At 35.4% G+C, this 115000-nt stretch overlaps 4 protein-coding genes and 2 long non-coding RNA genes across 6 annotated transcripts; 4 read left to right on the forward strand and 2 right to left on the reverse strand.

Annotated features, from left to right (window-relative positions):
• Nucleotides 1–23117: 23117 nt before the first annotated feature.
• LOC127866319 (uncharacterized) lies at nucleotides 23118–24920 on the forward strand. Its single transcript, XR_008042953.1, has 4 exons — nucleotides 23118–23573; nucleotides 23731–23780; nucleotides 24427–24492; nucleotides 24769–24920. It is a non-coding gene; the product is annotated as an uncharacterized LOC127866319 (long non-coding RNA).
• A 152-nt stretch (nucleotides 24921–25072) lies between these two features.
• LOC127866318 (uncharacterized) lies at nucleotides 25073–26839 on the forward strand. Its single transcript, XR_008042952.1, has 3 exons — nucleotides 25073–25446; nucleotides 25795–25839; nucleotides 26055–26839. It is a non-coding gene; the product is annotated as an uncharacterized LOC127866318 (long non-coding RNA).
• A 5799-nt stretch (nucleotides 26840–32638) lies between these two features.
• LOC127866310 (tether containing UBX domain for GLUT4-like) lies at nucleotides 32639–58279 on the reverse strand. The gene is made up of 18 exons (XM_052406778.1): nucleotides 58134–58279; nucleotides 52919–52977; nucleotides 52295–52510; nucleotides 49169–49324; nucleotides 45419–45786; nucleotides 44838–44950; nucleotides 43172–43303; nucleotides 42779–42825; nucleotides 41103–41127; nucleotides 40843–40918; nucleotides 39533–39605; nucleotides 36995–37143; nucleotides 36255–36317; nucleotides 35980–36032; nucleotides 34996–35047; nucleotides 34515–34587; nucleotides 33999–34198; nucleotides 32639–32885 (listed from the first exon to the last, which is right to left on the reverse strand). The coding sequence occupies exons 1-18, from the start codon at nucleotides 58209–58211 to the stop codon at nucleotides 32872–32874; spliced, it is 1947 nt and encodes a 648-aa protein (XP_052262738.1). The 5' UTR covers nucleotides 58212–58279; the 3' UTR covers nucleotides 32639–32871.
• Nucleotides 58280–62978: 4699 nt separating this feature from the next.
• On the reverse strand, nucleotides 62979–64641 carry LOC127866315 (monocarboxylate transporter 4-like). Its single transcript, XM_052406785.1, has one exon. The coding sequence runs from the start codon at nucleotides 64571–64573 to the stop codon at nucleotides 63242–63244; it is 1332 nt and encodes a 443-aa protein (XP_052262745.1). The 5' UTR covers nucleotides 64574–64641; the 3' UTR covers nucleotides 62979–63241.
• An 830-nt stretch (nucleotides 64642–65471) lies between these two features.
• On the forward strand, nucleotides 65472–68272 carry LOC127869609 (uncharacterized). Its single transcript, XM_052412265.1, has 6 exons — nucleotides 65472–65546; nucleotides 66747–66910; nucleotides 67120–67255; nucleotides 67532–67693; nucleotides 67879–68055; nucleotides 68180–68272. Exons 1-6 carry the CDS (start codon nucleotides 65472–65474, stop codon nucleotides 68270–68272), a joined length of 807 nt encoding a protein of 268 aa, XP_052268225.1.
• Nucleotides 68273–69888: 1616 nt separating this feature from the next.
• LOC127866316 (B9 domain-containing protein 1-like) lies at nucleotides 69889–86116 on the forward strand. Its single transcript, XM_052406787.1, has 6 exons — nucleotides 69889–69980; nucleotides 78936–79004; nucleotides 79594–79705; nucleotides 81526–81622; nucleotides 84414–84544; nucleotides 85611–86116. The coding sequence occupies exons 1-6, from the start codon at nucleotides 69924–69926 to the stop codon at nucleotides 85757–85759; spliced, it is 615 nt and encodes a 204-aa protein (XP_052262747.1). The 5' UTR covers nucleotides 69889–69923; the 3' UTR covers nucleotides 85760–86116.
• Nucleotides 86117–115000: the final 28884 nt, after the last annotated feature.

Here is a 115000-nt window from a genome sequence, read left to right on the forward strand (position 1 = left end):
TTTTCAAGCATTTCTACGTGAAAGATCGGTCTGAACAATTGGCATGCCATAGAAATAGGTTGTATAAGTATCAAGAAGTGCTAATTTTTTGCGATGTTAACAGTAAACGTTGTCTAAACGCAAAACCAGGCCCTAGTCACAAGGAGCTGTATTTACAGACCATCATTTTTTTAGTGAGATATGACGCGTTTTGGCAATTTCACGGAATAAATGCGTTTGTTTTCACGAATTTAAGGAGCAGTCGTGAGTTTTTAAGAAATAAATACGTTTTTCAGAGGAAAATAAGAAAAAACGTACAAAAACCTCGTCTTGAGCATCTCAAATCGCAACAATTTGTGCTGAAAGAGCTCATGAACCAACGTTTTAATGGTTGTTTCTTATTTTCTTCTACATAGCTTGTAACAATATTCCCGTATTTTGACCGATTGTAATTATTTAGGGTAATCGTTTTACGCCTGAACGCCCGTTATAAATCAAAGCTCCGAACGCGAAAGCCACGTGGCTTATCAGCGTTATAATAAAATGCATTTTCAAAGCATTTCTACGTGAAAGATCGGTCTGAAAATTGCATGCACATAGAAAATAGGTTATAAGTACAAGAAGTGCTAATTTTTTGCGATGTTAACAGTAAACGTTGTCACCCCCAACAAAACAGGCTAGTCCAAAGGATCTGTATTTACAGAAAACCATCATTTTTTTAGTGAGATATGACGCGTTTTGGCAAATTTCACGGAATAAATGCGTTTGTTTCACGAATTAAGGAGCATCGTGAGTTTTTAAGAAAGAAATACGTTTTTCAGAGGAAAATAAGAAAAAAACGTACAAAAACTCGTCTTGAGCATCTCAAATCGCAACAATTTGTGCTGAAAGAGCTCATGAACACGTTTTTAATGGTTGTTTACTTATTTTTCTACATAGCTTGTAAACAATTTCCAGTTTTTGACCGATTGAATTATTTAGGTAATCGTTTTACGCCTGAACGCCCGTTATAAATCAAAGCTCCGAACGCGAAAGCCACGTGGCTTATCAGGCGTTATAATAAAATGCATTTTCAAAGCATTTCTACGTGAAAGATCGGTCTGAAAATTGGCATGCACATAGAAAATAGGTTTATAAGTATCAAGAAGTGCCTAATTTTTTGCGATGTGTTAACAGTAAACGTTGTCTTATAGGTTACAATCACTAAATGATCGCTTCATGTAGGGCTGTACTCTCTAAAAAAATATCATAGTTGACAGGAAGGCATGTTTTACACTTTTTACCATTATTCGGGTGTTATCTTGCGGAGATAATGGTAGGGCTATGAATAGGTGTTCACTACTGAATCCCTGAAATATGATACACTTGAAGACTATAGTAAACCATTGCACTAGAAAAGGTTACATTCCACTAAGAAACGGCCCCCGAAAAAAAAAGTTGCAAAAACAGTCGATTTTGATTTGTGTCACGTTCTTTCTTGCATTGTACATGACATATCTTTTTTATTGCATAAATCGATTCCGCTTAGAATGGCCTTTAAGAAAAGGTATGGTTATGGGGGGTCTCTATGTGCAAAATGTTGCATTTATTTTTCGCTCAAAGTTGTCGCTTTTACATTGAATTATATAGGGAAACTATTTAGTGTATTATGACCTAAACGCAAAACCAGGCCTAGTCACAAAGGAGCTGTATTTACAGAAAACCATCATTTTTTTAGTGAGATATGACGCGTTTTGGCAAATTTCACGGAATAAATGCGTTTGTTTCACGAATTTAAGGAGCATCGTGAGTTTTTAAGAAAGAAATACGTTTTCAGAGGAAAATAAGAAAAAAAAACGTACAAAAACCTCGTCTTGAGCATCTCAAATCGCAACAATTTGTGCTGAAAGAGCTCATGAACACGTTTTAATGGTTGTTTACTTATTTTTTCTACATAGCTTGTAACAATATTCCAGTATTTTGACCGATTGTAATTATTTAGGGTAATCGTTTTACGCCTGAACGCCCGTTATAATCAAAGCTCCGAACGCGAAAGCCACGTGGCTTATCAGGCGTTATAATAAAATGCATTTTCAAGCATTTCTACGTGAAAGATCGGTCTGAAAATTGGCATGCACATAGAAAATAGGTTTATAAGTATCAAGAAGTGCTAATTTTTTGCGATGTTAACAGTAAACGTTGTCTTATAGGTTACAATACACTAAATGATCGCTTCATGTAGGGCTGTACTCTCTAAAAAAATATCATAGTTGACAGGAAGGCATGTTTACACTTTTTACCATTATTCGGGTGTTATCTTGCGGAGATAATGGTAGGGCATGAATAGGTGTTCACTACTGAATCCCTGAAATATGATACACTGAAGACTATAGTAAACCATTGCACTAGAAAAGGTTACATTCCACTAAGAAACGGCCGAAAAAAAAAGTTGCAAAACAGTCGATTTTGATTTGTGTCACGTTCTTTCTTGCATTGTACATGACATATCTTTTTTATTGCATAAATCGATTCCGCTTAGAATGGCCTTTAAGAAAAGGTATGGTTATGGGGGTCTCTATGTGCAAAATGTTGCATTTATTTTCGCTCAAAGTTGTCGCTTTTACATTGAATTATATAGGGGAAACTATTTAGTGTATTATGACCTAAACGCAAAACCAGGCCTAGTCACAAAGGAGCTGTATTTACAGAAAACCATCATTTTTTTAGTGAGATATGACGCGTTTTGGCAAATTTCACGGAATAAATGCGTTTGTTTCACGAATTTAAGGAGCATCGTGAGTTTTTAAGAAAGAAATACGTTTTTCAGAGGAAAATAAGAAAAAAAACGTACAAAAACTCGTCTTGAGCATCTCAAATCGCAACAATTTGTGCTGAAAGAGCTCATGAACACGTTTTAATGGTTGTTTACTTATTTTTCTACATAGCTTGTAACAATATTCCAGTATTTTGACCGATTGTAATTATTTAGGGTAATCGTTTTACGCCTGAACGCCCGTTATAAATCAAAGCTCCGAACGCGAAAGCCACGTGGCTTATCAGGCGTTATAATAAAATGCATTTTCAAGCATTTCTACGTGAAAGATCGGTCTGAAAATTGGCATGCACATAGAAAATAGGTTTATAAGTATCAAGAAGTGCTAATTTTTTGCGATGTTAACAGTAAACGTTGTCTTATAGGTTACAATACACTAAATGATCGCTTCATGTAGGGCTGTACTCTCTAAAAAAATATCATAGTTGACAGGAAGGCATGTTTTACACTTTTTACCATTATTCGGGTGTTATCTTGCGGAGATAATGGTAGGGCATGAATAGGTGTTCACTACTGAATCCCTGAAATATGATACACTTGAAGACTATAGTAAACCATTGCACTAGAAAAGGTTACATTCCACTAAGAAACGGCCGAAAAAAAAAAGTTGCAAAAACAGTCGATTTTGATTTGTGTCACGTTCTTTCTTGCATTGTACATGACATATCTTTTTTATTGCATAAATCGATTCCGCTTAGAATGGCCTTTAAGAAAAGGTATGGTTATGGGGGTCTCTATGTGCAAAATGTTGCATTTATTTTCGCTCAAAGTTGTCGCTTTTACATTGAATTATATAGGGAAACTATTTAGTGTATTATGACCTAAACGCAAAACCAGGCCTAGTCACAAAGGAGCTGTATTTACAGAAAACCATCATTTTTTTAGTGAGATATGACGCGTTTTGGCAAATTTCACGGAATAAATGCGTTTGTTTCACGAATTTAAGGAGCATCGTGAGTTTTTAAGAAAGAAATACGTTTTTCAGAGGAAAATAAGAAAAAAAAACGTACAAAAACTCGTCTTGAGCATCTCAAATCGCAACAATTTGTGCTGAAAGAGCTCATGAACACGTTTTAATGGTTGTTTACTTATTTTTCTACATAGCTTGTAACAATATTCCAGTATTTTGACCGATTGTAATTATTTAGGGTAATCGTTTTACGCCTGAACGCCCGTTATAAATCAAAGCTCCGAACGCGAAAGCCACGTGGCTTATCAGGCGTTATAATAAAATGCATTTTCAAGCATTTCTACGTGAAAGATCGGTCTGAAAATTGGCATGCACATAGAAAATAGGTTTATAAGTATCAAGAAGTGCTAATTTTGTGCGATGTTAACAGTAAACGTTGTCTTATAGGTTACAATACACTAAATGATCGCTTCATGTAGGGCTGTACTCTCTAAAAAAATATCATAGTTGACAGGAAGGCATGTTTTACACTTTTTACCATTATTCGGGTGTTATCTTGCGGAGATAATGGTAGGGCATGAATAGGTGTTCACTACTGAATCCCTGAAATATGATACACTTGAAGACTATAGTAAACCATTGCACTAGAAAAGGTTACATTCCACTAAGAAACGGCCGAAAAAAAAAGTTGCAAAAACAGTCGATTTTGATTTGTGTCACGTTCTTTCTTGCATTGTACATGACATATCTTTTTTATTGCATAAATCGATTCCGCTTAGAATGGCCTTTAAGAAAAGGTATGGTTATGGGGGTCTCTATGTGCAAAATGTTGCATTTATTTTCGCTCAAAGTTGTCGCTTTTACATTGAATTATATAGGGAAACTATTTAGTGTATTATGACCTAAACGCAAAACCAGGCCTAGTCACAAAGGAGCTGTATTTACAGAAACCATCATTTTTTTAGTGAGATATGACGCGTTTTGGCAAATTTCACGGAATAAATGCGTTTGTTTCACGAATTTAAGGAGCATCGTGAGTTTTTAAGAAAGAAATACGTTTTCAGAGGAAAATAAGAAAAAAAACGTACAAAAACTCGTCTTGAGCATCTCAAATCGCAACAATTTGTGCTGAAAGAGCTCATGAACACGTTTTAATGGTTGTTTTACTTATTTTTCTACATAGCTTGTAACAATATTCCAGTATTTTGACCGATTGTAATTATTTAGGGTAATCGTTTTACGCCTGAACGCCCGTTATAAATCAAAGCTCCGAACGCGAAAGCCACGTGGCTTATCAGGCGTTATAATAAAATGCATTTTCAAGCATTTCTACGTGAAAGATCGGTCTGAAAATTGGCATGCACATAGAAAATAGGTTTATAAGTATCAAGAAGTGCTAATTTTTTTGCGATGTTAACAGTAAACGTTGTCTTATACGCAAAACCAGGCCTAGTCACAAAGGAGCTGTATTTACAGAAAACCATCATTTTTTTAGTGAGATATGACGCGTTTTGGCAAATTTCACGGAAATAAATGCGTTTGTTTCACGAATTTAAGGAGCATCGTGAGTTTTTTAAGAAAGAAATACGTTTTCAGAGGAAAATAAGAAAAAAAACGTACAAAAACTCGTCTTGAGCATCTCAAATCGCAACAATTTGTGCTGAAAGAGCTCATGAAACACGTTTTAATGGTTGTTTACTTATTTTTCTACATAGCTTGTAACAATATTCCAGTATTTTGACCGATTGTAATTATTTAGGGTAATCGTTTTACGCCTGAACGCCCGTTATAAATCAAAGCTCCGAACGCGAAAGCCACGTGGCTTATCAGGCGTTATAATAAAATGCATTTTCAAGCATTTCTACGTGAAAGATCGGTCTGAAAATTGGCATGCACATAGAAAATAGGTTTATAAGTATCAAGAAGTGCTAATTTTTTGCGATGTTAACAGTAAACGTTGTCTTATAGGTTACAATACACTAAATGATCGCTTCATGTAGGGCTGTACTATCTAAAAAAATATCATAGTTGACAGGAAGGCATGTTTTACACTTTTTACCATTATTCGGGTGTTATCTTGCGGAGATAATGGTAGGGCATGAATAGGTGTTCACTACTGAATCCCTGAAATATGATACACTTGAAGACTATAGTAAACCATTGCACTAGAAAAGGTTACATTCCACTAAGAAACGGCCGAAAAAAAAAGTTGCAAAAACAGTCGATTTTGATTTGTGTCACGTTCTTTCTTGCATTGTACATGACATATCTTTTTTATTGCATAAATCGATTCCGCTTAGAATGGCCTTTAAGAAAAGGTATGGTTATGGGGTCTCTATGTGCAAAATGTTGCATTTATTTTCGCTCAAAGTTGTCGCTTTTACATTGAATTATATAGGGAAACTATTTAGTGTATTATGACCTAAACGCAAAACCAGGCCTAGTCACAAAGGAGCTGTATTTACAGAAAACCATCATTTTTTTAGTGAGATATGACGCGTTTTGGCAAATTTCACGGAATAAATGCGTTTGTTTCACGAATTTAAGGAGCATCGTGAGTTTTTAAGAAAGAAATACGTTTTCAGAGGAAAATAAGAAAAAAAACGTACAAAAACTCGTCTTGAGCATCTCAAATCGCAACAATTTGTGCTGAAAGAGCTCATGAACACGTTTTAATGGTTGTTTACTTATTTTTCTACATAGCTTGTAACAATATTCCAGTATTTTGACCGATTGTAATTATTTAGGGTAATCGTTTTACGCCTGAACGCCCGTTATAAATCAAAGCTCCGAACGCGAAAGCCACGTGGCTTATCAGGCGTTATAATAAAATGCATTTTCAAGCATTTCTACGTGAAAGATCGGTCTGAAAATTGGCATGCACATAGAAAATAGGTTTATAAGTATCAAGAAGTGCTAATTTTTTGCGATGTTAACAGTAAACGTTGTCTTATAGGTTACAATACACTAAATGATCGCTTCATGTAGGGCTGTACTCTCTAAAAAAATATCATAGTTGACAGGAAGGCATGTTTTACACTTTTTACCATTATTCGGGTGTTATCTTGCGGAGATAATGGTAGGGCATGAATAGGTGTTCACTACTGAATCCCTGAAATATGATACACTTGAAGACTATAGTAAACCATTGCACTAGAAAAGGTTACATTCCACTAAGAAACGGCCGAAAAAAAAAGTTGCAAAAACAGTCGATTTTGATTTGTGTCACGTTCTTTCTTGCATTGTACATGACATATCTTTTTTATTGCATAAATCGATTCCGCTTAGAATGGCCTTTAAGAAAAGGTATGGTTATGGGGGTCTCTATGTGCAAAATGTTGCATTTATTTTCGCTCAAAGTTGTCGCTTTTACATTGAATTATATAGGGAAACTATTTAGTGTATTATGACCTAAACGCAAAACCAGGCCTAGTCACAAAGGAGCTGTATTTACAGAAAACCATCATTTTTTTAGTGAGATATGACGCGTTTTGGCAAATTTCACGGAATAAATGCGTTTGTTTCACGAATTTAAGGAGCATCGTGAGTTTTTAAGAAAGAAATACGTTTTCAGAGGAAAATAAGAAAAAAAAACGTACAAAAACTCGTCTTGAGCATCTCAAATCGCAACAATTTGTGCTGAAAGAGCTCATGAACACGTTTTAATGGTTGTTTACTTATTTTTCTACATAGCTTGTAACAATATTCCAGTATTTTGACCGATTGTAATTATTTAGGGTAATCGTTTTACGCCTGAACGCCCGTTATAAATCAAAGCTCCGAACGCGAAAGCCACGTGGCTTATCAGGCGTTATAATAAAATGCATTTTCAAGCATTTCTACGTGAAAGATCGGTCTGAAAATTGGCATGCACATAGAAAATAGGTTTATAAGTATCAAGAAGTGCTAATTTTTTGCGATGTTAACAGTAAACGTTGTCTTATAGGTTACAATACACTAAATGATCGCTTCATGTAGGGCTGTACTCTCTAAAAAAATATCATAGTTGACAGGAAGGCATGTTTTACACTTTTTACCATTATTCGGGTGTTATCTTGCGGAGATAATGGTAGGGCATGGATAGGTGTTCACTACTGAATCCCTGAAATATGATACACTTGAAGACTATAGTAAACCATTGCACTAGAAAAGGTTACATTCCACTAAGAAACGGCCGAAAAAAAAAGTTGCAAAAACAGTCGATTTTGATTTGTGTCACGTTCTTTCTTGCATTGTACATGACATATCTTTTTTATTGCATAAATCGATTCCGCTTAGAATGGCCTTTAAGAAAAGGTATGGTTATGGGGGTCTCTATGTGCAAAATGTTGCATTTATTTTCGCTCAAAGTTGTCGCTTTTACATTGAATTATATAGGGAAACTATTTAGTGTATTATGACCTAAACGCAAAACCAGGCCTAGTCACAAAGGAGCTGTATTTACAGAAAACCATCATTTTTTTAGTGAGATATGACGCGTTTTGGCAAATTTCACGGAATAAATGCGTTTGTTTCACGAATTTAAGGAGCATCGTGAGTTTTTAAGAAAGAAATACGTTTTCAGAGGAAAATAAGAAAAAAAACGTACAAAAACTCGTCTTGAGCATCTCAAATCGCAACAATTTGTGCTGAAAGAGCTCATGAACACGTTTTAATGGTTGTTTACTTATTTTTCTACATAGCTTGTAACAATATTCCAGTATTTTGACCGATTGTAATTATTTAGGGTAATCGTTTTACGCCTGAACGCCCGTTATAAATCAAAGCTCCGAACGCGAAAGCCACGTGGCTTATCAGGCGTTATAATAAAATGCATTTTCAAGCATTTCTACGTGAAAGATCGGTCTGAAAATTGGCATGCACATAGAAAATAGGTTTATAAGTATCAAGAAGTGCTAATTTTTTGCGATGTTAACAGTAAACGTTGTCTTATAGGTTACAATACACTAAATGATCGCTTCATGTAGGGCTGTACTCTCTAAAAAAATATCATAGTTGACAGGAAGGCATGTTTTACACTTTTTACCATTATTCGGGTGTTATCTTGCGGAGATAATGGTAGGGCAATGAATAGGTGTTCACTACTGAATCCCTGAAATATGATACACTTGAAGACTATAGTAAACCATTGCACTAGAAAAGGTTACATTCCACTAAGAAACGGCCGAAAAAAAAAGTTGCAAAAACAGTCGATTTTGATTTGTGTCACGTTCTTTCTTGCATTGTACATGACATATCTTTTTTATTGCATAAATCGATTCCGCTTAGAATGGCCTTTAAGAAAAGGTATGGTTATGGGGGTCTCTATGTGCAAAATGTTGCATTTATTTTCGCTCAAAGTTGTCGCTTTTACATTGAATTATATAGGGAAACTATTTAGTGTATTATGACCTAAACGCAAAACCAGGCCTAGTCACAAAGGAGCTGTATTTACAGAAAACCATCATTTTTTTAGTGAGATATGACGCGTTTTGGCAAATTTCACGGAATAAATGCGTTTGTTTCACGAATTTAAGGAGCATCGTGAGTTTTTAAGAAAGAAATACGTTTTCAGAGGAAAATAAGAAAAAAAACGTACAAAAACTCGTCTTGAGCATCTCAAATCGCAACAATTTGTGCTGAAAGAGCTCATGAACACGTTTTAATGGTTGTTTACTTATTTTTCTACATAGCTTGTAACAATATTCCAGTATTTTGACCGATTGTAATTATTTAGGGTAATCGTTTTACGCCTGAACGCCCGTTATAAATCAAAGCTCCGAACGCGAAAGCCACGTGGCTTATCAGGCGTTATAATAAAATGCATTTTCAAGCATTTCTACGTGAAAGATCGGTCTGAAAATTGGCATGCACATAGAAAATAGGTTTATAAGTATCAAGAAGTGCTAATTTTTTGCGATGTTAACAGTAAACGTTGTCTTATAGGTTACAATACACTAAATGATCGCTTCATGTAGGGCTGTACTATCTAAAAAAATATCATAGTTGACAGGAAGGCATGTTTTACACTTTTTACCATTATTCGGGTGTTATCTTGCGGAGATAATGGTAGGGCATGAATAGGTGTTCACTACTGAATCCCTGAAATATGATACACTTGAAGACTATAGTAAACCATTGCACTAGAAAAGGTTACATTCCACTAAGAAACGGCCGAAAAAAAAAGTTGCAAAAACAGTCGATTTTGATTTGTGTCACGTTCTTTCTTGCATTGTACATGACATATCTTTTTTATTGCATAAATCGATTCCGCTTAGAATGGCCTTTAAGAAAAGGTATGGTTATGGGGGTCTCTATGTGCAAAATGTTGCATTTATTTTCGCTCAAAGTTGTCGCTTTTACATTGAATTATATAGGGAAACTATTTAGTGTATTATGACCTAAACGCAAAACCAGGCCTAGTCACAAAGGAGCTGTATTTACAGAAAACCATCATTTTTTTAGTGAGATATGACGCGTTTTGGCAAATTTCACGGAATAAATGCGTTTGTTTCACGAATTTAAAGAGCATCGTGAGTTTTTAAGAAAGAAATACGTTTTCAGAGGAAAATAAGAAAAAAAACGTACAAAAACTCGTCTTGAGCATCTCAAATCGCAACAATTTGTGCTGAAAGAGCTCATGAACACGTTTTAATGGTTGTTTACTTATTTTTCTACATAGCTTGTAACAATATTCCAGTATTTTGACCGATTGTAATTATTTAGGGTAATCGTTTTACGCCTGAACGCCCGTTATAAATCAAAGCTCCGAACGCGAAAGCCACGTGGCTTATCAGGCGTTATAATAAAATGCATTTTCAAGCATTTCTACGTGAAAGATCGGTCTGAAAATTGGCATGCACATAGAAAATAGGTTTATAAGTATCAAGAAGTGCTATTTTTTGCGATGTTAACAGTAAACGTTGTCTTATAGGTTACAATACACTAAATGATCGCTTCATGTAGGGCTGTACTCTCTAAAAAAATATCATAGTTGACAGGAAGGCATGTTTTACACTTTTTACCATTATTCGGGTGTTATCTTGCGGAGATAATGGTAGGGCATGAATAGGTGTTCACTACTGAATCCCTGAAATATGATACACTTGAAGACTATAGTAAACCATTGCACTAGAAAAGGTTACATTCCACTAAGAAACGGCCGAAAAAAAAAGTTGCAAAAACAGTCGATTTTGATTTGTGTCACGTTCTTTCTTGCATTGTACATGACATATCTTTTTTATTGCATAAATCGATTCCGCTTAGAATGGCCTTTAAGAAAAGGTATGGTTATGGGGGTCTCTATGTGCAAAATGTTGCATTTATTTTCGCTCAAAGTTGTCGCTTTTACATTGAATTATATAGGGAAACTATTTAGTGTATTATGACCTCAAACAAATTCGGGAAACACTCTTTTCCATTTTCCTGATTCCATTTGCTGTTTCGTCCCCTGTTTCGATTGGCTGTTTCGGCTATGGAAAATAGTTGTATGGCCATACACGAGAAAGACCGGTTATGGAAGAGAAAGACCGGTTATAAAACATTTAGTTTTAGAAAGACGTCCGAGGACTAAAAGATAAAAAGTAAATAGTAATAACATAAATTTCATTCTTAAATACGAATGAAATTATATGTACTGGTACTAGTCTTCTATCTGCAATGGTCAAATATGGATGTGTATGGTGTACTTAATAAATAAATAAACTACACGTATGGTTTATAAGTTTAATGTACATCGATAATAAATATATAAACAGGCAACATGATAGTGCGCGTGCATGTGATGAGCGCTACTGCAAGTCGACTAAGGCCACAGTAAATAACTATTAAAATGACAACATTGCTAATTTCTTCAAGTCGACTATGGCCACAGTGAATGACTCTGAAAATGAAACAATTTTTCGTTACTGCAAGTCAAATATAGCTACAGTAAATTACTCTAAAAATGTCACCACTGTTCATTAATGAAAGTCGACTATGACCACAGCAAATGACTCTTAAAATGACACAATTGTTCATTACTGCAAGTAGACTATGGCCACAGTTAATCACTCTTAAAATGACACCATCGTTCATTACTGAAAGTCGACTATGGCCACAGCAAATGGCTCTTAAAATGTCCCCATCGTTCATTACTGCAAGTCGACTAAGGCCACGGTAAATGACTCTTAAAAAGACACCATTTTTCATAACTTCAAGTCGACTATGGCCACAGTAAATGACTCTTAAAATGACACCATCGTTCATTACTGCTAGTCGACTATGGCCACAGTAAATGCCTCTTAAAATGACACCATCGTACATTACTGCAAGTCGACTATGGCCACAGTAAATGACTCTTTAAATGACACCATTGTTCATTACTGCAAGTCGACTATGGCCACAGTAAATGACTCTTAAAATAACACCATCGTTCATTTCTAAAAGTCGACTATGGCCACAGTAAATGACTCTTAAAACGAAACCATCGTTCATCACTGAAAGTCGACTATGGCCACAGTAAATTACTCTTAAAATGTCAGCACTGTTCATTACTGCATGTCGAATATGGCCACAGTAAATGACTCTTAAAATGACACCATCGTACATTACTGCAAGTCGAATATGGCCACAGTAAATGACTCTTAAAATGTCACCACTGTTCATTACTGCAAGTCGACTATGGCCACAGTAAATGTCTCTTAAAATGACACCATCGTTCATTACTACTAGTCAACTATGGCCGCAGTAAAAGACTCTTAAAATGACACCATCGTTCATTACTTAAAGTCGACTATGGCCACAGTAAATGACTCTTAAAATGACACCATCGTTCATTACTGCAATTCGACTATGGCCACAGTAAATGACTCTTAAAATAACACCATCGTTCATTAATAAAAGTCGACTATGGCCACAGTAAATGACTCTTAAAATGACACCATCGTTCATTACTGCTAGTCGACTATGGCCACAGTAAATGCCTCTTAAAATGACACCATCGTACATTACTGCAAGTCGACTATGGCCACAGTAAATGACTCTTTAAATGACACCATCGTTCATTACTGCAAGCCGACTATGGCCACAGTAAAAGACTCTTAAAATGACACCATCGTTCATTACTAAAAGTCGACTATGGCCACAGTACATGACTCTTAAAATGACACCATCGTTCATTACTTCCAGTCAACTATGGCCACAGTAAATGACTCTTAAAATAACACCATCGTTCGTTACTGAAATTCGACTATGGCCACAGTAAATGACTCTCAAAATGGGACCATCATTCATAACGGCAAGTCGACTATGGCCACAGTAAATGACTCTTAAAATGACACCACCGTTCATTACTGGAAGTCGACTATGGCCACAGTAAATGACTCTTAAAATGTCACCACTGTTCATTACTGCAATTCGACTATTGCCACAGTAAATGACTCTTAAAATGACACCATCGTTTGTTACTGAAAGTCGACTATGACCACAGTAAATGACTCTTAAAATGACACTATCGTTCATTACTACACCATCGTTCATTACTGCAAGTCGACAATTGCCACAGTAAATGACTCTTTAAATGTCACCACTGTTCATTACTGCAAGTCGACTATGGCCACAGTAAATGACTCTTAAAATAACACCGTCGTTTATTACTAAAAGTAGACTATGGCCACAGTAAATGACACTTAAAATGACACCATCGTTCATTACTTAAAGTCGACTATGGCCACAGTAAATGACTCTTAAAATGTCACCACTGTTCATTACTGCAAGTCGACTATGGCCACAGTAAATGGCTCTTAAAATGACACCATCGTAATTTACTGCAAGTCGACTATGGCCACAGTAAATGACTCTTAAAATGTCACCACTGTTCATTACTGCAAGTCGACTATGGCCACAGTAAATGACTCTTAAAATGACACCATCGTTCATTACTGCTATTTGACTATGGCCACAGTAAATGCCTCTTAAAATGACACCATCGTACATTACTGAAAGTCGACTATGGCCACAGTAAATGACTCTTAAAATAACACTATCGTTCATTTCTGAAAGTCGACTATGGCTACAGTAGATGACTCTCAAAAAGCCACCACTGTTCATTACTGCAAGTCGACTATGGCCACAATAAATGACTCTTAAAATGTCACCACTGTTCATCACTGCAAGTCGACTATGGCCACAGTAAATGCCTTTTAAAATGACACCATCGTTCATTACTAAAAGTCGACTATGGCCACAGTAAATGACTCTTAAAATGACACAATCGTTCATTACTGAAAGTCGACTATGGCCACAGTAAATTACTCTTAAAACTACACCATCGTTCATTACAACTGCAATTCGACTATGGCCACAGTTAATGACTCTTAAAATGACACGACCGTTCATTACTGGAAGTCGACTATGGCCACAGTAAATGACTCTTAAAATGTCACCACTGTTCATTACTGCAATTCGACTATGGCTACAGTAAATGACTCTTTAAATAACACCATCGTTCATTACTAAACGTCGACTATGGCCACAGTAAATGACTCTTAAAATGTCACCACTGTTCATTACTGCAAGTCGACTATGGCCACAGTAAATGATTCTTAAAATGACACCATCGTTCATAACTGCTAGTCGACTATGGCCACAGTAAAAGACTCTTAAAATGACACCATCGTTCATTACTAAAAGTCGACTATGGCCACAGTAATTGACTCATAAAATAACACCATCGTTCATTACTGCAATTCGACTATGGCCACAGTAAATGACTCTTAAATGACACCATTGTACATTACTGCAAGTCGACTATGGCCACAGTAAATGACTCTTAAAATTACACCATTGTACATGACTGCAAGTCGACTATGGCCACAGTAAATGACTCTTAAAATGTTACCACTGTTCATTACTGCAAGTCGAATATGGCCACAGTAAATGATTCTTTAAATGACACCATCGTTCATTATAGCTAGTCAACTATGGCCGCAGTAAAAGACTCTTAAAATGACACCATCGTCCATTACTTAAAGTCGACTATGGCCACAGTAAATGACTCTTAAAATGACACCATCGTTCATTACTGCAATTCGACTATGGCTACAGTAAATGACTCTTAAAATAACACCATCGTTCATTACTGCAAGTCGACTATGGCCACAGTAAATGACTCTTAAAATGTCACCACTGTTCATTACTGCAAGTCGACTATGGCCACAGTAAATGATTCTTAAAATGACAACATCGTTCATAACTGCTAGTCGACTATGGCCACAGTAAAAGACTCTTAAAATGACACCATCGTTCATAACTAAAAGTCGATTATGGCCACAGTAAATGAGTCTTAAAATGTTACCACTGTTCATTACTGCAATTCGACTATGGCTACAGTAAATGACTCTTAAAATGACACCATCGTAATTTACTGCAAGTCGACTATGGCCACAGTAAATGACTCTTAAAATGTCACCACTGTTCATTACTACAAGTCGACTATGGCCACAGTAAATGACTCTTAAAATGACACCATCGTTCATTACTGCTATTTGACTATGGCCACAGTAAATGCCTCTTAAAATGACACCATCGTACATTACTGAAAGTCGACTATGGCCACAGTAAATGACTCTTAAAATAACACTATCGTTCATTTCTGAAAGTCGACTATGGCTACAGTAGATGACTCTCAAAATGTCACCACTGTTCATCACTGCAAGTCGACTATGGCCACAGTAAATGCCTTTTAAAATGACACCATCGTTCATTACTAAAAGTTGACTATGGCCACAGTAAATGACTCTTAAAATGACACAATCGTTCATTACTGAAAGTCGATTAAGGCCACAGTAAATTATTCTTAAAACTACACCATCGTTCATTACTGCAATTCGACTATGGCCACAGTTAATGACTCTTAAAATGACACCACCGTTCATTACTGGAAGTCAACTATGGCCACAGTACATGACTCTTAAAATGTCACCACTGTTCATTACTGCAATACGACTATGGCCACAGTAAATGACTCTTAAAATAACACCATCGTTCATTACTAAACGTCGACTATGGCCACAGTAAATGACTCTTAAAATGTCACCACTGTTCATTACTGCAAGTCGACTATGGCCACAGTAAATGATTCTTAAGATGACACCATCGTTCATAACTGCTAGTCGACTATGGCCACAGTAAAAGACTCTTAAAATGACACCATCGTTCATTACTAAAAGTCGACTATGGCCACAGTAAATGACTCTTAAAATGTTACCACTGTTCATTACTGCAAGTCGACTATGGCCACAGTAAATGTCTCTTAAAATGACACCATCGTTCATTACTACTAGTCAACTATGGCCGCAGTAAAAGACTCTTAAAATGACACCATCGTTCATTACTGCAATTCGACTATGGCCACAGTAAATGACTCTTAAAATGACACCATTGTACATTACTGCAAGTCGACTATGGCCACAGTAAATGACTCTTAAAATGACACCATTGTACATTACTGCAAGTCGACTATGGTCACAGTAAATGACTCTTAAAATGTTACCACTGTTCATTACTGCAAGTCGACTATGGCCACAGTAAATGATTCTTTAAATGACACCATCGTTCATTACTGCTAGTCAACTATGGCCGCAGTAAAAGACTCTTAAAATGACACCATCGTTCATTACTAAAAGTCGACTATGGCCACAGTAAATGACTCTTAAAATGACACCATCGTTCATTACTGCAATTCGACTATGGCTACAGTAAATGACTCTTAAAATGACACCATCGTTCATTGCTAAAAGTCGACTTTGGCGACAGTAAATGACCCTTAAAATGACACCATCGTTCATTACTACAAGTCGACAATGGCCACAGTAAATGACTCTTAAAATGACACCATTGTTCATTACTAAAAGTCGACTATGGCCACAGTAAATGACTCTTAAAATAACACCATCGTTCATTAATAAAAGTCGACTATGGCCACAGTAAATGACTCTTAAAATAACACCATCGTTCATTACTGCAAGTCGACTATGGCCACAGTAAATGACTCTTAAAATGACACCATTGTACATTACTGCAAGTCGACTATGGCCACAGTAAATGACTCTTAAAATGACACCATTGTACATTACTGCAAGTCGATTATGGCCATCGTTCATTACTACTGCAATTCGACTATGGCCACAGTTAATGACTCTTAAAATGACACGACCGTTCATTACTGGAAGTCGACTATGGCCACAGTAAATGACTCTTAAAATGTCACCACTGTTCATTACTGCAATTCGACTATGGCTACAGTAAATGACTCTTTAAATAACACCATCGTTCATTACTAAACGTCGACTATGGCCACAGTAAAAGACTCTTAAAATGACACCATCGTTCATTACTAAAAGTCGACTATGGCCACAGTAAATGACTCTTAAAATGTTACCACTGTTCATTACTGCAAGTCGACTATGGCCACAGTAAATGTCTCTTAAAATGACACCATCGTTCATTACTACTAGTCAACTATGGCCGCAGTAAAAGACTCTTAAAATGACACCATCGTTCATTACTGCAATTCGACTATGGCCACAGTAAATGACTCTTAAAATGACACCATTGTACATTACTGCAAGTCGACTATGGCCACAGTAAATGACTCTTAAAATGACACCATTGTACATTACTGCAAGTCGACTATGGTCACAGTAAATGACTCTTAAAATGTTACCACTGTTCATTACTGCAAGTCGACTATGGCCACAGTAAATGATTCTTTAAATGACACCATCGTTCATTACTGCTAGTCAACTATGGCCGCAGTAAAAGACTCTTAAAATGACACCATCGTTCATTACTAAAAGTCGACTATGGCCACAGTAAATGACTCTTAAAATGACACCATCGTTCATTACTGCAATTCGACTATGGCTACAGTAAATGACTCTTAAAATGACACCATCGTTCATTGCTAAAAGTCGACTTTGGCGACAGTAAATGACCCTTAAAATGACACCATCGTTCATTACTACAAGTCGACAATGGCCACAGTAAATGACTCTTAAAATGACACCATTGTTCATTACTAAAAGTCGACTATGGCCACAGTAAATGACTCTTAAAATAACACCATCGTTCATTAATAAAAGTCGACTATGGCCACAGTAAATGACTCTTAAAATAACACCATCGTTCATTACTGCAAGTCGACTATGGCCACAGTAAATGACTCTTAAAATGACACCATTGTACATTACTGCAAGTCGACTATGGCCACAGTAAATGACTCTTAAAATGACACCATTGTACATTACTGCAAGTCGATTATGGCCATCGTTCATTACTACTGCAATTCGACTATGGCCACAGTTAATGACTCTTAAAATGACACGACCGTTCATTACTGGAAGTCGACTATGGCCACAGTAAATGACTCTTAAAATGTCACCACTGTTCATTACTGCAATTCGACTATGGCTACAGTAAATGACTCTTTAAATAACACCATCGTTCATTACTAAACGTCGACTATGGCCACAGTAAATGACTCTTAAAATGTCACCACTGTTCATTACTGCAAGTCGACTATGGCCACAGTAAATGATTCTTAAAATGACAACATCGTTCATAACTGCTAGTCGACTATGGCCACAGTAAAAGACTCTTAAAATGACACCATCGTTCATAACTAAAAGTCGATTATGGCCACAGTAAATGAGTCTTAAAATGTTACCACTGTTCATTACTGCAATTCGACTATGGCTACAGTAAATGACTCTTAAAATGACACCATCGTAATTTACTGCAAGTCGACTATGGCCACAGTAAATGACTCTTAAAATGTCACCACTGTTCATTACTACAAGTCGACTATGGCCACAGTAAATGACTCTTAAAATGACACCATCGTTCATTACTGCTATTTGACTATGGCCACAGTAAATGCCTCTTAAAATGACACCATCGTACATTACTGAAAGTCGACTATGGCCACAGTAAATGACTCTTAAAATAACACTATCGTTCATTTCTGAAAGTCGACTATGGCTACAGTAGATGACTCTCAAAATGTCACCACTGTTCATCACTGCAAGTCGACTATGGCCACAGTAAATGCCTTTTAAAATGACACCATCGTTCATTACTAAAAGTTGACTATGGCCACAGTAAATGACTCTTAAAATGACACAATCGTTCATTACTGAAAGTCGATTAAGGCCACAGTAAATTATTCTTAAAACTACACCATCGTTCATTACTGCAATTCGACTATGGCCACAGTTAATGACTCTTAAAATGACACCACCGTTCATTACTGGAAGTCAACTATGGCCACAGTACATGACTCTTAAAATGTCACCACTGTTCATTACTGCAATACGACTATGGCCACAGTAAATGACTCTTAAAATAACACCATCGTTCATTACTAAACGTCGACTATGGCCACAGTAAATGACTCTTAAAATGTCACCACTGTTCATTACTGCAAGTCGACTATGGCCACAGTAAATGATTCTTAAGATGACACCATCGTTCATAACTGCTAGTCGACTATGGCCACAGTAAAAGACTCTTAAAATGACACCATCGTTCATTACTAAAAGTCGACTATGGCCACAGTAAATGACTCTTAAAATGTTACCACTGTTCATTACTGCAAGTCGACTATGGCCACAGTAAATGTCTCTTAAAATGACACCATCGTTCATTACTACTAGTCAACTATGGCCGCAGTAAAAGACTCTTAAAATGACACCATCGTTCATTACTGCAATTCGACTATGGCCACAGTAAATGACTCTTAAAATGACACCATTGTACATTACTGCAAGTCGACTATGGCCACAGTAAATGACTCTTAAAATGACACCATTGTACATTACTGCAAGTCGACTATGGTCACAGTAAATGACTCTTAAAATGTTACCACTGTTCATTACTGCAAGTCGACTATGGCCACAGTAAATGATTCTTTAAATGACACCATCGTTCATTACTGCTAGTCAACTATGGCCGCAGTAAAAGACTCTTAAAATGACACCATCGTTCATTACTAAAAGTCGACTATGGCCACAGTAAATGACTCTTAAAATGACACCATCGTTCATTACTGCAATTCGACTATGGCTACAGTAAATGACTCTTAAAATGACACCATCGTTCATTGCTAAAAGTCGACTTTGGCGACAGTAAATGACCCTTAAAATGACACCATCGTTCATTACTACAAGTCGACAATGGCCACAGTAAATGACTCTTAAAATGACACCATTGTTCATTACTAAAAGTCGACTATGGCCACAGTAAATGACTCTTAAAATAACACCATCGTTCATTAATAAAAGTCGACTATGGCCACAGTAAATGACTCTTAAAATAACACCATCGTTCATTACTGCAAGTCGACTATGGCCACAGTAAATGACTCTTAAAATGACACCATTGTACATTACTGCAAGTCGACTATGGCCACAGTAAATGACTCTTAAAATGACACCATTGTACATTACTGCAAGTCGATTATGGCCATCGTTCATTACTACTGCAATTCGACTATGGCCACAGTTAATGACTCTTAAAATGACACGACCGTTCATTACTGGAAGTCGACTATGGCCACAGTAAATGACTCTTAAAATGTCACCACTGTTCATTACTGCAATTCGACTATGGCTACAGTAAATGACTCTTTAAATAACACCATCGTTCATTACTAAACGTCGACTATGGCCACAGTAAATGACTCTTAAAATGTCACCACTGTTCATTACTGCAAGTCGACTATGGCCACAGTAAATGATTCTTAAAATGACACCATCGTTCATAACTGCTAGTCGACTATGGCCACAGTAAAAGACTCTTAAAATGACACCATCGTTCATTACTAAAAGTCGACTATGGCCACAGTAATTGACTCATAAAATAACACCATCGTTCATTACTGCAATTCGACTATGGCCACAGTAAATGACTCTTAAATGACACCATTGTACATTACTGCAAGTCGACTATGGCCACAGTAAATGACTCTTAAAATTACACCATTGTACATGACTGCAAGTCGACTATGGCCACAGTAAATGACTCTTAAAATGTTACCACTGTTCATTACTGCAAGTCGAATATGGCCACAGTAAATGATTCTTTAAATGACACCATCGTTCATTATAGCTAGTCAACTATGGCCGCAGTAAAAGACTCTTAAAATGACACCATCGTTCATTACTTAAAGTCGACTATGGCCACAGTAAATGACTCTTAAAATGACACCATCGTTCATTACTGCAATTCGACTATGGCTACAGTAAATGACTCTTAAAATAACACCATCGTTCATTACTGCAAGTCGACTATGGCCACAGTAAATGACTCTTAAAATGTCACCACTGTTCATTACTGCAAGTCGACTATGGCCACAGTAAATGATTCTTAAAATGACAACATCGTTCATAACTGCTAGTCGACTATGGCCACAGTAAAAGACTCTTAAAATGACACCATCGTTCATAACTAAAAGTCGATTATGGCCACAGTAAATGAGTCTTAAAATGTTACCACTGTTCATTACTGCAATTCGACTATGGCTACAGTAAATGACTCTTAAAATGACACCATCGTAATTTACTGCAAGTCGACTATGGCCACAGTAAATGACTCTTAAAATGTCACCACTGTTCATTACTACAAGTCGACTATGGCCACAGTAAATGACTCTTAAAATGACACCATCGTTCATTACTGCTATTTGACTATGGCCACAGTAAATGCCTCTTAAAATGACACCATCGTACATTACTGAAAGTCGACTATGGCCACAGTAAATGACTCTTAAAATAACACTATCGTTCATTTCTGAAAGTCGACTATGGCTACAGTAGATGACTCTCAAAATGTCACCACTGTTCATCACTGCAAGTCGACTATGGCCACAGTAAATGCCTTTTAAAATGACACCATCGTTCATTACTAAAAGTTGACTATGGCCACAGTAAATGACTCTTAAAATGACACAATCGTTCATTACTGAAAGTCGATTAAAGCCACAGTAAATTATTCTTAAAACTACACCATCGTTCATTACTGCAATTCGACTATTGCCACAGTTAATGACTCTTAAAATGACACCACCGTTCATTACTGGAAGTCAACTATGGCCACAGTACATGACTCTTAAAATGTCACCACTGTTCATTACTGCAATACGACTATGGCCACAGTAAATGACTCTTAAAATAACACCATCGTTCATTACTAAACGTCGACTATGGCCACAGTAAATGACTCTTAAAATGTCACCACTGTTCATTACTGCAAGTCGACTATGGCCACAGTAAATGATTCTTAAAAAGACACCATCGTTCATAACTGCTAGTCGACTATGGCCACAGTAAAAGACTCTTAAAATGACACCATCGTTCATTACTAAAAGTCGACTATGGCCACAGTAAATGACTCTTAAAATGTTACCACTGTTCATTACTGCAAGTCGACTATGGCCACAGTAAATGTCTCTTAAAATGACACCATCGTTCATTACTACTAGTCAACTATGGCCGCAGTAAAAGACTCTTAAAATGACACCATCGTTCATTACTGCAATTCGACTATGGCCACAGTAAATGACTCTTAAAATGACACCATTGTACATTACTGCAAGTCGACTATGGCCACAGTAAATGACTCTTAAAATGACACCATTGTACATTACTGCAAGTCGACTATGGTCACAGTAAATGACTCTTAAAATGTTACCACTGTTCATTACTGCAAGTCGACTATGGCCACAGTAAATGATTCTTTAAATGACACCATCGTTCATTACTGCTAGTCAACTATGGCCGCAGTAAAAGACTCTTAAAATGACACCATCGTTCATTACTAAAAGTCGACTATGGCCACAGTAAATGACTCTTAAAATGACACCATCGTTCATTACTGCAATTCGACTATGGCTACAGTAAATGACTCTTAAAATGACACCATCGTTCATTGCTAAAAGTCGACTTTGGCGACAGTAAATGACCCTTAAAATGACACCATCGTTCATTACTACAAGTCGACAATGGCCACAGTAAATGACTCTTAAAATGACACCATTGTTCATTACTAAAAGTCGACTATGGCCACAGTAAATGACTCTTAAAATAACACCATCGTTCATTAATAAAAGTCGACTATGGCCACAGTAAATGACTCTTAAAATAACACCATCGTTCATTACTGCAAGTCGACTATGGCCACAGTAAATGACTCTTAAAATGACACCATTGTACATTACTGCAAGTCGACTATGGCCACAGTAAATGACTCTTAAAATGACACCATTGTACATTACTGCAAGTCGATTATGGCCACAGTAAATGACTTTTAAAATGACACCCTTTTTTATTACTGGAAGTCGACTATGGCCACAGTAAATGACTCTTAAAATGTCACCACTGTTCATTACTGCAAGTCGACTATGGCCACAGTAAATGACTCTTAAAATGTCACCACTGTTCATTACTGCAAGTCGACTATGGCCACAGTAAATGACTCTTAAAATGTCATCACAGTTCATTACTGCAAGTCGACTATGGCAACATTAAATGCTATCTAGGTCCCTGTGGCATACAAAACGTGATTTTCCATTGTCACATCGACGGTGGAAGACAGGTGAGCAATGGTTTCATAGGATTTCTACATGTTCTAGTGGTTACAATAATGTAAAAGAAAGTCATATATATTTTACTCTTCATTGGATCACATAAGTTCATAGGAATTTGGTCGAAGTTCTATCGCCATTTCATTCCGATCTTTTTTTATATATATTTCAGTGACGTTTTGTGGTTGCTTAACCATTGCAAATTTATTACAAACGTAGACGCGGCACCAAAAAGTTCCATCGGATATGGATTTTGCGTTTTCACGTTAGAGGTATTAATTCATACATTACTCTCCGTTGCATGCCTATTGATTATCATATTCAAATATTAATGCACAATTTCATTAACATATTGTCATACTCTTGAAACAGTGTACATGCTATAATCATTTGGTTCTTTTTTATCAGTTTTTTCCTCATGTAATTCAGGCACTGACTGTCGTGGAGAAAAACATCCAAGATACCTTTTCAGAAAACGGGTAAGTTGTAATTGTCATAAATAAGGTAGCTTTTCTGCAATTAAATTCAATGCACTGATATACTAAGCATATTCAAAATGTGCGTTAATGCTTACAAAAACTGACTTTAACAGCAGAAAAGCTTTGTAAACGGCGTAGTATTCGAACTCGGTCTTGCCACCGAAACCTATGTGTGACGGTGTTGTGGAATTGGTCTTGATGCGTCTGTTACTTGTCCAAAGTCAATAGCTACTTCGAATTCTATGAGATCCGAACGAAATAGATAAACTCTATATGAGAAATTCGTAAAGACCAAAGTATCGCAATGATCCGGTTGCATTACGAACAGGCACTTAGTACAGTACAATGCCTAGCAATGGCAACTGTATATTGCATAAGCATAGAATTGAAAGCTATATGTGTTCCCTTATTTATATAACCACTTTATATTTAGGATAAGAGCCGAAATATTTTGAATCAATCAACGATAAAAGTCGAGGTTCGATTGTAAAGAAAAAATATGTGTTATTCGCTTATTCACAATTTCTCCTGACAAACGGTACCATACACAATGTAAAACTTTCCCTTTCTTTGATTTCATACAAATTTCACAAAACATGGGAAATTGATTGCTTACTTAAACTGTCAATAATGACGACATTTACAGGAACCACCCTTTGGTAAAGCTCGTAGCTAACGAAAAGCTGAAATCAGCTTACAAGAAGAACAAAAGGTATTTCGTATTATATTTTTTTTATTGAGTATTGATTTTTTTCATGAACTATTCCAGTCAGCCATAACATAATCATTGGGCCGTTTACAATGGATTTAGAAAGTGAAAAATAAACATAATATTGCATATGACCGATTTTGTAAAGGTTAAAAATTAGTATGTGGAAAGATATACATCTAAGGTCGTGCTCGATCGAGACTGCCATCAACATTTGTTAAAAACTAAACTTAAACTTATAAAAATTAAAACCAATACCATTTTTATATTAAATTACAGACTAGTTTCATCGTATACAGAATCCGTCCTCGTCAAGGAAGCGTGTTCAGTGATGATGCAAGAGGTAAAGAGTATGGTCTTTGATTATTTTTTGTAACAAGTATTATCTTACAATAATATATACGTTTTCAAAACATGATTTTATTTATAAGAGTGCGTTACATTTTGTTCATTTTGTGCACAACCACATTTTATTCACGAAAGTATAAACTTGCGCTGTGTTTGTGTAAATTTAATTCGTCAAATGTAAATATTTTAAATGTTAATGGAAGAACAAATTCTTAAAATGTACAATATCTCCATATAACATGCCTGTTAGACTGTCAATAGACATAGAATCCCGTTTTATTTTTTACGCGTTTTTTTTAAAGGCGAGTCCGAACAATATAAATAGTAAAGGCAAAAATTTAAAGTTATATAATTAATTGAAAAAAGTATATCGGTTTCGAATGTCATACAATAATTATTTTCTTCTTTGGTGTCAAAGTAAACTACATATTCGTACAGAAAATATTTCACAGTACATGTATGTAAAATTTGTTAAATATTCTCATAATCGTTTGTTTCATATCATAAAACTGCACGCGACTGGATGTAGTTATAAAGAGGCCACAGAGGCTCTGCAACGAACGGTGGCCAAAAGTATTTTCACAGCATATAGCCTGGCAACAACTCACCGTATGTATTGTCCATATCAATAATACTACAATGATCAGTTTTGTAAAAAAATATAGCAGTCATATTAGGTTTTTCTTTTCGTATAAATGTCATAGAAATTTCATTCGGATTTACGTTTTACAAAATGGTTTAAAGAGATATCTGTAACGTGTTTTAGCATAACCAAGCCATTGATACAATTACTAGTCACAGGCAATTTATGATTAGTAAAAGTTTATCGTATCATCGAAATAAAACAATTACTTATAAGTGTCTTCGTAGCCTTTGACACTTTAAAAGTTTGACTTGTTATGTAACTTGATGTGTTTTTAGTTCATTTTCACAAATATTTTGGGTTTTTTAATGCAGGCTCGAGCATAAAAGAATATTGATCAAGCGCCCTAGCAGATAGACGTAAGTAAAACACGGAACATAAATTTTACAGATGAAATTGTAGGTGCTCATGAAATTTCATGTAAGAAATTTTTCTGGATAGTAGATGTATATTCATGTTAAAAAGCAAGTTTTCTTGTAGCGAATGTAACAACTTTCATGGTACTCAAAAACTGTGTGAGAATCCTAGTCAATATGTCGTACCAGATTGGATTTTGTTGCAATCTATTTCAAAGGTAAAGCCTGGTGAACACAAAGACGCTAACATCCTGCAGAAAAGTTCAACATGGCTGACAACACCGTACGGTCGGAAGATGTGTAAGGACAAAAGTGGGATCGTTGCATTACAGACACCGGTTTACTGTTAACTGTTGAGTTATCGATCCGGACAGAACTTAAGTGTGCACCACTGCAGTATGATGACATTTAAGTTTTATAGACTTTCATGCAATAGTTACTGTCACACAGCTCCGGACATTGAAAGTGGAAGGACGGAGAACCACACAGAAACAATATCGGCGAATGATGATGTATATTTGTTTTAAGTTTCGTGAAATAGGTACTGTGAAATAGCTCCGGACGTACAACCTTCCTGAATTTCAATCTATTAAGGGGCAATAAATTAATAACGCGTGCACCGCAGTATGATTGAACACATTCATATTAAGTTTAATGAAATTTAATAAATAATTATTGATAAACACCTCCGGACATCGCCAAAATAATATTCCTTCACTGTCTTAGAGGGGTAAAAAGCCATCATAATGGAGGTGTCATTTTGTCTACTTACAAGAGTTGGCGCATTCGGATTAAATGCGTATTCTACATGCAATAATAAATGCATGCAAAAATAAATATCTTTCTTGCAACAAGCGTAAATCTACTGCAAATCTTAGCAAAACATTTGCAAACGTATGTGCGTGTGTATAGTGACGCAATCATACGTTTTTCCATAGGTAATTTGTTTCTTAATGACAATATGTTTATATTTGATTAATAAAATACCTGGATATTATATGAATATGTCAGTTTCTGTTCCGAATCGCCCCCCGTGCTTCTTTCTAGCAGCACCATGTACCTTTTGGGATCAAAGATCTTACCCTGTATTATACATACGTACGTGGTCCTTTATTCATGGCAGGTGATGAATTGCCAAAACAGAACGGCACAAAACGAAACAAAATACAAAAGCGTACAATAAAGCCGGTGTCACCGCTTTGGAACGGTCAATGTAACTACTGGGCAGGTTAAACAGGTTAATGAGCGCTCAAACTCATACGTGAATCAGGAATATTCATTATACATACAAGTGTAAAATATAGTACTCTTACATTGTATTATATTTATGGCTATATGGTTGATAAGAGCGCCTATGTCTTTTGACTAAATCTCGTTCATATTTCAGTATTTATGGCTATATGGCGAATAAGAGCGACTATGTCTTTTGAATAAATGCTTATAATGGGATAAGAGCGCGTTTGTCTTTTCATTAAATCTCGTTCTAATTTCCGTATTTATTGCCTATATGGATGATAAAAGAGACTATTTATTTTAACAAAATGTCGTTCATATTTCCGTATTAATGCTTATCAAGGGAAAAGAGCGCCTATGTATATTGACTAAATCTCGTTCATATTTCCGTATTAATGGCTATATGGCGGATAAGAGCGCCTTTGTGGTTTGCCTAAAACTCGTTCACAATTTTGTATTAATGCTTATAATGGCATAAGAGCGCCTTTGTCTTTATACAAAATCTCATTCACATTTTCGTATTAATGCTTAAACATAGATAATTGGGGTTATTTACTGTGGCCATAGTCGACTTTCAGTAATGAACGATGGTGTCATTTTAAGAGCCATTTACTGTGGCCATAGTCGACTTGCAGTAATGAACGATGGTGTAATTTTAAGATTCATTTACTGTGGCCATAGTCGACTTCCAGTAATGAACGATGGTGTCATTTTAAGAGTCATTTACTGTGGCCATAGTCAACTTTTAGTAATGAACGGTGGTGTCATTTTAAGATTCATTTACTGTGACCATAGTCGAATAGCAGTAATGAACGATGGGTGTCATTTGAAGAGTCATTTACTGTGGCCATAGTCGACTTGCAGTAAGGAACGGTGGTCTTATTTTGAGAGTAATTTACTGTGGCCATAGTCGAATTTCAGTAATGAACGATGGTGTTATTTTAAGAGTCATTTACTGTGGCCATAGTCGACTGGAAGTAATGAACGATGGTGTCATTTTAAGAGTCATTTACTGTGGCCATAGTCGACTTTTAGTTATGAACGATGGTGTCATTTTAAGAGTCTTTTACTGTGGCCATAGTCGACTTGCAGTAATGAACGATGGTCTTATTTTAAGAGTCATTTACTGTGGCCATAGTCGACTTTTAGTATTGAACGATGGTGTCATTTTAAGGGTCATTTACTGTCGCCAAAGTCGACTTTTAGCAATGAACGATGGTGTCATTTTAAGAGTCATTTACTGTAGCCATAGTCGAATTGCAGTAATGAACGATGGTGTCATTTTAAGAGTCATTTACTGTGGCCATAGTCGACTTTAAGTAATGAACGATGGTGTCATTTTAAGAGTCTTTTACTGCGGCCATAGTCGACTTGTAATAATGAACGATGGGTGTCATTTCAAATCATTTACTGTGGCCATAGTCGACTTTTAGTAATGAACGATGGTGTCATTTTTTAGAGTCATTTACTGTGGCCATAGTCGACCTTTAGTAATGAACGATGGTGTCATTTTAAGAGTCTTTTACTGTGGCCGTTGTCGACTTTCAGTAATGAACGATGGCGTCATTTAAGGAGGCATTTACTGTGGCCATAGTCGACTTGTAATAATAAACGATGGGTGTCATTTTAAGAGTCATTTACTGTGGCCATAGTCGACTTTTAGTAATGAACGATGGTGTCATTTTAATAGTGATTTACTGTGGCCATAGTCGACTTTGAGTAAAGAACGATGGTGTTATTTTAAGAGTCATTTACTGTGGCCATAGTTGACCTCCAGTAATGAACGATGGTGTCATTTTAAGAGTCATTAACTGTTGCCATAGTCGACTTGCAGTAATGAACGATGGTTCCATTTTAAGAGTCATTTACTGTGGCAATAGTCGACTTGCAGTAATGAACGATGGTGTCATTTTTAGAGGCATTTACTGTGGCCATAGTCGACTTGCAGTAATGAACGATGGTCTTATTTTAAGAGTCATTTACTGTGGCCATAGTCGACTTTTAGTATTGAACGATGGTGTCATTTTAAGAGTCATTTACTGTGGCCATAGTCGACCTTTAGTAATGAACGGTGGTTTCATTTTGAGAGTTATTTACTGTGGCCATAGTCGACTTGCAGTAATGAATGATGGTCTTATTTTAAGAGTCATATACTGTGGCCATAGTCGACTTGCAGTAATGAACGATGGTGTCATTTTAAGTGTCATTTACTGTGGCTATAGTCGACTTTCAGTAATGAACGATGGTGTCATTTTAAGAGTCATTTACTGTGGCCATAGTCGACATTTAGTAATGAAGGATGGTGTCATTTTAAGAGTCATTTACTGTGGCCATAGTCGACTTTCAGTAATGAACGATGGCGTCATTTTAAGAGTCATTTACTGTGGCCATAGTCGACTTTTAGTACTGAACGATGGTGTCATTTTAAGAGTCATTTACTGTGGTCATAGTCGACCTTTAGTAATGAACGATGGTGTCATTTTAAGAGTCATTTACTGTGGCCATAGTCGACTTGCAGTAATGAATGATGGTCTTATTTTAAGAGTCAATTACTGTGGCCATAGTCGACTTGCAGTAATGGACGATGGTGTCATTTTAAAGGTCATTTACTGGGGCCATAGTCGACTTGCAGTAATGAACGATGGTCTTATTTTAAGAGTCATATACTGTGGCCATAGTCGACTTCCAGTAATGAACAATGGTGTCATTTTAAGTGTCATATACTGTGGCCATAGTCAACTTTCAGTAATGAACGATGGTGTCATTTTAAGAGTCATTTACTGTGGCCATTGTCGACTTGCAGTAATGAACGATGGTCTTATTTTAAGAGTCATATACTGTGGCCATAGTCGACTTCCAGTAATGAACAATGGTGTCATTTTAAGTGTCATATACTGTGGCCATAGTCGACTTTCAGTAATGAACGATGGTGTCATTTTAAGAGTCATTTACTGTGGCCATAGTCGACTTGCAGTAATGAGCAGTAGTGACATTTTAAGAGTCATTTACTGTGGCCACAGTCGACTGCCAGTAATGAACGGTGGTGTCATTTTAAGAGTCATTTACTGTGGCCATAGTCGAATTGAAGTAATGAACGATGGTGTCATTTTAAGAGTCATTTACTGTGGCCATAGTCGACTTGCAGTAATGAACGATGGTTTCATTTTAAGAGTCATTTACTGTGGCCATAGTCGACTTGCAGTAATGAGCAGTGGTGACATTTTAATAATCATTTACTGTGGCCATAGTCGACTGCCAGTAATGAACGGTGGTGTCATTTTATGAGTCATTTACTGTGGCCATAGTCGAATTGAAGTAATGAACGATGGTGTCATTTTAAGAGTCACTTACTTTGGCCATAGTCGACTTGCAGTAATGAACGATGGTCTTATTTTAAGAGTCATTTACTGTGACCATAGTCGACTTTCAGTAATGAACGATGGTGTTATTATAAGAGTCATTTACCGTGGCCATAGTCGATTTTTAGTAATGAACGATGGTGTTATTTTAAGAGTCATTTACTGTTGCCATAGTCAACCTTTAGAAATAAACGATGGTGTGATTTTAAGAGTCATTCACTGTGGCCATAGTCGACTTTCAGTAATGAACGATGGTGTCATTTTAAGAGTCATTTACTGTGGCCATAGTCGACTTGTAGTAATGAACGATGGGTGTCATTTTAAGAGTCATTTACTGTGGCCATAGTCGATTTGTAGTAATTAACGATGGGTGTCATTTTAAGAGTCATTTACTGTGGCCATAGTCGACTTGCAGTAATGAACGATGGTGTCATTTTAAGAGTCATTTTTACTGTGGCCATAGTCGACTTTGAGTAATGAACGATGGTGTTATTTTAAGAGTCATTTACTGTGGCCATATTCGACTTGCAGTAATGAACGATGGTCTCATTTTAAGAGCCATTTACTGTGGCCATAGTCGACTTTCAGAAATGAAAGATGGTGCGATTTTCAGTGTTATTTACTGTGACCATATTCGACTTTTAGTAAAGACTATAGACTATTTATAGTCAAGAACAATAATTCGATTTTAAAATAATCTTTAGTGATAAAGGATGAGGTGTGCTAACGAATGCAATTTGAAATATTATTCTCTCACGCCGTGGCTAGACGTCTAGAAGGAAAGAACTAAAAAAATAGACTTTTTGTTTTAAATGTATTAGTCCGTCGGTACCGTACATATTACGAACAAACGTATTCGCTTTTAAATGTAACTTAAATCTTTTGAACATCATGCACAAACTATTTAGCGTTGAACTGTTTTGCTGAATAAAAAAAATGTTGCGTAATTTGGTGTTTCACTGCCTTTTTGCAGACAATGGAAAAGAGACATTTCAGACAATGGAAAAGAGACGTTCCCAACAAATTCATTTTGCTAAGTGCTTCCGCGCGAAGGGGATCAGTTATACGTTCAGCTTTGCGATTGGTCAATATATGGTTAGATTATACTAAACTTACAAAACGGCTTTGCGCGTCGCCTGGTCGATTTGGAGACATTTTTAGTTCGATGCAACACCTTAACTTATTACAAAGTGTTGAAGCATAACCCTCTATTATAAGGGTAATACACTATGAACTTTTTGTGGCAAAAAAAAAATCCCTTAATTTTGAGTTCTGAATTATAATATACTTTTCTCTTTAAAATCGACATCTAGGAAGAAAAGCGTTATGTATAGTATTTTGTGTTTCCCGGTTTTAACACATTTTCATTGTATTTACTTCATATAACGACACTGATTGAGCTATTAGTATTACTACAACAATTTATCAAATTTGTTTCGCATTATGAACAGCACGTATCTAAAGAGAGCTTCCGATCTTGATGGCCCCAAGTGGCTCACCTGAGATTGTTATTGTTCTGATTAACATTTTGACATAGTTTCATCAAGATTGGATAAAAAATTTGGCCTCAATAGTGGAAGTGAGCTAATGGTTGATGATGCTCAACCGACAGGGTGATCACAATAGCTCATCTTGAATTGTGTCCTATTTTAGCCCAAAGAAATTGGTTAATGCTGATACAAAAAAAGCATGTTTACGCTTTCCTTAGTACCACAACATTTGAGATGTTATGAAAAAGTATCTTTCAAACATGTATTTGACTTTTCCTTTTTTTTTTATTAAAAGCTCAAAATTGCATAGAAGTTGAATGAAAATTTGCTTTACGTAACAGATATAATTGCGTAATTGGTGTTAACACTTGGAAAATTTGAGCAATTCAAGGCACACATTCTACCTCAGCTGTTCGTAAGCAAATGGGTTAATTCGAATTACACGTGTTTGACATAAAGAGTAATTTACAGAGAAATAAGCATAATTGCTTAAAAAAGCAAGGAGTTAAATATTTTAATAGTAGCTAATTGGAAATTAATTGACCAAACACTGTCGCTATTGTTTTTAATACATGTATATATATATATATATATATATATATATATATATATATATATATATATATATATATATATATATATTATACAGCATTAAGACATCACCTTTTTTGTCAGAGAGTTGATATCAAAAGGCAAATAAAGCAAAGGAACTACAACCAGTAAAGCATTAAACATTTATTCTGCATAAACATGTATCAACTCAGAAACAAGGTTATATTTTGTCTGTGAATAAATTAACATCTCTTGTAAAGCATTACATTGTTCAACTGTAAGAGAACAATAATCATGAAACAAATACATCACTTAACGAACATAAGTTGTGATACATTGCGTTGTCTCCATAAAAGTTCAAAGCTCATTGTTTATCTTTCAACTCTTCTGTTAATCTCATATCATTTCTTGTGACCTGCAGACAAAAGAACATAAATGTCAATAATAATTATGAATCATGCACATTTGCTACAGTATTTTTATTTCATTTAATATGCAGTTTAAATTATTGTATTTTTGTTCCTATAAAAAAATATTTTAACATTTAAGCAAAGCATAATAACTGCAACAACAGAAACGAATTTGTAAATAATTATTTAAATTAAAGGTACGTTTTAACAAAAAATGTGTTTGTCAGAAACACTATGTCCCCTTCTGCGCTGCTTTGATTTTTTTTTTACCTTTGACCTTGAAGGATGACCTTGACCTTTCACCACTCAAAATGTGCGGCTCCATGAGATACACATGCATGCCAAATATCAAGTTGCTATCTTTAATATTGCAAAAGTATTCATAAAATGAGCGATTTTGGCCACATATATTTGACCTCTGACCTTGAAGGATGACCTTGACCTTTCACCACTCAAAATGTGCAGCTCCATGAGATACACATGTATACCAAATATCAAGTTGCTATCTTGAATATTGAAAAAGTTATTGCAAATGTTAAAGTTGGAGCAAACAGACCAACAGACAGACAGGGCAAAAAAAATATGTCCCCCACTATAGTTGGTGGGGGACATTTAAATATATTATATCATTCATTCATAATTTATCTACATTAATATATTGGAAATATAACATTACTTTGGTGTTTTGATGGATTGTATCGTATGAGTTGATTGTTACATTGTCTTTTAGAGAACACAGAACGGATGATACATGTTCATACCAAAAACCAGTGTAATAAGAACAGTTGGAACACCACAACCATACAATTTTCAATTATTATATAACTCTTTACGATGACAAAAAACACAAATGATGCGTAAATTCAGAACATAAATATAACATTATATTGGACTAGACAAATAATTACATGCATTCATGACACCATTTGGATGAGTACACAAATCTGTTTTTTCCCAACTGGTTAAAACAAAAACCAGATTTCCCACTCTGAGATAAAGAATTCTGATCTGGTAGTCTGTATTTGATACTAAAAATGCACCAATATTCCTGTATTATTATCTGTACGTATATTAACATTATTTGTTTCATAACATGACCTATGTATCATAATACTTACCCACTTTGAACCATTTTGGGACATGTTTATCAGACTGGTTGCTGGAGGAAGGCGCTGAAGATGATGTTCCTGCTGCTGCTGCTGATGATGATGATGATGACTCTGTGTTGATTTTCTGTGACTTGGCTGCCTGCTTGCCCTTTCCAGTGTACGTTTTCATATCTGATGAAGATTGGTCTTCACTGTTTGTTGCTCCAAGGCTTTAAAGGACAAAATGTTTTTATTTTACCTAACAGTGGACTTAAATGTATTTGTAGACAGTTGCGTTCTATGCAGTTGCATTAAAATACATCTTAATATATGCTTGTCATTTCTTTCTATATTGTATAAATCTTACCAATATGGTCAATTACATAATTTGTGGCATAATGATTAGTTTGTATGTTTGGATTTTTCAATGGTCTTTCAGTTATATCACTGAGGTCAGTTACATCATTTTCATTTTTCCTGTGTCAGCTGATCCACCAGTAACTGACACCAGAAAGCCTGAGTGCCAAATATACAACAGATACAAACCATTCTGCGACCAGTATGTCAGCTTGCAACTTGGAGCTGGTCTCTGACAGCAAAGCATCAGACAGATAGTGCTCTGTTGAGAACAAACATTTCAATTCTTGGTGAAATCTCGATGGTATTATCATTTTCATGGCATCAATAAATAAAATGAGTAATTAATAAGATATATATCAAGGTCAAAACAGAATATTGCCAAATGAGCCTCGCTCTGGGAAAACAGGGCTTAATGCATGTGTGTAAAATATCGTTAAAGATTAACCTGTGCAGTTCGCACAGGCTTATCAGTGACACACTTTCTGCTTAAAAGATTGTTACTTTAAAGAGACTTCTTTTTAATGAAAAATACAATAACAGCGTAAAATGTCGTCCCTGATAAACCTAAGTGGACTGCACAAGCCAATCTGGGACAACACTTTACGCTTATGCATTAAGTCTTATTTTCCCAGAGCCAGGCTAAAATGGAAGATCAGAAGGACAGTACCTTTTTGATCTTCAGATCCAAAGTATATTAATGCAGCAGGGATGAGCTTGGCCTGAAATTTACAGTTCAATACAATTTACCCTTGCATTACTCCATTTGAATTTGAGATCATTAATAAAGCATACTTTTACCTTATGTTAATCAACACAAATAAGAAGACTATAACTGGATAATCAATCACTTATAATCTGGATATACATGTAAATGGTTTTCTGTGTTGTAACAAACACATGGTGATTGTATGTATTTGAGTCGGCCTCTTGGAAAACCAGGCTTAATTGAGTCATGTTCTGACAAAACTGCGCTTAATGCATGTGCGTAAAGTGTCGTCCCAGATTAGCCTGTGCAGTCCGCACAGGCTAATCAGGGACGCCACTTTCCGCTTTTATGGTATTTTTAGTTTTATGGTATTTTTAGTTTCAAGGAAGTCCCTCCTTACCGAAAATCAAGTTTAGGTGGAAAGTTGTGTCCCTGATTAGCCTGTGCGGACTGCAGGGGCTAATCTGGGACGACACTATACGCACATGCATTATGCCCAGTTTTCTCAGAACAAGACACAATTTATGTCCAAAAAATGTCACAACCAGATTAGCCAATGCAGTAAGCATAGGCAAATCAGGGACAATACATGTCGCATGAACAGGATTTTTGTTCAGAAGACAATTGATTCAAATGAAAAATTTCATTTAAGCGGACAGTTTCGTACCTGATAAGTCTGTGCAAACCGCACAGTCTAATCTGGAAGGATAATATAGTCACATGCATTAAGCATGGTTTTCCCAGAATGCCGCTCAGTTTTAATAGTTGATAATGATTCAGACTTGACTATAGTTGATAATGATTTAGACTTAACTATAGTTGATAATGATTTAGACTTAACTATAGTTGATAATGATTTAGACTTAACTTTATCCCTCACAATTATGTATTAACTTATAAATTGTTTAATCAAAATGACTATGGGCCTTGTCCTGATATACCGACCTCAATAAGTGTTTTCGTGTTGTCTTTGAGGACACTCTTTGGAGGAGAAGTATCTACAAAACAGAAGATACGTAATCTGTAAATCTGAACTAATTTTACATAGTTTTAAACTAAAAGACAATACAAGTTGTATGTTTCTTACAATACATATACTTTTTATATCCATTACTTAAAAGATTTTATAAGCTCTTGCTTTTTATGACAAAGTACTTCAACTACATGCGATGTGTAATGAAAACAGTGTATTTGCAGATGTGCATGTATGTGGTTCTTACAGAGGTAGAACTGGAGACTCTTGTCTTCAAGATGATCTTTGACAAACTTCTGAACAGCAAATACTGTAAACACACATGAAATACGTATGAGCAGCGCTTAAACATGGAATTTGTTGTTTAAAAGAAGTCTCTTCTAAACGAATATCTAGTCTCAGTGGACAGCACAGGCTAATCTGCGAGATATTTAAATCATTGAGAATGGTATTCCTTGAGTATGGACTATATGTCAACATCTATTGCGTTTAAACATGTATATTTTATGCAAACATAGACAGACATGTAAAATGATCTCGCTTTAAATCAATAATTTAAGATTTCGGACATTGGCTGCTTTGGTTTTCAAAAAACATGAAGTTAAATTGTAAATGGTGTAAAAGATGCTCCCGTTGCAACCAAAAGGTCAAGGGTTCAATCCTCATTTGCAAAGCATTCTTAGAATCTGTTCATAGAACAGAACAGAACATAATAGTTTATTTTCGACTTAAGCATGTGAAGCTCATCGTCATTAACATACATATAAATAACAGCATGCGTTGAAGTACATACAAAAACAAACAAAAACACACATCATTTTAAAGAATAAATAATCTAAATAAACACAAAATAATAAATAAATAGACACTAACTACTGCTTCTTTCCAGGAAACAGACTCACTAATATTTCTATAAACACATTTTGTTCAATGTAATTTAGCTTAAAACAAAAAGGTTTAGCCTAAACCCAAGAGTATCACACTTACTGGTTTCCCTTGGTCTGAACACACCCTGTAGGACCAGTTTGTCATGGAACTGCACGCGGATCACCACACGCTCGTATTTCCCATACAACTCCTCCAGATGGGCCTTCCTCATTGCTGACGTCATCAGAGGCTGATCCTCCAACTCATGGCTGCAGTGGAATAGAAATTGTTTGTTGGTTTAATATGAGCCTTGTTGTTGGAAAACTGGGCTTAATGCAAGTGCATAGTGTCATCCCAGATGAACATGTTCGTAGTGTCATCCCAGATTAGCATGTGCATTTTGCACAGTCAAATCTGGGACGACATTTTCTCTCTAGACCTAATTTTGGTTAACAGTGATTTTCTTTCAACAAAAAGCCAACTGTCTATATCCAAGTATGAATGAAAAATCCAACAAGCGAATTCATTGAATTGATATCCCCTGCCAAATAAACTTTGTTTATGGATCGGTGCAAATCCCTTGATAAACAGAATAATCATTAAGTGTAAAGTAATAATTAGTAGGTCATAATTAAGTGACTTTTATCAATTGCACTTCTCCTCATTGACATCTACACAGTCATTAAGTTTCATGTTGAAATCCTGTGGCGTATCTGATATAGAGCCTTGAAAAGTTACATCCTACAAAAACAACAAAGGGCAATAACTTTTAGTTAAGGAAGCGCAGGGTTATAGTTCTAGTGCATGACACTTCTTCCCATTAATTTCTACACACCCATGAAGTTTAATGTCGTAATGTTGTATTGTATCTGAGAAGTTCCATCATACAAAAACAAGAATGGGCCATAACTCTTATTTAAGAAAATGAAGGGTTATGGTTCGTAAGCATGGCACTTCTCCTCATGAATATCAAAACACCCATGATGTTCATTTTGAAATCTTGCATGGTTTCTGAGATATTGCCCTGAAAAGTTTCATCATACAAAAAACAAACAAAGGACAATATCAAAGTGTAAAAAGTGTAAGTGTAGGGTTATGGTTCTTGTGCACGGCACTTCTCCTGACCTCATTCATATCTATCCACCTATAAAGTTTCATGATGATATCATATAAAGTTTCTGAGATATAGCCCTTAAAAAAAGTATTACTTAGCCACCAAGTTTTGTGATCATACTTACTCTTTTTTCCTTTTTTTGCAGACAGAAAGGTGGAGGAGATGGTTGAAAATAGGAGGGGAATGACAGACAGACAGACAAAAGGCAAATATGTTGCAAAATGTGTGCATCATTTATTATCGCATCTTATGTAGTGATTGAGTAATCATATTACTGTACAACCATTTATTTTCTTCTGCATGAAATTTCCTAGTTACAAAATATATGAATATTTTGCCAACATTTTAATTCCGTAATTTCTGATATCATGGATAGGAAAAAGGGTGATCTTGTGAGTCACTTGCAGGAGGAAGACCCTGTTTATTACATGCTAATAAACAAGTCCTTTGTTATCAGTTTATAGTAACATGCCCTTCTTATTGTACCACAATTATCTAGTTCATTGTTATGAATAAAGAATTAGTGGGACTGAATCTTATTAATTATCTTTGATCCGCCTATTGTTGGCTGAACAATGTTCAACACCCCTTAAAAACACAATAAAAGCAATTGGTTATAACGTTTTTACAAATAAGCACAAATCCTTACAATTTTACCTTAGTGAAGTAAATGCTTCCAAACAGTTTTGCTGATTAAGTGTTTTCCAGTACACAGTATAATGCAGTCCCATAGGTGTAACATCCAGATTTGTCTAGAATGCGAAACAGACTTAAGAGGTATTCATGGCTTATGTCATATATTAAATGCCTACCTAAATTCAGTCTTAATGTGTTTTAAGCATTCGACAAAATTCTTCGTTAATAACTGAAATTCTGCAATTCCTCTTCTTACCAAATATACAATAATTAGTGTTTGGGGAATAATTATGGTTTTGCAGTATGAAGTTTTGTTCCTTTTTCAGCACAAAAATCTGACCTTTGATCCCTGTGCAAACAGAAAGGTCTTGCATTATCCCTACATGGCCAGTAATACGTTTACCAAGCTTCATCCAAGAATTTTTATTGCGATCTTAAAACTTGCAGGATCCAGTTTTATGATATGCATTTTTCAAGATGTTTCACTTTGATTTTAAATAGTCAACAGACGAACGGAGGAAAAAAAATCAACAGACAGACCTATTGGAAACCTATAGCTGAGTGTGCATACAAATTAACACAATAATATTTAATGCATTGTTTTAGTAATGACAATAATAAGTTTTGTTTTATTTTTAGCACCATGACTTAACTTTTGACCTAGGATAAAAAGGGGTTGCGCATATTTTCTACATAGACCATTATACCAAGCTGCATCAAACCGCCTTCAGTACTTTTTGCAAACTTGCAAGAGCAAAGTTTGTAAATGGAAAGACTCATAGACATGCAGATCAGACAGACATAATTAACAGATAAAAACCTCTAGTCCCTTAGAGTGTAACCTGTAGGGGACTTTCTTGTAAAAATATGATGTGTTTCCAAGATAATTTAGCTAGAGGCATGCTTACAGCTGTCGCTGTTTCTCAGACATAAGGCTACGGATGTCCCGCTCTGTCAGCTCAAAGAATTCATCTGGCACATCTAAACATACAAAACATGCAGTTGTTAAAATGAATGCATGATTGGGTAAACTAGCCTGATGCACAAACACAATTTTTGTCAGCTTACCACCAATAATTTAAAGAATTATAAAATAAATCAGAAAATAATGCTAATAGATGATACATTATGGAAATTATAATCCCTTACACAATAAATCCTTCAAACAATTGAGAGTGTACAAGAGTTCTGACAAGACAGGTCATTAAAACAAACAATTTCTAGCTAGCTCAATAGCTAATCAACATAAGAGACAATCGCTTTTTGTTGCTATGTAAATCCTGAGGGACCTATTTTTTTGTTAGTATCAGTCTTGGAACCAGTTGCCCACTCCAGTCTTAAACAAAAAAAATTTGAATAAAGATTGGGAATTATTTTTCGTTATCGACTCATTATCCATAACACCCTTTAACACAATTTTAGCTGATTTCTATTACAAGCCTGAAACCATGCACTTTTCAGTCCTCATGTTCAACTCCATGTAATGACCAATTACATACTTCTTATGTAGTCATGTATATAATTAGATGTTTGTAAAACATAAATGCCTCCCATCTTTCAGCATTTTAATTCCAGTGACATTCAACTTAGATCTTTTGCTTTGAAAATTACTATCCATCATCCTTTGTAAAGCCTTTCCAGCATACTATTTTACCTTGATCTTAAAAATTCTCTTGATATTGTGTTGAAGCAAATTTCATAAATCAAAGCGTTCTCAATATATAGTTCGGAAACAAATTTCCTCTTAGAAACCTCTGTGAACTCCAATTAAAAATCAACAGGCGTCTTCCTTTTCATGCATGTAATAACTATACAAATTTCATGATCATAGGTCAATGCATTCTCAAGATAATGTGCAAAAAACGAATTTATTGTTACATGCCGCTGTGACATTGTCATTTTCAACATTTACCTCAAAATTCATAGGCATGCTGCTGAAGTTTCAGTTTGTGTATTTTTCATTCATAATGACCAACAGACAGGTGAAAAGAAATATACCATGTTTTTCGACAGGGTAAGAGTAGGGTCATATGTAATGTATATACATAATTTAACTACATACGTACATATTTCTTCATAATATAAGACTGTAAAATTGTATGTGTCTAAAAATTAATAAGCAACCATGTATAGTCAGAATAAAGTAATAAAACATACATTTAATCTGTATAAAGAAAAAAATACTGGCCTTCAGTTTTATATTATTCTCCCTAAATACCTTGATTAGATTCTGTGGGATCTGTTAAGCGGACTGTTTCTTCAAAGTTGAATACCATAGTCTGTCTATCACAGGGCTGGAAAGCGAACAAACCCTGTGCTATGATACACATGCTTAATAGCAATAGAATATTTAATATAATTTACAAAACAAAAATGTTCATGCCTAAAAGAATGATATATGCCAGTATTTATTGACATGCATAGTTCCTTAAATCTAGACAAAATACAAACTAGTTCAGATTTTAGACGCTTGATTACCTTGAAATCATCTTTCTGCACAGTGCTGAAAAAAACAACATGTATTTTTGACAGTACAATTACAGACAAGAGGGCCAAGATGGCCCTAGTTCGCTCACCTGAGAGGATTCGGTTCATTCAATCTTTACCAAACGTCAAACTTGACCCAGATATTGTCCAGACAAACATCCTGGTCAAGTTTCATCATTATTGAACCAAAACTCTGGTATATGGAGTGATTTTGTTTTTGTAAGATTTGACCTGGTGACCTATATTTTGAGTTGACCCCCCTAACCAAACATCAAACTTTGCTTACAAAAATAATTATTATGACCAAGATTCATAAAGTCTGAAACAAAATTGCGACATCTAGAGTGTTTACAAGGATTTTGTATTATATAATGAAAATTTGGACAATCTAAAGGCAATAATTATGGCATTCATTATGTGATATATATATAAAACCAATCTTTTCACCAAGTTTCATGATGATTTTTACTTTATAAATATGAGAAAGCTGCCCCCCCCAGCAGCCATGTTATTCAACTGACCGGAACCATTTTCAAACTCAACTCTCATATCAAGGAAACAAATGTTCTGACCAAATTTCATGAAAATTGGGCCAAAAATGTGATGTCTAGAGTGTTCACATGTTTTCACTATATACATATAGAGAAAAATGCCCGCCCACTGGCGGCCATGTTTTTTCACCGATCTGGACCATTTTCGAACTTGTCCACGATATCAATAAAACCAATGTTTTGACCAACTTTATTGATGATTGGGCAAAAATTGTGACTTCTAGAGTGTTTAAAAGGTTTCTCTACAGCCAAATGAGGAAAACTGCCCCGCCAACTGGCTGCCATGTTTTTCAACGGACCGGAACCACTTTTGAACTCAACCAACATATCATTAAGACAAACATTTTGACAAAGTTAAATGAAGATTGGGCATGAAATGTGACCTACAGTGTTTACAAGTTTTTTCGTTTTTTTGACCTAGTGACCTAGTTTTTGATCCGGTACGACCCAGTTTCCAACTCGACCGAGATTTCATTGGGACAAAGCTTCTGATTAAGTTTCATGAAGATCGGACAATAAATGTGGCCTCTAGAGTGTTTACAAACAAATGTGGACGGACAGACGACGGACCAAGACCAGTCACAAAAGCTCACCTGAGCAATCAGGTGAGCTAAAACAGCAATACAGCCAATTATAATTAAAAATCAATTACTTTTTTAATGTTATTCCTTAACGTTTCACAATTACCTGAATAATCCTGTTTTAAATATATCAGTAATTAAACAAGAGATTGCCAAGCAACATTGTCCCCTACCAGTGAAACTCCATCATTGTCAGATTTTTTTTTGATTTTTTTTAAAATATTTGTTGCCATAGCAACCAGAATTCTTGACGTAGCAAGGAAATGAAATGACATGCATACTCTCAATATTGCCATATATCCATGTTTCAAGTTTCATGAAAAAATCTGAAGAACTTTTAAAGTTTTCGCAGGATCCAGAAAAGTGTGACGGACTGTCTGAAAGACAGACAGGCAGGAAGGCAGGCAGGCAGACAGACAGACAGACAGGCAGGCAGACTAACAGACTGACACACAGAGCGCAAACCATAAGTCCCCACTGGTTTCACCGGTAGGGGACAAAAAAAGAAAAAGCATTTTACTTTTTTAACCCTTACCTATACTCATTGGTATACACATTCTTTCCTTTTGTTTCCTCTGGAAACTAAAAATTCAAAGCTAAATTTATATTAACTGCAATAATTTTGCATTTAAAAACCTAATGTTGTATATATATCAATACAGCAATAAATATATTGTTACCGGTATTGATTCAAATTGTACATTACAAAACACACAAGAAACAGTAGAACTTAAAAGTAAAAACACAATATTGATAAATACTGAAGAAAATGCATGTATTGATCTTGTTTTAAACATGATTAAGTGTGCTTTGTTCAATTGATAAATACTGAAAAAAATTCATCTATTGATCTTGTTTTTAAACATGATTAAGTGTGCTTTGTTCACCTACAGAAGACAAAGTAAGCAAACTTGAATTAAAAGAATACCTTAAAATCTGCAAAAGGTGCCTGTTGTTGATGTTGTTTTGGTTTCTTTTTGGCTACAGCCTCTTGTTGTTGAACCAAACCTGAAGTAGGTGGCATGCTTGATAGGAAGGACTGCGCCATCTGTCTAGCTACCTGACAACCAACAGGGAAACAATACCTCAACCTTGCCTTCACAGATATGCATTGTGACCCATGTAATACCTTAGCAAATCAAATTAAACAAGGGCTGTTTGTAAAACATGCATGCACCCCATATGGGCTGTCAGTTGTAGTGGCAGCCATTGTGTGAATACGTTTTTTGGCACTGTGACCTTGACCTTTGACCTAGTGACCTGAAAATCAAAAGGGGTCATCTGTAAGTCATGATCAATGTACCTATGAAGTTTCATGATCCTAGGCGTAAGCTTTCTTGTGTTATTATCCGGAAACCCTTTTACTGTGTCAAGTAACCGTGACCTTGACCTTTGACCTAGTGACCTGAAAGTCAATAGGGGTCATCTGCGAGTCATGATGAATGTACATATGAAGTTTCATAATCCTAGGCGTAAGCGTTCTTGAGTTATCATCCGGAAACCATTTTTTTTTAAGTTGAGTCACCGTGACCTTTGACCTGAAAATCATTAGGGGTCATCTGCGAGTCATAATCAATGTACCTATGATGTTTCATGATCCTAAGCATAAGCGTTCTTGAGTTATCATCCGGAGACCATTTTCTATTTCGGGTCACCGTGACCTTGACCTTTGACCTAGTGACCTGAAAATCAATAGGGGTCATCTGTGAGTCATGATCAATGTATCTATGAAGTTTCATGATCATAGGCATAAGTGTTCTTGAGTTATCATCCGGAAACCATCTGGTGGACGGACGGACGGACATAAGGACCGACATGAGCAAAACAATATACCTCTTCTTCTTCGAAGGGAGGCATAATGAATAACCTTTCTTCATAGATTACAGTTCTAAAGGCTTTGTTTACAACCTTTAGATACGTATTAGCAGCAAACAGCATCAAACCTGAACAGCTTGCGAGTTACTTGAAGGCTGTTCTGGTTTCATGCTGGTTTCATATAGCCATTTTCACTATGTTTCAAACAGGGAAATGGCATATAATTTACAAGCAATTTTTGTTAAAGGAATGTTTATCAATCGCCAAGAGATATAAATTGGGCACATGGTTTGACTGATCATTAAGCAAGTAGTTTATCTTCAAATCAAATGAATCAGCTGTACTATGTAAAACAAGAGATGAGTTTGTCAATAACACAATGCCCCCTACTGTGTCACTTCGATTTTATTTTTTTTATCATTTGGCAGCTACAGATAATTATCTCCCTTTAAAGCTTATTACTTCCCTTTGATTATTTTTTTGACCTTTGACCTTGAAAGATGACCTGGACCTTTCATCACTCAAAATGTGAAGCTCGATGAGATGCAAATACATGCCAAATATCAAGTTGCTAACTGAAGAGACATAGAAGTCATGAGCATTTTTCAAAACCTAAACGCAAAGTGTGGCCGACAGACGGACGGACAGTTCGATCACTATATGCCCTCCTTGGGGGGCATAAAAACAACTTAGATACTTCCCAAGGATTTGGCATAAAGAAATGCGTAGTCTGGTAACGAGCCTGTTGAAACCCCCAAAATCACGAATTGCAATATTACTTGTTGCTGTTCCGGTGACAAATCATGGAAGTCATCAGGGGTGAACACTTGAAGTCCAGGTATATCTCTCAATTGGTTAACAGCATTCTGTCGCTCACTTCTCTCATCAGGAACTGAATTAAAACATCATTATGTATGCAATACAAAAAAGGAATGATGCTGAAAGTGAACTCACAGATGAACTTTGCAATCAGCCAATTAAATTGTAAGGCATGGCAACATCTTAACCTTAGATAAATTTCATGGATACGACACCTATGAGTTTGTAGAACAAGTAGTAAGAGTCTCTGGGAGAACATTTTGAGAACAATAAAGTGAAGGTTGACATCATATGAGCTGTGTCATGCGAAAATGTGTATTATGCCATTTGAAACGAACTTTATTACAGACCCGCGTGCGCAATTGTGCAGAATGGTCAGGAGCTATGTTTTCTGTCATTGAATCCACAAAACCTTGCATAACTTAACTTACTGGAGAGCATAGAACTTGACCAGACTGTGCATTTGGATTTTTCCATAAAAATATATTTAAAGAGATAACAATAAATAATTTGCAAAATAACAACACAAAGCGTGTGTGACCTGTTTGCTGCATGCTAACATCAGAGCTGGAAGAGACCACCTCCTCTGTTTCCATTGTTAACTCCACACCACCAGCTGCTTGCTCCACATCCATTGGCTCATCTAGGTCATTGGAAAACTCCTCCCTTTTAGCCTTCTGCACCAACTCACTCTCACAGCCTACAGCTATCTCTGGTGCCACCTGTGTGTTAGTATTGGCACTTTCAGGCTTTGACTGAGCATTTACAGAGTTTGTCACTTCTGACTCAGTAGACGCTACTGGGTGTACACTTTCTGCCTGACCCATTCTTGCCTTCCTCTGTTTGTCTTTTTCAATTTTAGTCTTTATTTCATCAAGCAGTGCATCTTCAATAGGCCGATGGAGGAGTCTGAACATTAGACAAAATGTGATGTGCTATGGACAGTTCCAAGGACAGTTATATTATCTACAGTAGGTTAGAAACAGACAATGCCAATTGTATTAGCAATATTCAGAATTAAGTATCTTATATTGAAAACATATACTTTATTCATTACAAGGATGGAAATAAGACATGAGATTTTCTGAGGAAACATATGACAGTTCTGCAGTAAGTTTTGTAAGAATGAAGATAGACAATCTTGGCCAAATTGTTAGTTTTTTATTCAGACTACAATTTAATTTCATAATACTTAAGATGATTTACCTTATATTGGATTGACATTGCACTTTAAAACAAGAGGGCCTGAAAGGCCCAAAGCCGCTCACCTGAGATACCAACGAACTGACCTGTTCTGTGCAGTCCAAGATTTTAATAGAACTAATGTTCTGACCAAGTTTCATGAAAAGTGAACTATAAATGAAACTTTTAGAGTGCTAACAAGGTTTTACTTCAGCCATATAAGTATAACTTCCCTGCCCCCTGCCGGCAATGTTTTTCAACAGACCTGAACTATTTTCAAACTCATCTAAATTTAATTAAACAAATGTTCTGACCAAGTGTCATGCTGATTGGACAATAAATGTGACTTTCAGAGTGTTAACAAGTTTTTACTATAGCAATATATGGAAAAATGCCCCACCCCTGACAGCCATGTTTCTTAACCATTTTTGAACTTGTCCAAGATATCATTGGAACAAATCTTCTGACCAAGTTTAATTAAGATCATACAATAAATGTGGACTATAGAGTGTTAACAAGGTTTTAATATAGCCATACATAGCCATATAAGAAACAAGAGCACCGCCTTGCGGGTGCAGACTGCTCATCTATTTTCTTTTTAAAGGTGAAGGGACTCTCATTTTCAATCACAAAGGAGGGAGGGGTGGAGTGAAGAGGGGTGTATAGTGTGGGGGCGTAGACATTTATTAAATTATCTTCCAAAAATGCAAAAAAAAAGCAAAAATAAATAAATTTCGGAATGGGGGGGGGGGGGGGGGGGTATTCTTGGGTGCGATGGTTGGACGGTATTTCAAACATAAAATAATAAAAATAAATATTTGTGTTTTTTTACCGTTTCAAAAAAAAAACAATTTTGGGGGGTGGGGTGGGGGGGGGGGGTATAGTATAGTGTGAGGGTTTGGTGGTCATTTGTGAGATGATCTTAAAAAATAAAAATAAAATAAAAAAAAATTAGGGGGGGGGATTCGGGGGTGGGGGATGATTCAGGGGGGGGGGGAGGGCACGAGGATGGTTTGGGTGGAGTCTATTGTGGTATGTCAGGTAAGAGTAGTTTTGTCAAAGTATCAATCAAATCTAATCATAAATAAAGAAGTTATGGCATTTTTAGCAAAATTTAATAATTTGACCTTGAGAGTCAAGGTCATTCAAAGGTCAAGGTAAAATTCAACTTGCCAGGTACAATAACCTCATGATAGCATGAAAGTATTTGAACTTTGAAAGCAATAGCCTTGATACTTTAGAAGTAAAGTGGATCGAAACACAAAATTTAACCATATATTCAAAGTTACTAAGTCAAAAAAGGGCCATAATTCCGTAAAAATGACAACCAGAGTTATGCAACTTGTCCTTTTACTGTACCCATTATGATAGTTTGCGAGTGTTCCAAATATGAAAGCAATATCTATGATAGTTTAGTGGTAAAGTGGACCAAAACACAAAACTTAACAAAATTTTCAATTTTCTAAGTATAAAGGGCCCATTATTCCGTCCAAATGCCAGTCAGAGTTACATAACTTTGCCTGCACAGTCCCCTTATGATAGTTAATAAGTGTTGCAAGTATGAAAGCAATAGCTTTGATACTGTAGGAATAAAGTGGACCTTAACACAAAACTTAACCAAATTTACAATTTTCTAAGTATAAAAAGGGCACATAATTCTAAAACAAAATGCCAGTCAGAGTTACATTACTTTGCCTGCACAGTCCCCTTATGATAGTTAGTAAGTGTTGCAAGTATGAAAGCAATAGCTTTGATACTGTAGGAATAAAGTGGACCTTAACACAAAACTTAACCAAATTTACAATTTTCTAAGTATAAAAAGGGCACATAATTCGGTCAAAATACACGCCAGAGTTATCTAACTTTGCCTGCCCAGTCCCCTCATGATAGTAAGTAAGTGTACCAAGTTTGAATGCAATAGCATTGATACTTTCTGAGAAAAGTGGACCTAAACGCAAAACTTAACTGGACACCGACGCCAAAGCCAAGGTGATGACAATAGCTCATAATTTTTTTTCAAAAAATAGATGAGCTAAAAATGCCCCACACCCTGGTGGCCATGATTTTAAACCTACCACAACCATTTTCAGACTAGAGTGTTAACATGTAGTTACTATAGCCATATAAGCTAACATGCCCGGCCCCCTAGGGGCAATGTTTTTGACCAACGGGAACCATTTATGAACTTGTCCAAGATATCATTGAAACAAATCTTCTGACTAAGTTTCATGAAGATCTGACAATAAATGTGGACTTAAGAGTGTCAACAAGGTTTTATTACAGCCATATATAGCCATACAAGGAAAACTGTCCCCCCCCCCTCCCTGGCGGCCATGTTTTTGAACCAACCGAAACCATTTTCGCACTCGTCTAAGATATCATTGGGATAAATCTTCTGACCAAGTTTCATGATGATCACACAATAAATGTTGCCTCAAGAGTGTTAACAAGGTTTTACTAAAGCCATATAAGCAAAAATTCCATGACCCCTAGAAGCCATGTTTTTCAACCAACTGGAACCATTTTCAAACTCGTCCAAGATATCTTAAGCACAAATCATCTGACCAGATTTGATTAAAATTGGACAAAAAAGTAGCCTCTAGCCTGTTAACAAGGTATAACTATAGCCATATAAAGCCATACAAGAAAAAATGGCCCATCCCTTGCGACCATGTTTTTCAAGCAACCGGAACTATTTTCAAGCTTGTCCAAGACATCATTAGGATAAATCTTCTGACCCAGTTTCAGGAAGATCGGACAATAAATGTGGCATATAGTGTATTTACAAGGTTTTTCTACAGCCATATAAGGACCAATGCCCTGCCTCCTGATGGCCATGTTTTTCAACCAACGGTGAACTGGAAACATTTTTGAACTCGCCCATTTGCACAAATCTTCAGACCAAATTTCGTGAAGATCAGACAAAAAAAGTGGCCTCTAAAGTGTTAACATGGCAAATGTTGACATCGCACAACGCACTACAGACGACGCACGATGGACAAAAGGCGATACAAAAGCTCACCACAAGCTTATTGTGCTCAGGTGAGCTAAAACAAAATGTTGAAACCTACAAATAACAAACCCCCATAGAAAAACAACCCATAGATACCTGAGGACAGCTTTGCCGCCTGTGAGACCCAGTGTACGTAGCTGTGTTTCTCTGAGCATCATCTCACCCGTGACCTCTTCCCTCATGTAGATACACACTGGGTGCACAGATGGGCTTACAGTGGAGTCAACCTTTGTCAATTTGCCAGCATGTTTACTGAAAAAGTATAAAAATGTATAGCTTTAATATTGTAACTTAATCAAGGGTGTTTTATTTTTGAAAAAAAAACTACACAAATATACAACATACACATGTTAGTCATTGCAACTTAGCTTAAGTTAAAGTATATAATGTAAATTTCTTAGCATATTAAAAAACATGTTGATGTCATAAAGTGCTTCCTTAGTTTGACTTGTGGTATTTACTATGCAACAAAAATAAGAAAACAAGAGCACCGCCTTGCAGGTGCAGACCGCTCATCTATTTTTCCTTCTAAAGGTGTAGGGACCTATCTCAATTTCAATCACAAAGGAGGGAGGGGTGGAGTGGAGAGGGGTGTATAGTGTGGGGGTGTGGTCATTTATTACATTATCAAAATGCAAAAAAAGAATTATATATTTTTTTTTGGGGGGGGGGGTGATTCTTGGGTGGGATGGTTGGACGGTTTTTCAAAAATAAAATAATAAAAATAAATATTTGTGTTTTTTAACCATGTCTGAAAAAACCAAGAGATGTGTTTGTCAGAAAAACAATGCCCCCTATTGCGCCGCTTTGAAAATTTTAAAATTATTTTTTTTACCTTTGACCTTAAAGGATGACCTTGACCTTGAGCTTCCACCACTCAAAATGTGCAGTTTTATGAGAAGGCCGCTTTGAAATATTATTTTTTTGACCTTGACCTTGAAGGATGACCTTGACCTTGAAGGATGACCTTGACCTTGAACTTCCACCACTCAAAATGTGAAGCTTCATGATAACGCCGCTTTGAAATTATTTTTTTTTGACCTTTGACCTTGAAGGATACCTTGACCTTGAAAAATGACCTTGATCTTGAACTTTCACCACTCAAAATGTGCAGCTTCATGAAAACATGGCTTTGATTTTTTTAAATTTTGTCTGACCTTTGACCTTGAAGGATGACCTTGACCTTGAAGGATGACCTTGACCTTGAACCTACACCACTCAAAATGTGCAGTTTCATGATAATGCCGCTTTGATTTTTTTTTTACCTATGACCTTGAAGGATGACCTTGACCTTGAAGAATGACCTTGACCTTGAACTTCCACCACTCAAAATATGCAGCTTCATGATAATGCCGCTTTAAAATTTTTTATTTGTTTTTTGACCTTTGACCTTGAAGGATGACCTTGACATTGAAGGATGACCTTGAACTTCCACCACTCAAAATGTGCAGCTTCATGAGAACGCCGCTGTGAATTATATTTTTTATTTTTTTTACCTTGAAGGATGACCTTGACCTTGAATTTACACCAATCAAAATGTGCAGCTTCATGAGATACACATGCATGCCAAATATCAAGTTGCTATCTTCAATATTAAAAAAGTTATGGCCAATGTTAAAGTTTTCAGACGGACAGACGCCATATATTTGACATTTGACCTTGAAGGATGACCTTCACCTTCACCTTTCACCACTCAAAATGTTCAGCTCCATGAGATACACATGCATGCCAAATATAAAGTTGCTATCTTCAATATTGAAAAAGTTATGGCCAATGTTTAAGTTTTTGGACGGACAGACACCATAAATTTGACATTTTAACTTAAAGGATGACCTTAACCTTTCACCACTCAAAATGTGCAACTCCATGAGATACGCATGCATGCCAAATATCAAGTTGCTATCTTAAAAAGTGAAAAAGTTATGGCCAATGTTAAAAGTTTTTTTGGACAGACACACAGACTGACTGACACTGACGGACAGTTCAACTGCTATATGCTACCCTACTGGGGGGCATAAAAATTATTTTTTTGGGGTGGGGGGTATAGTGTGAGGGTGTGGTGGTCATTTATTAGATGACATTTAATTAAAAAAACAATAATGGGGGGGGGGGATTCGGGGGGGATTCGGGGTGGGGGGGGAGGGGCCCGGGGGATGGTTTGGACGGAGTCAATTGTGGTCAGGTAAGAGTTGTTTTGTCAAAGTATCAATCGAATCTAATCATAAATAAAGAAGATATGGCAATTTTAGCAAAATTAAATAATTTGACCTTGAGATTCAAGTTCATTCAAAGGTCAAGGTAAAATTCAACATGCCAGGTACAGTACCCTCATGATAGCATGAAAGTATTTAAAGTTTAAAAGCAATAGCCTTGATACATGTACTTTAGAAGTAAAGTGGATCTAAACACAAAATGAAACCATATATTCAAAGTTACTCAGTCAAAAAAGGGCCATAATTCTGTAAAAATGACAACCAGAGTTATGCAACTTGTCCTTTACTGTCCCCTTATGATAGTTTGCAAGTGTTCCAAGTATGAAAGCAATATCTATGATACTTTAGGGGTAAAGTGGACCAAAACACAAAACTTAACCAAATTTTCAAGTAAAAAGGGCCCATAATTCCGTCAAAATGCCAGTCAGAGTTACATAACTTTGCCTGCAGTCCCCTTACAATAGTTAGTAAGTGTTGCAAGTATGAAAGCAATGGCTTTGATACTTTAGGAAAAAAATGGACCTAAACACAAAACTTAACCAAATTTTCAATTTTGTAAGTATAAAAAGGGCACATAATTCTGTCAAAATGCCAGTCAGAGTTACATAACTTTGCCTGCGCAGTCCCCTTATGATAGTTAGTAAGTGTCGCAAGTATGAAAGCAATAGCTTTGATACTTAAGGAATAAAATTGACTTAAACACAAAACTAAACCAAAATGTTCAACTTTCTCAGTATAAAAAGGGCACATAATTCTGTCAAAATGCAAGCCAGAATTATCTAACTTTGCCTGCCCAGTCCCCTCATGAAAGTAAGTGAATGTACCAAGTTTGAATGCAATAGCATTGATACTTTATGAGAAAAGTGTACCTAAACGCAAAACTTAACCGGACGCCGACGCCAAGGTGATGACAATAGCTCATAGTTCTTTTTCAAAAAAATAGATGAGCTAAAAACCATCAGTGTGCATTGTTTTATGGATGAAAGGAAAATGTTAAGGTACAATATACCCATCATCTTGTGCTTCCCAGTGTTCAAGGATGTGCCACAGAGAAGTGCTAGGGTGGAACTCATGCTGCAATCTATCACCTGTCTCCAACTGCAGGGCTATGATGACCGCAGTTTCAGCTCGGCTCTTCTCACATTTTATCAGCTCCAGCTTTGCATTGTTTGGAAGGTTGGAATATCTCACTGATAGCGTGAGGTCTACAGTATTTCTGCCGTGACTGTGATTATATATATATTATAAAAATTTCTTGTCAACAGAAACAGAGAAACCCAGAAGGTGATGTAAGCCTTCTTTAAATATAATTAGTTTCAAGGGACAATGGACTTTTTTCTTTGTTGTTAATACAAAATGATTACAATTATCACAGCATTTCATCAAAAAATGTAAACTGTTAATAAAAATAAAAATATGATAATGTTATAAGTTTCATTTTACTGCATAACAAATGATGTACCAAATAAATGCTTTTAACTACCATATAAAAAGACTATTACATCCACAGCTTTTAACTACCATATAAAAAGACAATTACATCCACAGTGATACTGTTACTGTGTTACATCAGCTTAATTTAACATGGTTAACTTAAATATGCTGTCAAACAAGGTTTGAATTTCATACTTACACCAATTTGTAGTCTTCTATTGGAAGAAACTTCTGTTTTTGACAGACATCTTCTAACACCTTCATTGTGGAAAACAACAACATACTTAATGTAAGAGCATTTTTTTCTCTTTAAAATTATAATACAGGGCTCCCTCTGGCTCAAAATTGTCTGTAGCCAAATTTACCTTTTTATGTGTTAATTCATATTATTTTGGATATTTTGTGGGTGAAAATGTAGAAAACCTCATAGCCAAAGGGATTTTTTGTAGCAAAATTTCCTTATTTGTAGCCATTGGCTAATTTGGCAAATGGCAGAGTAAGCCCTGTAACAACAGAATAATTATAAGTATGATTAAAATCTGGGTTTTACATGACTTAATTGCCATCAGTAGTATTAGTTACACTGTTAGTAACTGATGGTGTATGAGATATACACCCTCAGTTATTTCATACCATATGAGAGCAAAGCTTGAGTATGATATGAAAGTACATTGTACTGAGGGTGTATATCCCATACAGTTACTGACTGTGTAACAATTATATCTCAATCAACTACTCGATTACTCAGGGTGTACGGAAATTCTTAGGGTTGTATGAAAAATACACCATGGGCATGTGACCGCTCTAATCCAATCTGATTAGATCATTTTTGTAGGAGGTGAGATATAGATCAATTGCTTGCTGCAATATCAATATAATTTCATAGTTCTTACAATCTGATGAGATGTTTAATGACTTATTTCTGCATTGAAGAAACAAGCCCAACTAATAGGCACTAGTACTACCAATATCTAAAATCACGCTTCTTCATTAAGCTGACCTATATTCATGAATAATCTAAATCCAACAGGTTTGTTTATTGTGACTTTTCGTAGTTATTATCAGTCATACACGTATCTCAGTGGTCAGTTGACCAACACTTTTTCTTGGATAGCTGGGTTACCAGTACCAAGCCCTCATACTTATGACTGTAACTCATAACTTGAGAACCAGAGGTACAGCTCTGGTAGAATGGCTGTAACAACAATAGCATGACCAATCTAGACAAAAGTTATGTGGCCTGGCTGGGTATCAAACCTGGGATCTTCGGATTAAAAAGACTCAACCAACTAGTTATTCGCCCCATTAATATAATCTATCAACTTCATATAAAAAATGTCCCAAGAACTGTAACATTTTAGTGTAATCGGTTTTTTAACAAAAGAAATCAAGAACTGCTACATGTACAAAATGATATGTAAAAATTGAATGCCAAGTAAAGCTCGATTGGTCATTGTTGGCTTGGGTACTACTTACATGTACCGTAACCCCGGGTGCACTTAAGTATACTTAAATGTACCCCGGTAACGGAAAATATACTAACACGTACCCGGCAAATTTAGACTGTACTCAAGTTTCATTCGCACCTAAAATCCGAATCATCAAACGCGCTAAGGAATACAAAACACAATTGTCTTTGAATTGTTTTTTCCTCAAACTGCTTTTTGAGCAGGAGTTTTACTTCTATAGAGGGCATTTTACAGCATATTGAAATAAATACAAACATGATTAATTTGAAACAAGAAAGGTTGTTCACCACACCCAACCATGCCAAATATCCAAGTTACAGTCCAAGGAGTGTCAAACTGCATCAAACGGCTGAACGTAGTGGTCCAGATAAAATGCCAATCATAGCGCAGAAAGATACATCGTAAGAGATAACACCAATCCTACAGAACCTATATCGACCATCACTAGATACCCATGAAATACCAAAAGACTGGAAGCAAGCCAATATAGTACCAATCTTTAAGAAAGGCGACCAAACAAAACCGTCAAATTACAGACCTGTTAACCCGACTGCAGTTGTCTCAAAAATGCTTGAACACATAGTTGTCTCACAAATTATGAAACATCTAGATGGTAACATCATACTTCATGAAAATCAACACGGGTTCCATGCTAAAAGTGGCAATTACTACTGACAACCGACGAAATTTCCAGATATATGAACCAAGGCCTCCAGGTGGGCATGGCTATACTCGATTTCGCTAAAGCGTTCGACAAAGTACCCCATAGTAGACTAGTCTAAACAAGGGACAAAATTGTCACAAAACCAGGTTTTCATTGTGAAAAAAAATCTGATAAAGGGAGAAAACTCAAACTGAACTTTTGAAATGAACAAACAAAATTACCCCCCTTTGTAAGTTTTTTTTTTTAAATCTATTTTTAGTCGTGGCGACCTTGACATTGGAGATATTGACGTGATTCTTTCGTGCGACACACCGTCCCATGATGGTGAACAAATGTGCCAAATGATTTTAAAATCTCACAATGAATGACATAGTTATGGCCAGGACAAGCTCATTTATGGCCATTTTTGACCTTTGAACTCAAAGTGTGACCTTGACCTTGGAGATATCGACGTAATTATTTCGCGTGACACACCGTCCAATGATGGTGAACAAATGTGCCAAATGAATTTAAAATCTGACAATGAACGACATAGTTATGGCCCAGACAAGCTTGTTCCGCCCGCCCGCTAGCCAGCCCGCCAGCCAGCCAGCCAGCCAGCCCGCCCGCATTCGCCAATCTAATAACCAGTTTTTTCCTTCGGAAAACCTGGTTAAAAATGTCCTTCTACGGCATACATAACAACACCTTGTCCTGGGTGAGTAACTTTTTAGATGACCGATTAAAACAAGTTGTCATAGATGGTGAATCTTCTAACCTATCCAGAGTAACTTAAGGAGTACCGCAGAGAACCGTTCTAGGACCAACATTATTTCTTCTGTTTATAAATGACATTGCCACCAACATATCTTCCTCCATTCGTCTATTTGCCTATGACTGTGTCGTATATACACCGATAAGATCCCCAGATGATCACAGTTTGCTTCAGAACGATTTAAACACCCTGGTCGATTGGAGTACTACCTGGCAGATGCAATTCAACATTGACAAATGTGCAATTATTAATATAACTACAAAGAGAAACATCTTAAAATATGACTATAAAATGCAAGGAAAGTCCCTTGAAATTGTTAAAAACCACCCGTACTTAGGAGTTGAACTCAACGAGAAACTGAAATTTAACCTGCACATTGACAATATCACAGCAAAGGCCTCCAGTGCCTTAGGATTCTTGAAACACAATCTAAGACACTGTCCTAAACAAGTTAAAGAACGTGCCTACCACACATTAGTGATACCGAAATTGGAATACAGTTCTACAATTTGGAATCCTCAACAGAAATCGCAAGTTTCATAAATTGAACATATACAACAAAATGCTGCCAGATGCATCCTTGGTAAACCTTTTAATTACCAGAACCCTAGTAGTGTAACATTAATGATCTAACAGTTGAATTGGCCTTCTTTGACAAAATGAAGATATAACGCTGACTTAGTATTTATGTATAAAGTGGTGCACAGCCTAGAAGCAATACCAGCATCAATTCTGCCCGTCCCTTCAGCTCAACACGAAATGAAATTCATCCCTTACCACTGTAAGATAAATGCGTATCAACATTCTTTCTTCCCGCAAGTGATTGTCCCGTGGAATCACCTACCTGACCAAGTGCTTCAGCTAGACACAGTAGACAGTTTTAAGGTTGCTTTAAAGCCGGCTGTGGTGGTGTAACGTGCTATCATTAAGAGTGTATAGTGTACATACAAGTTGGACATTTTAAGTCACATTTTATTTTGGGAGCATCTGACCCTGCGCACATGTACAGTCACCCGCACCTTAACCCGATGTATAATAAGATTTTGTGAAATATTTCATCGAAAGCGAAGAGATGTGCTTGTCAAAAACACAATGCCCCCTTCTGCTTGGCTTTGATTTAACATTTTTTTTTATCCTTTGGCAGGTTCAGATAATTATCTCCCTTTGAAGCTTATTACTTCCCTTGGATTTGTTTTTTGACCTTTGACCTTGAAGGATGACCTTGACCTCAAAATGTGCAGCTCCATGAGATACACATGCATGCCAAATATCAAGTTGCTATCTGAAGCGACATAGATGTTATGAGCATTGTGTGAAACCTAAACGCAAAATCTAAACGCAAAGTGTGACGGAAAGACAGATAAGACAGATGTAGAGACGGTCCAATCACTCTATGCCCTTCTTTGGTGGCATAAAAAAAAGCCGACAATGACCAATTTAGTGTAAGAATTCCCGGGTACGTTTCAATATATTTTCTGTACCCGGGGAACATTAAAGTATACATAAAAATACCCTGAGTACATTTAAGTAGTACCTTAGATGACAATGACCAATCGAACCCAAGTAAATGCATAATATTTTGTAACACTTCTATCATTAAACTCAAAACATCAGAATTCTTTGATTAAGCAAATTATTAAAATGACACATCCTGATTTTTATCTGCTGGTTTTAAGAGCACTTTGTGATATTTTATTGTATTATGTATATGTAACAGGGTATTCAGTAAATCCACTCTGCCACTGGTCCTTTAATATTACTAACCCGATCAAGACTGTGAGCTAGTATCAGTGTGGGTGCTAATTGGTGAGTGAATGAGTTACTAACACTGCATGTTTTTAGGTGAGATGTTTTTAGCTATACTATAGAGTTTCACTGGTTTTATACACTAGTATAGTGTCATTCATTCATAAAATCACGTTAGAGAAAGATGTACTTTCAATTTGGCATTTTCCATTCGCCAGTGTCTTTTTATTTTAAAACTTAGTCTTGAGGTCGCTGGTGAGTGTACTTTTATTGTCCATATAAATACATTGTATTGTATTGTAATACTAATGTATTTGCCTGATCAGTGTGTATATCAATGCAATATGTAATTTAATATTGTAATTTGATTTTGTTATTTATATTTTTTTTTGTTAATTTCAGGCCATCATTTTCATCATTGTAGACATCTATAAAATAAAGAATATAAACAAATAACCCACTTATGTTATAAATACACAACCCGGCTACATATACAGAAAGAATAGTCCAAAAAGGAAAGTGCAAGATTTCAACTTCAGGAAAAAAATACAAACATAACACACAATATATTTTGTGGTTGAATATAATTATTATGTATTTTAGTTTATTTTTTTCAATTCCATTTGTCGTGTTTGCTGTTCTCCAAGAAACCACTAAACCCTCTAATCTTGTATCGATATATTTGAGTAAACATCCGAAATTCACAATTATCCGAATTTGATATACAGTCAATATTTGTTCACGATTACCGAAAATTAGAATCTGATGAGAAAGAAATCACCTGCAAAAGCTTGGTGTTGGGTGTAATTTTAACATTCTGTCTTCTTCCATTAGGGCACAAAACTTGAAGTGATGCCATTTAACTTATTACATAAAAAACTACGATGTTGTTAACTCATTCATCCGGTGCCGGTGTTTTAGGCTACATTTCACTATGATACATTTCATTGCTCAAATCAAAGATAACCATGTGCCTAAATTTTTAAATAATATCCTTTACTGCTGATAAAGCGTTGAAAATAATATTGGATACATGCAATTAAAAGAATTGGGGAAATGGCCAACTGAACGTCATGATTCCATGCATCTTAAAGAAATATCGTCAAAAAGCTTCCCCCAACTGTTGCAGTGATATTCAGCGGTGCGTTCATCAAAACTTAAAACCCCCCCAGAAAATATCGCTTAATATAACAATCGGACACATAATAAACACTCGCTTAATGTGTGGTCATTTTATGCTCAAGTATTGCGTAAACTACCATAGAAACGGCCAATAAGGTGTACCCTACATGTAAAATTGAAGTTTCATCCAAGTTTTGATGGTTCATGTGCAATTTCGAATTATTTTGTTTGCTTACAATTTTCTACGATTCTCAACAGTATTATGAATATCCGACTCAAAATCTTAACGATAAAGTGCATCGATCTCGATTTGGTAGATGAGCGCGCAATTATTAAAATTAAGCGATAAACCAAACTTAAATTGGTATATATCATATCCTACACTTTAGAACTGAACACAAGTTTGCACACTTTCCATTATTTTATGTTATAATCAATCAAATTACTACCGTAGTTGATTTGGCCTATATAATCAAGGCGCAAATAATAGTTACGATGAAACGTAGTTTTTATTAATACCCCACTCAGCAGTTTAATATTTGACATACAACATCGTATTGCAGTCTCTAGAAAAAAATCAAATCATATACGCGTATAGGTCTAAACCTATCTACAACCCGGAGATCAGCTGATTTATACCGACTTGTTTATCAACATGATTTTACAAATTACCGGTATTTTTAATGAAGCCGCACTGAAGTATTCGTTGTCAAACATCGCGAAATGGTCATCTGCAAAATGGTTTAAACTTGCTACACGTTCCGACAAGTCGAGGGTATTCTTCGTCACTTTTGTGACAAGCTCTATTTGTATATAATATATAGACAGCAATAATCACGTTACCATTCATATTTTATTTTTTATTATTCTTTATTAAGGACATTTCAACTAGATATTTATTTTGGCACATATTTAAAGCATTATAATATTGTTTTCGCTCAGAGTGTTGAAACTTGATACTCATAAACAAATAAAGAAACGGCTTGCTGTGCTGTTAGGAATATTTGACATTAAATTATATTTATCAGAAAGAGTCAGAAATATTGATTGAAAAATTGCCCGATCAGGCAAGAAAAGAACCATTTTTTCATATACCTTGGCAAAACGTGTCCGGGCATCACACAACTCATCCAAGGAACAACTTAAATAACTGAATACAATCGTAAAACAATTATCTTAAATTTGACCGTAGCGATTTATTTTAAATGTCGTTGTTCGTCAGATATGCAAGCCCAAAGTTGAGCAACTTTTAGCATCTATCAACATTTTCCGCAATTGCCTGTTTTGAACACATACTTGCTAGAAGGAGCAAGTCGTCTAGGTTACATTATTTAATCATCCGTTTTGAATTTGAATGTTGCAAATTATGTACGTGCATCTGTCTTTGGATAAAACTATATTGATAATGATAATCTTGTTTTCTCACAGGACAACACCCCCAACATATCTATACATATACTTTACATTTATACAGGATATTAATCAATGTACAACGGAAGGTCTCTGTCGCGATAATGACCAACACGCGTAAGTAAAGAAATCAGGAATATGTTTTGAATAAGATACTAACTAAACTTATACTTTTTTAATTGATATTAACACTTATTTACCTTGAGTAAATCAATATGCAAAAATGTGGAAGTTTATTTCAAACCATGTAAAGTGTTTAAGAAAACCAATAACAAACCATAAACAAATTATGGAAACGATACGGGTTATTTATTTTATGAACATATATGTTTATAGTATTTTTTGTTGAATGTGTGCCATATCTAAGATAGAAACTCGTCGAAAACGTTGGTTACAAAACATCATATGTTTAAATTTCGTCTCAATAATTATAAACACAACTTCATCTCGATGAAGTGGACTTGCTCTGTAATTATAAAAAAAAACTCGTCTTACCATATATTGCATTTCAATTGCAACAATGATTCATGCGGGGTTTAAATTCAAAAGCTCTTATCAAACAATGCTAATTAAAACACACAGCAAGCGCTTTTAACGTAAAATGTAAACGAGCATATTTTATTATCAACTTCCGCGTCATACTAATTTTGTTTTGAGATCATTAACAGGAGCTTTTTCTCAGCATCGTATACAAAAAATTAATCCCAGCAATGTTCATCTCGATCCTATGTTTTCTTTTAGACGGCAATACGAAAGACGTAAGCCAATAAATGAACTATATCGACCCGGATTAATTCGTTTCTTTTAAAAATTAGATCATGTTATACCTTTATACTAATAACACTTAAAGTATAAACTATTTTACTACTGTGTATATGTTTTGTTTCGGCACAAGTTACGATATTTCCAATCATAGGAGCTATTTGAATACCGGCAAGGTCTTTGGCAAAGTTCCGAATCTATTTATTATGTGCGTTTTAAAGTGTTCACATTGAAATATCCTTCCATTAGCGAGTTTCACGCATTCCCTTATTTGACCATGTCCCCTCTCTCTCTCTCATCACACCACAGGAGCTTTCATGACCCCCACCCCAGTGGAACTTTGGGGTACCCCCCTTGTTTCGTAACTTATCGTTCGGAAAGTAGATGACATAGGGAGGTGTCAGCACCTGGAATATCTGTCCTCCCTACCAGTGGGTATTCACGCTTGATTTGAATGGCAGTTTGTTGAGTCGTTCCAAAAATGATCCAACGAATTCTAATGGTTTTGTTAGGACTTACAGCCAAATTCTCTGCTATTCTTATTCGAATTAAACAATAAATTTAGTCCATTTAGGTGGTGCGTGGGTAGTTTTTTATCTTCGGTTCGAGCGGATTTTTAAACGCTTTAAGAATGTATTTTCAAACAAAACGTGTAATTAGAATTGCGAATAGTGTATTCACTACGCAAATGAAGGATTTTAACATGACTAGAAATATTACCCATTCATGTGTACACGAATGACCGAGCGAACAAGAATGACACACCGTAATATTTTAATAAATAGTGTTATTCATGTCCTAATATTTATGTTAATATTCATTTATTTTAGAATTGTATTGTATTAGAAATAAGGTATGACTGCATCTTTTTAACAATCTCTCCATAAGGTATTATTAATGTTATTTAACTGTTTGTTCTGAATTGTAAGTTAAATGTAAAGTTAAAGTGGTTTAAAAATAGAAGTATAAGTGCGTTACCGCGCGCTCTTTTACGAAGATTGAATTCATTAATAAAAACAAGTCGATCACACAAAGAAATGTTATCAAAGCGTCGACGGCATTGAACGTGTATTGGCAAAATACAATGAAGTTTCTGCGGAAGTAAAGGTCAAAGGAACAGTTGACTATATGAATATCTAAAAGTCGTTCAATAAGATTTTTTTTAATTATGAATAAATAAAAATACATGAAACAAGACGTGCTAAACATACTATAACAATCGCAAAATCAAAAACAAGTATCCAGGAGGCTAGGTATTCTGCGAGCAAGTAAATGGCCGGATGTAAAAAAAAATTCTGATCGACTGGTCATTTAATTATGGTATTGTTTTAATTGATAAAACACATTTACCCACATATCTGCCCGTTGTTTGTTTATTGAAAAGATTAAGTAAATGTTTTTCATAACAATTACAAGCTCCTTTAAGATTTTTTTTACTAAGTGGTAATAAACGTCATCATTGCATCATTATTATTTACGAGAAACGACTTTTTCATTGGGAAGCTAAGGTCAAAGTTAGATTTTTTTCTTTCTTGTTTACTTCCCATTATACCTTTACGATTGCTTCATGTTCATTTAAGCAGAAAAGAACAGTTCGTTGTTGTTGTTATAGTTACCGACAACGTTAGTTACGCAAAACATTGCATGCACGCTGTATTTAAAAGCGCACGTTCTGCAGTATTTCGTTTCGGTAGACTCGTTAAATATTCTGCAATTATATCAATGTAAGATTAATACTATGCCAAAAGATGAATTTCATTATTTAAACAATGCTTTGAAGTTTGCTTTTTGATACTATTTGCAACAACATGATGTAAGGCAATTTAGTTGCTGAAATCAAATGAAATAACATTGCAAAATACTTGCAATACAATACAAACAGTTTTGATTTCTTTTTCATTCAAAATTAATTTTTAGCAGAAACACATTACCCGGTATTCGACGAGTCCATTTTTTTTGCAATATTCTTTTTCTTATAACTTCACAATCGATGCCAAATGCCTGATGTAGCGGACCTAGCAATTCCAACTTCGATACAACTGTTTCGTTTGTTACCTTAAAATACAATAAATATGCATTTTATATAATATATTTAATTTGATTATAACATAATAATTGACTTGAATCCGTTTTAAAAACCGATGATTTTCCGATGATTCATTTTTTTTTAAAGTTTAGTTGGCCTTATTCCTATTGCAATCGAGTACTCTCCATTTCCGATATGACAAATAGTTACGAGGTAACCACGGGCGTAGTGAATGATATCGCGGGTACGTATTGAACTATCGGCTTTGCGTGGTTAAACATGATTGTTTCTTTATTTATCAGTACATGAAAATGATGTTCATGTGAACAACATATACATCTATATACAACCAACAGCATCTATAAGCGCAGCATATGCATGATTATAGACTTACTCTGATCAATTGATATGGCAAAATGCTTTATTTAATTATGTGTGTATGTACATACATGTAAACTACTGAGAGTAAGACATCATAGCCTTATAATGGTTACCACAGATGCCTTTATGCGTCTACATTGATCGTGACTTATGGCAATATACATTCACACGATATCTTAATGAATATATCATTCAGTTTGTAGATTTGTCTTTTTGCCAATGTTAATAAGACACTTTACGATGATAAGACACATCCCACTCACAGCAGCCGTTATTGTGGCGACATAAAATGCAATATCATATCCCCCAGTAAGGTCAGCAACCGTTCCACCCAAATACCCACTTATTATTTGAACTATTCCGGTAAAACAATTGCATATTGCTACTGTTCTTGGGAACCTGTCGATACCGCGGAGTTCTAGGAGCATGCTTGGTTGAAAACACATTATCGCCCCAATTGATAAGCCACGTATTAAGCACCCGACCAACATACCGTTATAGGTCTCCAAGTAAATAACAATAAAATGTCCGAGGGCAAAGAACTGAAAAACACTTGCTAAAGGTACTGCCATGCTCAACGTTGGGAAGACGGTCAGTAATGCTGTCCCCATCATTCGTCCTAGTAGACCGAAAATACCGAGCAATGACAGTAAAACCGTGCCCGCCTGCCGACCATATCCACGCAGCACCGTAAGATCAACTATAAACCAACTTTCCACTGCCCCCCAGCCCGGATAAATGAGGCAGACTATAAGGAACACGATGAATGCCACGTCCTTCTTTGAGCTACACGTGCATACTTTCAAAGAACTGCTGCTACTGTTGTTCACATTTTCCTGAAACGTGTGTTTTGAAAAATATAAAATAAGTCCACATGGAAGACTGTTAAGCATCAGGCCACTTGCAACCATACACGCACCTGTCCATCCATACTGCTCTATAAGTGCCTCAATTAAGTTCGGTAGAAAAATTTGTCCTAGCGCTGTTGCCATTGTAAGAGCAGCTAGCGCAGCTTTCCTGTGTCCACTAAACGTCCAGCCAACTGCCACAAAGGCGCTCAAATAGTTAACACTCATACACAAACCACCGAAAAATCCGATGCAGACTATAACCATGTAAATATTTACTGACCATATACTTATAAATAAAGACAAAGCTCCGCAAGTAGATGCTATCATTGTACATTTTCCTACACCAAACCGAATCACAATAGGAGAAAAAGCTATTCCTCCCAGAAATGTTAGTCCCTGAAACAAACTTTGAACAGTAGCCGCCAACGAACGTTTAGTGTCAAAATAACGAATCAGTTCGACGTATATTACTCCTAGAGCGACCGTAAACCCCAGCGACATTAAATGCATGTACATGCAAGCCCCCAAAATGGCCGTCTGTCTAGCCTTTGTTTTCTTAACGCGTCCAGTCTTCTGAAGTAGTTGAGCTTCTGTATTCGCTGTAATATTAACATGTGTATCCTTTTTCTTCAACAACGGGACAACTTCATTGTCCATTCCCATTTTCATTTTGCCTTTTAAGTATCTGTACTGTGACAAAATCACTATATATCTACGTAAAATTGAGAGTAGTGTAACGTAACACTCTTGTTATTGCTTTCAGTGCGCTAATTTTTGAACTGAAAACAATGCACATCCATTGATAAACAATTACCAGCCGATGCTACTTATGCACTTGCACGAACGTTGAAATGTAACAACATTAAGTCCAACGAACATTGGAACTTCAAAAATTTGAAAATAGTATATATTGTACAAGGTAGCAGGCTCTTTCGGCCCCAAGCTCTTTCGGCCCAGTCCGAAATTTCAGGCTTTTTTGGCCCCAAGCTTATTCGGCCCCAAATCGACCAGGCTCATTCGGCCCCATATTTTATTACACCTATTAACTAGGGTGTATGATTGAATAAAGGTGTTCAAAATGATATATATTATGTTGTCGGTTTGTTCCTTTGTATTGCTTTTGATTATTGATGATAAAATGAAATTAATTGAAAACCATTATTGTTTTACAAACTGTTACCAATGTATGTAATTGTTTTAATTGTTAAATTGTGTCGGCTTTTAATTGCATCGATTGTCGGTTTGTTTGTTAAATATTGCGTTTGATTAAAGGTGTAAATGATGAGTATTTGTTTGGTATGTTCAATTGTTGTTTTTTTATGTCGGTTATTTAGCAATTCTTAACGAATTTATTGCAAAAACGTATAAAAGTGCTATTAGTGTGTTAATTGGTATCATAAGTCATTTTGCTGTCTATGTTATACATTGGTTACTAGTTCTATAATTGTGCTGTGAAATTTGGTATGATATTGGATGTTACTTATGTTAATCGTAAATAAATTTGTAAGTATTAGTGTTTGTGATTGTGAATTTGTGATGGAGGAGGACAAGTGTTTAGTTTGTAAGAATGCCGTTCGCTCGCTGCAGCATGGCATCACATGTGACGTTTGCGACAAATGGCAGCATCGCACCTGCAATACAGGTAAGTGTTTATTCAAATACAAACAATAAAAGTTAAAATTCTCTCGCGAAACATTGTAAAAATGCTTTCAAATGAGAACTGAGACATTTAATGCAAACGTGAATTAATCTTATTGCCTTATTACAATTTGTTAATCTGGTTAGACACATGTATTTTACAACCTGATAAAGGTCATAAAACCGGGCATAGGTGCGAGTGCTATTCAATGGCTTCACTCGATAATGAAAGACGGGGTCGCATTAATTAATGAATTATGATATGGATTTTATTATTATAGTCTCATCCATATTTATATGTTTCATAATTTTGATTATATAAAACATTAAGATGCAATACAGGTTAGTGTCAATGCCAACTGACTAGCTAAGATTATCGACAAATAAATTATTTTCCTAAGTAAGACTGAACATGGGTCTAATTTGCAAAATTTAAATTTAATTGATTGTCATGGTTATAATTTCCTTTTTTTAAAATTTATTTTATTGTCAGTTCAGTGTCCGTTCAAAGTTTACTGATTTATCAACTTAAACCTACATTTTTTTGTTACCTGTTAACCCGAATACACACCACACATGTATTTAACAACCTGATAAAGATCATAAAACCGGGCATATGTGCGAGTGTGCTAGACAATGGCTTCATTCGATAATGATTGACGGGGTCGGAGTAATTTAAGAAAACATCTGTTTAATGCATTAACGATGTGTGAACATCGTCAAGTTAGTTATTAATCAATTAGGTTATGTTGTATTATTATGACGAATTTTGCAAACACTTTGTAGGCATATCCGCGACAGAATATTTTAGTGCAAAGAGGGGGGATATTTTTCTTACCTTCATCTGCAATGACTGCCGCAACCGCCCTACAACGCCTGGCATCAGCCTAAATATCAGCCTAAACTTAGAAAATGTCGCGCAGTTGACTATGCTTGAGGTACTAGTTACTCTCCGATATTATTGTTATAAATATGAAGTATATTCAGGTTTTTACAGTTTCACAAGCATAAACAAGTTTAAAGATAGTTTTCATTGGTATTATTAATCATTTTGATATCATCTATTAAACGGACTAGCTCTTTATCATGCTGTGCCCAAAGATTTTTCTTTGTGTTAATCGTAAATCGTAAGTAAAGTAATATAAAACAGTGGCATTATTTTTGACATTAATAAATTTAAGTTGTTTATTCGTTGTATGCTCAGGCATCCGAGGATCCTGCTTTGCTTCCACGGTTCGACATTTCGCACGATTTCGGATTGTCCGACGTGTCAGCGTCAGAAGACATAGCGCTCACCCGAACGTCCGAGTTCGAGCCTTTTGATTTGACAAGAGCCGAAGTGCAACCGCCCGTTGTAATCGACGAACGGTATGTAAACTTAAAAATGGTATAATCGTGTAACTTATGAGCAATCAATATAAAATAGTTATTCTATTTAACAGTGGATACTACTGTTATATGTTAAATGCTTAACATTAGAATACTGTTTTACGTTAAATGCTTAACATTATAATAATATGAAACGTTAAATGCTTAACAGTATAAATGCTATGCCCATGTTAAACTGTTCGTTTCAGTAATCTTCCAGAGCCAGCTGTATCCGACAGTGTACTAACTCAGCCCGAAACCATAGAATACACCGTTGTAGACGCAGGAACCAAAAGAGGCAAACCAAAGCTAGTATCCTCCGATGGGTATTCATTCACGTTTAAGGTAATTCAGTTTTTACATAAGCCGTAAACACCCATACGTATTATTAAATTTAAACAATGTTTTAAAAACTACATTATTTGTGTATCTGTGTATGCGTAAATAGTGACTTTAAATAAACTGCTTTAATATGCAAAACTACTATATCTATACATTTTAGTCGCGCTCTGTAAAAATGGGGTTTAATGCATGCGCGAAAAGTATTTCTTTAAAAAAAACTATTTTACGTAATGAATTAAGTATTTGTATATCAGTTACCGTATATTTTCCCGTTTACAGAAACAGACAAAGAAGCAAGCTGTGTGGCGATGCAGCGTGCGACGGAAAGCGTTCATGTGTACCGCGTCGGTCACGCAAGAGGGTGACATATTTCAAGCGAAAGGGACGCACACTCACGCTGCTGACCCTTCGATGCGGAAGAAAGTGGAATTGAAACGTAATGTAAGTTAGAATGGCGTGTTTATATATGTACGAAGTTTTGATAAAATAGAGAAAATGAAACATAATATAAATTATTGATATATTGATGTAAAAAGTTATTTAATCATATCTTGTTTAGTTGTATATATAAAATGTACGATGTTTTGAGAAAATAGACAATATATGTATGTTGTAATCTTGTTCAGTTGAAGACAGCGGCCGTGGCTGATGTGTTCGCGGCCTCCCGTATACTGGTTGATGACCATATGAAAGTTTTCGAGGCCACAGATTTTAACCTGCCCAAGCCGCAGACATTTACGAGCATCCTCAACCGTGCCCGAGAAAAGCATCGGCCAACAGATCCATCATCACTTGACTTAGAGGTAAATTTATGAAATGAATTGCTCATTTTTAATATACGTATAATATACAAATTATTTTGTATTTATTTCTAATATACAAAAAATAATGGTTATCACATGCATATTCTCATTATAATAACAACAGGTGGACACAGACTTCATCGGAGATGGTTTTCTACGCGGTGATGTGCGTGTAGACGGGAACGTCACCTCATCTTCGCCAGCGACGATCAGCTGAGCAGACTCCAGCAGTCAAACCGCTGGTTCGTCGACGGCACGTTCCACGTCGTCCGGTAGCCTTTTTATCAGCTTCTATCCGTGCACGCATTCCTACGACGTAGTAATATTAATTGTGATTTTTCCCGTTTACGGAAACAACTTGTGTGCAGTAAATTATGTAGTATGTAGGTTAAATTAATGTATTGTGTTGTTAAGACGTATGTTTTCCTTATAGTTATAACTTTAAAATTATCCAAACAAATGTAATATAAATTATTTTATAGTTTGTTTAATTTTCAAAGCCGTCTCATATTCTTGTATCTATTCTTCTCATTTCGACGACGATATACCTGAAGCAAAAGACAAAGAGAATCTTTTTTCAAATGCAATAATCCTCAATAAAGATAATATATTACTGTAATAAACAATATTCCATAGTTTTAAAGAGTTTCGACCAACATATTTGCAACGATTAATTCAAATAAAAAATGGGGCCGAAAAAGCCTGGTACCTGGGCCGAAAGAGCCTGAAATTGGGGCCGAAAGAGCCTGAAAAAACCGGGGCCGAAAGAGCTTGGGGCCGAAAGAACCGACAAATACATACACAAAATACAAATACAAATTTTATTTCAAGTCGGTTTGTACATAACAAGTATAACATTAGCGATGTATCGCTATTGACCGACATAATATAACCACATACATATAACAAATATACAGTTGAGCATTACATGAAATTTACATTATATACACAAACAGTATCGTCTTTGAGTTGAGATCAATTATAATAAATAAATAAATAAATTAACCTGAATACGATAAACATGATTATTTTAACATGTTAAAAACGAAAGAACTATGGCATGTGATATACAATTATAATATTTAGACAGTTAAGATCATAGCATTATTAAAAATAAATTAAATATAACTTATAAGAATAAAAATTGTGCTGCAGTTGCTGATCTTGACCTTGGTCTAAGAGCAGCTATAAGAAAAAAATAAAAAAATAAAAAATAAATAAGGTAAAAGTCTGACAATGAATATGGACACTAAAGTGTGACAGATAAAAAGAAAACAATTATCCCCCAAATCAGATTTGAAAGAAATGTTCAGCAGCTACTTCACAAAAACACAAGCATAATGAGTTATTTCAAATGGTACATAAAGCTATATTCAAAATCTGATGAAAAGAAAGTACACTGGGCAACTGCCATTAATATGTAACAAACAAAAATTTCATGCACAAAATAATATAGCATGCTGAAAATAGCAACTGAAAATCTGATGAAAAGAAAGTACACTGGGCAACTGCCATTAATATGTAACATACAAAAATTTCATGCACAAAATAATATAGCTTACTGAAAATAGCAACTGAGGGTTAAACTGGCAAAAGCAAATAACAAGAACATATAATACAAGCCATACTAGGTACAACAGCAAGAACATCTGCAATCCTCTCAACAACCTTGTACAATATATTGGTTTTAGTAAATAAGATATTAATAATAGAGATGTTTCGTCCTATTTTGCTCTGTCCATATTATTCTTTTAAATAGCCTACTACAACAACACAGCATAAATAAATAAAATTAATGCTATGTCACCTTGTTGTACTTTAAATATTACGATACACGTTATTTTTGAACCGGTGTGATGTAAACAAACATGGCGTCCAGTTCGGTATTTTTGGTTATGGTTAGTGGACAAATTGAATCTGCGGAGGTAATCGTCATCAATTAGAGTACACTACGCTGTTTTTACACTACTTACAGTTTCATGGTTTTATTAATTGTGTGCGGACTTTGATTTTTATATGTTTAAACTTGTTTTTATTTTATTTGAAATACTTTTTACACGTCCAAACTCGTTGAGTGATTCAGTGATCTTGTTTTTTAACATGCATTGGCAGAAGCGTTTGTCCAATGTGAATTATCGGGTGTTAAATAACCTTTTTCCATTCATTAGCCTTTAGAACATACTATTATTTAGCTTAGCTAGACACAGGCTTATTTGCATTTTTTTTTGCAAAATGACAAAAAAATGTCAGACATATCAAAGAGAAATGAATGAATTGAAGTCAGCCAAGCTATAAATATCTAGTCATTTTGTAAAAATTTTCGTTCTGCACTCAGGTCTGACCAGTTCTGCATTTTCAGTTAGTCACTTTGGCACTTGTGTATTTTCACATATTTATTTGATGTTCACTAAGTTTGCAAAGAATATACACCAACTGTGTTTGCCACTTAAAGTATGTGTGGAAAAATAGCAACTTCTAAACATATGTTTCCTCTGTTGGCCAGATAAAAGCGTATTAGCAATTTATTATATAAGGCTAGTTAATTGATCCATAAAAGAGTTTGGTATAATTACATATTGGCTATTAAATTGACAATTAAAGTGGTAAATAAAGCTAAAAAGTAGTGATGGCAACAGTTATTCGGTTAACCGGTTATCCGTTTCTTAAGGAGGTTAACCGGTTACAAAATTAATATCCGGTTACTCTTGCAGAAAACACAATTTTTGTTGAACGCAATAAATGCTCAAATTTTAGTTTTGTTTTACTTCATTTCACTTTATTGGCTAATCCGCTTATCTTATCGCAAATTATCGGCAATAACCACCCCTTGATGCCCCCCTCCCTTTGGATCAAAAGCGATTAGAGTTGTAAACCATCGGCGTGCAGCGGATTAATGATCAGGCACACAAGCAATTAGCACCTACATTGTGTTTGTTTAGCACTGTACATTCTATTGTGTTTCAATTATTCAATAAAGCTGGAAACTGTGATTACATCCGATCACTGTTGTTTTAACAATTATGGCAAACTTAAACGCCCTAATAAAGACATTGAGTATAAACAGGCCTTAACAACAGAGGTTTGGAAACCACAATGCCCATTGCAAAATATATTTACTCTAATTGACAATTGTTATTAATCAGCAAACTGTTAATGCACCTAATTCTTAATAATATTACAACAAAGAAATATCACAGTTCACCGACAAGCATGTAAAAATGTCGGAAATGACTTTCGGAAATGACTAAGTATTTGATTCAAATGTATAATATTAAATTTTGACTTTGAATTCCCAATTTAAAGGACCAACAAAATTTGTAAAGAAACAGTATTTAATTGATAAAATGGTTAAAGTAAATAGGTTACAAGACAATAAACAAGACAGTGTATGCAAATACATGAAATTGTTAATCAATGTATACGTTTTTCGGATGTTTTTTTTCCTTGTATGTGGTACAACGACGGTTGGTTAACCGGTTAACCGCTCGAATATCGAAACAGGTTAACCGGTTACGGATTTGCTTAGGTTTGCCATCCCTAATTCTTACGCAAGGTCATGGCTTTGTCCTATCTCCCTTCAGAACACATTCCCTCCATGTTTGTTGCCTTGGAGGAACAGGCAAATAGTGATCATCTGCAGGCTGTCATGGCATATGTCTTTAACACCTGGATAAACAGCATAGTATTCCCAGTGGAGTTTTGGTCCATCTTCATGAAAAGTATAAGAACTAACACCGATTGTGAAGAATGGCACTACTGTCTCAACAACAGGGTTGCAACACGAGGACCGGTGCTATTTTATTGACCTGTTCCAACCAGGGAAAGCTGTTTTTTCTGTGGGAGAGGTATATTCAGAGCAAGAGAGATCTCTGTCTCACGTCTTCTTAGAGAGTGTGCCCGAGTGAACAGGCCAGCTGCTTCTGGTGGACATTGAACAAAATGTGTATGACAACTGTACATTATTGTTATTGTTTTGTTTTATGGCAGTGTGTTTTCAGCTACTATTTTGCTAATCCACGACATTGCATATCACAGTGCTCCAGCTAGGCCTAAATCGAAGGGCGCCGCGCCCTGCCCTCCCGAACCTCCGCCCTGCCCCCCCTAAAAAAAAATAAAGAATTTTTTTTTTATTTTTTTTTTTTTTTTTACATATGATTATTCATAAATCTCTTATTACATTGTAATTACTTTAATCCTCATTGTAAACATTATATTCGAATGGTTTAACAATAATGGGAATAATACAATAATTTTTACATATAAATTAACATGCAAAAGGAAGCATTCCAGAAACACCCGCCCGCTCGTACGTGCCCTTTTCACAAAATACGGCGCGTCAAAAGTGCCCTTTTGACAAAATACTGCGTGTTGAAAGTGCCCTTTTCACAAAAAAGCCCCCCTGCCCTTTTCAAATCCTAGCTGGAGCACTGTATCATTACCAATAATGTTGAAAATTAAGATAATCTTGTGTATTTTTGCCATGTATGTTTTTTTTTTCAAAATAGATAAATAAACTGATGAAAATTTGGTGTTTGCCTTATTTGTATGTCCCTTATTTATGTATCAAGAATATATATTAACTTCTTGGGTTAAAATATGAAGTTAGTGTGGAAGCGCAAGGGCCAATGACAAAACAATATATGTTTAACTATATATATATTCATTTAACAATAAATACATTGAATTTATTAAAAACTTATGTACCGGGACTTTTTTAAAACAAAATAAGTTAACATTCTGACCAAGTGCAGAAGCATCTAACTTTAAGTGTCCAAATATTGAATATCAAGTGCCGAAAGTGACTTAAGTCCCAACTGAACAGGTGCAGAAGTGACTAGGATTCCTAAAAATCAATCATTAAATATCAAATGAACAAGTCATTTTAAGACAATGATGTAAACCAGAAGAACAATTTTGGGTGGTGTAAGGATCAAAACTGAACAAACCACCTGAAAACTAGCACATCAATTTTATCCACAGTAATGTCACTCCTTCTCCCTTAAACCTTTAAGCCTAACTTAAGCCAGTCTAGCCATATTCCTCACACTGTTTAAGTAAAGAAGGGCGTCATATTTGGCCTGTACAGTTCACAGACCTAAGGCCCATGAACCAGTAGCAAAACACTTGACAATATGAGCTTAAAAGCTTACTAGTTCTTACAGACCCAAACTCATAATTTTTAACCAGGTTTTCCGAAGGAAAAAACTGGTTATTAGATTGGCGAATGTCGGCGGACTGGCGGACAGAACAAGCTTGTCTGGGCCATAACTTTGTCGTTCATTGTGAGATTTTAAAATCATTTGGCACATTTGTTCTTCATCATTAGACGGTGTGTCACGCGAAAGAATTACGTCTTCAAGGTCAAGGTCACACTTTTAGTTTAAAGGTAAAAAATGGCCATAAATGAGCTTGTCCAGGCCATAACTATGTCATTCATTGTGAGATTTTAAAATTATTTGGCACATATGTTCACCATCATTGGACGGTGTGTTGCACGAAAGAATTACGTCAATATCTCCAAGGTCAAGGTCACACTTTGAGTTCAAAGGTCAAAAATGGCCATAAATGAGCTTGTCCGGGCCATAACTATGTCATTCATTGTGAGATTTTAAAATCATTTGGCACATTTGTTCACCATCATTGGACTGTGTGTAGCAGGAAAGAATTACGTCAATATCTCCAAGGTCAAGGTCCCCATGACTAAAAATAGATTTATTTTGAAACAAAGGGGGTTTATTATAAATGAGTGTGATGCAGTTCTGTTCTGCTGGTACCACCAACATCCTCAGCTGAGAACCGCCTATCAACAAGTGGCCCTTTAATCACAGGACACTCTCCAGGCGGCGGGCCTGCAGTGTTGATCAGACACTACGTGTTGGTAGTATGCTTCCAGCTCCTCTCCTCTCTCTTCATCCACAACCAACTGGATGCCCTTTCTGCTGCTAGGCTCAGTTTGCCACTGCTCTCTTCCTGTCTGCTCCTTTGATGCCCAAGGCACTGAACATTCTCCACAGCGACTGTGCTGGGAATCCTCTAGTGCCGATTTCCACAGGGTAGAGCCACACTCGCCATCCCTTCTCTCTGCACTGTACTTGCAGGAATGTAAACTTGGCCTTTTTCCGTTCGAAGGCCTCTTCACAACCAGATTCCCAAGGAGCTGTCACTTCAACCATGATCAGACACTTATCTTTAGTGGACCACAACACAATATCAGGTCTTAATGTTGTCTGGATAATTTTCGGGAACACTAGCTTTTGCTTCAGGTCAACAGACATTTCCCACTGATCAGATTCATCTAATACAGAACTGGTAGGCTGCAGTTTTTAAGGCGCCTTTTGTCCTTCCTTCATGAACTGAATCATTTGGGGTTTCTGTCTGGGCCTCTTCTTGGTCCTCTCACGTTCCAACTTGTCCGCGAGTTCCTGAAGGACACTTTCGTGTCTCGACCTGTAGAGTCCTTGGGTGAGGGCTGTGGTACACGATTACAGAATGTGTTCCATGGTTCCTGTCTTGTCACACAATTGGCACTTAGGGTGTTCCTGTGCAGGTTTGAGGGTTACGGTAGCAGGTAATAGACTGATCTGAGCAGGAGCGCTATCCTCAGTGGTTCATAGCTCCAAATAGCAGCCCAGGTCAGTTTTCCTTCTGTCGTTGTCCACTTCGTCCACGCACCTTGGGCACCCATAGCCACAGCTTTCGCTCTTCTGTCTTCTTCTGCTGCTCCGACTTCATCTTGGGCATTCTCCTCCTTTCTATGTTTCCACCGGAGCTCCATAATGTTATCTTGGAACTGCCTAGCCCCTGTCTGCCTACAGCGGTGATGCCGACAATGTCTTTTTGCTGGAGTCTTTTCTCTGCTTGTTCGACTGCTTGGCTTGCTGACCACTTTCTTCCTGTCCTAGTTTCAATCCCAATGTTTCGGATTGAACTGTCCTGCGATTGCTTGAGCATCACTACCAGTCGTGTCTTCGCAACTTTGAACTCCTCCACTAGTGATGATAGCGGGAGTTGTAGCTGGTTGGATCGCCCATACAATCCGATGCTGGTAAAGCTTGGTGGTACTCCCAGCCATCAGCGCAGGTGTCTGCTAATCATTCTCTTCAAGCATTCCACAGAGGGTGTAGGTATTTCATATAGCATAAGGGGCCACGTCAGTCTGGGGAGAAGCGCATTCTGGAAGAGCCATGCCTTGAACTTTTCTGGTAAAGCGGACTTGTCGATTTGTTTCATCCCTTCCTGGAGCTTTGATCTGATGCGCTCTACATTTGCTTTGTCACTAAGGCTCGAATCAAACCACTTGCCCAGGCACCTTATGGGACTGTCCATAATTGATGGTATTTCTTTGCCTTGGACCTGTACGGAGAACCGTTTTGTGACTGATCCGCGCTTGATTACCAAACTTCTGGACTTCTTGGGTTTTAGATTCATTCTAGCCCAGGTGGCTGCCTCCTCCAATGCCTTCAGTACCCATCTTGCTTGTATGTGTGTCTGTGTTGTCACAGTCAGATCGTCCATGAAGCCTCTGTTTGTTGGCAGGTGTAACCCTGTAGATGTCTTTGGCTCACGTGTTTCTTTGTTTGCAGGGTTGATTATGAGGTTCATGCCCATCACAAACAGGACAACTGAGATTGTACACCCGGTAACTATTCTCTTCTTCAGTCTCTGCCAAGCTGTCATCTTTTCGCCAACCATGAAACACAGTTTCATTCCTCTGAAGTACGCATTGATCATCCCTTGGATGTGATCAGGGATATGGTAGTACTGGAGGGCTGCTTCTATGAGCCTATGTGGAATAGATCCGTAGGCGTTTGCAAGGTCTAGCCATACTACAGTCAGGTCTGCTTTGTTCAACTTTGCTTCTCTAATGAGCTGGCTGATTGCACTGGTATGCTCCACACACCCTGAGAAGTCTGGCACTCCACCCTTTTGAACTGCCGTATCTATGTACCCATTTGTTGTAAGGTAGGTTGTCAGTCTTCTGGCTAAGATGGCGAAGAATATCTTGCCTTCCACGTTGAGCAAAGATATTGTTCTGAACTGGCTGATGTGTTTGGAGTTCTTCTCCTTTGGGGTAAATTTACCTTCAGCATGTAGCCACTCATCAGGTATTATCCCCTCCCTCCAGATCACCTTAAGTAGGTTCCATAGTCTAGCAGCAGGAGAGGGCACATCTTGTGGACCTTGTATGGTATCTTGTTTGGTCCTGGGGCTAATCTCAATCTCGCTTTCCTCACAACTTCTTTCACCTCTAAGAGCTAGGGCTCTTTACATTCCAGTGGGGGTGTTGGGGGTGCCACGGGTTCTAGTCTTTGGCAATGGCCGAGTGGTATTTCCCTGTCTGGATCTGAGTGGACCTGTCTGAGGTGTTCCTCAATGTCTGCCATGCTGGTTTCTAATTGGCCTGACCTTCCTTTGTCCAGAAGTTGTTTGGAAAATTTGTATGGGTTAGATACAAACTCCGCTCTCCTTCAAGCCCTTCTTCGTCTCGCCATTCTCGCATTCTCAGCCTTCCTTAAAGTCTATTCTCTCCTCAAAATGTTTCGTAGCTCCTGGAGGCCCAATCTCTCTTCTTGACTTGCCTTCTTGTATGCCTTGTTGAGGCTCTTCAGCTCTCCTCTTATTTGTTTCATGCGACTCTGTCTCCTGTTGGGTGTCTGCTGGGGCTTTGGTCCACGTGTTTTCATGGTGCCAAATCGCTTCTTAGCCACCGTGTACACTAGAGTTGTCATGCACTTTAACTTCCTATCTACTGGTCCTTGCATGGTGGATGTCAGTTTGGCATCTAGCTCCTTGTCTAAGTCGTTCCAGGCTCGTTTGTCGGTGGTCTTCGGCCAGTCAATTGGTTGTCATTGTTCCACGGGGGCCTGATTGGCTTTGGGCTGTGGCAGGTCTTGTGTTTGCTCAGTTAGTTCTTGTGCTCTTAGTAATTCCAGAAGCGGGTCATCTTCATCCTTCATCTCGCCGGGTAGTGTCGAAGTAGCACTCCTTGCTGGGGCGATGAGCTGTTCAGCAGCGGAGAGGTCCCCAGTACTATGGGTTGTATCCTGACTAGGAGCCTCCTGCGTCTCACCAGGGATCGAACCTGTGCGCTGTTGCTGTTCAGTTCTTCGACCACACGCAGTTCTGGCTTGGTGGACTCATAGGCCTCTGAGGTTTTTGCAGACCTTGCCACACCTGCATCTAACAACTGTCTGTGTTCCATTCAGATTTTTTTTCCAAATTGAAAATCTGGTTTTGTGACAATTTGTGACGCTTGTTTATTTTGTTCACAAGATGCAGTGCTCCAGATGAGCATTTTTTTTGTAAAAAATATAATGTATGAAAAACGCCTTATTTCCAAATAAATCATTAAAACAGATTAATTTCTAATAGTTTGATTGGTAATTACATTTGCTTATTTATTTTTTGGATAAATAAACTGCTTATGATAAATTGAAAGGACTCTAAATGATCATTGAGTCTTTGACTTGTCTGTTTATGAATTCATTGTTAAAAATTCTTAATACAAATGTATATGGCAATGTAGGGTAGAGAAATGCGAAGCGTGTATTTAACATTTGCATGGAAGAGGTTTGCACTTAAATAATTGACTATTATTTAAAAGTAAAGAAAATATATCACTGTGAAATGCATTTATATAACAAATTTTCAAAAAGACATTACATTTTTTTTTCAATTCTTGAATGTTTATATATATATAACATTTTATAATACATTACAATAAAAAAATTGAAGATAAAGTCTGGAAACAAAAAACAATTTATGCCAAAGATTTGCAGTAAAAATCTAATTGAATTCCAATAATCTAGCACTGACAAGATGTCAAGCATGCGTCTTCCCAAAATTATAACTACTCCCTGGAAGACACTGAAATTATCATTGATTTTTAGTGTAATAGATGCTGTTAACTGCTTAATAAACTAGAAATGGGGGGTACCAGGGTTGGTAATGGGGACATGCATAGTTGAGATTGACCATATTGTCATAAAAGAAGTTCAGTATCAATTAGAAATGAATCGGTGTAGAAATGAAGAAGTTATAGGAAAAGGCAATTTAGAGTGGGTGTGGCCTATGTGGGCGGGGTGCCCCAGGGTTGGTAATGGGGCCATGCATAGTTGAGATTGACCGTATTGTCATAAGAGAAGTTTAGTATCAATTAGAAGTGAATCGGTGTAGAAATGAAGAAATCATAGTAAAAGGCAATTTTGGGTGGGTGTGGCCTATGTGGCCTTGGCGCCCCAGGGTTGGTAATGGGCCCATGCATAGTTGAGATTGACCGTATTGTCACAAGAGATGTTCAGTATCAATTTGAAGTGAATCCGTGCAGAAATGAAGAAGTTAATGCAAAATAACCTAAAAAAATGAGTGAAAATCTCTGACCCGGCCCCACCCCAACCCCCATAACTTTTGACCCAGGGGTGAGATCAAAATTCCAAATAGTGCAGGGTCGCACATATTTTTTCAAAACAGGCTTTCTTGGCACTGTTCAATCATCAGACAGTGATTGTGAGGATCAGACATTTATTATTCTTATCTTAAGATTTATGAGAAACAATTCAGAAGGTGTCAGATATGGCTGTTCGTGCATTTGAGATACCCTCTTTTGTTTTGATGAAAACCTTTGTCTTACAAAAATTTTCTGTTGAATAATTTCTTCCAGTTGAAATAATATACAATTCTGCAGCGCATCCTGTCATCAGTTGGTTGTTGGCTTGTCCTCATTCTGTTTGTTTACAATGAAAGTGATCACAAGGATATAAACAATATTATTGGCTCCTTTCATTTTGTATTATTATCAAATTTGATGGCTCTGTTGATACTGTAGAGCATGCGATAATAAATGTTTGCAATACTTATAAAAGTGTGACTTTGTATTTCAGTTTCCAGAATTTGATGAAATATACCTTCGCTATAACCTTCACTATGGACAAGATTGGTTAGTTACTTCGGTATGTACATTTTTCTTAACTTATAAATATGTATGGTTATCTTTTAATGTTTTCAGCAGAAGTACTGTATATTTAAATTTATTGGACACCAGATAAAGCTTATTCTAAAATAAATCACATTCAGAAAAGCACATGACACCTCCATTATTGATAATAACCAACTTGGCTGAAGCCAAGAAGAATAACCAGTTAATGTTTGATCCTTATATGGCTCTAGTTAAATATTTCTAGCACAGAACGATGAAGTTCCTTTGGGTCCCAGGTTAGCGCCTTAATGCTTTTGGGCTTCTTGTTATCAGGACTGCCCAAATAGGCAACTATGTACTTGTGTAAAATTGCATAAAGACTGAAATATTATAAGACAATCAGTGCACATGCACCTACAAAATAAAATTTACTTTGTACTAAATAATTTCGAATGTACATTAAAGCTACTCCTTTTCCGAGTGAGTCTTGTTAAATCTACTTTAAACTTTGTATGGAGCATTGATTTGTTTCAGACGTATTCAGTTTTACTAGACATGCTTATTTCCTTCTTCTAAATATGTATCGGGATGAGGTTATTTAATGCTGAAATCTTTTTTAACAGGGGTTGGAAGAAGGAATTTCTCAGGTTGCGAAGAAAAGCCAGGATGATCGTCAACAGATAGTGTGGAATTTTCCAATAGATGTAACCTTCAAGAGCACAAATCCCCATGGCTGTAGGTTAACATAAATGATTATTCCTCGTACACTTGAAGTAGACATTGTGTTTGTACTCTTTCATGGTTTGGCTTGCTCACCTAATGAGGCATTTGCAAAGAATCATCTTAATGGAATTTATGTAAATAATATGTTTACCACAGCTATTTTTGTACATGTAGCCTATCTAGAGGACATAGGGTTAATATGTACAGACCTGTTACACTATATTCTATCAACATGAAATCTCATAGATGGATCTCTTTGTTGGGATGTTGGGAAGTTCACTTACAATCTTTATCTTTCATGATGCATTTTGAATTATTTTTCTTGTATGTATTCACACATGTTCTAAATGTTTGTCAGGTGCATAATTCAAAGACTATGAATTCTTTCAACCAGAAGCTTCATAGTTAGAAAGGTCTCATTGAGGCTGGAATGCACAGAACAAGAATCGTTCTTTGCATTACATACATACTGTTATTTCCCATTGTTTATATTCTTGCTCAACTTTTTTCCAGAGCAACTATAATACTAGTTAAGCTCTCAAATTGAAACTTCATCGGTGATAGATTTCATTAAATCTTATTGTAATGCAAAGCAGCACCACATATTTTTGGCTTGGTTGCCCTTTGTTAATTTTCAAACATAATTTTGCATAAAACTGAATGAAAGCTCTATACTTTAAACATAATTGGTAGACAGATCTTATTGAGAAAAAACAAAGAAGTACATATGACCTATTACTGTGCTTTTCATACTTTTGGAGTCATTGTGTTTTTTCTGTATCATTGGAGTTATTGCCATATTCCTGTGTCACTGGAGTGATTGCCTTAGTCCTGTGTCATTGGAGTTATTGCCCTATTCCTGCGTCATTGGAGTCATTGCCTTAGTGCTCTGTCTTTGGAGTTATTGTCTTGTTCTTGTGTCATTGGAGTTATTTCCTTATTCCTTTGTCATTGGAGTTATTTTCGTACTCCTATGTAATTTGAGTAATTTTCTTATTCCTGAGTCATTGGAGTGATTGCCTTATTCCTGTGTCATTGGAATTATATTTCGTTATTCCTGTGTCATTTGAGTTATTGCCTTACTCCTGTGTCACTAGAGTTATTGCCTTATTCCCATGTTATTGGAGCTGTTGCCTTATTCCCACGACATTTGAGTTATTGCCTTATTCCTGTGTCATTGGAGTTATGGCCTTATTCCTGTGTCATTGAGTTATGGCCTTATGCCTGTGTCATTGGAGTTATTGCCTTATTTCTTTGTCATTTTATGTTTTTAAGTCTTTTCTTGTGATAGGCTTAAGTGCATGGCTTTTGAAGATTTCAATACAGCTGTTAGAATGATGGAGCATTAACTTTAAGTACTGTTTTGTTGTGAAAGTCTGTAACAGTTTTTTTCCAGATACTAAACATAGTCACTTAAAACTTTTGTTTTCTTCCTTGTCTATGTACTACAATCGTAATGTGTTAAAAAGATGTTGAGCAAAATATTTTATTTATTCTTTCATTTCTTAAAACAAATAGTCTCCAAATACTGATTTTTTTGTTTTTAACCTATTACTTGTATAATTATGCATATAAAATATATGACCCGCATTATGCAAAAATGGGTCTTATGCCATATCTGATCAGCAAGGCTCCAGACCAGCCTGCACACCTGCACATTCTGGTCCAGAGCAACTTTGCCTACTCAATGAGACCACAAACCTTTAAGTGACTTTATAGTGGACAGCGTAGCTCTTGACCAGACTGCATGGCCGCATAAGGCAAATGACCCATGTTTGTATGTTGCAGCTCTTGTATTTGGTATGAAACCTTATTTAAATTGTTCATCGCAGGGCCTCAGCTGGTGGTCCACTGCTATGGTTCAGACTTCTGGGGCACTGAGGTATCCAGGGGATATGGCGTGTGTCATATACCCATCACACCAGGAAAGTAAGTGTACACAACATGCTATGTCTCACTATAAACTGAGGCATGTGTTGGTCCATCAAGCTTGTCAGTGTACACAACATGCTATGTCTCACTATAAACTGAGGCATGTGTTGGTCCATAAAGCTTGTAAGTGTACACATCTTGCTATGTCTCACTATAAACTGAGGCATGTGTTGGTCCATAAAGCTATCAATAAAGTGTGTAATATGCAAATTTTACATTTTGATCTGGGATGATTGAGCAGGTCTTTGGTGTAAAGGTGAGATCTGGGAAGATTTATATATATATATATTTGTATGCCTCTTACATGGTAACATTCCAAAAAAATTACATACATTCAAGTGAAACATACAGCATTAGCCTAAAAGATTTAGTGTGGTTTAAATTGAATGTAATATGTGTAATTAAACTCATTTAGTGGTTAAATTTTGAGAAGGCATAACACACGACATGCCCTTTTAATGCATTTATATCAAGCTGTCTAAAGATAGGGTTAAGCTATCAAAGAAGTATTTTCGTTTCATAATTTGTCATAATTAAATAAACATTTAAGTGCCCGTTAACAGTCAATAAAATCATAAAATATTTAATCCATATATCTTGTACTGTCTTCGACAACTAAGGTAATAGTAACTTTGTCTTTTATTAAGCTAACCTGAGCACAAGGTGTTCATGATGAGGTATTCTGATCACCCTGGGATCACCTTTTTTTCTGTTATTCATTGTGAATCATGAATCTTCTATCATTAATATTTATCTTGGAAACATAGTGCTACATTTACTGCTCAATCTTCGTGATACTTGGTCAAAATATTAGTTACCATTATATTTCAGCTGCGTTCTAATTAGGGTCATGTGCATTTAAGCTATTAATATCTCAGCCAAGGTTGAAAATAGTTCCATTCCATTGAAAAACATGGCTACTGGGGTGGGAGGGGGGCAGGGAAGTCTTCCTTTAAAGGCTATTGTAAAACCTTAGGAACACTCTGGAAGTCACATCTTTTGCCTAATCATCATGAAATTTGCTCAGAACATTGGTTTGTATGATAACGCAGCCTAGATTGAAATTAGTTCTGTTCCATTGAATGATATGACCATCCCCAAGACTTTTTTGTCAATGCTCATATAACATGTTCGGAACATATATCTTATGATATCTTTGCAGAGTTTGAAAATTTGTCCAGTCCATTCAAAAACATGGCTGCAAGTTTGCAGTACAGTTTTGCTTATTTGGCTATAGAGAAACCTTATGAATCCTATAGAAGTCACATTTTTTTCCCAATCATCACAAAACTTCAGAACATTTCTTCTAGTGATAATTGGGTCGAATTAGTAAAAAGTTCTGAGAATTAAGCAAATAGCTTCTACGGAGGGATTAAAGTTTTCTTTATATTGCTAAATAGAGAAAATATACCAGCTTGGTTCATATCAGTTCATTTGGATATGAGGTGAGCAATATAGGGCTTATGAGTTATGACCATCATGTTATATTAAAGATAAATGTCTAATGGGTGTATTATTATGTAATTGCTATTGATGAATGTCGATATAATGTAGAAAAGGCATCAATTTGACTCAACTTGTTTTGTACGTGACATTTCAAGACTGAAATTAAATGTAATTGTGTCATTATCGAGATGATTGTTATGGAGACCAAGTGCTTTGAAGTACATTACAAATATCTGGAACAACACTCTATATGTTCTTTTGCACAAATGGGTACAAGAAAAAAATTGTTCGAACTTAACCAGTTTGCGTTGCTAGTTACAAAGTAGATTATATATGTTTATATGTTTAAAAGTGTATATAAATTAAACAAGTGCACTAAATTTATATTTTGTATCATTTTAAGTATTCTTTTTTTTCTTTATATTCATAAATAAATAGTAGTGATGCTTGCAATAATACCGTTGATTTTATTTGTTAATCCAAGTCCAAAAATGACCACGTTTTAAACAGAATCTTGTAAATTAAAATAGACCGACTTCAAAGTTGAAATGGCAGTTAGAGCTAATTGTTAATAATATATTGGCTTCTCCCCTCAAAGAAATAGAAGCATAATTTTTTTGTAGCAAGTTATGTTTTCTTTAAAGTTTATTGCTTTTCTTAGTAAATGGTGTTTAAATAATGACATTCTTGACATACAATGCTTACAATTTCTGATTACTTTCATCAACGTTGTGTTTATATAAATAGTAACATGCTGTTCAATATTTCATTCATAATTAAATTCTATACTTACTAACTTGACAAACAGTCGAATAGTGAATACACTAAAACATGTTACAAAAATAAATTAATTTAAATTTTAAAACTTGAATCTCCATGGGTATTTACATATTTACCCTCCGACCCGACCCCAAACATATTTTATGTTTTTTATTTTGTATAAAATGTGCTTGTGATATTATTTCTTGAATATATAAAATGCTGGAGTGAAATTCAATTGGTAGTGATACTATAGATTTACCATAGTGATGACTTTATAAGTTTTAGGGTAGTAGGTTGTTATAATAACTTGAATTATTACTTTGATGTAATATAATTTGATTAATATGGCTTAATTTCATGCATACTGTTTGTATATTGTGACACAAAAGAACGATGCCAACGATGCTTGTAATTCCAATAGTATCTTTTTGTTTATTAATGATGAAAATTCCAAAGTCTGTATATACCATATCACCTATTTTCAGACACAAGCTTAAGATGCCAATTTTTGTGTTGATCATCGCACGCATATAGTTACTGACATTCCAATTCTTTGATTTCCCACTGTATACATTTTCAGACACAAACTGAAGATTCCCATGTTTGTGCCGGAGTCCTCCTCGTTGCTTCAGAAGTTCACATCGTGGTTCCTTAGCAGAAGACCTGAATACGTAGATGCAAGAGTAATTGCTCGAGGAGAGGGTAGAGAGGGTAAGAAATAAGATCTGCATCGCATTTCTGGCTTGTAGAGGAGAGTAAGTGCACTAATGTTAGTGTCTGGAAAAATCCCATTTAACCGTATGAAATTTAAAGGTGAACACTGATTGTTCTTGTCTTATCTGAGCACGATATATTTCCTTGGTTGACTTACAGTCTTAATAAATATTCATACTATAAGCTTTTTTATACAACATAGTAAAGTTCTTAATTGTTTATTAATAAATGCAACAATATAGCAAACATTGAAACTCGAGAAACTACATCAGGAGAAGAATTTATGTTCTTATCAAATACTTTAATAACAGAACACTAACTGTATACAAGAAATGATTACAAATGGGATCACCGCCTTGGAACCGTCTATGTAAAACATTTTGGTTTTAAACCAATTTTAGGGCTATCAAAAGCTCAGGCTTGACCCAGATTTAGTCACAAAACAGAGTACGTCTAAAGCGTACAAAATGTACCTATGCAGACAGAAATTGTACACATGAATACGCAAACGTGAGCGCAAATCTCTTATTATCCTATTTATAGCCCTGTTGTCTTAAGTAGTTGAATTCGATTAAAAAAATTAAGGGACAGGTAGGTTTTAAATATATAAGCATTCAAATAAATATGGTCCTCCTTTAAAATATACATGTATTAAACTATCAAATAACGATGTATCTACCCGAAATTTGTCAAGCATATTATGTGATAGACAGATTGTTAACATGTTTCTCAAGCTGAATTACATGTTTATCAGAAACGGACTTCCATCCGTCTACATTTAACGTTATCATTTTTTTCTTTGTTAAGTATATTCAAACACATATCTAATAAATAACCAATTATTTTCTTATCTTTGTAGAATAATCTAAATCATTATGGTCAAAACTTGTTGCACAGTTTCGGAAGCCCTGTTTACCAAAACATTTTGTATAAAATACACTACAAACACTAATTTTCCATGATTGTTCAACATTGAAATCCCTTAATCAATAATATTTTAATCTAATTGAATTATATACAGTATTTATATGCATGCTTATCTAAATTTGTGGTAACCTTTCAGTAACAAGAGTCAGATCTCAAGGATTCGTCAATATTTCCTTCAACGTGATCATGAAGGACATGAAGAAACTCGGCTACGACGTGCTCCCCTCTGACGTCTCTACTGTGAACGTACCGGAAAACGTTGGCACGACTGCAACGGAAGCATAGAACCTTTAATCTGTTGCATTATTGCTGACTTGCCTAGAACATATATGTTCAGAAATAGTTGAAGCAATTAAGACCATACGCATGATTATTACACATGGCAACCTCTATAGTATCAAAATAACGCAGAAAGATATGGCCATATTTGCGTGAGGTATTTGATGATCTGCTAAAAAATGGTAGCTTGCTGACGTTATTGTTTATACTCTATGAAGGAGGTACGTTCAGATGATTATGTGTTGTTTTGTAGAAATAGACAAGTGTGTATGTTAAGATAATATTTGCAAAGATGTTTATACAAGTTTGTACTCTGTAGTATTTATTTTAATAACAAAATCAATAAATAAATGCCGTTCAGTTTGTCGCATGGCCTGTATATTTGTGTGGCATACTAGTATATATCATGGCCACCGTTGGTTTGGTTACATTTGTTATAAATAAGCGTGTAGAACGTACAAAACCGAACATAAAATTAAATTAAGAATTGCATGTGTGATAAGATAACAAAAAACGATAAGCATTGGTGTATTATTGGCTAAAAGAGAAATATTGTAAACTTTTTATGCCCCCAGTAGGGTGGCATATAGCAGTTGAACTGTCCGTCAGTCAGTTCGTCTGTCCGTCCGAAAACTTTAATGGTCATAACTTTTTTAATATTGAAGATAGCAACTTGATATTTGGCATGCATGTGTATCTCATGAAGCAGCACATTTTGAGTGGTGGAAGTTCAAAGTCAAGGTCATCCTTCAAGGTCAAAGGTCAACAAAAATTTCAAAGCGGCGTTCTCATGAAGCTGCACATTTTGAGTGGTGGAAGTTCAAGGTCTAGGTCATCCTTCAAGGTGAAAGGTCAAATTTTTTATTTTTTTATTTAAAGCGGTGCAATAGGGGGCATTGTGTTTCTGACGAACACATCTCTTGTTAATTTGTGCATTTTATTCTTAAGTATCGCTCTACCTTAACAAAGATGAAATTACTTAAAACTTAGTACGTATTCTTTGATTTTAAAATATATACGTTTTCTCTTGACTTGCTTAAACGTATATATTTCAATATATCGTTGATGGTTTTACAAATGTATGGAAATGTGTTCTTGTCTAGATAGACGGAGCAAATTACAATACATCATTACCGCGTCTGGAGTGGCACTGGAAAGTACAGTCATCCATTATTACATGAGCTTCGATTTCTTTAAGAATGTGGCTAAGTAGTTTATTATAGCCGTGTTAAATATATCTATTTTATTCTTAACCGTTTTTAACTGCCATTATGGATTCGATTAAGGTTTAAATGACGGAGTCATAATGTGCTTTTTAAGTTTTGTTTGATAATTTTGTCAGAAGACAATAAAGTTTATGATTTAACGATATTTATCTGTGTAATTATATTCAGTGAAAGCATAACTTAAACTCGGACATTCGTCGAATAATTTTAACTGTACTACTTCATGTTCCTCGGCTTCAGCGTAATGTTATCGATAAGGTTTACGTAAACAAGTACGTTTCCAATAAAGGTATGAGCATTCAACTTAATCTGCAATTCATGTGTTTGGGGTCATTGTTTGGTTTGAGATTATTGACCATTTATCTTACCTGCAATCAAGCAGCGTTGTGCTTTTGTTTTACTTAGAAATTGAAAACTGAAGTTCTCATGCAACAAGTTCATATAGCTGTATCTATTCTATGTATTTAAATAACTGTGTTAGTTTTCATTTAATGCAATCACTGATCAAGAGCTATGACTCTTCCCAGACCTTTAGCGGTATTAAGCTAGTGAGGTTTTGTGGAAGACGACATTTAGATAAAGGATTTCGTGTGACAATGAATTATATATGACCGCTACAACAACTGTGACTGCTAAATAGCAGATTTAATGTAGGATTTGGAGTGATAAATTAAAATTCGTATAAGGGCTGTGGTTGATAAACTCGTTTTCAACTCGGTGACCCGGATTCAATCCCTTCTCCCAGCGAATATGAGTAAGTTTTAAGTAACCATACGGAATAGATGGGGTCTTCTATATATATATATATAGATATATGTAGCAGGAAATTGTAGCTATAATTAAAATTATTTGAGACGGCCTGGGAGTCTTCTTCAGGTGCCCAGACAGTCTTGACACCGTCGCAGACTGTCGTGGAGTCTCCTGTAGGTGCCCATACGGTGTTGGCACTGTCTGGCACCGTCTAAGAATTGCTGGGAGTCCCCTGCAGGCGCCAAGACTGACTGTGAGATTGTCTAGCACCGTCGTAGACTGTCTGGGAGTGTGCTGCAGATGCCAAACTGTTGTGGCACCGTCGTAGACTGTTTGGAAGTGTCCTGAAGATGCCCATATGGTCTGGGTGATTTTCTGGCACCGTCGGTGACTGACTGGGAGTCTCCTGCAGATGCCCAACCGGTATCGGAGACTGTCTGTCACCGTCTGTGACTGGGAGTCTCCTGCAGGTGCCCAAACGGTCATGGCACCGTCTTATACTGACTGGGAGTCTCCTGCAGGTTTCCAGACGGTCTGGGAGATTGTCTGGCACCGTCGTAGAATGTCTCTAAGTCCCTGCAGGTGCCAAGACGGTTCTGACACCGTATTATACTGTCTGGCAGTCTCCTGCAGGTGCCCAGGAGGTCTTGGCACCGTTGAAGACTGTTTGGGAGTCTCCTTCATGTGTCCAGACGGTCTCGGAGACTGTCTGGCACCGTCAGACACTAGGAGTCTCTTGCAGGTGCCTATACGGTCGTGGCACCGTCGTAGACTGTCTGGGAGTTTCCTGCAGGTGCCAAAACGGTATTAGAAACTGTCTGGCACCGTCGTAGACTATCGGGGAGCCTTCTGCTTGTTCCCAACGGTTAAAAAATAGAAAGACGGTCTTGGCACCTTCGTTGACTATCTGGGAATCTGCTTCAGGTTCTCAGACAGTCTGGGAGACTGTCTTGCTCAGTTGTAGACTGTGAAGGAGTCTCCTGCTGGTGCCTAGTTTGTCTTTGCACCGTCATATACTGTATGGGAGTCTCCTGCAGATGCCCAGACGGTGTGGGAGACTGTCTGGCACAGTCCGTAGACTGTCTAGGAGTCTCTTGCAGGCGCCCAGAAGGTCTTGACATCGTCGCAGACTGTCTGGGAGTCTCTTGCAGGTGCCAAGACGGTCTGGGAAACTGTCTAGCACCGGTTCAGACTGTTATGGGGTCTCTTGCAGGTGCGCAGACGGTCTGGGAGACTGTCTTGCACCGTCGTAGACTGTCCGGGAGTGTTCTACATGTTACAGACGTTCTGGGAAACTGTCTTGCACCGTCGCAGACTGTCTTTGAGTCTCTTGTAGGTTCCCAGACGGTATTGGCACCGTCACAGACTGTTTGGGAGTCTCCTGCAGGTGCCTTGACGGTCGTGGAGACTGTCTGGCGCCGTCTTAGACTGTCCTGGAGTCTTCTGCTGGTACTCAGGCGGTCTTGGCACCGTCTTAAACTGTCTTGGAGTCTCCAGCAGGTGCCAAGACAGTCTGGTCGTATTGGCCATAATGCTTACAATGTTTTTACTATAGCAGTTATTTTCCACGATGTCTTTAGTGCCGAAGATATAGTTGAGTTCGGATGCGTTATCTACGCATCTCGATCCACTGCATCTAACTGTATAGTTTTAAGCGTCACAAGTATTTTGTCCGGCGTTGCGTCACTTTTTTTGCTTCGAAATCTTCTGGCGTTTGGTTTTTTTCTTGCAAAAAGAACCATGTGTTTACTTTGAGAGTAAAACACATTGATGTCCACATGCTATTCGCATGGTATGGTCTTAATTCGTTTTGGAAGGCGTTGTGTCGCGATTTCGATCTTCATTTGCGTAGTCTTGAAATATCGCCCTTTCATTTGCGTTGTGTTGATACATTTTTGTCAATGTATCAGTTATGCAAAATGATGGAATAAAGATATACTCATCCCTGTTTATATAGCGTCATGACAGCATACAAGAGCTTCTTAGAAAATACAACTTTATATACATCAATCTACATCGACACCCTTCCTAGAACAAGGAATATTACAACTTGACAGTGTGACATTTACGTACGTACGTACGTACGTAGGAAATTTTAGACATGTATTCGCTAATTTCATAAGCCTCATAGTTACCACTATATAAATAAACAAAAAAATACATAAATAAATACATAAATAAATAAAAACATTCATAAATAAATCAATAAATATATGTATATATGTATGTATATGAATTCATAATATCAGAACCTTTATCAGCACATCTCTAATTCAGGTCTTTTTCTCTACATGAACTTCTCCCATAAATCTGATGCAATTAGCATTCTTCAACTATGCGTAAATTGAAGGGTATATTAAGCTAAGCTTACGGAAAGAATGTATCGTCTAAGTAACCGTAAATATAGGGTCGCCGATTACTCTCAGACTCGTGTATACATTACTATAGGGCATCTATATTATACATTTAATGTGCACATTCAAGTATATTTTAACTGCACGCGATATAGCTCTTTATATTCTGACTTCAAATTACACATCACATTCAATTAATGTATAAAAGTTCAAACTACCGATACCCACATATATTCGCAAAAACCACGATGATCAAAGAACACTTTGTGAAGAACTCCAAAGATTTCTCAACATTCATCAAAAGCAAACAGGATGAAGTTTTAACCCAGCCAACACACCACTATCGGATAGATATCGGTAGCAAAACGGTATATCGGCAAATCGGCACGATGTCTATCCGATGTTAATCCGTTTTGCCGCCCGATATATGTAACTACCAAAAAAGTCATTTTACCGGCAACGTGTTTAATGAAAGATTACAAAATACATATATTCGTACCATAAAACATAAATATGGTCAATTATTAATATGCAACTTGTGCTTGTTTTTGCCGATAGCGAGCCGACAACGGACCGTTGTGGTTGTAAATGTTTTCGTTCAAAAATGATAATTTCGTTCGGTTAAGGAAATTTTTCTGGCGGCCAAGTTAAATGAGACGTTCGAACACAAACATTGCGTCTTGCGTTTTGTTTCGAAGATCTTCATTAAAGTTTGAGTGAGTATTTATTGATTATAATATATAATTAACTTTAATTTTTCACGCACATGTAGATTTGTTCGTAAATAACGTGATGGTACATGAAGAATTTGAATTATCGTTTCGTAATATATATTCGCGAGGTAGTTTTTACCGCGCGTTCATACTTTGCTGTTTTTGTTACTTGTACACTTAGTTGCAATAATTCAACTCTCAGCTTTATAACCCAAAGGTTAGCTGATAGTTGCAATGCGCCGGCTCTTGCCCATGGGTGCAAAATTTAATCAACAATGCAATGGTTAAGGAACACTGAAACTGCAAGATCTTATCAACGTTTACCTGTCTGAACCACAAACTCATACGAATGATACCATTAAAACAATAAATAATTGCTTTTTATTGACTTAGTTTTGCTTTCGTACTCTGTATCCGCCAAATTGGACAATTGACCCAATATTGGTTAGGTCGCAGTACACCAATATTTTGCACGTCGGGTTATGTGTTGGAGCCTACAAAGTCGATAACGATGTGTTATTCGATACAGAAAACACTGTTTCAAATTTAAACAAAAAAAATGTCAGCGAGGAAAGTGTGTTGAAACATCGTCGTGTTTTTATAGGGTGCATGCAAAGGATAACATTTGTAGGTTGCCATTCAGATAAATTTAACATGTTTATGAAGTTTATTCGTTATTTTCCTCAATTTGTCTCGAACGACGTCAGTTAAGTGAAGCGCACGGATTCTCTGCGCTGTACTGCACCCATGTTTATGAAGGGGTGTATATGGACTGCCAGAGCTGCCATAGCAAAAATTATCAAAGGCTCTGGCAGTCCGTTTTTATGGACTACTTGTACACTCACTTAAAATTGGATGTGTATACAGTTTAAATTTATCTGTACGAATTAAGAATATTTGTGTTTCGTTGTTTCATTGAAATATTCACCACTATTGTTGACAAGACCCAGCCCTCAACAGCCAACCCAAATTTCTAGTGCCGTGGGGAATCGGCAAGGTTGTCTTCTGACAGACCACACACGATAGTTCCAGGTTACGTACTATTCCTGAAGTTTTTTCTTTGGTTGTTTACATGCTATTTGTATTACGTAAAAAGTACAATTTTATAACAGCATAAAGTACTAGTCAGCAGTAGTGCAATACTTTATGCAGATAATTTAAAAAAATGTGTTATTCTGGTGACTATATGAATAAGACTGCCATAATATTTGAGGTTTTAAAAACAGATCATCAAAATTAAATAGCACTGTATATTTGAAAAGTTATCAATAATACTTGTCCATGAAAAAGTAAGCGAATATCATGTTTTTATAAATTAAAAATCTTGGGTAATTAAGCATATGTATTTAAATGATCATATAGTAATAAACCTAAACTTGTACTTTTTCAGAAGCCGTCGAGCAAGTCTTTCTGAACACAAACAGTTACCTGGAGTTTTTCATAAAAGCATTGCTTCGAATGCCAGTGGCTCCCGTGAGGGAGGGTGCACCAAACCTTCGACGATGACATCAGCCATGGCCAAAGAACATTATGATGATTAGTTAACTTTCTATATGACTGTTAATTGTGTTAATAGTTACAACTAATAAGGTTTACAATTTTAATCTTACCTTATACACTTTAAATTATGACTTTTATTGTGTCATCCTCAAAATAAGACTGCCTTTGTTTCATTATATATATATTCTTAAATATTAAAGAGTTAAATTAATATAAAAAGATGAAAAGAATTTAAAATAGTTAAGTATTAAGAACAACATTTGCCGTTATCGGGACTCGAACCATTGTATTTCATTATATTGATTAAAAAGTTATTGCTGTTACCACTCGGCAATCCGGACTGCTATACAAAGTCTGCTTTTGATACTTTATTTATAAAAGTGATGTACGTGTACTGTTGTTACACAATTTAAAGGAATTATCAGAAACTAGCTAAACTAGCTACTCTACAAATTTTAACGGAATTAACAGAAACAAGCTATTCCAACATATTCAATCGTTTCGAGTGTAACACTAGTTTCGAGTGTGTAATACTTTATAATTTTATCAATTTCAAATGATCACTATTCATAAACTAAACTTTATTTCCATCATCAGTCTACGCCATATAGTGTCATTTTGACAATCTGTGAACAAAGCCCTTCAAGGCTTTCCTTTCTTTAGCCAAATTTGCATCAATATATATTATACATTCTTGTAACTTTTGCTATTTTATGACAAATGGGTTTTAATGAAGAAAATGATGCAGCCAAATATAAATTTCTTAAACAAAATGTTTCAACTTGCAGTCTTTGGCTAAATTTGGTGAATGGCAGAGTTAGCCCTGCCCTTTTTGGCTGTATATTGTTCCAATAAGATAGTTTAGATTAGATTGTGGGTGAAAAGTGCATCTTTATACTAATTATGTACATTTTGTTAAAATTAATTGTCCTTAATTCCTGTTTCATGCAAGCTGTGTGTTATACTTAGTTACATACAGTCGCCTTTTTACACATTTTATACATCAGTACGTTTAATAGGTTACTTTTAAACTGCTAAAAATTGATATTTTTAATATTTCAGCAGGATTGTTTTTGTTCCTTTTTGTATTTAATCCTGTTGTTGCCTAAAGAAGGCACATTGTGTCAATATATTGCTGTTTTTCAATTTCAACCATACCTGAATATTTGTCATATAAAAAAGTTTCGATTAAGTTTATCAAAAGTATGCATTTTATCATATAGATAAAATATTGAGACAGGTAGATGGCTAGACCTGTGTCTATTCCATTAGATCAAAGAAAGTATATTTATTTGTTGTTAACTCGAAAATGAGTTTAATTTTATTCTTGAATGTAAATTACCGGTATATATGGAACTGAGATCAAAATTATTATTTTTTAATATATTCAGTTGTATTACAGACATAGACCAAATATGTACACATTTATTCAGCTAATCACATCGATTAATGGGCTATAAAAGTCTCTATAACACTCAAAATCAACGAAAATTTCGTAAAGTATTTCGTCAAATAAAGTTAACACATAAACAATCAGTGTTTCATATAGGTATAGCCACAATTTCAACGCAAGATGTGGTATGATTACATAGATTTTTGTAGACCACAATTAATTCTATTTGAATTTCCTGCGAATATATCTATTCATACGCCACACGAACACCATGTAAGTGTTCATGTGTGGTATGACTAGATATCATTGCGGGAAATTAAAATGGAAAAACAACGAGCATTGTGTATCTACAAACATCTATTTGACTTGATCACATCTGGCGTTGAAATTTCGGCAATTGCAATAAGGAACACTATTTTTAATTGGTCAAGTTTATTTTAAGAAATATTGTACGAAATTGTCGTTGATTTTTAGTATTAATGTTACTTTAATAAAAAAATTGGGCTGTTATATTTATCCCTCTTCAGGTTCATTCACACTATTCCTTTGTACCATCAACTTAATGTATTTTGATGTGTTTTGTACCGCATATATATCTTCTTGTTAAAGTAATTGTATTTGTTATGTACAGCATACATAATGTTGTTACTTAAACATTATAAAGTGGGACCCAATGTGGACTTTATGGATTGTTTGCGATTTTAAAACTGTAAAAACATACTTGCTGTCAATTATACTTAAATACCTGTATCAAGAAGGATGTTATATAATCTATGTTCTAATCTTATCTTCTGAACTGCAATGTAGTAAGCCTCAAGACTGCTTATTGTTTCGTTAAGGATAGACAGTCTAAACGTGGCGTTAATAGACTACATTTGAATGGTTGCGATTATTTTATTTATTGGATATTATCATATAATTGTTTTGCTTTACCACTGACGATTGTATAGAACAGGTAGTGTAGAATAAGGCGTTAACATCAGTTTATAAACATGTAGTTGGAATAAAGCATACTATGATACATGTTCTGTATATTGTTTTACCCCTTAAGTATTATGGTACAGAATAAGTAACATTTCTTCATCTATGTATTTCTATTTAGACTCTTTGAAATGGCAGATAATTTAAGAAAACTATTTATCTGTGATTGCATTGAAATGTATGTTAAATATGAAATACAATTGATATCCTTCACTGTCATTAACATTATCAAATTGTAATACTCCACTTTCAATTGTTTGTCCATAGTACATTCTGAGGATAATTTAGATTTTTATTTGGTTAAGAGTTTAGTAAGCCATATTTAAATTGTAAACGCAAATGTATGATATATGTGTGTTCATATGTTTTCTATTTGTAAACACTGATGTAAAACTTTGTCCACTTGGGTTATTGGCCTTCTTGGTAGAATTTGTAATAAACCATAAATCTAATATGGTAAAGAAAAACTTCATTGTAATAAAAATAATAATGTAAGTGAATAAATAAAATAGTTGTTTTAATGTTATTATGACATAATGCCTTTTCAAAGTAAATGTTTATAAGATAAATTAGTGTTGTTTGTTATATATGTGGCAAAGTGCTGTATTTGTGGTATTATTGAGGGTGTTACATAATACCGACGATGGACCGACGGCAGGCCGATAAGCCATTTTGCCGATATCGGCCCGACGACGGGCTGATAAATAATTTGCCGATATCGGGCCGACCAAATGCCGATGGGCAAGCCGATTGCGGCCCAACATCGTTTACGATATTGGCCCGATATAAAAACTATATAGGGCCTACGGTTTGCTGGCTGGGAATATAGTATTACGTAAGTGCACTTTTTACCAGTGTCCCAGTAGATAGAGTCTTGGATATTATCCATAATAAACTACTCTGGGACCCGGAGCTGAACACTAGAACTGCTATGTCTCCACATCAGGTCTAAAAGCTGCTAGGTATGTGGCTTAATTGCACATATTTTATGTTTGATGGTAATTTCTACCAACAGATACATGGCGCCGCTATGGGTTCTCCGGTTTCGCCGATAGTGTCAGGCCCGTAGAGTTTTGAAAAGGGGGGTGCGCATTTTCCCATCAACGATTAATATTGAGCTACGAAGTGGCGAAGCGGTAAGTGGGGGAGGGGTTGTCCCCTTCCTGCAATCGGGGGTTTGGAGTCGTCCCTCTAGAAAATTTTGAAAATTTAAAGTAAAATCCTGCATTTTGGTGGCTTTTTATCTGAATTCAGAGACTGAAGTTATAGACCATTTTTTATATGAAAATTCACATTCATTGACTATATTCAGTGACTGATCGACATGAATATGATATAACATACATGTATTCCCCGCTGACGTTTTTCAATTACCACCTTTTTCATCAGTAATGGAAATACATTATTTTATACCCGAAGCTAGTATGCGCACACACACTTTGTGTACATATGCAGCAACACATTGATAGAATATAAAATCAACAATAATGACGGTATGCAATATCATTATTTATTGGAATCTTGATTACATTGGTGTATTTTACCATTCCAAAATTCTACCATTCCTTAATCAAGCAAATTAAAAATGAAAATTTGACTTTTTTCAAAACAATTGTCTTACTATGGATAGTACCCGATGCCTAGCATTGCTTTAAACGTGCTAATAGTGTTTTGTGCAACAAACACTGATTAACAAAAATGGGACTCTCTAATCCGCATCAATACTAAACAGAAATAAAAATGTTATAACTGGTTACTTGTATTTTTTGAAATAAATTTTAACAAATGAGTTATCATTTTCCAAACGAATTTCAGAATACAACAATTGAGGCTTCATAAAGACCCTTTAACCACACACTACTGGTCCTATCGTCTCCAAGCCCTTATTAATGTATAACAGGACTTTGAAGAAAAAATATGGACTTAAGTTGCCCGTATGTTTAAGATCCGCCACAGTTAATGAACATTTAACGTTAACGTCCACCTGATCATATATGTTATAACGTTTTAAATTCATTATAACAACTGTTTCAGAGTATGGCATATTTCCTAGTGTCAAGTTTGACATCATTAAAACATTGTGGGCAGTTCTGTATGTGGAGCAAAACAGAAGCCATAAGGTGTTGGTAAACTACAAAAAGCTACATTGCTTTGTAGAAATGATTTGTTTTCTTGCCATACAACAACAAAAAAATATCCTGGCTTGAGCATGGCTGATATTTGTTTTCTTAAAACCCCTAGGCTGATCCGAAAATGGTTGTATTGGGATATAACAAAAAGACAAGACAGTCTGTCCAAAATGCTGTGTACAATCATTAATTGTTATAAATTTTGGTATAATGCAAAAAATTTAACCAGTGACTCATTAGTCTTCGGCAATAGTTGACGGTTGTCTTTTGATTTCCGTCATTTTCGGAAGCTGGCATAACATTCCGTTAATAATAATCTAAAATGTTCTCTCTTTCCTGTCGGTAGCATATTGAATTCAACATTATTGTAACGCTTAAATACGAAGACTCACTGGATTCATGGGAAAGATAAATAATCGTTTTTGCGTCGAATAAAGTTGGGTGCAGCTTATAGTTCAAATATTTGTTTACTCGTCAGAAAATATTAGGTGCAAACGCACCCAACGCGCCCCCCCTGGCTACGGGTATGAGTGTGCAACTTATACATGGAGAATTTTGAGGAACTCCGCACAGCCCCACACCCACCAGGCTGGTGGTTTCGCTACATCGATGACACCCACACAAAACAGAAGGTTGAACATGTCGAGGAGTTTACAGAGCACATCAACTCCATTGACCCGACATCAAGTTCACGATGGAAAAAGAAGAGAACGGCTCACTAGCTTTCCTTGACACCAATACAATCAGAAAACCGGACGGCAGCTAAAAATCACTATCTACAGAAAACCGACACATACAGACCAATATCTAGATTTAAACTCCCACCATCCGAATGAACACAAACAGTCAGTAGTAAGAACTTTTTTTGGCGGAGCTAAATCAATGATATCAGAGGAACAGAACCTGGATAATGAAATGCAGCATGTCAGCCAGGCTTTGAAGAAGTGTCACTATCTGGAATGGGCACAGAAGAAAGGAAGGGAACATACCAGCAAACCCAAGTCCAGTACGGAGAGCAAGAGAGTACCAGGGCAAGCGAAGTCTAAGGGCAACATTGTTTTTTCATATGTTCAAGGCACCTCAGAACAGTTGAAGCGGGCCTTTCTTCAACACAACATCAGCGTATCCTTTAAGCCACATAAAACTCTAAGACAATTGCCAGTTCACCCTAAGGACAAAACAGACAAGAAAGACATATGCGGACTTATCAAATATAAAATATCAAATGTTGACATATCAAATGTGATGGCCATCCAAAGGAACAGTGTGTCAATGGACTATATTGGCGAAACTGAAAGAAATCTAAAAGCACGATTCATGGAACACAGAAGACGGAGATCAACATCATCTGAGGTCTCAATGCATATACATGACTGTAAACCGGGCCACGCAATCACAAAGGAGAACGTTAGGATTCTGGACCGTGAGCCATCTTGGTTCGAGAGAGGGGTCAAGGAGACTATTTATATCCCTGTACTAAGACCGGCGCTAAACAAGGACGGGGGCCGCTACCAACCCTCGCACACCATGGACCATACTTTAACATCGCTCACCCCGACAATTACCGGTGTTAACGTTTCCCAACAGTACATATTCATTCTGCTGATGAAGTCCGTAGTACACGGACAAAAGCTCTATGTATGGCTTTTAATACTTAGTGTGTGTAAATTGACAGTCTAGAACTTATTGGATTATCATGGAAATCACACAGTCAAACTTTCATCGAAAACACTATGATCATGATTGATATACATACACATGTATTTACATTATCATATTTTGTCTGTCCTATTCATATCCGCAATTGAAATTACTGTTCTTCATTATGTGTACATTCATATTTATTTTATTTTAACAATATCAAATCCCTCGGATATTCTTATTAAGTTGTAATTTAATAGTTTATGTTTTATCAACTTCATGAAACTTCTAGTTTCTTTATTTTAATACTAAACAAAACACGCCCATATTTCTATTATTATAAGTTTACACAAATCATTTGATATATTTTGATATTTATGCGCTCTATTCAGATAATGTTTACAACTATGTAATTCTTTAAATATTCTCAATTATTTGTATATCGCTATTTTCTTGTTTTAAATCTAATAAAGCATGAAAAAATGTAAAAATTTTCAAGTATTCTGATTGATTTGTACGTCTCTATATTCCTCAAAACAATTCTCAAAAAGTTTGTTGTCATGACGCCGTTTACTTTATATTTCTACCTTTATAAATATTGAACCCCCCCCCTTGCTTGCTATAATTTAGTTGAACAACTGAGCGTTTTTTTTATCTTCCGTCATGGCCTCTCGTATTTTTTTTACTTCCGGTTCGATCTTAGGTCGACGGCATCCATAAAAGACTGTGTAAAATAATCTGTGAAACTTAATAAGCGTAAACGAGTCCATTTCTGTTTTCATAGCGATTTATTCTGGCTTATTTTGTTTTAACACAACGTTTTCCAATTTTCGTAAAATACAAGGTACCAGCAAAACCCTTAATAGGCATCTCTGTCTAACGTGTAATGTTCCCAGTTTGTATTTTAGGTAAATGATGTTTGAACAAACATTATCGTATCTCTCCGTTGATTGGTCAATAGTATTCGTCTCCGTACGGGCTAATTGTTGATTTACTTAATCGCTTTTTTACCGATCAAATAACGTTGTCGGAAATAGCCTTAATTACTTTATCCTTTTGATCCTTGCTGACAGGATGTTTTGACATTTAATTTGGAGAAATATACTTGATGCTAGGCACGCGTAAGTTTCATAACTAATCTCATTTTGACATATTTTATGTATATGCCTAAAGGAAAATGTTTGTTTGACACGTAAGTCACATTCTTGCAATGACCTAGCTGCGTTTTAATGTAAACAGATTTGCGTTTTCTTCCTTATGTTTAAGGAAAAAGTTTAATCAACATTCTGTTATTTTATGTATACCATTATATTATATATAATTGAACTTATATTAATAATTTCCAAAAATAAATTATTTAGTTATGCTATATATATTCAATGATGCCACAACTATTCCTTACGTTACATATAACTACCAAGAGCACGCTATATTTATAAATATACACTATTGCGAGGAACATCAGTTATTATGAAGATGAAGGTGTGCCACGTTAAAACATGTTTTCGTTAGTTAAAAGAAAATTGGCAGTTTTTTAATTCGTAGCATATTGAATCTGAACTCTATAGCCAGCAATCGTTAACTTGACATTGAAGTATATACTGGCTGCAGAAAGCTATGTTTTTTACCGAAACACTTGAAAAGCAGATAAGCATCGCCTGAAAGATTATCGAACATTTGCTGTGCTAGCACCAAAATACCAGGTGTGCTAAGCGAGTTACTGGACAAAACATCTTTTGCATAATACATATAATTGAAATATAATATCGTCAGTTGTTTAATTCGTATTCTGGGCAAACGTATTGTGTTTGAATATTTTCAGGCTAATCATATGCTCATTGAGATAAATACTCATTATATATAGTGGATATTTATGAGAATAACTAATATTTTTTACTTTTGAGCAATCTTTCTATCGGAAGAGCATTGATTATAGTTTCAAAATAGACATCGTATTTGAAAAAGGATTCATTATTAAAAGCAACTCCGCCAAATTGTTTTAATAGTTGGTATACCAAAACAAACACTGTGTATGTCGGTTTTTAAGCAAAATATAACATATTGTAGCATTCAAGCCAATATTCCACCGTTTTTCATTTAGTAGATGCCATGAAAATCAAATAAAGTCATATCAAGTTTATGTTGAAATGCACTTTGGTGATAGAACCATATTTTACTCTCATGGAAATACGTTATTTTGTAACACTGCATGAAGTGTAATAGTTTTTAATATTTTGTCGACTTTCATATCAATCAGACTGATATTAATTAGATAACAAGCCACGCTGATATTAATTCCACCAAAAGCTTTGATTATTGCGAAGATGCAGTCATTCCTGTTTAGGTTTTAATTATTTAAATTCATATTATTGACCAATGTCAAACCATTTGGTCAAACGCTGAATTGAAGCTTTCCTAGAAAATTTAACATTCAATAACGAAGCACAATTATAGGCGTCAAACCATTTTGCCAAACGGTCAATTGTAGCTTTTCTAGAAAAACTAGCGAAACACAATTATAGGTGTAAATTCCATCTGTAATACATTTTATTATTGCGAACATCCAGTAATTCTCCTTAAGCTTTTAATAACTACTATTCATAGTGTTGTCCGATGTCAAACGTTTTGCCAAACTTAAGTTTAGCTTTCCGTAAAAAACTAACATACAACTATCGAAACAAACAAAATTATAGCTGTCAGGTTTGCAATTCATATCACGAATCGGAGTGATGTTTATATAAAAAAAGTTTGTGGGAAATGTTATTGGGCACATTTGTCTGCTTCGGCTCTATAAGTTAACTTTACATACGATCTCATCTACACATGATTGTTCGGCTCGACTCTTAAGAAAGTGTAATGGGCTTTCCTAGTTTTAAACGATGATTTAAATGATTGCGTGTACCGTTAGAAACGGTGCGCTTTTTGGCCAATCAAACTATTAAAGTCTTTCAGTCTATATCGATCAAAATGAAAAGAGAACTCCAAATGCCACTGAACTTTATTTATTATAACACAATGTGTCTGTGGAAGGTCATACCCTGCATAATGCTTATTATTACGAATAAATCAAGTGCTTTGTATAAACCATCTGTGGCCTGGTTTTAACGTGAATTTAGAAAAGGTCAAAAGTATTTCCTGTAAGAATGCAGACGATAACTGTAATAAAGAGGAGTGAACTAATATATTATAAACTTATGTATCATGTGAACATTTTATTGACTCCTTGTAGGGTCATTTTCAATCGTATCACACACATGTTTCCTTCAATTTGCCAGTTTCAGATGTCTGCGTTTATAGTATCTAATATAAAAATATGAGACGTCACAGTCACACAAACATATGTCATCACATTCACAATTGTTTATATAAAAAACAGCTGCCAACAAATATAATATTTCCCGTCGTCGGATCACTTTCTTCTAATATCGCAGAAAAATAGAATAATACATAATGCAATAAATTGTTTATATTGAAAAATTATATGTTTCATGATTTCAATATTATTTCCCTATAATAAACAAATATTTATGATACTCATATTGTTATGAAGATCATATTATTGATATCGTTTTCATATTTAGCTTTTGTAGTACTAAAAACATCTAATATTAATATAATATCTGATATAAAACTGGATAGTTATACAGATTGACAGTTAGTTTGATTCAAGGTATTTTACGAACATCAGAACAATTCGTTAGAATTGCACGACAAGTGTGCAAGCGATATGCGTTTTTTGATATGTATTTAAATAACCAAAATACTTGCAGATGTTTAAATTTTTTAATTAACATCTTGAAATAACACGATATGTTGATTCGCGCATCTTTAAAGAAAACTGTACTCTCAGCGGAACGTGTAATATGCATTTCCTTTATTTATTGAATTCATTACACTAATCCTACATATTAGACCCAGATTCGTGGTATATAGAGGTAAACTGGAATCACCATGTCTGTCTGTATGTCTGTCTGTCTTTCGGTCTGTCTGTCTGTCTGTCTGTCTGTCCGTATGTCCGTCCGTCCGTCTGTCCGTCCGTCCGTTTGTCCGTCCGTCTGTTCTGTCTGTCTGTCTGTCTGTGTGTGTGTCTGTCTGTCTGTCTGTGTGTCTGTTTGCCTGTCTGTCTGTCTGTCAGATTGTGTGAATCACTATTATTGTTGCTATAGAAAAAGTATACATCTCTGTAACGAAAACAGAGGTGTAAGGTTTGTTCCATTGTTTCATAGGCTGTCTACCTAGTTTCATCAAATAATGCATGATATCCGGGTCAAATTTGGCATCATGATTAAATTCAAATATATGCATTAAGAGTTATTTTGTCCAGGTGCACTGCTTGGGTATGGAATTGTATAGACCTATTTCGAGAGTCGGAAACGTTTATGATCAAAAATATATAATGTAGATTTAGTAAACTGTATGTGTTTATTATAGCTGTGTTTAATATATATATAAATATACATATATATAAAAAGGCATACTTGGCGGTTGTATCGGTCATCGTACTGGATGAATTAGATTTAACGCCGGAGGTTTGTAATTATAAGTCTATTTACCATTCTCCTTGAATTAAGAGAAAGTCTTTTATATCAATGTTTTAATGTATCTCATACCTATTCTTCTGCAAAGTAGATGCAGCCAATACAAAAAAAGTTTCGTTAGATATTGAACGATTTTAGCTTCGATGATGAGTTGTAAATCCCCATATGAGACATTCGATATATTGTTACATATTAACATCTCTTTTCAATTAAAAGAGCTGTTATTTGTTTTTGATATACAGATATATATTTTTTGTAACGCCAAAAGAAACGACTTATTCATCAAAGTAGTTACCCTTTAAGTTTTCTTCAATATCAATACAACGAAACTGCACACAAATGAAAGAAAATTAGATTTAACTTTATTTAAAACGGTATTCGCAGCATCCCGTTATTTGATTAAATTTTGCATTATGAAAGAACATTGTTGGTAGGGATGAAGTTTTAATTGATGTATTTATGTATATGCATTCAGTAAATAAGTTATACAAAATCTCGAATGGCATAAAAGTCCATTTTTTATATTCTACATTGTGTATATATGATATATTTATTGTTATATTCAATTTTATTATAAATGATTTTTTACCTCCATTTAAAATTAATTTTAAAAGAAAGTTTCATCACAGAGTACGCTCTAGGACTGGTGCCACACACAGAACTTAAAGTGTGTATGCACGTTTTTATTTGTGTTAAATTGTAATATATGGATAATAATATGTTACAATAATACAAAATAGGCAATACAAGTTATACATTGAAGACGAATTTCATAAAATGCAGCAAAGACAAATTAGCGCCTCGAGCCGATTGAATCGAAAAATATTTCGTACATATTTTCCTACAATAACCGAAGCATTCGTCTTTTTATTAGGATCGGAAATGGTGTTCGTGTGTCGTATGAATAGATATAGCTGCAGGAATTTTAAATGATCCGTAAAAAAAAATTTAGATTCACATCGTACTTGCATGATATACGTGCTGGTGAATTCGACTGTACAGACATTTTCATTTTCAGATTGAATTAAATATATTGCTTATTTCGCATTTTTCGACACATGCTTTTCTTAACTTTTATTTTAATTTACTAAAGTATATTGAAATATATGTGTAACGTGTCTACCGTTCCTTTGGGATATATATATAATGGCTTTTCCTCGGGCTTTCTTTAGCCGTGTGATTTGATAAACAAATAATGTAATTTGCCTCTATACAAGCCGGTTCCGTATGCCCTGTGCGACCTGGATTGCTTTGATCCCTTGGGTTGACTTGGGTCGACTTGGGTTGACTTGGGTCGACTTGGGTCGACTTGGGTCGACTTGAGTTGACGTGGGTCAACTTGGGGTGATTTGAGTCAACTTGGGTTGACTTGGGTCACCTAGGGTGTCTTGGGTGACTTGGGTCACCCCGGGTGTCTTACACCTATTGCAACGAGTCTGCAGTGTCTCCCCTCTGCGTTTCGCAAGGAAGACAATCAATGTCCCCCCTCTGCGTTATGCAAGAAAGACAATCGGTCAGTGTTGTACAAGCGACAATCAGTAGCTTGACAGACTCAGGCTGACCTACGAGACCTGACACGTGCACTAACTGGAATGGAAACCTTTGACCTGGACTTATATACGAGTCTCTAGGCTACCCAGCAAGCTATGGTATGTTTAGCGCAAAGTTGCCAGGGTCACCTCCACTCGAAAGTATCCAAAGTCACAGAGATGTCCCTTGCTCAGGCTGACCTAAGAGACCAGAAACGTGCACTGTCTTATATTACCAATGAAAACCTGTGACCCGGACAAAGGTATGAGTCTCTATTGAAGCTACCCAGCAAGCTATGGTGTAGTGCGCAAAGTTGCTTGGGTCACTTCTACTCAAAAGGCATCCAAAGTCCCAGATAATTTCAATGGTATAAGGTCTCTAATTAATGCAACGTATTTAACGTTGTGAACTGTTCGACGATCGAACAGGACGGTCGACTCGGGTTGACTTGGGTTGACTTGGATCCACTTGGGTTGACTTGGGTCGACTTGAGTTGACGTGGGTCAACTTGGGGTGACTTGAGTCAACTTGGGTTGACTTGGGTCACCTAGGGTGATTTCAATGGTATAAGGTCTCTAATTAATGCAACGTATTTAACGTTGTGAACTGTTCGACGATCGAACGCAGACCGCCCGCTCCCCATAAGAGCAGCGCTTTATATACTGATATATATATACCACGTGACCCGCTTGCTAAAGACATCACCCTACTATTTCATGTAAACACAACCCTACCGTTTCAAACAGTAATTGTATAATACTGTGGCTATATTATGAAATACATATTGTGCATCTTAATAACCGACTTGTATTATTAAATCATCAAATTATGTACATAAAAATACAATGATCAATCCAAAATACACACGCTATTTGCGTGGAACGTACCGAATGGTCGAATGCTTGTTCGCGGGAAACGTACTTTCGTTTTGGTGTAAATAATAGGAAAGAACTCAAAGAATAATGAACCTAAAGGATAAAGTACCGGCAAAAATCATCACATATGTATAATAAGTTTTTTAAACACATTTTATATAAATTCATAAATACTTGACAAAATCGTGCATACCCGCTTTAAGAGAATGAGTCGAGTAAAGTCAAGACTTTCCCTCTTTAAAATTATTTAGTGGAAGGATGGATATTTGCAGCATGTCAAGTGTAAGGCGCTCTTAAGTCGATTTCGCTCATGCATCTGGCATTCTTATCGGTGCAGTATGTTATCATGGGAAGTGTTTGACAGGATTTGAGACTACGTTACGAAAATGTTACTCTGGGTTCTCAAAATATGGGTATAAATAATATATAATAATATTAAGGTTATATAGATAATCAACTTTTTTTATAGAAAATAATCTGGGAACCACGCCTTTATTTGAAAAGTAGATCCTAAAACCTTCACAATCCTAGTCCCAGCTTTGAACCAAGAGCTTGTTATTATAGAAGTGCATCGTTAACCTGTTCAACTCGAGGTCGACTTGCCCTACGTGCAAATATAACTAGTGTTAAGAGCACGATCATTATATTTGCACCATCTGGTTTTATGTTTCACACCTAAGAACCTTGCTAAATAATTATGAAGCTGAAGATGTGCCACGTTAAAAACATGTTCGTGTTGAAAGATAATTGGCAGCGCTGTAATGGGTGGCATAACGAGTCTGACGACTTGAGTCAGCAATCAATTACTTGACGTTCAACTATTTGCTGTCGGAACAAACTACGTTTTCCGTAATACGTGAAAAGCAGAAGTTTTGTGAAAACAAGCGTTGCGTTTAAAAACCATTAAACTTTTGGTATAAGGCAGGCCAATTGATGCATATATTTCAGCACAAAAATACTTAGCATAATGTGCGGTTTTGTGGGCACTAGATCTTTTGCGTATACATGCGATTTAATTCAGGCTATAACGTGCAGTCTATGGTCATCGTAAAACTAATATTACCCTCATGCAAATTAACAATCAACATCTATAAATGATATTCATAAGAATAATATTATATTACATTTTGAGCAATATTTCTATATGTAGAAAATTGAAAAGTGTTGCTTACTAGACATGGTATTTGAGAATGTTTTCAACATGAAGAAAATAAAATAAACACATTTATATCTATTATTGTGTGGCGTACAAACACGAATTGCGTATATTTAAAACATTATATAAAATATTGCAGCGACAGTTACTTTTATAATATGCGTATAGCAGTTGAAATAAGGTCTTAATTCGTTATTATTGGGTTGCGAATCTTTGTAGACACTTTTGTGATCAGAAACTGATACACATCATAGATGCAGAATAACTTTGATGTTAATTTATATGGAATAGTGTTTGCAATGTTAAATTAAACTGCTTTAAGCCGTCGAAAACAGACAGTGGTCCTTAAACGTCTTTATAAAACACGTCTCTTGCCATTACAACTATCGTGGTAAAGCGAGTAAAATCAATCATATTCTATGTTTCTAATAACAAAAATGTTATTTTTACTGAAATATAGAAGACCGGTGCCGTGGCACACCATTGTTCTAATAAAAATAATATTAAGAAAGAAAAACAACAAGAAATTACTCTTTCTCTTGATAAGTTGAATATCAATGTTTTATTATTTGAATACTATTGCCAACGATACAAACTTTTTATTTCGTTTGAGAACAACTGTTTTAATAAAGAACGAAACGCATAATGCAACATATCAATGCTATTCGACATGACATGTTAATATAAATGTCACTTTTGGATTGTGTTATTGCAATCGAACAATTAATCGTTTTTAAAAATAATTATTGTGTGAAATAAAGCACTTAAGTTTTAACATTTCACAGTCGTTTTCATCAATCAAATTGATATCGCTGATACATTGTATCACAATGATATGCTTTACATTAGCAAACGCGTTCATCTCGTTTTGATTCTATTATTATCGAATCACTACGAATCCCTTAATAAGTTTTTTTTATTTTTTTTTTAATTTTTATTCAATATCATACATACAATGTAAACATGTAAATGATCATACAACATAGTGATTGTACAAAGCAATATAGTTCAGACATATTATACAAGATATGCTAATATATATATTTTTTTAGAGGGAATAGAAAAGAACAACAGAGGAGTAGTTATGAAAAATGATGAGTTGTATAAAGTTGGAAGAAAACATACTGGACTTGTGTGTTTTGTTGTATATTCACAATGATCTTGTCTGATTGAAAAATAAGAATAAAAAAAAATAAACAAAACTATTTTAGAGAGATAAACTAACATTAGAGTGAAATGTATAAGTGGACAAAACATTATGAGAATTTAATCCGATTCCATTTTTGTTCAAAGATTTGTAATGTGTCATTGCTGAGGGCTATTTCTTTCTCAATCTGGATTTTTAGTTTAAGACTATGGACAAAACAATTAAAATTTGGTACTTGTTTTTTGTACATCATGTTTAAGATAAAATATTTCATCAATATAACCATAAAATTCACAATATTATTACAGTCTATTGATTTCAATAAGTTAATTCCGAAACTTACATTTAAGAAAGATTTTAACGTTTAGTTGATGTTGTTCAAGAAAAGATATTAATTGATTCCAAATAGGCTGGATATGTTTGCACTCCCAAAAAAGATGTTCTATAGTTTCAATGTTTTCACTGCAGAAGTCACACAAATTTGAGTTAGATAATTTACATTTAAAGAGATATTTATTTGTAGCTATAATTCTATGGATGTATTTATATTGAAAATTTCTCAGTGTGCTTTCAATAGTTGCTTTATATGGCATTATAAATATGTGTTTCCAATTAAGTTCATTTTCTCCAAAAAGGACTTGCCATTTATTTTGGATTTTGGAATTTTCTGTAGGGTTTTTAATTTGTAGTGTGTAAAATATTTTATTCGTTTTGTTTTTTCTTCCAAGTATGTTTTCTACAAATGTTGTTTGAGTACACGGTGTATTATTTGTATTGGTTTCAGATTTAATATGTATGGGTATGCTTTTGATTAGTGTGTAGTGCTTCAGAAAATTATTTGAAGGTATTCCGTATATGTAGCATATATTATCAAAAGAGTAGAAATCCTTAATTCTGTAGTCATATACTTGGTCGACATATTTAATGCTTCGTTCAAACCAGTCTTTATAGAAAAACGTCTTATTGTTTGAAGTTATGTCTTTATTGTTCCATAAAATTGTTTTACTGCTGGTTTGGGTCTCTAAGTTATGAGTGACATCACTCCACGCTGATAGAACATCAGACAGAAATATGTTTTCGTTTGCAATTTCATGTAAGATGTTCGTTAATTGGATACCTCCATTTTCTACAGATTGAATTAACTGAGTTCTTTTTATTTTATCAGGCTTACCGTCCCATATGAAATTAAATATTGTTGCTTTTATATCGTTAATAACATCATTTGGTGGGTTTGGGAGAACTGTTAATACATATATTAATTAAGGAAGTGCAAACGTTTTCAATACTGTGTTTTTTTCCGATTAGTGTAAGTTTACGATGATGCCATGATTTTAAGCAGTTTTTAAAATTCTGTAATTTAGGTATTATGTTTTTAAGAACTGTATCCTTTTCATTATTTGTGAATGTTATTCCTAACGTTGTGGCTTCATCGGATGTCCAATTAAATTTCATTTCTTTTTTATACTGAACTTTACTTTATTTTAATTTACCTACTCGTAGCACAGTACATTTACTTTTGTTTAGTTTAAGACCCGATGTCATTCCGTTAAGGGTTAGCGACTCTATTAGGTTATGGAAAGAATCGTAATTGTTATTTAAAAAATAAGTTGCATCGTCAGCAAATAGGGATTGTTTGATTTTTTCGTCAGGTTCTAGTGATATGCCTTTTATGTGTTTATTTGATTGGATGTGATGTGATAGATACTCGATGCAAATGATAAAAAGCGATGATGAGAGTAGACATCCTTGTCGAACCCCTCGTTCGATGTTAAAACTGTTTGAAAAGAAGCCATTGTTGATGATTATACTGTTAATATCGGTATAGAATAGTTTGACCCATTGAATGAGACTTTCACCAAAGTTCATATTTTCTAAGCAAGAGAACATAAATGAATGATCAAGCGAATCGAATGCCTTTTCAAAGTCTGCAAAGAATATTAGACCAGGATTATTTGAATTGTTGAAATAGTTAATACATTCTTGGATAAGACGAACGTTTTCACCAATGTAACGTCCTTTTATGAAACCAGATTGAGATTTTGAAATGATTGATGGTAATTTTTTTTAAATTCCGTTTGCTATACTTTTAGTTGCAATTTTAGAATCATTGTTTAGTAAACTAATCGGGCGCCAGTTTGATAAGGATTCTAAGTTTTTTTCCAGGTTTTGGAATAAGTGATATAATACCTTGTTTTTGTAGCGTAGTTAAGTTTTCGTTGTTAAATGAATAGTTAAGTGAATTAATTAGATGTGTTTTTAAATCATTCCAGAATATTTTATAAAATTCGATTGTGATGCCATCAGATCCTGGGCTTTTGTTATTTTGCATTTCTTTAAGGGCTAATCCACATTCATATTCATTAAGCAGTTCGTCGCACAGTTCTTTTTCTTCCTGGTTTAAAGCGTGATGTGTATTTTTAAAAAGAGTGTTATTTTCAACATTTTTTTCGTTTATAGAAGGTTTCGAAAAATAAACGTTGTTCTTCTAGTATTTTAGTTCTGTTTGTTATATCTTTGCCATCAACTACTAATTTGTGTATAGTTTTTTGTTCACTTCTACGTTTTTCAATGTTTGCGAAATATTTTGTATTCTTTTCATTGTGTTCAACATGCTGTACACGCGCTCTTAGTATTATTCCATTGAGATGTGTATGATAGATTCCATCTAATATTTGTTTTTTTAATGTTATTTCATTTTCAATGTCGGTGGTGTCTTTTGTGTTTGTTTGATGCAATTGTTTTTCAAGTGTTTCAATGGTTTTGATGGTTTCAGTTTCAAGTTTGTGTGTTTCTTTTTGTTTAAATGATGTGTATCTAATTGTTGTGTTACGTATATTTCCTTTTATTACTTCCCATAAGGTGTTTGGGTTTGCATCTTTATTATTTTGAACTGTATTTAATATTTCCTGTTTTATTTGTGTTTGATATTGTGTATCTAATAAGATGCTGCTGTTAATTTTAAAGTATCCTGGGCCTCTTTCAGGTTGTATATTGTGCAGTTTAAGTTCAACTAGAGAGTGGTCAGTCATAAATCCTGGTGTTTATTTTACACGTGCCAATAATGTTGCAAAGAGATTCAGATATTAAAAAATAGTCTAATCTACAAAATATTGTTGGTTTTGTGTTTGAGTGCCAGGTGAATTTGCTCTCGTTTGGGTATACTGTACGCCAGATATCTATCATATTGTAGTTTTCAATTATGTTATTTAAAATGTTTCTATTTTTATAATGAGTATAAAGGTTTCCATTCTTTTTATCTATTAATGGGTTCAGGACAGTATTGAAATCACCACCGATTATAATATTTTTATCTTGGTTATTAATTATAAAGGATTGTAATGTTTCGTAAAATGTGGAATCGTCTATGTTAGGGCCGTAGACGTTGATTAATGTTATTTGTGTTTCGTGTATTTTGATATCTATACTTGCTTGTCTGCCAATTATTATTTCCTTAAAGTTATCGACTGTGGCCCCTATATTATTTTTTATCAGAAAGGCAATGCCTTGTTTATTAGTATGTTCTCCACTGAGATAGATTTCTCCGTCCCATTCATCTTTTAAGGTTTGTGCTAAAGTAGGTGTCAAATGACATTCTTGTAAAAGGCATATACTATATTTTTTTTCTTCTAACCATTTGAAGATTTTTATTCGTTTGTCTTTATTGTTTAATCCTTTAACATTTAAAGTACATAATTTAATCATTTAAGTAGGTGGAGGGTGATGTGAATCGTAATTTGTATGTGCTTGTCCAGTAAGTTTTTATTTTAAAATGTGTTCAGTTGGTTTCTCTTATAGGACATAAGATGTCCGTACATACAAACAAAAATAGAAAACAAAAATTAGGAATACTAAAAGATAAATATTCCATAGACTTGAAGAAGTAAAAAGAGATAATCACAAAAGAAATTAGAAAACTCAATAAAAGAATTGTCCCTAATAGAGACATAGAAAGAAAAAGAATAAAATAAAACATATGAGCAACTATAAAAAGCAACATGTGAGCAAAAACACAAGCCAAAGTGCTTATGCATAATACTCATGTATATAATTATACAACACAAATTGTGCACATCAAAAAACACAAGCCAATGAGCTTATGAATGATACTCATGTATATAACTATACAACATTACATGTGAACAAAAAATCACTAGTCAATGAGCTTATAAATAATACTCATGCATATAACTGTACAACATACCATTTGGAGAGAAGCACAAGCCAATGAGGTTATGAATAAAACACATGTATATAATCATACAACCTAACATGTGAATAAAAAGCACAAGCCAATAAGCTTATGAATGATACTCCTGTATGTAATCAATAAGTTGTAAATAAGTATGTCATTTAGTATGCAAAGAGCATAGCATTATTTCTGGGTAGAGTTTGAGAACACAAAGCCGGTGTAAGTTATATTTAACCTCTCAGTATTACAACCCAGAGATAGAGGGAAAAAAATCAAACACACAAACAATAATTTTCCATATCTGTAAAAGTTCTTAGTTACCTCATTAAAAAAGAACTAATAACTACACTATGTGTCTATGGCATTGTATCTCAGATAGTATATTGTTATGTATTATTAGTATAACACTTAATATCAAGGTACCTTAAATTTATGATTTAAAGAGACAGTTTTTAGATCACTAGTCATTTTGTAAAGTTAAGCTTAATAATACTAAATTCAGATCCCATGCCGTTATATATGGTAACAAATAGCACATTGATTTTTCTGGAAATACATATACACATACAACAATGTACACAATACATTATATCTTTGATCAAACAATCAAACAGGCATACAAACAGTGTAACTATGAAACACAACATGTGAACAAAGAAAAAACACAAGCCTATGTGCTTATGCCTAATGCTCATGTATATAACTATACAGCACAAAGTGCAAACAAAATGAAAACACCAACAAGCTAATGAGCTTATGCATACTACTTGTGTATGTTATCAATAGGTTTTAAATAAATAGGTGTGTCACTCAGCATACAAGGAGCATAACACAATATCTGGGTAGAGTTTGAAAAAAAACACAAAGTCAGTGCAAATATATATTTTACCTCTCAATTTTACTACCTACAGATTGAGGGAAAAAAGACACATACACAAAAAAAATGTCCATACCTGTACAAGTTCTTAGTTACATAACTGAAAATGAATAGCTAATTACACTATGTGATTATGACCTTGTATTTCAGATAGTACATGTTTTTATGTATTTTAAGTATACATATTGTATCAAGGTACCCTTCAGTTAAGAAGAAAAAAAAAGAAAAAAATCTGTTTACAAGGCATCTCTTAGTTCATAGGCAGTTAAAAACTGCAGCTTTTTTATTGTGTGCAGCCTTTTCTTGAAAGTAAAAGGTTAAGATCATCCACTCAAGATGTTAGAAATTGATTTCATAGTGTATCTTATGACAGATTAACCATATATATTATATTTCTGTAATATTATTGAAGCAGTTCAATAAATTAATATGAATTTTGTGTCACAAATTTATCAGCTCAACAAGATTCTGTATATAGCACATTTTGAGGAGTCACATTTGTCAAGAGTGTTTAGCAATTACAATAACAATTGTATAAAATAATCTTGTTTAAAGATTTGTTTTGATTAGTCATGAGTACATATTATGGTCATGAAAGTTATAACAATAGGGCTATTGGTATTTATTTAGTAATAGATTAACCCCAAAAAGGATCACCTATTTATTTGAATAGGTGATCTATGGGGAAATATATAATATATATATCTATACACACATATATAGTACACTATTATTAAGAAAACAAATATTTTTATGTTCACCAATAAATGAATAAACCCATATGCGACCACCTTTGCGAAAACAAAACCATAGATGGTTTGTAGGGATAAGATTCATTGTAGCAATTACAATAACAATTGTATAAAATAATCTTGTTTAAAGATTTGTTTTGATTAGTCATGAGTACATATTATAGTCATGAAAGTTATAACAATAGGGCTATTGGTATTTATTTAGTATTAAATTTACCCCAAAAAGGATCACCTATTAATTTGAATAGGTGATCTATGGGGAAATATATAATATATATATCTATACACACATATATATAGTACAATATTATTAAGAAACAAATATTTTTATGTTCACCAATGAATGAATAAACCCATATGCGACCACCTATGCGAAAACAAAACCATAGATGGTTTGTAGGGATAAGATTCATAGTGTATATCATTGTATAATAGTAATATTCATACAATTTAAGATAATTATAATGTATATCATTGTATTATAGTAATACTCATACAATTAAAGATAAACAGTTGGACAAAGTATTTGAAAAAGACAACAACTATTGTATATCATCGTATAAAAGTTAAACTCATACAATTAAAGATAAACAGATGAACATAAGTATTTGAAAAAGACAACAACTACTGTATATCATTGTAAAATAGTAGTACTCATACAATTAAAGATTAACAGTTGAACAAAAGTATTTGAAAAAGACAACAGCTACTGTATATCATTGTATAATAGTAGTACTCATACAATTAAAGATATTAACTTAATAAGTTTTCGCTGCTCTGTGGAAAACAAGCTTTTGCGGTTTTTCGATGTCATTGAATATTGTGAGCGTTATGTATAATGTAAAATAAAAAGTTAAACATATCGCAAACAAAACGTGATTTTTGACCTAGGAAATAATGAAGAAGTCCCTGCAAGTAAAGATTGAATTGCGAGTTGTTACGTATTCACACATATTCCGTGCGTAATATTTATATGAAGATCATGACCATTATTAAAGTCGACAATGACTTTACTGTGATAAATAAGACATAGGGCAATGCCCATTCAGCCATTATTCCATCGTTTTTCATTTAGTAAGATAAGAAAACACACATAATACTTTTTAATACTTTAGCTTTACATTTAACAAAAAAAGATCGGCTCAAAAGATGATTTCTGAATCAAATACAGTTTTCATACCAAATTTATTTTGAAATTCACTTTTTTTGGGAAGATAGAGATATTATTATAATTTGCATAATTCATTGGATATCAATTTATGACTTAAAAGTTATTCATATTTTCCCGCCTTTCACTTATATCAGGCTGATTTAATTGTTCAAAAAAATAAATTGATATAAATTCCAAGTGTTATTTCTTTCATTACTTTGAAAGGCCCGAAAGTATATGTAGTTTGTGATCACTGCTTTTCATGTTTGTAAAAACATTAATCCGAACGCTTAATTGTAGCGCAACACATTTAATAATGTCAGTCTTGCCATGCTTTATCAGAGTT

Source organism: Dreissena polymorpha, chromosome 2 (genome assembly GCF_020536995.1).
Source record: "Dreissena polymorpha isolate Duluth1 chromosome 2, UMN_Dpol_1.0, whole genome shotgun sequence".
In the NCBI taxonomy this organism is placed as follows: domain Eukaryota; kingdom Metazoa; phylum Mollusca; class Bivalvia; order Myida; family Dreissenidae; genus Dreissena; species Dreissena polymorpha.

What these genes read in the sequence shown, in the direction of transcription:
- LOC127866315 (XM_052406785.1), bottom strand. Translation starts at nt 64,573, where the DNA reads ATGAAAATGGGAATGGACAATGAAGTTGTCCCGTTGTTGAAGAAAAAG.
- LOC127866316 (XM_052406787.1), top strand. Translation starts at nt 69,924, where the DNA reads ATGGCGTCCAGTTCGGTATTTTTGGTTATGGTTAGTGGACAAATTGAA. An exon ending in GACAAATTGAATCTGCGGAG is followed by an intron (nt 69,981 to 78,935) that starts GTAATCGTCATC and finishes TTTGTATTTCAG; the next exon opens with TTTCCAGAATTTGATGAAAT. An exon ending in TCGAGGAGAGGGTAGAGAGG is followed by an intron (nt 84,545 to 85,610) that starts GTAAGAAATAAG and finishes GTAACCTTTCAG; the next exon opens with TAACAAGAGTCAGATCTCAA.
- LOC127869609 (XM_052412265.1), top strand. Translation starts at nt 65,472, where the DNA reads ATGCCGTTCGCTCGCTGCAGCATGGCATCACATGTGACGTTTGCGACA. An exon ending in GGTATTCATTCACGTTTAAG is followed by an intron (nt 67,256 to 67,531) that starts GTAATTCAGTTT and finishes TCCCGTTTACAG; the next exon opens with AAACAGACAAAGAAGCAAGC. An exon ending in CATCATCACTTGACTTAGAG is followed by an intron (nt 68,056 to 68,179) that starts GTAAATTTATGA and finishes TAATAACAACAG; the next exon opens with GTGGACACAGACTTCATCGG.
- LOC127866310 (XM_052406778.1), bottom strand. Translation starts at nt 58,211, where the DNA reads ATGGCATCACTTCAAGTTTTGTGCCCTAATGGAAGAAGACAGAATGTT. An exon ending in ATAGAAGACTACAAATTGGT is followed by an intron (nt 52,511 to 52,918) that starts GTAAGTATGAAA and finishes ATATAATCACAG; the next exon opens with TCACGGCAGAAATACTGTAG. An exon ending in TCCCACAGAATCTAATCAAG is followed by an intron (nt 39,606 to 40,842) that starts GTATTTAGGGAG and finishes TTGTATGTTTAG; the next exon opens with ATGTGCCAGATGAATTCTTT.